Source organism: Capsella rubella, unplaced genomic scaffold (assembly GCF_000375325.1).
Source record: "Capsella rubella cultivar Monte Gargano unplaced genomic scaffold, Caprub1_0 scaffold_5, whole genome shotgun sequence".
In the NCBI taxonomy this organism is placed as follows: domain Eukaryota; kingdom Viridiplantae; phylum Streptophyta; class Magnoliopsida; order Brassicales; family Brassicaceae; genus Capsella; species Capsella rubella.
Window position 1 is genome coordinate 10841636 of NW_006238919.1, and position 128830 is coordinate 10970465.

General features: G+C 35.1%; 34 protein-coding genes, 4 non-coding genes and 1 pseudogene across 48 annotated transcripts in view; 27 read left to right on the forward strand and 12 right to left on the reverse strand.

Annotated features, from left to right (window-relative positions):
- LOC17885341 (folylpolyglutamate synthase) overlaps positions 1 to 1794 on the forward strand; it is a 2969-nt gene extending 1175 nt beyond the window's left edge. For 2 of the 3 annotated variants that reach the window (XM_023782630.1, XM_023782632.1), the window contains 9 exons: positions 1 to 40; positions 125 to 185; positions 262 to 308; positions 377 to 454; positions 535 to 687; positions 767 to 973; positions 1050 to 1128; positions 1227 to 1501; positions 1628 to 1794. The exon at positions 1 to 40 is cut by the window's left edge and continues 17 nt beyond it. In XM_023782630.1, coding sequence (XP_023638398.1) covers positions 1 to 40; positions 125 to 185; positions 262 to 308; positions 377 to 454; positions 535 to 687; positions 767 to 973; positions 1050 to 1128; positions 1227 to 1501; positions 1628 to 1687 — 1000 coding nt within the window. In that variant the 3' untranslated portion in view covers positions 1688 to 1794. Of the gene's footprint in view, positions 41 to 124; positions 186 to 261; positions 309 to 376; positions 455 to 534; positions 688 to 766; positions 974 to 1049; positions 1129 to 1226; positions 1502 to 1577 lie in introns of all 3 variants that reach the window. The other variant, XM_023782631.1, reaches the window with a different exon arrangement.
- An 81-nt stretch (positions 1795 to 1875) lies between these two features.
- Positions 1876 to 4778, forward strand: LOC17886638 (mitochondrial substrate carrier family protein B). The gene is made up of 7 exons (XM_006291404.2): positions 1876 to 2506; positions 2812 to 2988; positions 3098 to 3247; positions 3361 to 3462; positions 3553 to 3623; positions 3726 to 3793; positions 4366 to 4778. The coding sequence occupies exons 1-7, from the start codon at positions 2318 to 2320 to the stop codon at positions 4605 to 4607; spliced, it is 999 nt and encodes a 332-aa protein (XP_006291466.1). The 5' UTR covers positions 1876 to 2317; the 3' UTR covers positions 4608 to 4778.
- A 202-nt stretch (positions 4779 to 4980) lies between these two features.
- Positions 4981 to 5097, forward strand: LOC111830810. Its single transcript, XR_002834139.1, has one exon. It is a non-coding gene; the product is annotated as a U5 spliceosomal RNA (small nuclear RNA).
- A 318-nt stretch (positions 5098 to 5415) lies between these two features.
- On the forward strand, positions 5416 to 6852 carry LOC17886579. Its single transcript, XM_023783406.1, has 6 exons — positions 5416 to 5505; positions 5596 to 5804; positions 5940 to 6013; positions 6113 to 6152; positions 6243 to 6308; positions 6636 to 6852. Coding segments are annotated over exons 1-6 (477 nt in total). The 5' UTR covers positions 5416 to 5504; the 3' UTR covers positions 6723 to 6852.
- Positions 6853 to 9643: 2791 nt separating this feature from the next.
- Positions 9644 to 11225, forward strand: LOC17887490. Of its 2 annotated transcripts, none has more exons than XM_006291931.2 (6): positions 9644 to 9913; positions 10080 to 10143; positions 10287 to 10432; positions 10553 to 10613; positions 10687 to 10740; positions 10823 to 11225. In XM_006291931.2, exons 1-5 carry the CDS (start codon positions 9746 to 9748, stop codon positions 10701 to 10703), a joined length of 456 nt encoding a protein of 151 aa, XP_006291993.1. In that variant the 5' UTR covers positions 9644 to 9745; the 3' UTR covers positions 10704 to 10740; positions 10823 to 11225. The 2 variants fall into 2 exon arrangements, with proteins under 2 accessions (XP_006291993.1, XP_023639049.1); XM_023783281.1 differs by having other exon boundaries at positions 10086 to 10143.
- Positions 11226 to 11527: 302 nt separating this feature from the next.
- On the reverse strand, positions 11528 to 14084 carry LOC17884709 (rop guanine nucleotide exchange factor 6). The gene is made up of 7 exons (XM_006290756.2): positions 13633 to 14084; positions 13430 to 13546; positions 13187 to 13341; positions 12997 to 13071; positions 12627 to 12905; positions 12176 to 12541; positions 11528 to 12087 (listed from the first exon to the last, which is right to left on the reverse strand). Exons 1-7 carry the CDS (start codon positions 13955 to 13957, stop codon positions 11665 to 11667), a joined length of 1740 nt encoding a protein of 579 aa, XP_006290818.1. The 5' UTR covers positions 13958 to 14084; the 3' UTR covers positions 11528 to 11664.
- A 2103-nt stretch (positions 14085 to 16187) lies between these two features.
- On the forward strand, positions 16188 to 16685 carry LOC17887269 (S-protein homolog 5). Its single transcript, XM_006292409.1, has one exon. The coding sequence runs from the start codon at positions 16188 to 16190 to the stop codon at positions 16683 to 16685; it is 498 nt and encodes a 165-aa protein (XP_006292471.1).
- Positions 16686 to 18864: 2179 nt separating this feature from the next.
- LOC17885114 (S-protein homolog 5) lies at positions 18865 to 19347 on the forward strand. The gene has a single exon (XM_006292752.1). It carries the CDS (start codon positions 18865 to 18867, stop codon positions 19345 to 19347), a length of 483 nt encoding a protein of 160 aa, XP_006292814.1.
- A 1254-nt stretch (positions 19348 to 20601) lies between these two features.
- LOC17887051 (pectinesterase inhibitor 5) lies at positions 20602 to 21353 on the reverse strand. Its single transcript, XM_006292264.1, has 2 exons — positions 21141 to 21353; positions 20602 to 20943 (listed from the first exon to the last, which is right to left on the reverse strand). Exons 1-2 carry the CDS (start codon positions 21351 to 21353, stop codon positions 20602 to 20604), a joined length of 555 nt encoding a protein of 184 aa, XP_006292326.1.
- Positions 21354 to 22101: 748 nt separating this feature from the next.
- LOC17885290 lies at positions 22102 to 23881 on the forward strand. 3 transcript variants are annotated; one of them, XM_023782662.1, is made up of 4 exons: positions 22105 to 22473; positions 22596 to 23022; positions 23133 to 23261; positions 23362 to 23881. In XM_023782662.1, the coding sequence occupies exons 1-4, from the start codon at positions 22177 to 22179 to the stop codon at positions 23415 to 23417; spliced, it is 909 nt and encodes a 302-aa protein (XP_023638430.1). In that variant the 5' UTR covers positions 22105 to 22176; the 3' UTR covers positions 23418 to 23881. The 3 variants fall into 3 exon arrangements, with proteins under 3 accessions (XP_023638431.1, XP_023638430.1, XP_006291561.1); XM_006291499.2 differs by having other exon boundaries at positions 22108 to 22473; positions 23359 to 23881; XM_023782663.1 differs by lacking the exon at positions 23362 to 23881 and having other exon boundaries at positions 22102 to 22473; positions 23150 to 23239.
- Positions 23882 to 26470: 2589 nt separating this feature from the next.
- On the forward strand, positions 26471 to 28450 carry LOC17885336 (UDP-glycosyltransferase 76F1). The gene is made up of 2 exons (XM_006290982.2): positions 26471 to 27068; positions 27431 to 28450. Exons 1-2 carry the CDS (start codon positions 26576 to 26578, stop codon positions 28330 to 28332), a joined length of 1395 nt encoding a protein of 464 aa, XP_006291044.2. The 5' UTR covers positions 26471 to 26575; the 3' UTR covers positions 28333 to 28450.
- Positions 28451 to 28917: 467 nt separating this feature from the next.
- On the forward strand, positions 28918 to 30582 carry LOC17887287 (UDP-glycosyltransferase 76F1). The gene is made up of 2 exons (XM_006293102.2): positions 28918 to 29496; positions 29583 to 30582. Exons 1-2 carry the CDS (start codon positions 29001 to 29003, stop codon positions 30467 to 30469), a joined length of 1383 nt encoding a protein of 460 aa, XP_006293164.1. The 5' UTR covers positions 28918 to 29000; the 3' UTR covers positions 30470 to 30582.
- Positions 30583 to 30819: 237 nt separating this feature from the next.
- LOC17886570 (UDP-glycosyltransferase 76F1) lies at positions 30820 to 32687 on the forward strand. The gene is made up of 2 exons (XM_006291037.2): positions 30820 to 31361; positions 31670 to 32687. The coding sequence occupies exons 1-2, from the start codon at positions 30872 to 30874 to the stop codon at positions 32551 to 32553; spliced, it is 1374 nt and encodes a 457-aa protein (XP_006291099.1). The 5' UTR covers positions 30820 to 30871; the 3' UTR covers positions 32554 to 32687.
- A 434-nt stretch (positions 32688 to 33121) lies between these two features.
- Positions 33122 to 35133, forward strand: LOC17885622 (UDP-glycosyltransferase 76F1). The gene is made up of 2 exons (XM_006293077.2): positions 33122 to 33654; positions 34160 to 35133. The coding sequence occupies exons 1-2, from the start codon at positions 33165 to 33167 to the stop codon at positions 35044 to 35046; spliced, it is 1377 nt and encodes a 458-aa protein (XP_006293139.1). The 5' UTR covers positions 33122 to 33164; the 3' UTR covers positions 35047 to 35133.
- Positions 35134 to 38575: 3442 nt separating this feature from the next.
- LOC17886485 lies at positions 38576 to 40207 on the forward strand. The gene is made up of 2 exons (XM_006291086.2): positions 38576 to 38970; positions 39080 to 40207. The coding sequence occupies exons 1-2, from the start codon at positions 38665 to 38667 to the stop codon at positions 40088 to 40090; spliced, it is 1317 nt and encodes a 438-aa protein (XP_006291148.1). The 5' UTR covers positions 38576 to 38664; the 3' UTR covers positions 40091 to 40207.
- Positions 40208 to 40554: 347 nt separating this feature from the next.
- On the reverse strand, positions 40555 to 42706 carry LOC17884747 (transcription factor MYB25). Its single transcript, XM_006291205.2, has 2 exons — positions 42302 to 42706; positions 40555 to 41649 (listed from the first exon to the last, which is right to left on the reverse strand). The coding sequence occupies exons 1-2, from the start codon at positions 42630 to 42632 to the stop codon at positions 40787 to 40789; spliced, it is 1194 nt and encodes a 397-aa protein (XP_006291267.1). The 5' UTR covers positions 42633 to 42706; the 3' UTR covers positions 40555 to 40786.
- An 8624-nt stretch (positions 42707 to 51330) lies between these two features.
- On the forward strand, positions 51331 to 51401 carry TRNAM-CAU. Its single transcript has one exon. It is a non-coding gene; the product is annotated as a tRNA-Met (tRNA).
- A 1462-nt stretch (positions 51402 to 52863) lies between these two features.
- On the forward strand, positions 52864 to 55518 carry LOC17885594 (proline transporter 2). The gene is made up of 7 exons (XM_006291091.2): positions 52864 to 53226; positions 53693 to 53917; positions 54022 to 54116; positions 54214 to 54403; positions 54521 to 54645; positions 54729 to 54944; positions 55037 to 55518. Exons 1-7 carry the CDS (start codon positions 53136 to 53138, stop codon positions 55412 to 55414), a joined length of 1320 nt encoding a protein of 439 aa, XP_006291153.1. The 5' UTR covers positions 52864 to 53135; the 3' UTR covers positions 55415 to 55518.
- A 139-nt stretch (positions 55519 to 55657) lies between these two features.
- Positions 55658 to 56379, reverse strand: LOC17884751 (annotated as a pseudogene).
- Positions 56380 to 56595: 216 nt separating this feature from the next.
- On the forward strand, positions 56596 to 57980 carry LOC17886574 (60S ribosomal protein L35a-4). The gene is made up of 5 exons (XM_006292018.2): positions 56596 to 56704; positions 56813 to 56848; positions 57201 to 57429; positions 57526 to 57568; positions 57802 to 57980. The coding sequence occupies exons 1-4, from the start codon at positions 56676 to 56678 to the stop codon at positions 57565 to 57567; spliced, it is 336 nt and encodes a 111-aa protein (XP_006292080.1). The 5' UTR covers positions 56596 to 56675; the 3' UTR covers position 57568; positions 57802 to 57980.
- A 303-nt stretch (positions 57981 to 58283) lies between these two features.
- Positions 58284 to 61120, forward strand: LOC17885154. Its single transcript, XM_006290680.2, has 5 exons — positions 58284 to 58448; positions 58590 to 59127; positions 59240 to 59895; positions 60007 to 60197; positions 60580 to 61120. The coding sequence occupies exons 2-5, from the start codon at positions 58605 to 58607 to the stop codon at positions 60953 to 60955; spliced, it is 1746 nt and encodes a 581-aa protein (XP_006290742.2). The 5' UTR covers positions 58284 to 58448; positions 58590 to 58604; the 3' UTR covers positions 60956 to 61120.
- Positions 61121 to 63098: 1978 nt separating this feature from the next.
- LOC17885895 (LIM domain-containing protein WLIM2b) lies at positions 63099 to 65289 on the forward strand. 2 transcript variants are annotated; one of them, XM_023782327.1, is made up of 7 exons: positions 63099 to 63251; positions 63374 to 63454; positions 63629 to 63810; positions 63957 to 64056; positions 64155 to 64189; positions 64286 to 64375; positions 64825 to 65289. In XM_023782327.1, the coding sequence occupies exons 3-7, from the start codon at positions 63676 to 63678 to the stop codon at positions 65062 to 65064; spliced, it is 600 nt and encodes a 199-aa protein (XP_023638095.1). In that variant the 5' UTR covers positions 63099 to 63251; positions 63374 to 63454; positions 63629 to 63675; the 3' UTR covers positions 65065 to 65289. The 2 variants fall into 2 exon arrangements, with proteins under 2 accessions (XP_023638095.1, XP_023638094.1); XM_023782326.1 differs by having other exon boundaries at positions 63374 to 63413.
- Positions 65290 to 65640: 351 nt separating this feature from the next.
- Positions 65641 to 67264, forward strand: LOC17887481 (glucan endo-1,3-beta-glucosidase 2). The gene is made up of 2 exons (XM_006292469.2): positions 65641 to 66795; positions 67115 to 67264. Exon 1 carries the CDS (start codon positions 65641 to 65643, stop codon positions 66784 to 66786), a length of 1146 nt encoding a protein of 381 aa, XP_006292531.2. The 3' UTR covers positions 66787 to 66795; positions 67115 to 67264.
- Positions 67265 to 67679: 415 nt separating this feature from the next.
- TRNAM-CAU lies at positions 67680 to 67751 on the forward strand. The gene has a single exon. It is a non-coding gene; the product is annotated as a tRNA-Met (tRNA).
- A 235-nt stretch (positions 67752 to 67986) lies between these two features.
- On the forward strand, positions 67987 to 70145 carry LOC17886246 (sedoheptulose-1,7-bisphosphatase, chloroplastic). Its single transcript, XM_006291214.2, has 8 exons — positions 67987 to 68281; positions 68396 to 68521; positions 68614 to 68799; positions 68882 to 68963; positions 69052 to 69273; positions 69363 to 69463; positions 69566 to 69637; positions 69727 to 70145. The coding sequence occupies exons 1-8, from the start codon at positions 68168 to 68170 to the stop codon at positions 70003 to 70005; spliced, it is 1182 nt and encodes a 393-aa protein (XP_006291276.1). The 5' UTR covers positions 67987 to 68167; the 3' UTR covers positions 70006 to 70145.
- A 103-nt stretch (positions 70146 to 70248) lies between these two features.
- LOC111830727 (pyruvate kinase, cytosolic isozyme) lies at positions 70249 to 71869 on the reverse strand. Of its 2 annotated transcripts, XM_023783422.1 has the most exons (3): positions 71749 to 71869; positions 71624 to 71694; positions 70249 to 71526 (listed from the first exon to the last, which is right to left on the reverse strand). In XM_023783422.1, the coding sequence occupies exons 1-3, from the start codon at positions 71867 to 71869 to the stop codon at positions 70249 to 70251; spliced, it is 1470 nt and encodes a 489-aa protein (XP_023639190.1). The 2 variants fall into 2 exon arrangements, with proteins under 2 accessions (XP_023639190.1, XP_023639188.1); XM_023783420.1 differs by having other exon boundaries at positions 71624 to 71869.
- A 594-nt stretch (positions 71870 to 72463) lies between these two features.
- LOC17885009 lies at positions 72464 to 73343 on the forward strand. The gene has a single exon (XM_006291804.2). The coding sequence runs from the start codon at positions 72580 to 72582 to the stop codon at positions 73192 to 73194; it is 615 nt and encodes a 204-aa protein (XP_006291866.1). The 5' UTR covers positions 72464 to 72579; the 3' UTR covers positions 73195 to 73343.
- A 161-nt stretch (positions 73344 to 73504) lies between these two features.
- Positions 73505 to 76311, forward strand: LOC17887244 (glycosyltransferase family 64 protein C4). The gene is made up of 5 exons (XM_006291398.2): positions 73505 to 73878; positions 74656 to 75052; positions 75369 to 75532; positions 75627 to 75697; positions 75810 to 76311. Exons 1-5 carry the CDS (start codon positions 73667 to 73669, stop codon positions 75968 to 75970), a joined length of 1005 nt encoding a protein of 334 aa, XP_006291460.1. The 5' UTR covers positions 73505 to 73666; the 3' UTR covers positions 75971 to 76311.
- Positions 76312 to 76362: 51 nt separating this feature from the next.
- LOC17885360 (nematode resistance protein-like HSPRO1) lies at positions 76363 to 77687 on the reverse strand. The gene has a single exon (XM_006292839.2). The coding sequence runs from the start codon at positions 77679 to 77681 to the stop codon at positions 76386 to 76388; it is 1296 nt and encodes a 431-aa protein (XP_006292901.1). The 5' UTR covers positions 77682 to 77687; the 3' UTR covers positions 76363 to 76385.
- Positions 77688 to 82037: 4350 nt separating this feature from the next.
- Positions 82038 to 85964, reverse strand: LOC17886301 (putative amidohydrolase YtcJ). The gene is made up of 15 exons (XM_006290273.2): positions 85826 to 85964; positions 85563 to 85726; positions 85297 to 85398; positions 85046 to 85118; positions 84764 to 84870; positions 84558 to 84681; positions 84215 to 84409; positions 83957 to 84042; positions 83479 to 83586; positions 83225 to 83320; positions 83044 to 83142; positions 82873 to 82947; positions 82661 to 82792; positions 82464 to 82579; positions 82038 to 82363 (listed from the first exon to the last, which is right to left on the reverse strand). The coding sequence occupies exons 1-15, from the start codon at positions 85902 to 85904 to the stop codon at positions 82189 to 82191; spliced, it is 1731 nt and encodes a 576-aa protein (XP_006290335.1). The 5' UTR covers positions 85905 to 85964; the 3' UTR covers positions 82038 to 82188.
- Positions 85965 to 87242: 1278 nt separating this feature from the next.
- Positions 87243 to 87359, reverse strand: LOC111830811. Its single transcript, XR_002834140.1, has one exon. It is a non-coding gene; the product is annotated as a U5 spliceosomal RNA (small nuclear RNA).
- An 873-nt stretch (positions 87360 to 88232) lies between these two features.
- LOC17886196 (anthranilate synthase alpha subunit 1, chloroplastic) lies at positions 88233 to 90985 on the forward strand. Of its 2 annotated transcripts, XM_023783333.1 has the most exons (10): positions 88233 to 88410; positions 88501 to 88685; positions 88769 to 88958; positions 89095 to 89246; positions 89330 to 89445; positions 89526 to 89772; positions 89870 to 89926; positions 90030 to 90182; positions 90360 to 90440; positions 90557 to 90985. In XM_023783333.1, the coding sequence occupies exons 1-10, from the start codon at positions 88233 to 88235 to the stop codon at positions 90983 to 90985; spliced, it is 1788 nt and encodes a 595-aa protein (XP_023639101.1). The 2 variants fall into 2 exon arrangements, with proteins under 2 accessions (XP_023639101.1, XP_006292844.1); XM_006292782.1 differs by lacking the exon at positions 88233 to 88410 and having other exon boundaries at positions 88621 to 88685; positions 88780 to 88958.
- Positions 90986 to 94163: 3178 nt separating this feature from the next.
- On the forward strand, positions 94164 to 96721 carry LOC17886851. The gene is made up of 4 exons (XM_006291770.2): positions 94164 to 94559; positions 94926 to 95194; positions 95977 to 96185; positions 96405 to 96721. Exons 1-3 carry the CDS (start codon positions 94250 to 94252, stop codon positions 96040 to 96042), a joined length of 645 nt encoding a protein of 214 aa, XP_006291832.1. The 5' UTR covers positions 94164 to 94249; the 3' UTR covers positions 96043 to 96185; positions 96405 to 96721.
- A 3142-nt stretch (positions 96722 to 99863) lies between these two features.
- Positions 99864 to 101156, forward strand: LOC17885366 (protein yippee-like At3g55890). Its single transcript, XM_006291992.2, has 5 exons — positions 99864 to 100165; positions 100446 to 100489; positions 100610 to 100718; positions 100829 to 100884; positions 101013 to 101156. Exons 1-5 carry the CDS (start codon positions 100070 to 100072, stop codon positions 101071 to 101073), a joined length of 366 nt encoding a protein of 121 aa, XP_006292054.1. The 5' UTR covers positions 99864 to 100069; the 3' UTR covers positions 101074 to 101156.
- A 677-nt stretch (positions 101157 to 101833) lies between these two features.
- LOC17886720 (peptidyl-prolyl cis-trans isomerase CYP21-2) lies at positions 101834 to 103647 on the reverse strand. Its single transcript, XM_006291736.2, has 8 exons — positions 103476 to 103647; positions 103290 to 103355; positions 103135 to 103204; positions 102785 to 102832; positions 102661 to 102684; positions 102372 to 102554; positions 102208 to 102283; positions 101834 to 102114 (listed from the first exon to the last, which is right to left on the reverse strand). The coding sequence occupies exons 1-8, from the start codon at positions 103554 to 103556 to the stop codon at positions 101976 to 101978; spliced, it is 687 nt and encodes a 228-aa protein (XP_006291798.1). The 5' UTR covers positions 103557 to 103647; the 3' UTR covers positions 101834 to 101975.
- A 637-nt stretch (positions 103648 to 104284) lies between these two features.
- On the forward strand, positions 104285 to 107193 carry LOC17886993 (phosphoinositide phospholipase C 7). Of its 2 annotated transcripts, XM_006290751.2 has the most exons (9): positions 104285 to 104745; positions 104838 to 105034; positions 105124 to 105259; positions 105349 to 105585; positions 105679 to 105920; positions 106031 to 106148; positions 106280 to 106423; positions 106526 to 106612; positions 106689 to 107193. In XM_006290751.2, exons 1-9 carry the CDS (start codon positions 104446 to 104448, stop codon positions 106980 to 106982), a joined length of 1755 nt encoding a protein of 584 aa, XP_006290813.1. In that variant the 5' UTR covers positions 104285 to 104445; the 3' UTR covers positions 106983 to 107193. The 2 variants fall into 2 exon arrangements, with proteins under 2 accessions (XP_006290813.1, XP_023639177.1); XM_023783409.1 differs by lacking the exon at positions 106526 to 106612.
- Positions 107194 to 108408: 1215 nt separating this feature from the next.
- LOC17887264 (putative serine/threonine-protein kinase-like protein CCR3) lies at positions 108409 to 111288 on the reverse strand. Its single transcript, XM_006292844.2, has one exon. The coding sequence runs from the start codon at positions 111025 to 111027 to the stop codon at positions 108607 to 108609; it is 2421 nt and encodes an 806-aa protein (XP_006292906.1). The 5' UTR covers positions 111028 to 111288; the 3' UTR covers positions 108409 to 108606.
- A 4051-nt stretch (positions 111289 to 115339) lies between these two features.
- Positions 115340 to 117831, reverse strand: LOC17886766 (carboxy-terminal domain RNA polymerase II polypeptide A small phosphatase 1). The gene is made up of 6 exons (XM_006291500.2): positions 117442 to 117831; positions 116564 to 116692; positions 116361 to 116481; positions 116180 to 116261; positions 115927 to 116080; positions 115340 to 115837 (listed from the first exon to the last, which is right to left on the reverse strand). Exons 1-6 carry the CDS (start codon positions 117730 to 117732, stop codon positions 115703 to 115705), a joined length of 912 nt encoding a protein of 303 aa, XP_006291562.1. The 5' UTR covers positions 117733 to 117831; the 3' UTR covers positions 115340 to 115702.
- Positions 117832 to 126580: 8749 nt separating this feature from the next.
- LOC17887040 (probable 2-oxoglutarate-dependent dioxygenase JRG21) overlaps positions 126581 to 128830 on the reverse strand; it is a 2543-nt gene continuing 293 nt past the window's right edge. Inside the window, exons 1-3 of one of the 2 annotated variants that reach the window (XM_006291289.2) lie at positions 128615 to 128830; positions 127848 to 128184; positions 126581 to 126950 (exon numbers count right to left, since the gene is read on the reverse strand). The exon at positions 128615 to 128830 is cut by the window's right edge and continues 293 nt beyond it. In XM_006291289.2, coding sequence (XP_006291351.1) covers positions 126702 to 126950; positions 127848 to 128184; positions 128615 to 128830 — 802 coding nt within the window. In that variant the 3' untranslated portion in view covers positions 126581 to 126701. Of the gene's footprint in view, positions 126954 to 127847; positions 128185 to 128614 lie in introns of both variants that reach the window. The other variant, XM_023783298.1, reaches the window with a different exon arrangement.

The following is a 128830-nucleotide window of genomic DNA, read 5'->3' on the forward strand; positions in this document are numbered from 1 at the left end:
AGAAGTTGGCTTAGGTGGGCGGTTTGATGCGACTAATGTGGTAAGCAGAAGTTAACTATTTTCTATGTGGGTAAGATTTAGTTTATCAGGTTTTGTCACTAACAAAGCATATGTTAATATATAGATTCAGAAACCTGTTGTCTGCGGTATTTCTTCTCTTGGATATGATCATATGGAGATACTTGGTTAGTCTCTTGCGCTTCAGTTTCAGAACTAAATGGATCCAGAACGTTTTTAATCACTCGGCCTGTATATATTCAGGATACACTCTTGCTGAAATTGCTGCAGAGAAAGCTGGTATCTTCAAGGTGCTAACCAAAAAACTTCTATGATATTCGAGTTTCTGTTTCCTTCTTGATTGTTCTCTCTGTTGCAGAGTGGAGTTCCGGCTTTTACAGTGCCTCAACCTGATGAGGCAATGCGTGTACTCAACGAGAAAGCTTCAAAATTGGAGGTAAGATTACACAAAACAACCACATCATTATGTAGATGGTTAAGATGATATGTAAGGCTGTTAATCACTACTTTTTGCAGGTAAATCTCCAGGTGGTGGAACCGTTAGATTCGAGTCAGAGACTCGGGCTTCAAGGCGAACATCAATATCTAAACGCTGGCCTTGCGGTTGCGTTGTGTTCTACATTTCTAAAAGAGATTGGTATTGAGGAGAAGAATGGTTTGAATCAGAGAGTATGTTGAAACAATGAAAAACACTCTTAAGTTTGTGAAAATTCTGTTAAGTAGTAACGGTTTTCTTACTTCAAAACAGAGTGGTTTACCCGAAAAATTCATCTCTGGATTGTCGAATGCTTATTTGATCGGACGGGCTATGGTCGTGCCTGATTCAGAACTTCCTGAGGAGATTGTGTATTACCTTGATGGAGCTCACAGTCCTGAAAGCATGGAAGCCTGCGCTATATGGTTTTCAAAACAGATCAAACAGAACCAAGAAAGAAGCCAGAAAATATCAGAGCAGGTAAAGAAAGCTTTTTACAAAATTGTGTCTTAGAGACCTCAATATGTTGATCTTATGTTGGTTATACAAAATGCAGATACTCTTGTTCAATTGTATGTCTGTTCGTGACCCGAGTTTGCTTCTTCCGCGACTAAGGAGTAAATGCATTGATCACGGTGTGTCTAACAGTTTATGACTATGTTATGATGATACAAACAGTGCTCTTTCTAGGATTTTATAAGAAATATCAGCTAAGATTTTTCAACTGTTGTAGGAGTGAATTTCAAGAGAGCCGTTTTTGTGCCAAACGTATCAGTGTACAACCAAGTGGGACTTTCGTCGAACAATGACAGACGTGTGGATTCAATAGCGTGGCAGTTCGGTCTTCAGAGGCTTTGGGACAGTTTGGCACGAGGTGGAGCAAAATCTAATTCAGCAAGTGTTTCTAAAGGCGAACAAGAAGAGAAGAGTTTTGTTTTCTCGTCACTTCCTTTGGCCGTTGCCTGGCTCCGGGACAATGCTCGCCAAAGTAAACAAGTTCGTTTTCAGGTAAATAACAAAAGTACATGTTTATAACATTATGTAACTTCACGTATAACGCTGGTTTCAGAATTTTTTTTTTCAGGTGTGACAAAGTGGTCAATCTAATTGGGATTTTGTTATTTTGGGTGTTAGGTGTTGGTAACTGGCTCATTACATTTGGTGGGTGATCTCTTGAGATTAATCAGGAAATGAATATACTATATGTCTCTCTCTGCCTGTAATAGTTATATCTCAATGTGATGTAACAACCGGAAAGAAAAGATATTGAGACATGATTGAACAACAAAAGATAAACAAAACACGTGCTGAATAAAAACACTAGTAAAGGTCCAACAAAATCTTACAAGTTATACAACGCTTTCAAATGTGATACCACCGACGACGCCAATGTTAAATCATTGCAGGCCTAAGCTTTTAAAGTGTGGATGTAACAATGGAAAAGGAATCTCACCAAAAAAAAGAAGGAAACAAGAGGTGAATCACGTGGCGGTAAAACGTTCGTTGTAGCTAAAACGCTGCCGTTTCAGTGGTTAGTGTTTGCCGTGTAGGTGTGGCGTTGGAACCAAGCGTACTAAGTCTTGAAGCAGAGAAAGAAAAATTGGAAAAAAAGACGAGAGGCACACAAAAAGAGAGACAAAACCAAAACTTTCAAGCAAAGCAATTCAGTCAAAAACGTATACGAAGAGATCTTTGAAAGTTTCGTTCTTTTTTACTCGAAAATTTCAAGCTTGGGTATTGTTTCTGGATAAGCTTCTCGGAGGTGAGATTCAGAATTTTTGAAAGGTTGAGGAGATTGAAAAGATTTGGATTTTGGGCGGCTAAATGGTGATGCAGACGGAAGCTAGGGTTGGTGTTAGCTCAGGGCATGGCGTAGCGTCTTCGTCTCATCGTTTAACGCAGGACCAGAGATCACACATCGAATCGGCGTCACAGCTCTTAGCCGGTGGACTCGCTGGTGCTTTTAGCAAGACTTGCACTGCCCCTCTCTCTCGCCTCACCATTCTCTTCCAGGTTTGTCTTTTCATCGACCGAGGAGAAGAAAAATTCAAGCTTTTGCTGCATTAGAACCACCCAATTGTCGATTTATTGAAGTAAGACCAATTCAACATTTCAATTGCTCTGTGTAATGGGCTAATCAAACGATTTGGGGATCTGTAGATTTGAAAAGCTGAATTGAGGTCTGTGTAAAGAGAAAAAATCTAGTACTGGTTGATTATCCCAAACCTTCTTAGCTACACTTGTGAATGCTTAAAAAGGTAACTTTGTGTTATGTTCTTTTGGACAAATTTCTGATTATACACTTCTTCTGTATCTAGGTGCAAGGTATGCATTCCGATGCTGGAGCTCTAAGAAAGGCAAGCATATTGCACGAGGCATCACGGATTTTGAATGAAGAAGGATTGAAGGCTTTTTGGAAAGGGAATCTGGTTACTATTGCTCACCGGCTTCCATATTCTTCTGTCAATTTCTACGCATATGAACACTACAAGAAGGTCTGAGAATCTATAACTAGCAGTATTTTTTTTTTTTCATTCATAGTGTGGCATTACTCTCCACTGAGCCTAATTCTGATTTTGAACTTTTTTACTCGATTACTTACAGTTCATGTATATGGTTACTGGGATGGAAAATCACAAGGCGAGTATAAGCTCAAACCTTTTTGTACATTTTGTAGCCGGTGGGTTGGCTGGAATCACAGCTGCTTCTGCCACGTATCCACTTGATCTTGTTAGAACTCGTCTTGCTGCTCAGGTTGGAATTTTGAACATAAGTTAAACCATGTGTTCTAAGTTCACATGCTGATTTTTCTGAAGCATTGTTGCATCAGCTGGTCATTGACATTTTATCTTTTGAATTAATGGCAGACAAAAGTAATTTACTACACGGGTATCTGGCATACTCTGCGCACTATCAGCACTGATGAAGGTATCTTGGGCCTCTACAAGGGACTTGGAACAACGCTTGTGGTATTTTCCACAGAAAGATACATACTTTCATAAGTGTTGTATCCTTCCACTTTCATTTTTTCCTGACTAAAGTTTTGTTATTTGATACAGGGTGTTGGGCCTAGTATTGCCATTAGCTTTTCTGTGTATGAATCATTGAGATCTTATTGGAGGTCAACTAGGTAATAAGTCGATCTCAAAATTACAGTTTTGCAGTTTCACTATGTCTCCTAATTATTATTACTCTAAAGTGATTTAATTTGCTTGTTTACATTTTTCTCAAGGCCCCATGATTCCCCTATCATGGTCAGTCTAGCTTGTGGAAGTCTTTCAGGAATAGCATCTTCAACAGGTAGCCATCTTCGCTATTCTTTGACCTTTTTCTTTCTTGTTTCCCTCACTGTTTGATTATAATTTGTCATTCTATCCCTTGCTCATAAACACTGATTGACTTAGCATGAGTACTAATCAAGTTTGTATTTCTGACAAGTATTATATCAGTAATCTCAAACTCAAAAATTCTCTGTACTATGCTTTCAATTCAGAATAGCTAAACATGGGGCATCGTAAATTCCACTATTGCCACAGAATGAAAACTATGTTGCTTCTTCTCATATGCATGCTTCCGTCTCTAGCAAATCTGTTTGATTACCATGCTCTTCTCTAGTTGATTTTTCTCTTCAAGCATTGAACATAGTTTAATGTGAGGAATTTACTTCTATTAAGTGTGGTTACTCATATAATGTCTCATTTGCTCAATGAAACACAAACTATGGTTACCTATATCATTCTCTTTTGGCCCTTATACAAGTTTCACGTCGAGTCTGATTGTTCACGGTTGGTTTATGGTGTATATCCTCCTAATGAAGCTTATCTCATACTGCATCTAACTTCATATCTAATGTAACCAAAACATAATTGCAGCTACGTTTCCATTGGATCTGGTGAGAAGAAGGAAACAGCTAGAAGGAATAGGCGGGCGAGAGGTAGTGTACAAGACAGGTTTGCTAGGGACATTAAAGCGTATTGTTCAGACGGAAGGAGCAAGAGGCTTGTACAGAGGAATCCTTCCCGAGTACTACAAAGTGGTACCCGGTGTTGGGATTTGCTTCATGACGTACGAGACACTAAAGCTTTACTTCAAGGATCTTTCCTCAAAGCTATAACAGTTTAAAATGTTGTTAGGTTTTTTAGGTGTCTATTTTTGGTGAGAGGAGAGAAAGTGAGAAACTGTAAACCAAGAAGCGGAAAATTATAAATGTATACGAAATGTAGAATATTTATTATATGCATTGTTGGTTAATATATATAAATTGAATTAGCGGATTTGAAATTAATATACTCCCTAGTTAATGGCCCATAACGATGTTGGAATTTTTGTAAATGATGTAAAAGAGAATCGTAATGGGCTTAAGTATCCCCAAAAAGCCTTTTAACAAAGGAGCTTCTCACGGGAATCCCACATCGGAAGGCTAACAAGTTTGCTACTGAAAGTTTTGGTATAAATAAACTTCACTCTCCCAGTGTAAAAAATCACGCAGCCATGTGGTGAGCACAAAGCGAACTATTCTTTCGCCTTTTACTAAAGAATACCGTGTGCTCTCCACGCTAAATGGCATACGCCTATTTTTGGAGGGTTCTCGCTTCACCGCGAGTCCCAACAATCACTCTAGTCTGAATATTTTCATGGATTTATTATTGGGCTCAGAAGCCCATTTTAGGTTAGATGCCCAATTGATAAATTGGAACGGGTGTTTTTAAACTTGCAATGTTAAAATAACATAAATCGATAATTCTTCGAAAATTGTCTAAAGAGTAAAGTCAATTAATATTTTTAACTAAATAAAATAAGTTAAACAAAAGGAGGGAAAATTAGAAATTGGGTATTTTTTGGCATTACAGTATTTAATTTTCTCATTCATACATTACACACATACACTTGGAGAAGAAAAGAAGAAGAAGATGAAAGCAAATGGTGGATCTAAACCTTCCTTAAGCTCTTTGATATCTTCTCTGTACGATTTGATCGACGAGTCGCATCAACTTACTTCGACTCTGAGAGCAGTAAGTCGAATTGAACATTGTGTTGTTGTTTCTCCATTTCTTCCCCACTCGCTGATTTTTTGTTTTTTTGTTTTCCCCTTTCTTTTTCAGTGGATGGAGAGCTCAGTATAACAGGTCTTTTGGCGATCGGTGGGACATTGAAGTCTACAGAGCTTCAACTACAAGCTATCAGAGACTTATTGCGTCGAAAGAAGGAAGCTATTCCCAAGGGCAAGATCTCTTCGTTTTTGAATTTCGCTACTCTGTTTGATATCAAGATGGCCAAATATGAGATTGATACTCTCCAAGGACCAATCTCTGTAAGATTTATGTTAAATGTTATTCGAATTGTTACTATATGTTTCAGTCTCGATTTGATTTAGGGTTTATATACTCTGGGACTTGGGGTTAGAAGCAGATTTCATGTTCCTTTATGTTGTCTTGATTGATTGTAGCATCTTACTGAGGTTTATATGAACATGGCAAAGACGTTGCATCCAGAGTTGTTTTCAGATGATACAAATATATGGTATATACAATCATAGCTTGGTGATCTGTTTTGGTTAATCCACAATGTAGACTATGATTTAATATGTGTTTTTGTTTTTGCGTCCTTCTTGTTTTCCAGTTTGATCCAAGAAGAGGCCAATAACAGCACTAGCCCTGAGGTTGGTGTTGTTACTGTTTTGATGTATATTGATTCTGGTTTCCGAACTCTTGTTGTGTAATGTTCTCAGCCTGTTTTTGTGTGATTTCAGGCGATGGTTCTCTCCCCAAGTCCAAACGAGAATATACAGCAGAACAACCAACTTCAAAATGAACCGGTAAAGAGCCTTCTCTGAATCTTAATGTTGTTTGAGATTTGCATATACGTTTTCATTAGATTGGTTATCATGGTTTCTGAGTGATATGTTGCCTTTAGCTCATCATCTCCTACACCCTTTTCTCTGTTACCCCATGAATTGAGTATATATCTATATCTGATCGGTTATTACTGTGAATCCACGGTTTTGCTCCTTTCGTACTTGTACAAGTAACTAGTCCTATAAAACACGGTTGAGTTCTCCTCACCGTAAAGTCCACAGGTTTTGAGTTTTATCAAACACAAATGATTTTCTTACAAAGATATGGTGAAAAACATTGATATGCAGGAACCAGTGAGGCATGAAAGCAAGAAAGACAAGAGTTGGTTTAGTAACAAAAGTTGGATAGGCTCGTGCATGAAAGTAAAGGAGTGAACATAAGGAGCAGGGTGTTTAGAGTTGTTTTACTAATTCGTATCTCTAATATCAGACAGTAGTTAGCAGTTTTCTCTAGTATGTTGAGAATATATTTTATAAACCTTGTCCCCCACTTCTTGGCCCTCTCCTTGTGTCCAAGAGTAATGGTGAGAAAGTAGTCATTACAATATAGCAACACTGATTTTTATATCAGCTGGTAAATAATTGTGCATGGTCTATGGGTATGCTCACTTTTTTTAAAAATGATCTCTCAGGTTTTGGCTTGGTTCACTACTACTTTTTATTGTCTTTATTGTAAAAGTAGTATTTTTTAAACAGATGGCTTCTAGCCTTCTACTGTTAGCTTTCTTACCCAAAGATTCTCTAAAGAATGTAAACTATAGAAAAAAAAAATGTAAACTATATAGTATAATCCAGGAATTGATGAAAAGAATAAGTGTACTTTACAACTTAAAAAGTACTTAACAAATGGCCAAATCTAATATCAATCAAGAATAAGGTTTATAAATGGTACTCTGGTCCAAGTTTCCAACAATAGGAGCAGAAAGAATATATGTTTGGCCATAAACATATGAATTTATTATCTGTGGCTATGCTTCTCTCCCCCGACATTCTTCATGTCCCATTTCCTAGAATCTTATCCTCCCGACATTTGTTAATTCATTCCGATTACTCAAATCTATATATCTCAAGTGGACATGCAATAGCAGCTTTTTGTGGAAAGATCTAAGCAGCATATATATAGAACTAATCTTAGTTTAACAGTGCTTAAACCTTAAACTTGAAAAACAAAGTTACTACATCTGAAATAAATATAAAAATCTGATAATTTTGAGAATAACCCTTACGATTAGTCGAACGATGTATCCTTTTATTTACGTTGATTCCACAACTTGAAAATCAATTTTTGTCTTGTTTTGTTTTGTCTTGTTTACGTTGTATGAATCACACAACTTGCAAGTTGCGAAGACAACATAGAGAGTCAAAACCGTTGGTATTCATGATGTCTGATGCATATTATTACATCACTGTAGCGAATCTATCGTTGACCTTATCGATCTTCTGGTCCTAATTCAGATACTTATATTCCCCAACACAAGTAAAAAAGCTTATGACAACAGTTACTGTTATAGTGATGTAATATTCATCGATTACAAAATATTCATCCATCCGTTAATTCTTTTCAGACTTGGTACTTCCCTCTAAACGTTTTCGTTTGTACATTAAAACGTTATGTATATTTTTTGATTTGTTGTTCATAACCTATAAACAAAACAATTGTGGACCAATTAGGGGAAAAAACGTTATAATATTTTGTTTTTATTTTTCATCAACTACGCTGATTTATTATTGGAATTTTTATGCCACTCGACCTAAAATGTTTTTCAACTAATCCTAGAGGCCTTTTACAGAAATTGTTTCAATTCAAGTAAAACAGAACTATACATAAAAGTATTATAGTCCTACGTACGCATTATATATATATAACATTATACATTAGAACATTTTTCCTTTTGTTAAAAAATGGATCTATTGATTCCTTTGGAAAGTGTACACACAGTTACAGAACTATGATGTTCTAGAACTAAAGTAATTTACAAATACTTTGGAGAGCATTTTGCATATATTGTTTGCTTCATATATCTTCATTGACTTTTTATTGTGGGCACGAAATTAGGTCACTCATGGGAATGGTTTTCGAGGATTCTACTATATTTGATACGAATACGATCACCACTTTTGGTAGCGTACGTACCGTGTAACGAAGAGTTAATATTTCCTTTTTTCATATATAAGGAAAACATATATAAAATTAGTTTTGCTTTACGAAAGACCGAAAATGAAACTTATATTATATGGGCATATATATATCCTTAAATCGATATGGGTATTACTTGAAGCTTGAAAAACTCCTTGTGATAGTCTTTGGTGAATAGATCTTATATTGAAATTTAAAGATTGATCTTTGATTGAAACCAAAACTATATATTGTATTCGTCACATTTGGAGCCTTGTCGACTGAGAGAAAAGGCTATACATGGAATTAGGTATAGATATCAAGTTTTAGTAATTTAGTGATTAGGAAGATTATATACATCATAAAAGCATATGTTTGGAACTGTTGGTTCATAGATTCAAGTGTTTTAGTGTGTTGATTGTGTCTAAATATAACATTATTCTTCCATATATATTTTATAGAGACATGTGAAAATTAATAAAGGTTAACAACCAAAACGGTAACTCTAGATCTTTCTTTATATTTTACAACAACCAAACACTGTAACTATAATCCATGAGAAAATGTGTACTCACTCAACTCAATCATGATGAAATGAAACACAAACTAAACCCATGAAACAAGACATATATGAAAAAGAGAAAATATAAATGATACAAATATGTTGGAAGTTTGAGCCAATATGGAAATCAAACAAAACATTTAAAAAAAAAAAATCTATATATACAGAACTTCTTAGGATCGGGCCAAGAGACTTTTCTGCTTATAAAGTCGTCGAAGAATTTTTAGTGCCATGAAAATTTAGAGTTAAGAAATTGACATTCCGAAAAATAAAAACAAGTTATAGAATTGTTCTTACGGAAGATATTTCCTCTTACTGTTTTCAGGGAAAAGGACAAAAAAAAAAGCCTCTAAAAAAGCCTACATTCATAACCAAAATAATTACCTTTTTTTTTTTTAATTCGTCCATATTTCATCTTTTTCTTAAATGTTAAATCAAAGTAAAAGAAGAAGCATATAATAATATATGCGACAAGTAATCTTAGAAGACCGATCACATGTAGTCAAAGTTTTCAACTATAAATATTGCAGAGATGACAGTTTTATAAGAGTCCCATAAAAAAACTGCAAATCTTCACGTGTCTTCCTTCTCTTTTGTTTCATCACATGTTCTCTCCTTTCTTCGCCTCTCTCTGTGCAAATTTATATCCTTTTCTCTTTTCTTCACACCTAGGCCTTTTCCTTTAATACATATATACATTTCCACCTACACAACTTTGGCATGGACAAGAACAAGAGCAAGAACAAGAAGAAGCTTGTTTCCGCTTCATCTTCGTCCTCAGCTTCTTCGTCTTTCGATCATATATTTGGTCCACGAGTCTCTTCTTCGTCTTCTTCACCGGCCAGTACTGCTGGCTTGTTCAAATCCATCTTCCCACCACCCTCTGCAGTACGTCATCTCATCAATACTTTTACATTTTGTGCGATACGTGAATCATTGTAAACACATGCATGCTACATATACATGATCCTTAATTAGGAGCGGCTCTAACTCAATAATATATAACAATTACGTTGAACTACTCTCTAATTTTCTCGTGTTGTGGACTAAAAAGGATCAGTTGGGGAGGCAAGTGGAGTTTGCAAATCAAGGTGGACATGTGAACAATCAAACTCCAAGTAATTAAATTTTCATTGAGTTATTTTGTTGATAAAGAAATTTGTAGAATGTCTATATATGAGTCAAGTTTAGGGTCTGTCTCCATTAAATATGTTTTACTAATTATTCTAGTTATCATATTGAAACTTATAAATATGCGTAGATATTGAGAGAGGAGAAAGAAGCAGAAAAAAGGAGAAAAGGAGTTCATATAAAGAGGAAACAGAACCACCATGCAACTTGAGTTCGTCCCTTTACTATGGAGGCCAAGAGAAATATTCCTCCACAACGGCTACCACCCAAGATACTGTAAGTCATAGTCACATCTATCATATACATAACACCTACATATATAACAAATCTTATTTTTTTGTACTTTCAAGATTGTGATTTGTGTTTTAATTTCATCTCTATCTTTAACTTATGCAGTACAAAAAAGATGGAGAGGAAGGTGATTCCAAAAGCGCATCAAGAGGAAACTGGTGGGAAGGTAACGTTTCCTATCAAAAAAATAAAATTATTTACTACTTTTTTTAACAATAAAATCTTTCTATTTGGTGCAGGGTCGCTTTATTACTAGCAATTAGCAATCCTTATTTACGAATACCTGTGATAAGGTACGTAATACCCAATGCTTGTCGTAATTTCTTTTCATAAAGGACAGAAAAAAAACTTATATTCTTTGTGAACATTTTGCAGGCAAGCAAGAGACAACATAAAACGTCTTATCTTAATATGAAATTTGAAGGGTCGCTATATGATAAAAGAAAGTACAACCTATAAATTATAGAAAGGTCTTTAGAAATCAAAAGAGTTGAGTATATTGTCTAAACGAAGAGGGGGATTGATCTTGACATGTTGTTTCATGTTGTTTACGAACAAATGTGCTACAATACTAAGAGAAGTCTCTTCCTGATGAAATTAATGTTTGGTTCCTTTTTAGTCAATTAATGTTTGTCTAATATATAGTGTCTGTAATCGAAAAATATGTTTGTATAAGAGGGTCTACGTGTAATGCTAGATGCTTTACGATGCAGTGGTGATGCTATATGCTTCACGATGCAGTGATGATGCTACATGTGTAATGAATAATGGATAAGAGTATGTGCTATTAGTAAAAGTATATTCTTCTGTTCTGTGTGTGATGAATATATAAATACCCTATACAATAAGTGTTTCTGTGTGCATTAATACAATCAAAAATTGAATTACACATTCATCTCATCTACAGAGAAAATAAATATGGGTTCGGGATCAAAGGTTCAAGATATCATATCACTAAGTTTGTGACTTCTCTAAAAAAAAAAGTGGTGAGACTTATAGGGATCGATCGAGTAACCCTGGTGTTTCACACTCAAAAGCAGATGGTCTTTCAACCCTTGTTTGATCTAATAAACAGATACATAGAAAACAAATAGTACTGGTTCTTAACCCTTGACAAGACAACAACATAAAGAACGTGTTGTGTGATACAGGCAAGAATTAATGAGTAAGCTCTTAACTCAAAATAACATAATGTAAATCCATATTCTTTTTAACATTCATCCCCGGAGATAGTTGGCCAATGCTTTCTTTGGACCAAACCCACAACGTTCTCTAATGTTCCTCCCTGAGAGAAACGGAGCTCTTTCTCCTCTTCCTCCGCTGATGGGGCTTATCAACGGCATTGGTGAATAACTTGGAGTCGATGCAGAGAAAGATGGAGTTCTGTAAGGAGTTGACGTGCCTGAGAATGACACAGAGAACAACGATGGAGCAGAAAGTTTCTTCCTTAGAGAGCCTGAGCCACCATTAGCTGCTTCTTTAGACAACAACCTCAACTTGTCTGAACATGAATCATCATCCCCACCAACATCTTTGCTGATGTCATCCATGAACAACACTTCCTCTATGCGTACACCAATGCTATACGCCAAACTCTCTAATACCCTTGAGTAGCTCTCAAGTATAGACTTCCCTACATCCTGCAAACAAGTTCAATACTTTCAAAGTTTAGATTTCATTTCTTTACATGTTATTATAAGTCTGATCGGAAAAGACAATGAATCAAACCTTGTTATATTGGATCTTGCTTGTGTCCAAAGCTGTTTGTCTAAGTCCCGGGAAACGCTGCTTGAGACGGATCAGTAAGCTTTCTGCTCTCTCTGCAAATATTTCCCTTTTTTCACCATCTGTTTGATGCATCATCATCTCCTTCACTATCATCCCCCACCTTGTACTTGTGGATCGATACAGAGAAATCAGATGCCTCGAGTGAGGTCTTCGCCTCCAAACGTGCATTGATGCTTCTACTCGATTCGCCATTTCCACAACCGCGTGCTCAGATGAAAGATCTATCGATTCAAGCAAGTAATCGGCTGAGAAGTTATCTGATGTGATGTTTCTATACAGAAAATCACCAAGGCATGATCTTCCGTTCTGAAAAATAAGAACAATTCAGCTATAAACAAGTTGTAATTTCAACAACTTGAGAATTTGGCTTTGAGTTAAAGTTTTAATTAACCTTTGGTAGAGCTTCAAGGTATGATTGAGGAACCTCCATTTCAGCTAAAGCGATGCTGTTGATTGACATACAAGCTTTCAAGATTTGGTTAGTGAATTCGCGAGTGTGATCCAGTTTCTTCCTAGCTTGCTCGGTGAGTCCATCGGATGGCACACGAGGCAGCGGAAGCCACCATTTGTCTCCGTCTTCACGGAAAGAGTTAGACCTTGCAGATTCCGCAGCTACTATCCCTTGATCGACGTACCAGAACTCTGTTTCTCCAAAACTATCTAATATTTCCTAAAGACGTCAAAAACAGAACTAGATTAAGTACTCACATTAGCCATTTGAAACCTCTCATGAGGACAAGAATGAAGGATCAGATTCTTACAATAAGCATATTGTCTAGCTTCCGAAGAGCAGGAAGACAAGTAAAGAGATCTGATCTTGGTCTGCAATTCATCACCTTAATTCCCACCAAAACATAAATGAAACAGAACACAATTACTCAGTGACAATTTTATCCACAATCTGCATACATGACTCAATCTCACTAAAGGTGTAGACTTAAGTCAAATTACCTCAATCTTGTTTCCATTGGGGAAATTCTGAAAGGAAGGTACCAATTCAACAATGTGATCACTAACAGAAAGAAGAACTTCGATTTCTCTTCTCCACATGGTTTTTTTCTCACTAGGGATTGGCTCTAGCCTCCACTGTTGCCCCAGAATTGCAGCTTTCATCATATTGGAATCAAAAGTTAGAAACACGAATCTACTGAAGTATCACATAAAACCTCACAAACCAAAGTATGAAACTACTACCATAAAGATTGGTAATGGCGTTAGAAATAGCCAGAGCAGGACAAACTCCTTCACCAGAACCAGACATGTCTTCACCAAGCAACAACTTGGCCATTCTCTCTTTTAACAGCTCAATTTCTACACAAACCAAAAAAAAGAGAGTCAGATTTCAAATCATTTTCGAGAGAGATGATTAGCTAATTTAATTCACGGTTTCCACAAACCTGAAGTCTCTGTTCCAACTCTCTTAAACCCCAAATCGTTGATTTTTGTAGGAGTTTTCTTCTTCATTTTACCAGAACTCTTCCTCCAAGAACCTTGGCCTAACGGCCATCCAAGGATCTGTGACTTCGTCGGAGGAGATGACGGAGACGAAACAGATCTCTCAGCCACAGAGGACCTCCCGGAGCTCGATCCAGCACCGCAACTTGAGCTGCTAAGACTTGAATCAGTAGTGGACTCAGTCACTGAGTCAATCAAACCAACGATCCGTTTACTCTCACCAAATCTCCTCGACCCTTCAAACCCAATACAGCTATTATCCTCCATTTTCGCCACACACAGAAGAAAAAAAGATTGAATTTTTTTTTTAGATACCCAGAAAAAAGGAAGCAGAGGAGATCATAGAGAAGAAGAAATGTAGTTATTGTGGTCCATTAATTCGAGGAAAATTCTTATTGTTTGTGTTGTTTTTTGTTCTGTCTTAAATAAATTTTGAATTTTACAAAAAAAAAAAAAGGGTCACATGCAAAATCTTAACGTCTCTCTTCGATTTTTTTTTTTTGTGTTATTATAATTATTAAAAGTAAAATAAAAAATTTGTGAGTTTACAAAGTAGCCGTTATAATCTGCCACGTCAGATTTCGGACAAGAAGTGTTCCGTCATCTTCCCGCAGTGTGAAGTCCGAAACTTTCAAAACCAAAACTTCTTCTTTCGATCTTTTTTTTTTTTTTTCTTGTATATCCCAAATGTTTCCATTAAACTTCTCACTGATCGCATAAAGTTTGTTTATTGTGATAGTGATTTAAATATTTTAGGAGGGAACTTATGTGGTTTTTGCTTAAGATCAGTTGTTGTGAATATTTATTAATTATTTGACGGTATGGACAGTAGGTAGATGTTTTTTTTTTTTTTTACTTAAATGTAAAAATCATTAGAATAATGAAAAAGTTTATTACAAATAATCTTGACAAAAAAAAAGAAGAGAAAAACAAGATTACAAATCTATCTCTTGGTAGATGTTAAAATCGATTTTACAAACCACATTAGTACTTAGAGAGATATGGGTCTTTACATGCATGTATTCCATTTTGGATATAATTATTACCACGTTCGTTTTCGCAAACTTCAGCGACATTGATTATTAATTAATATTATGTTCATTTTATAGTTTGTGAACAATTGATTACAGTGATAAAATCGTATTAATTACTCCTATTTGTAGTTGTTAGTGATAACGATTCACCAAATTTAAAATTTACAATGTTAATTTTTGAAAATTTAGAATTTATTAACAGCTAGCTGCTGAAATATGTTGCTTAAAATTGCCATTGAACCAACAATGATAAATGATCAATATCAAACAAGATTTAGTTGATAACAGATATATTGCTTATTAAATAACATATATATTGCTTATTAGTTAGTACTAGTCATTTTATTATTAATCATTGTCAATGTCGCCAGAAACTACAAAACTATCTAATTTGTATCTTTGACTCGTCTTAATTCACTGTAATCTACATACACAGTCATATATAAGTCATTCAGACGTGTGTATTTTGTATACAAAAAGAAAAACATAGTTATTTACGTAATTTATTAAAATTCATGGCTAATTTATAAAGTACTCTTTCAACTTTATACGTATGGTTGTATTGTTACTGGAAATTGGAATGTTTAGTCAAACTTCCTTCCTTTATACAGTAAAACCTCTATAAATTAATACTCGATAAATTAATAATTTCTATAAATTAATAAATTTCTTCGGTCCCAAGTTGGGACCAATGTAATATTAGACACATTTCGATAAAATAATAAGATAATAATTTTTTTGAAAATCATTTGTAAATATATGGTCTCATCAATATTATAAATTAATAATTAGGTAAAATTTTCAAAATATATGTATATATAGACACATTAGTTTTTGTTAGAGTTTATTTATAATATTTTACTATATCAAAATTTGTTAGCATTCTCTTTCAAGACATATTAATTATTATTTTCTTTGTAAATGATTATATAAAATACTAATTATCATGATTTAATCTTATTTTTAAATATTTTTTGAAAAAACTTTCCAAATTAGTAAAATATCTCTATAAATTAATAATTATTAATTTATTGATAAATTAAAACCTCTATAAATTAACAGATTTTCATGGTCCCAACATTATTAATTTATAGAGGTTTTACTGTACACGAAAAGTGGATGATTGGTTGGCAAACATATTATTCAAACCTACAAAATAAGGCTTTGAAAATATTTTTAATAATTTTACCAAGTCAAAGTTACCGCTAAAAAGATTAATTTACTTCCTTTTTTTTGGTCAAAGATTAATTTACTTCCAAAACTTAATATCGAAAATGTACTCCAAATTATATTTCTTACTAAATCCATTCAGTCAACGTTACATGAATCTTTTTTTTCTTTTTTTTTTGTCGGCCATTACATGAATCTGTAGTTACCTCCCTTTCAAGCATATTTTACTTACATTTTGTTTACAACTATAAATAGGGAACTTATTGTAGTTGTACTTAACCAGTCCCATAACCATGTCTTTCACTAATAAGTCTCATGTTGTTACATTGTTGTTTGTTATTTCTTCTATTCTTGTTCTTTTTGTGTCAGCTTTAGATTTTTCAAATGTTCCAGCAGAAGCACCAAGTTCGGGTGAAGACGGCTTCTTACCTCTAGCCAAGAAACATGTTGTAATCCGCAATAAAGTTAGAAACAGAGAAACTTTGGATGTACATTGTCATTCTCGTGATGATGATTTGGGATTGATCCATATCCCTTGGAATCAAAGTTGGGATTTTAGATTTCATGTTAACATTTGGAAAAGGACAAAATTTGTTTGTCAATTTTCATGGCTCGGAGGCGGAACTCATTTCTTTTCAATATTTAAAGTATCAAGAGATGATAGTATAATTGGATATCCCGTTTGTCAAGAATGTATTTGGGAGGTGGGTAAGTATCATAACGACACTATTTGTCGTATCAATAGTGATGGATCATTGCCTTTCTGTTTTAAAATGGGCGATCATTTTTAATAAATAAAAAAACACTTTTTCGGGTTTTTCTTGAAAATAAAACTGACTTCAATTCTTATTGAAAATGATTGAAACAATTCAATTTAAATATAAGTAACCACTAATATTTATTTAAACTCACTTTATTTTAAAATAATAAAGTTTTTTTATTCGTGAAATTAAAAAAAATGTTTCAAAAGTAAACAAATCCAAACAAAAGAGTTTAAACTCATACAGTATAAAACACAAATCAAAAAGACTTCAAATTAGGTATTAGAGTCAAGATTTGGCTCTCCTTCAATGCCTTCAGAATTCTCCTCCCCTTCCGTGTCTTCTAAATCTTTCTCATCATTAAGAGCTATATACAAACATTTAACTTATGTTTATAATGAATTTTGACATGTATAAATCAATAAAATATCATATATAGTTTTTTAAAATAAAAATAAATAAATAATTACAAATAACATTTATTACCTGGATCATCATATGTTTAATTTTTTTTTGAAAAAGTTAAATTAAATATTGATTAAAAATTATATTTTTAGGGTTCTTCGGGCCGGCCCGAGCCCGATCGGGGTAAGCCCAAAAAAACCCTTTGTCCAAACGGGCTTAGCCCGAAAGGCCCGATATTTTTTGGACATTTATATTAAAGCCCGAGCCCGATATTTTTAAGGGCCGGGCTGGGCTAGCCCGCGGGCTTTGGCCCTAATTGACTTGCCTAGTTCTAACTATGTATCAAAACCAAATTATATGAATAAAAATAAAAATGTATGAAAGAAAAGGAATTGAGGTTCTAAAAATGGAACTTATAGAACCTGTAAAACGTTCTTCAGTACACATGGCATTTATTAAGTGGTTCATTTTATGTTTTTAACTTTAATTTAAATATAATATATATATATATATATATATATATTAAAATGTAATATATTTTTGTATGGATACTCATTTTTAGAATCCAACCATTGTGGATGCTCTAAAGAACTTAACTACGAAGAGAAATTAAATTAATTGTTGAAGTATAAAATTAATTAATCAACAAAGGGGATTATTTCCAAAGTGTGGATTCGAACAGAAGACAGGACAAATGAAATAAGACAGAGCAAAATAAATCAAAGACAGAGTCACTGAGCACATGTGATTAAAACATTTAGTGTGATGTCCTCTTGTCATGAACCACTGTTGCATTAAGTCCACGTAGCTTCTGGTTCTCAAATAACAACGACGACGACGAGTATGCTAAATATATTTACATTTTGACTCGCTATAGGCATTTAAAGTTTAGGGTAGATATATCTGATTTGAAATTATGTAGCTAAATAATAGGAAATATTGTGATTGAGGATAAATTCATTTGTTTTCACAGTTTAACTGAAATAGTTCTTTTGAATTTTTGATAATCTTGATACATTATTAATTTGCACGTTGTCGGGATAAATGATATCTAATAACTTGCATGCTATTTTCTCTAATACTGTACATTTAATTAAAATAGTAAAATTTTACACTAATACAGACATACAGTATTGTTATTTTCTTAAACCTCATGCGAAATTTATTGTTTTCACCCAAACAAGTTAAATGTATGAACATACTCTATAGACAGTATATAAAAAGTCACATAAAATTATTTCATGGCTTAGAATACTCTTATAACTTTATATGTCGCTGTATTATCGATCGCATGATATATAACTATGAAACTTATGTATTTTTAGTCAAACTTCTTTAACAAAAAAAAAAATGTTTGTTCAAGCTTCCTTTGTTTACATGTACTCATTCATATATCATATATTTATAAATACTAAAAAAAATTATTGGTCGTAAAAGAATAGGTTAAACCTTCATAATAAGACTTTGGGATATTATCATATCCTTACAAAGTCAAAAATCAAGATATAAGAAATTAGTTTATTTCCAAAGTGTAAATTATGACATATATTAATATATATATATAAATATATACACTCCAATTTATAAGTTTTCCAAAATATACATAATTCAAAAAATCTAAATACATATTGGTCAACATTATATATATAAGATATACTCCAATTTATAAGTTTTCCAAAATATACATAATTCAAAATCTAAAATATTTTGGTCAACATTATCCAAATTAGTCACTCTCCCTTTCTGGTAATAAATAGTGAGATCATAAGTTTTATCTAGCTATTTCAGCCTAATTTACATAACCATGGCTTCCATTAATAATCATCATCTTATATTTTTGTTTACAATCTCTTCTCTTCTTTTTGCTTCTACTTCGGTATTACCTTTATCAAATGCTACAGTAGAAGCACCGGGGGATGATGGCTGGTTACCTCTAGCCAAAAAGCATGTTGTAATCCGCAACACTATATTAAGCACTGATACGATGAATGTACATTGTAAATCCAGTGAAGATGATTTGGGGCTAATCCAAATTCCATTTGGGCATTCTTGGGGTTTTAAATTTCATGTTAACATGTGGAAAACTACAAAATTTCGTTGTCATTTTTTCTGGTATCACTCAAATTACTATTTTGATATATTTAAAGTTTCTAGAGACGATACTCCATCTGCTGGAGTTTGCAAAGAATGTATTTGGGAAGTAGGAAAATTCAATAGAAACGGTATTTGTCGTATAAATCGCGATGGATCATATCCTGACTGTTATACATTCGATACTCATCCTTAAAAAAAGAAAATTATTATTACATAAATTTTATCTAATAAATGTCACTAAATGGGTTGAAAAAAAAAATATTGTTTATGCTATTTGCTCTTTCTCTATTTGAAATATTTATGTATTCACAACAACAAATTAATTTCGTGTTTATTATTCTTCTCTTTTATTTTCTCTAACATATACCTCTTTTGAAAATTAGAAGTTTCTAACTCTATCTACCAATTTTTTATACTGTTGTTCCAATTTCTTGGAGCTTATTTACATCTACCATATGAGAAGCACCCTATCTAAGTAGAAACAACCACATCCAAAGTCTATAATACACAAATAAACTATAGTTTAAAGAAACAACACATGAGCAATTAAGGTTTCTAACTCTACAATTGTTTCTGATTGTTGCTCAAATTTTTATGGAAATGATTCAGAGCCCCCATATCACAAAATCTATTAGGAGACTCAGTCTAAGAAACACGACGAGCCAACGTATCATCTAATCTCCCACAAAAAAAATGACACACAACAGCCCCATTTGAATCTTATACAGTGACAGTACAACTCTATTTGTTCAAGACTCCAAGACTACCGTACTCTAAAGCTTTAAATGAAGATTAAAAAAAAAAAAATCAAACTCACAATTAAAGAGATCAAACCAACATTCCTAAATATACACTCTAAGCTTCTAATTGGTCTCAGGCTCCCAGCTAACCTGGTTAGATCTTTCACCAACGCATGTCACTGTCTCCTTCGTGAATTCGGATTTTAAGACTCCTTTTAGCAAACCATAGTTTAAATACTTGACTAGTGTCTGTCGTCTGGTGGCTCTGTCCACTCATCCGTCATTTTCCTCATCTAAATTTCACATAACCGCATAAAACTGCGTGGAAAAAAACTCTACACGATGATTGAAAGCTTGTCACTAAAGAAACTATAATTTTGTAATAAAATAGATAAAGAATCATTTAATTGTCGATCGAGCTGCAGAATGGCGAAATTTTATTTATCTTCTTGTTATTTAAACTATATGAAAATTGAAATATTTAAAATCATATAAATCGTCATAAACATCCAACCTTAGCACATGCTATTTCTTAACTTTAGGTATCTAAATGAATTGTTGTACCCTTAATGTTGCTATAAAAACTTTAAACATCACGTTTCACACACTTACGATCCTAAATAATGAAAAACATCAAGAAAGTTTTTTAAGTAGACTCTATCATTAGAAGCAGAGGAATTAAATTAGTAAATCGCATTCCAGTACAGCTAACCATAAAGCTTTCCGATGATAAGATCAATAATAGATATCAGTTTGACAACATTTGTGTTATAGAAAGTGACGGGAGACTTTTGGTCGGGTCCATCCTTTTTCCATTCGTTTTCGCACATGCACACATACATTGAGCCTTCTCTTGCAGATACCTCAGGCGAATTTGCGTATGCTTTTTCCTGGGCTTCTTCATAAGCTTTTTGGAACGAATCAGACGCTAACTTGTAATACTTGCGGCAAAAATACACTCGTTGAGTTCCAAGCTGACTACTATACTTGTAACTGACTTTGTTGATATGTCTGGCTGCGTTGCTCACTTGGATTTTGCATTTAGAAATCTGATTCAGTAAAGAATCAAAGACATTGTTTTATTTTTAGCAAAGGAATAAAGCATATTCTCTCATCTCTCAATTTTTATGTTTATGACGACTTGTTCCCTTCATATATAACTGGTCATTATAATGTAATACACACTTTATATAATCTCTACATAATAATAATTTAAAGGAATTAGAAACTAGATATATAACGTTACCGCAATCACAAGAACGTCACGTAAGTCGCGTGCGGCTAGTATACGTACGTCCGTTCCAATGTACTTCAAGCAGAAGTTGACGTCATCTGTCTCTTTGCAAAATGCGTACATGTCTTTGATGAGCATCGCGTTTGCGGCTGTAAACGCAAAGAACACGAATACTAACAACGACGACAAAGGAAAAGTCATGTGTATCCTGAGCATTGTGGCCATGTTGAAAGTTTTAGACTATACAAATGTGTTTAGTATTTTCTCTTTTGTATGTTTCGAACATTTTTATTTATAATATTGAAAGTCTTAAAAACGGTGCTTAATAAATTACGGAAATTTATGGGCTTTGAGTGGAGTTTTTTTTTCTTCTTTCGGTTAAGGATAATGGAAGAACATTAAATTAATAACAGTGAAAATCTTAATGACAGTAAATGTTTGGAATAAGGGACAACCGCAACTTAAAGAAGGTATTAAAACTTCACAAAAAGACTTGGCCAAGAAGGCAGCAACCTAGTGACTAGTGAGAATATGTCACCGTTCGATAAAGTTGCACTTAACTGATGACGATTAATAAATCTCTCTGTACGTGTGTTTTGTATATAGAGAATCACAAAGACACATCCTGTAATAATATTTGAATTCTTCAACTCTGTTTCATCATCATATATCTTTAGCATAAAAAGGCTTTTCTCTGGATCTGTAAGCCCAAATCAATTAGGAAGCCAACAAAGTTAAAAGGCTTTTCAAGGATTAAAAAGTTTAAAACCAGTGATCTAGTGGGGGGTAGTCCACCACATAGTGTGAGCACTACTAACATTTTTCCCGTGTTCGCATTTGCCTTTTTTTTGTTTGTCTGGTCAACCATTGAAATTTTTAATTATCTGGCAGGAATTACGGATTTTATAAAATAAATGTATACAATGTCTGTCTTTTGAGCTGTCCTCATTTGTAACCTTAATAAAGAGAACCCTCTCTGCAACATTTAATAGGCACAAACCTATCTCTCTCTCTCTCTCTCTCTCTCTGTTTTATACCCACTGTCGCTATGGTCGCGCCGCCCGTAGCCGCCGCGTCCTTAGAGCTCTCTCCTCCGCTCCCCGCCGTCGTCGAACAACCAATGGAGAAACCCCTAACAACCCCGAGTCAACAACTCAGCTTCCCGAACGAGTTCCCTTACGAGTTCGGCGACTTCTCAACCTTTTCCACTTCTCCAGAGGACACAACGGAGACGGAAGATGAAACAACCGACGACGAAGATGACTTCTTAGCCGGTTTAACCCGCAGACTCGCTCTCTCGACTCAGCGCCTCTCTTCTCCCTCATTCATCACCGACATGGCTCAGGTTTATTGAAAGCTTCACTCTTTTTGTTTCTCCCCAAACATTATCTCCCAATGTAAATGTAAACTAAACACTCACAGTTTCTTCACTCAGTTTGTTTTATAAATTTTGCTCTGTTTCTGCAGTTGAAACCCCAAGTCACTGAGTCAGCACAGAGTGGACTCGGAAGTCCTAATGGTCCGTTTTCCCAAGTCCCTTCACCGCCGACATCTCCGTTTCGTGAAGAAGACTCGCTGAAAGTGTTGTCTGCTGCAGCTGGAGAAGTCGCCAAGATTCAAAAGGCTAATTTTGATGCTAAACCCTCAAGCCGCCCAAACCCTAAACCTAATTCCCTAATCCCATTTCCTCAAAACGCGGCGTTTTCAAACTACTACTGGCTGTGGCAGCCACATTACTATCAGTCTCGAGTCCCAAATGCTTGGCTTGTGTCTCCTGCTGCTCCCGTTAGAAGCGTCTTCACCGCTCCAACCACCGTTAAGCCGCCTTCTACTGGTACCGGCGTTTTCCTTCCCCGGAGATACTCAAACCCTTCCGATTCCCAGAAGAAATCAGGTAATTAATTACTCAATTTTATATCTTGGGAGTCTGAAATTTAAAAACTTTCGTTCAATTTTGATACTCTAGAAGCTAAATAGAAAAAAAAAAACAATATTGATTATTAGGAGGTGGATGTGTTAAGGTTCCGACAAAGGTTGTTAACCAAAAAAAACCTAAAATTGAAGAAGTCTCTGGTCGGAGCAAACCAAATTCGAAAGCTCGTGTCTCTACTGGACGCGGCAAAATCGATCAAGGTACTAATTCAAACATCCCCAGTTCTTAATTTTACAATTATAGAAGAAAAAAAATATAATAAGGACATTGTGATCGAATCTGTTCGTTTGTTTGCAGTAGCTGGTGGTGGATGTCAGAAGCAAGAAAGACCTCTTCCAAAAGAATGGACGTACTAAGTTTGAATTTTAAGGTTCTGTGTGGATTCAGGGACTTTGGAGATGAAAAGAAATGGTCGTAGTTAGTGGGTTGGATATATAAGTTGGGATTGTGATGGTTACTGGTTATAGTAGTAAAAAATAATTATGTTGGGGTTAAATTGGATTGGGATTGATTATTTAGTTATTTGCTTAATTTATGTTTAAGTAGGAGTTAATGAATACATTTTTTTGGCCTTGGGAGGTTGGAATAAGGTTTAGTGCAACAACATAGAGGATGTGTTTGAGAGTACTTTAAGTTTAAGGGTATTTTCTTCAGTTTTGGAATCTATGGGGTTGCAATAAAGAGTATCTGTAATTTGTTTGTTTTTTTTATTAAAAGAAGCAAAAGAAAGTTATAGTGAATCATACTAGTAATAGAGAAGATTGTATCCTGAAGTAGTTCCCTATATTTTCCCTATCAATATAATTTAATGTTTGTTGCATTTGTGTTTTCTCTTTTACATCTAAAAATCTGATAGAATAAAAGATGATTCAGTGTTTAAATGAAGAGTTCGAAGACGGGTTTGTTTTGCGAAATGCGATGATGAAAAAGAATTTTATCTCCAAAAAAAAATTGGTATTAGAAGGTGGAAAAGGAAAAGAAGGTTATGCTTAGGCGTGAAGCAGTAGACAAAGGCTTAGGGGTGAAACAGATCTTTTACGTCTTAATCGCCTTGGCTTACTATAATATAAGATTTGTGATTAAGAACACAAGATGAAGATATTTGTGAAGGAAGTTAAGATCTTGAGCCTAAAATGGTCTACACTCCTAGTCTACTAACCTTGAAGACAAGCACAAACCATAAGTCTAAAGAAAAAAAAAAAATTGATATGATTTAAGAATGTTACCTAAGTTTGTAGGTAGGTTCCGTTGTTGGTTATTGAACTTTTTGGTTTTCTTGCTTGCTCTTTTTTGGATTTTCTCCGCAAAAAGAGAAGAAGTCTACTGATGACAAAAAAAAAAAAAGAAAAAAAAAAAGAGAAGAAGTCTATAAGACAGACAGGAAAAAACAAAAGAAAACAATTGAGAGAAGAAGGAAAAGGTAAGCCACAAACATGAAAGACAAAAGAGTAACAAAATAAGTGAGAGAAGAAGGTAACGTAAGCCACAAATACGAAAGACAAAAGAGTAAGATGTTTGGATTGAGAGATGTGAATGTTAAGAATCCCTAATAATACTCTTACAAGTTACAACATTTGATGTTCTTAGGAAATTTTGTTTGAAGTAAGGTTTGTTTCCATACATTCCTGTTTAACGTCAGTTTTTCCATCGGCATCGGAGTAAATGCAAATAATGATTCCAAGTATTCATGATTATACGAAGCATGTATATGGATGGACCTATGGTTGAGGATATAATAATACTATAGTTGGGACTTGGGAGCTTCTTCTTTCTCAAGGTTATAGTTGCAATCAAGGTTCTCGCCCACAATACTTTAAAAAAAAAAAATACCATAAACGTATCTAAGACGATGAGACGATGACGGTGTGCCTAAAGCAAAAGCCTCAATCAATTTTCGCTATTTGATGATTACTGTTTTTTTTTTTTTAAATCATATATAAATTCCTAGCAACATAAAGGAAATAATACATACATATATCACTTGGGTCGATTCCATATAGGCATATATCATGAACATTGAATATGGCATTTTTAAAAATATCTTACTATTGTGAAGGAATGTAATTTATATATCAACTGCTACTAAAGCATCAACAACATATTTGGTTGAAGAGATGCGTAACAAACGAAACAACACACTAATGAAAAAAGTGACCCACATACATGTAGTAAAAGTCATGAAAGAGATGATAATGTATCCAATTCCAATACCAGTACTATTTTTTTTTTGGTAAAATACTATCCAATTTTTGTTTGCAAGGATTTTACTAGCAAAAAAAGAAAAAAAAAGAAAGAAAAATTAGTAGTTAGTCAGACTTCAAACGTATCTGAAATTTCCATATAATTTGTTTTAGATGTTATAGAGACTTCAAGTCTTATTTCTCAACATTATTGATATGGGATCATATATCCTAATCAATTATGTGAACTCGATCTTATAGCTATGTTATTTTTTTTTTCTTTTTTTTTTTGTCGGCAAAAGATCTTATAGCTATGTACAAGTTGGAAATGTGGAAACTGATCTTGGCCCAGCAACGTGGGCCGACCAGTATATCAAATTTCTCTGTCTAACGGGTCCAACGAGGCTAGTTTTTGGCTAAAGGAATCTAGAGGACCACTTGGTTCCATGTTTGAATTGGAGTATAATAATATAATACACAGACCCAATCCAGCCACGTAAAGATTTTGGTTAACAAAGTCCAACTGTCCAAGAGACTTGTCTTCGATGATATTGGTTAAAACGCGTCCGAAGCTTATGCGAAACTATTCTTACGCTTTAGGGTAAACTTTAAGGAAGAGAAGCAAAAAAATACACCACACATTTATTATTATGCTATAGATGACATGTTGGATTAGTTGGAGTTACAAATTTTGTTCTTAATTTATCTATCATGACAGTGACTCCGCTACCATACTCTTGGCTTACACTGTTTTTTTTTTTTTGCTAAACAAGGCTTTGGCTCACACTGTTTTAATTTCATTCCGTTTTTGAGATAGTTACATCTCTTAGTATATAGATATATGTATACCGCCATGTGATGTTGTTTAGAGAAACATGACATTTAGAGTTTGTGCCTATAACTACTGGTGAAATGTGATTCTTATTATAAAAAAAAGGAACAGTCAGTACTACTCACTAGCATTAATCTAATTAGAATGGAAGGGAAAGTTCAATGTCAATTGCATTAATCTAATCAGAAATGAGCGTTAGGAAACTTTATTTAACATTGTTTTTGGTACGTTACTCTCTTACTGTGAGTAAGACAAGGCCAAAGAAACAGAAAAATTTGGTGCAGGCAGTAAGTAGTCTTGCTAATTCTCCTATGACATGCAGCTATGACAGCTGTGGATTTGTAATAGGATCAAGAGTTTCATAGATACATAATATAAGATGTGCTTCTATGTAACCGTAATAAACCCTTAATGACAGATTAATTTATCTTTTTCCAAAACTAGTACTCTTCTCCTCGCTCTTTGCTTCTCAGCAACTTTGAAAGAACCACAAAGACAGTTAATGGAAGAACGAAAAGGGAGGAGAATAATCATGTTCCCTCTACCGTTTCCGGGACATTTCAACCCGATGATAGAGCTCGCTGGAATATTCCACCACCGTGGCTTCTCCGTAACCATCCTTCACACTTCTTACAACTTCCCCGATCCTTCTCGCCACGCACACTTCACTTTACGAGCTATTACTCACAACAAAGAAGGTGAAGAAGAAGACCCTCTCTCTCAGTCAGAAGCTTCGAGTATGGACCTCATCGCTCTCATTCGCCAGCTGAAGCAAAGTTACGCGGAGCCGTTTCGTCAGTCTCTGGCGGCGGAAGTAAGAGGAGGAGAGACGGTGTGTTGTTTGGTCTCCGACGCTATATGGGGGAGGAACACGGCGCTCGTAGCGGAAGAGATAGGAGTTCGTAGAATGGTGTTGAGAACTGGTGGTGCGTCGTCGTTTTGTGCTTTTGCCGCTTTCCCTCTCCTAAGAGATAAGGGCTACTTCCCTATACAAGGTTAACCGTACACCTATCCTTTTTTTTTCCTTTTTCGGTCTTGATTTAATGATTGGAAAATACGATATTTCATTTAATGATTGGAAAATACGATATTTCCTAGCAATACTGTTTAATTTGGGGAATATTTTGATTAAAGAAAAAACAGACGAAAAGTACGTAGCTGTTGATATTTACCTATTAAGCTATCCAAATTGAGGTGAATTTAAGCTGGTATTTGTTTTTTATTACACCATTTGTCACTTATTTATAAAATAGTTAAGTATATTCGTAAAACATATATATTATTGGATTATATATCATATATCTTAAGTTTGTTAGAGAAAACTAAATATTTACGTACTAAACATTAATTTTCACAGATTCTAGATTAGAGGAGCCAGTGACAGAGCTTCCACCGTTGAAAGTGAAGGATCTTCCGGTAATAAAACTGAAAGAGCCGGAGGAGCTTTACAGGGTAGTTAACGACATGGTGGAAGGAGCCAAGTTATCTTCAGGAGTCATATGGAACACATTTGAAGATCTTGAAACATTCTCACTCATGGATATTAGCAGCAAGTTACAAGTTCCGTGTTTCCCGATCGGACCGTTTCACAAACATAGCAACGATCTTCCACCGAAGACAAAGAACAAGGAAGACAGTGAAACAACCGAGTGGCTCAACAAGAGAGACCCACAGTCTGTGATATATGCGAGTTTTGGAAGCCTTGCAGCTATAGAAGAGAAGGAGTTTCTCGGGATTGCTTGGGGTCTAAGAAACAGCGAACAACCGTTTTTGTGGGTGGTTAGGCCGGGGTCTGTCCGAGGGAGCGAGTGGCTCGAATCGTTACCGTTTGGGTTTATCGAAAACTTTGGAGATAAGGGAAAAATAGTGAAATGGGCGAATCAGCTAGAAGTATTGGCGCATCCTGCGATTGGAGCGTTTTGGACGCACTGTGGATGGAACTCGACACTAGAGAGTATATCTGAAGGTGTTCCAATGATATGTACGCCGTGTTTCTCAGACCAGCATGTGAACGCGAGGTACATCGTTGATGTATGGCGAGTCGGGATGGTGTTAGAGAGAAGTAAGATGGAAAGGAAGGAGATTGAGAAGGTGATAAGAAGTGTAATAATGGAGAATGGAGATGGGTTGAAAGAGAGGTGTTTGGAGTTGAAAGAGAGAGCTAATATTTGCTTAAGTAAAGAGGGTTCTTCTTCCAAGCATCTAGATAAACTTGTGAGTCATGTCTTGTCTTTTGATTCCTATGCTTTTGCAAGTTAGAAAAATTACGACGGAGTAATGTATTCTAAGCACTCTTCAAAACCTTTGGATATTTTATTTCTTCAAACTATAATGTTGGTGAGTGATAATGATAAAGTTAGTCAATTTTGTTATTACAGGTAACAGTTTGTAGCTGTATAAATAGGGCAATATCCAACTCGATCAATGGACTATGTTATGTTGGTTTGAATATTTTGACTCATTTTGAGAATAATATAGGTCACCATATGAATTTAAAATACTAAATAACATTTTTTTGGTTAATGATTATTTAAACAAAATAAAGGGATGTATCAAACATGTAATGCGTCATATCTGTTACACCCATGCTCATACTATCAATATGTCAACGACCGTTTCATGAAGCCGTTGAAAGTAAAAACAAATTGGTGAGAATTCATGTGAGAAACCACTCATGGCATGCTCTCAATGTGTCATATGACAAATCAGCCGTTGATGTAAACAACAAAAAAACACACAAAAGTTTAACAACTGTCCTAGCTGCATGTGAGAAGAAAAATATGAGATTTTAAGACGACGCTCGTTCATAGACTACTTGAGAGTCTTTGTAATTTGGCCATAAGTGATCAACAAAAAAATCCAATATATATCCTTGAAATCTTCCAAACCTTCTACATTTTGTTTTCTTAAAGAAAAGAGAAGAAAAAATGGAAGAGGGAAAAGGGAGGAGAATAATCATGTTTCCTCTACCATTCACGGGACACTTTACCCCGATGATCGAGCTTGCTGCAATATTCCACCACCGTGGTTTCTCCTTCACAATCATCCACACTTCTTTCAACTTCCCCGATCCTTCTCGATACCCACACTTCACTTTCCGAACCATCACTCACAGAAACGAAGGTGAAGAAGAAGACCCTCTGCTTCAATCAAAGACGTCTTCAGGTACGGACATCGTCGTCCTCATTAGTCTTCTTAAACAATGCTACGCCGAGCCGTTTCGCCAGTCACTAGCAGCGGAAGTAGGCGGAGGAGGGAAGGTGTGTTGTTTGGTCTCCGACGCTCTATGGGGGAGGAACACGGCGGTTGTAGCGGAAGAGATAGGAGTTCGTGGAATGGTGCTGAGGACAGGTAGTGCAACATCGATGTGTGTTTATGAAGCTTTCCCTGTCCTAAAAGATAAGGGTTATCTCCCTATACAAGGTTTAATACTACAATTACCTTTTCTTTCTTTTCTTTCCTCTTTTAGCAATATTAAAGATTTTATCACACACTATTTTTTTCTCCAGAGACTAGATTAGATGAGCTAGTGACAGAGCTTCCACCTTTGAAAGTGAAGGATATTCCGATGATAGAAACGAAAGAACTGGAGAAACTATACCAAATACTTAACGACATGCTGGACGGAGCCAAGTTATCTTCAGGAGTCATATGGAACACATTTGAAGATCTTGAAAGACTCTCACTCATGGATTGTAACAACAATTTACAGGTTCCCTTGTTCCCGATTGGACCGTTTCACAAACATAGCTACTATCTTCCACCAAAATCAAGGAACAAGGACGACGATAAAATAACAGAGTGGCTAGACAAGCAAGATCCGCAGTCTGTGGTCTATGTGAGTTTTGGAAGCATTGCAGCTATAGAAGAGAAGGAGTTTCTCGAGATTGCTTTGGGTCTTAAAAATAGCGAACGGCCATTTTTGTGGGTGGTTAGGCCAGGGATGGTCCAAGGCGCCGAGTGGCTTGAGTCATTGCCTAGTGGGTTTGTGGAAAATATTGGTCATAAGGGAAAAATTGTGAAATGGGTGAATCAACTAGAGGTATTGGCGCATCCTGCTGTTGGAGCGTTTTGGACGCACTGTGGATGGAACTCAACACTAGAGAGCATATGTGAAGGTGTTCCGATGATATGTACGCCGTGTTTCGCGGATCAGCATTTGAACGGGAGGTACATCGCTGATGTATGGCGAGTCGGGATGTTGTTAGAGAGAAGTAAGATTGAAAGGAAGGAGATTGAGAAGGTAGTAACAAGTGTAATGATGGAGAAGGAAGATGGATTGAGAGAAAGGTGTTTGACGTTGAAAGGGAGAGCTAATGTTTGCTTAAGCAGAGATGGGTCTTCTTCCAAGTATCTAGACAAACTTGTGAGTCATGTCCTATCTTTTGATTCTTAAGCTTTTGCATGCAAGTTAGAAAAAACTACAAATGGGCAATGTATTCTAAGTCCTCTTCAAACCTTTTGGATGTTTTGTTTCTTCATATAATAATATTGGTTGTTTGGGTTTTATATGAAAGTTCATGTGTTATTTTACTGTTAAAATAATTTAATCCAAATTTGGTTAATGTAGATTTTTACAATTATAACAGCTGTACGTATCTGAACTCTAAATGGGTCAACATCCAGGCCAATCAATGAGTCAAAGATATGCGTAATCAGTCAATCCATTACAACTATGGTCATTGGTCATACTACAAGGCGGCGATTGCATTATCGGGAGTTTAAAACACCTACAATAACATACAACAAATCAAAATACTTTAACGAACCAAAATAACAAAAACAAAGAAGAAGAAAAATGGAAGCAAGTAAAAGGAGGAAAGTAATCATGTACCCGTTACCGTTTCCGGGACACTTGAACCCAATGATCCAACTCGCCAGAATATTTCACCACCGTGGCTTCTCCGTCACGATCCTCCACACCTCATTTAACTATCCCGATCCTTCTCACCACCCACTCTTCACTTTTCGAACAGTTCCTCACAACAACGAAGGTGGAGAAGACCCTCTGACTCAGCCAGAGGCTTCCAGTATGGATCTTGTCGTCTTTATACGTCTGCTGAGACAAACTTACGCGGAGACGTTTCGTCAGTCTCTGGCGGCTGAAGTAGGTGGAGGAGAGGCGGTGTGCTGTTTGGTCTCCGACGCTCTTTGGGCGAGGGGCACGGAGGTTGCAGCGGAAGAGGTTGGAGTCCGTAGATTGGTGCTGATCACAAGTGGTGCCGCGTCGTTTTGTGCTTTTGCTGCTTATCCACTCCTCAGAGATAAGGGTTACATCCCGATTCAAGGTAGATTTACAAACTTATCTTTTAATTTCAACTTCTATTTCGCGGTCAACTCCTTTATATTAATTAACAGAAATAAATCCAATGATGGTGTGACACGCTTCCTAGTTCCTATAGAAGAATAATGCCATATTCCAAATAAAAAATGACATTACACTTATTACTTTATTGTTACAGAAACATACAAAGTAATGGAGTATGTTTTTTCGTTACTACATGTGTGTGTGTTAAATTATAGATATAATTTTAGATTGACATATAGTAGCACTTATTAAATAATACGTTTGTTTTCACATATTTTTGTTTGACAGATTCTAGATTAGATGAGCCAGTGACAGAGCTTTCACCTTTGAAAGTGAAGGATCTTCCGGTAATGGAAACGAATGAGCCGGAGGAACTATACCGGATAGTTAAAGATATGGTGAAAGGAGCCGAGTCTTCTTTAGGAGTCATATGGAACACATTCGAAGATCTTGAAAGACTCTCACTCATGGATTTTAGCAGCAAGTTTCATGTTCCCATATTCCCGATTGGACCGTTTCACAAACATAGCTACAATCTTCAACTGACAACAAAAAACACAGAAGACCATGTAATAACTGATTGGCTCGACAAGCAAGACCCGCAGTCTGTGGTCTATGTGAGTTTTGGGAGCCTTGCAGATATAGAGGAGAAGGAATTTCTCGAGATTGCTTGGGGTCTAAGAAACAGTGAACGACCTTTTTTGTGGGTGGTTAGGCCCGGGTTAGTCCGAGGGGCTGAGTGGCTTGAGGCATTGCCTAGTGGGTTTGTCGAAAACATTGGCCAGAAGGGAAAATTTGTGAAATGGGTGAATCAACTAGAGGTATTGGCGCATTCTGCAGTTGGAGCATTTTGGACGCATTGTGGATGGAACTCGACGCTAGAGAGCATATGTGAGGGTGTGCCAATGATATGTACACCGTGTTTCACGGACCAACGTGTGAACGCCAGGTACATCATTGATGTATGGCGTATCGGAATTGAGTTAGAGAGAAGTAAAATCAATATGAGGGAGGTCGAGAAGGTGGTAGTTAGTAGTGTGTTGGTAGAGGAAGGAGATAGAATTAGAGAGATGTGTTTGAAGTTGAAAGAGAGAGCTCGTGTTTGCTTAGATAAAGATGGGTCTTCTTCTAAGAATTTAGACAAACTTGTAAGTCATGTTCTGTCTTTTTAGTTCTTACGCTTTTGCAACGTAGACACGTAGGAGCAATCCTCTTTCAAACATATGGAGGTTCTACGTTTTTTTAGATACTATGTTGGTTGTATGTTCAAATTTATATTAATCCCTTCAGTTGTATATATTTTAATTCGCAAAAAAAAAAACATTTTGTATATAATCAATTATAAATAAAGGGAAGCATTTCCATAATTTTTTCAAAAGTTTCTTAAATTTTTTGTTTAGACAATTTTGAATATAACTTTTATTTATTTAAGCAACTCATATTACTTTTTATTAATATTTTTATATCTCTTTACAATAAGCAACTTGTATTAACAACCACCAATAGATCGAAGGATCCAATAACTAAAGGTTGATAATATACTATGATAATATATGTATGAATCTAATAAGAGACACAAATAACATTTATTTCATTTTACTTTTATTTAACTTTGAATATAATTTGTGGATCAAATGTGTCATCCCATCCCGTCAATCCATTACTACAACCATGCTCATGACTGACTGGTTGCGACCACTCAGACACCTACAACAAATCAAATAAACCCTAAAATCTCTAATTACCAAAAAGAAAAAGAAACGAAAAGGTTACGAAGAAAAAAATGGAAGAGAGAAGAGGTAGGAAAATAATAATGTTCCCTTTACCGTTTGTAGGACACTTGAACCCAATGATCCAACTCGCCAGGATATTTCACCATCGTGGCTTCTCCGTCACGATCCTCCACACTTCCTTCAACTTTCCCGATCCTTGTCACTACCCACTCTTTACTTTTCGAACCATCCCTCACAGCAACGCAGGAGGAGAGGACCCTCTGACTCAACCAGATGCTTCCAGTATGGACCTCGTCGCCTTCATTCGTCTGCTAAGACAAACTTACGCGGAGCCGTTTCGCCAGTCTCTGGCGGCCGAAGTAGGCAGAGGAGAGACAGTGTGTTGTTTGGTCTCCGACGCTGTTTGGATGAGGAACACGGAGGTTGCAGCGGAAGAGGTAGGTGTTCGTAGGATGGTGTTGATCACACAAGGTTTGGCGTCGTTTTGTGCCTTTGCTGCTCTACCTCTTCTCAGAGATAAGAATTATCTTCCTATTCAAGGTAGACATATACAAACTTATTTTCAAATTTCGACTTTATTTATTGTAAAAAAAAATAAGAAAAAAAATATTTTCTTTTTGAGTCAACTCCTTTATTTTAAGAGAAATAAATCCAACTTGTTCAGATTAAAGATAAAAACATATCTGCTTACCTAAGCAAAATGATATTTTTGTTATATATATATTTTTTAACATATTGTTTAACTCGCTAGTGGCTATTGCCTACTGTATAAAGTTGATAGGTCTCTTTAGTTACATACCCATGTTAGCTTAAGTTTTGTATATGCATTTAAGTTTTATATACTGATTAATAATTAAAACTTCATATATATCTTAATGAGAACGTGTTATATATTCTATTAACCAATAAGTTAACAACGTTTTAATTATCGAATAAATATATAAATAGTCTTAACAGATGATGCGGAAACATTTTATTGGAGCATAGATTTACGATACAATTTTTGTACTTTTGATAAAGTGTGACACAATACTCTGTTTACTAGTTTCTAGATTAGATGAGCTAGTGACAGAGGTTCCACCTTTGAAAGTGAAGGATCTTCCGGTAATGGAAACGAATGAGCCGGAGGAACTCTATCTGGTAGCTATCGACATGATTGAAGGAGCCAATTCTTCTTCAGGAGTCATATGGAACACATTCGAAGATCTTGAAAGACTCTCACTCACGGATATTAGCAGCAAGTCTCAAGTTCCCATATTCCCGATTGGACCGTTTCACAAGCATAGCGACAATGTTCTACCGACGACAAAGAACATAGAAGAACATGTAACAACCAATTGGCTCAATAAGCAAGAGCCACAGTCTGTGATCTATGTGAGTTTTGGAAGCCTTGCAGATATAGAGGAGAAGGAGTTTCTCGAAATTGCATGGGGCCTAAGAAACAGCGAACAGCCATTCTTGTGGGTAGTTAGACCTGGATTTATCCGAGGGACCGAGTGGCTGAAGGCATTACCGAGTGGGTTTGTGGAGAACATTGGCCAGAAGGGAAAAATTGTGAAATGGGTGAATCAACTAGAGGTATTGGCGCATTCTGCAGTTGGAGCGTTTTGGACGCATTGTGGATGGAACTCGACACTAGAGAGCATATGTGAAGGTGTTCCAATGATATGTACACCGTGTTTCACGGACCAGTTTGTGAACGCGAGGTACATCGTCGATGTATGGCGTATCGGAATTGAGTTAGAGAGAACTAAGATGGATAGGAAGGAGATTGAGAAGGTTTTACGAAGTGTAATGACAAAGGAAGGAGATGGAATTAGAGAGATGTGTTTGAAATGGAAAGAAATAGCTAATGTTTGCTTAGGTAAAGGTGGGTCTTCTTCCAAGCATTTAGAAAAACTTGTGGATCATGTCCTGTCTTTTGATTCTTAATTATGCTTTTGTAAGTTAGAAAAGCTACGTGTGAGCATTGTCTCTAAAACACTCTTCACACCTATGAAATAAAATATGGATAATGGATACCATTATAACTAGGGTTGGGAAAAAATAGTCAAGATAAACCGAGCACTAATTTGATCCGGTTTAATTTTAGTTTTCTAAACTGGATTCCTACAAAAGGATGAGAATTGGCAAAAGAAAATGTTACTAATTTTTTTTTTTTTTTTTTATGTCCGTGTTATGTGAATTTTAGTTGGATGTTTGCTACTCCATATTGGGAGGCTTAAGATAATATACATCGATGTAGGTATCTAGTTTTCAGTACTTAAAATTAAAAATTTGTTATTGTCTTCTTATGTAATTCTTTTAAATTTAGCCAATTAAACAACAATATTGGAGATACTTCAGGTGTATTATATATGAAGGGCCGATTCGGCGCCGGACAAAAACACGTGAGAGAAAGACAAAAGCCACGTTGCGAAAGAAAGCAACTTTGTTATGGGCGATAATGTTTGTATTGGGGAACAGTCAGTTCCTGTGCTTGTGTCAGCGCCATTAAACCATCCGCGCAATCAGCGAAACAATGGTCGGAACTTTTGATTCTTCTTCTAATCAGTTATCTCAACTTCAGAATTTCACTGTTCAACTTTACTAGTGATTCACGTTGATCTCGAACTTTAACTGTGCAGTTGCTTTATATACTTTCACGATCATGGTATTAGCCTAACCTTTAATTTGGTTGTCGACCATGTTTCATCATACATATCTTTAACCGAATTTTTTTGTAATCATACGTTTCTAATGATATAAACCCCACGATTAGACAGTTGAATTCCTTCTTCTTCTTCTTCTTTTTTCCTGTTCTGTGGACCTAAGCATTTTTACTCGTCAAAGGACAAATCAAATCTAATTTAGTTATTATCAAACATAACTTTTTTATTATTAAATATAACTTAGTTTGGAGAGACAATATAAGGTGACTTATTATGACATCATTTTTTTTGTATTATACATTTTTCATATGTTCCTGTCACAATACCTAACTTTTACTTTTCTTTTTTACTCTTGTTTATGATGCTCATAAGCTTTGTTGGTTATTTGTTTAATCACACACATCATTGCAATGTGTTTGGTTGAGAAACAAGAAATAAGAATATACTCCAAGGCTCCAAGCTATTGATAACCAGTGTTTGTAATTGTGGCTATAATACTCATCATAAGCTTTGTTGAATGTTAACAATTGTTAACTAATTTTGTTTTTAAAGTCATTCAGTATAAACATCGTTGGATTCTTTTTTTTTTTTTTTGTCTAGACAAGCATTGCGAATTTAAACCTAGTATAAATTAGTAAACTATAGAAGTTACGATCCAAGTCAATCAATTATAACTGGACTATACAGGAGTTTTACATGTTCAATATGATCATGATTCATGTTTTAATACTTACAAATCAATCTCTGCTTTTTTCTAAAAACCTAATATCATGATCTCCTTAGCTAAGGCTAATTAACTTTTTATGTATGTGCTTTGCAAATATGTGAAATTGTGTGGTTAGTTATGTTTCCTAGTTTGTCGTAATTAAGATATAGACGTCGTTCTAAATTGTTTCATTATCATTTGTGTGCAAGATATTTTTTATATACCACTTTCATATTGACCAAAAGTCTTCCAAAACAACAACTATTTAAACATATATTATAATGCAATCACATATAGTTTTAATTCAGACATTGAACTATTTTAACAACATTACCTGTAGAATCTTTTATAATATCAGGTCTAGATTTGGTTTCGGATTTTCCATATTCGTTTGAACTGTTCTGATCATATCAAGAACTGTATCAAGAACTGATTTTTATTCTACTTAAATGAGTTATGCAGACAAATTTGCATCTCGGGAAAAAAAAAAGATTCCAAACAGCGTGCATGTCATGATTGAGTTTATTCAACAATCATAATCATGTAAATTATTAATAATGCAGAATATAATATTATGTGATACATTGCTCTTGAGGAGAAATCACAAATATTGTTAAGATCGTAATATATTAGATTGAACTCACTTGGTGCATGATGAAGGCAACTAACTAGTTAATAGACACACACATGCATTCATGTATAGAAAAAAGATTTGATTTCTCAATGTCACCGTAACGGCAAGCAAATCAAAATTTAAGGGAAATATATTAAGTAGTCGGTCTGATTATACGGCGTCAGCCACGTTCGGCCGACAATTCATTTCCCAAACAAAGTGTCGTCTCTTCATTATCCATTTCTCGTCGTTATTCTTACAAATACGTAATAACACTAAAACTTATCAATATTTATCTTTGACGACTTAGAAGTCACGTCCCTCGTGTACGTATATATACTCAATAAAATTATCACATCTCTTAGGGAATACAATCTGCACAAGTTTATAAGGTACTTCGAATCACGTTATCGTTGTTATCTCATTAGGGGTAACTTAAAGCAAGACTTTTAACAAATTTCTTACTTCCTTATTTTAAAAATTTAATTGAAATACCGATATTCATTGAACCTAAATGCAACATTGGATGAGATAAACATTGCACTTAGAAGTCAAAAGATGAAACGGAAAAAAAGAGACGCATGATCTTATAACCTTCTTTAAAAAGTAAAGATTAATAAAAGTAAGGATTACTTGGTAGTTTTCTTTTACCAAGGAAATATATAATGAGCCGGTTTAAGCTAAAGCAACTCAAAGATGGATACAAGATTTCACATTGACTTTTTGTGGATTATTACTACAACTGCACCAATTGACAAAATATCGGGTTTTCACATTGAAACTACTACTTAAGAAAAGCATTCATTTTTAATATATAAATCACTGTTACAAACTTGTATATCTTTTTTTTTCCTTCTGAAAGAAAAATGAAAACTATATCAAGAGAATCAAAACAGACTTTGTAGTCGATTCATTTAATCCCGTATGATCAATTGATTCTCTTTGTTTTCTTTTATAGGCCTTAATTACTTTTTAACCTTTCAATATGCGTTCAGAGCGGCGCCGTATATTGAATACGACTATACATTAATAAACATTATTCAAATCAACTGCACCAATGGACAAAGTTCTCTTTTACCAATTAAAAGCCTAATAATATTAGTTTTTAACGTATATTTTTTATTCAAGAATACATTGTCAAGCTGAAAAGACAAAAGCTCAAATGTATTTCTTCATTCACGACAAAAGATACATGTATTTCTCTTAATTTTATCGGAAACTATACATTATTATTCCTACACTAAAATACATTTATTCAATAGAGCAAAAGGGAGACATGAAGCGTGCGAACACGACAATACACAAATAGTATCAAATCGGCTTCGGTCGGTTGGTCATCTCGTTTACTCTCTCTTTCTCTCTCTATTTCTTTACTCTATTTTCATTATAGTATATAAAATCACCAACCCATGAGCTTATGTTATTCAAATCTCTCATACTAATATATATATTGAAACCGTTTCATCTCCCCCAAAATATTGTAACCAAAGAAAGAAAAAAAGTCTAGAATACATATCTTTTTTCTGGCAATCACATCTTCGATTTGATTATTTCAAGATTTGTTATAAGAGTGATAAAAAATGAGGACTCTTTGTCCTAATTTCGACAGGGAAGACGGTTTAGAGACGGTGTTGGAAGTTCCGATGCCGGAGGAGTTGTTCTGTTCCGACAACAATAAGAGTGGCGCTTGGCACAGCGTCAAGTCTAGTTTGCTCCGGTCATCGCCGGATAATAGTAGTAGCATCGCCACACTTTTTGGCGGCCGTGATGCTCAGATTCAGATGCTTCTTGGAATCGTCGGAGCTCCGTCGATCCCTCTCCCTGTTTCTTCCGATCACGACGAGATTGATCATCCCATCTCAAAACTCATCAAGAACCAATCTATTGTAAGTAAATATACTCGTTTAAATGATTTTGGCAAAAACAAAATCAATAGATTTACCTGAGGGACAAGTTTCTGATATTGCTTTTGCTCTGTTTTTTTGGTATTAATAGGAATCAGCCATGGCGAAGTACATAGTAAAGCAATACACAGCAGCGGCTGGAGGAGAGATTTCATTGGCCGCGGTGGAGAGCATGTACGCGATGGGAAAGGTGAAGATGGGAGTGACTGAGTTTTGTGCAGCGAAAACCCTAGTCGGGAAGAAGAAGAAGAAGATGGTGAGAATAAGAAACGTTAACAACAACGGGAATGGAGGAGGGGAGATGGGAGGTTTCGTTTTATGGAAGAAAGGTATGAGTCAATGGAGCTTAGAGCTTGTGGTTTCGGGTTGTAAAGTTAGCGCCGGTTGTGATGGTAACGTGGCTTGGAGACAAAGCCCTTGGCTCGCACATTCTCATGCCTCTAATGAACCTTCTGGACCTCTCAGAAGGTTTCTCCAAGGGCTTGACCCTAAAACCACAGCAAATATGTTCGCTGGATCGGTTTGCGTAGGTGAAAAGGCGGTTAACGACGAAGAATGCTTCGTGCTTCAGCTCGAAACGCAGCCTGCGGGACTTAAATCTAGAAGCAAGAGCGGTATGGAGACGGTGAAGCATACGGTGTGGGGATGTTTTAGCCAAAGAACAGGACTTTTGGTCCAGCTAGAGGATACTTATCTGGTACGGATCAAGACAGGTCCGGAAGAAGAAGATGTGGTCTTCTGGGAAACAACGTCTGAGACATTGATCCAAGACTATAAGAGCGTTGATGGTATTCAGATCGCTCACAGAGGAAAAACACGTGTCTCATTGTTGAGGCTCGATGAGAGCTTAGAGAGCCATTCAAAGACTACAATGGAAGAGAGTTGGGAGATTGAAGAAGTTGGCTTTAATGTGAAGGGTTTGTCTTCAGATTTCTTCTTGCCTCCAGGTGACTTGCATACAAAGGAAGAAGAAGAAAGTGAGTTTAGTTTCGGAGATTATAGTAGTCCTATGCTGCTTCCATTGAAGGTTAGTACAGCTTCGTGGAAACTCAAGTCCTCTAAAGTCACATCTATTGAAGATTTTGGTGAATTTGAAGGATAAAAAGATGAAGACGTTTCAAGATATTTTTTTTATAGTAAATTGATCTTCATTTTTTCGGTTTTGTAAATATATCATGGAGAAAAGTGCTTGTAATGTATAACATGCTGAAGAATATAATAGCAAGCAAGCCTTTTTCCTTCTCTCTCTCTTTTACGTAATTCTACATTTGTTGTCACTCATCATCACTTCTTGTGCTCTGTTTTAGAAACAGAGTAACCAAAACAAGTCGGAAAATAACAGAGTAACAACAACCGCAAACCAAAGCCTCTGTGAGCCGAAGTCATGATGAGGTTTCATGGGCTTAAAGCCCAACTTCTTACATTTTACCTTCAAACCGACTTCAACCAGAGAGCTATTTGAAGTTCCTAAACCAAGAACCAGGATTTAACGCTAAGACATTTAAAGATGAAAGAATACTAAAAAGTTACTCTTCCGTCGTTTTGTACCTCATTTGAGAGAAACAATGCATATGATGTAAGATTGTTATATATAAGAGATACGAATCTGATCAAAAGGCTAAAATGATCATTACATATTATGTTAAGTCTCTCTTCACGGGAATCCGAATCAAAATGTCAGAGACAACCTCGAATCATCATAAAGATCATCATCATCTATATGCGTCAAAGCGCAAAAAATGGGGGAAAAAACAAGTGGGGGTGGTGATGATGATTCTCTCAAGCCCTACGTTTGAGTTCAGCTTCTTGCACAGAAGAAATCTTGTCTAGGCATCATTCCAGAAAACTTGATTCGAGGATCATTATAGTTGAAATTATCAATCTTCAAGCTCTGTTCTGCTTCTCTGACAACGGCATTGTCAAGGCCACTCTTTATCCACGCAAGGTTGTTCAAATCAGTTGCTATAGATATCAGTTCTTGGTTGAAAACTGCACAAGGCTCTTCATAATCCACAAACTCCGGTCCCAACACCGAGTTACGTGAGAACTTGGTTTCAGCTGGATTAGTAGAGCAACCGCGACCACATTTCGAAGGGACATGAGGTTCATCGTAAAGAGATTGTAGAAATTTACCAGCCAATGAATCGGGTTTAGCCGCTTGAATCAACAGTCCCTCGCATGGAACTATGTTGTGGTCTCTGTATCCATTTCTGTGGCTAGTTGGGTTATAGACACTGAACGCACCAACACGAGCCACTGGGCGAAACACGTTACTGTCTACTGGAACGTTACTCTCTACTGGTGGAACATTACTGTCTAATGGTGGAGCTTGTTCTTGAGGTTCATTGGCTGCATCTTCCATTATAACATCACTCACTTGTGGAGGATTTGGTGGAGAATTGTTTTTTGGTGGCGAATTGATTTCTCCTTGAGGCAACTGTTGTTTTTCCTCGACATTTTCGTTCTTGATGTGAGCAGTGGTAACTGAATTAGGTATCCATTGACTACCAGTATTCCATAAATCAGCATATTTACGTCTAAGGGTCGAGTTCCAGTGGTTCTTGATAGCGTTATCTGTTCTCCCTGATAACATTTTGGCAATCACCGCCCATTTGTTTCCATGAATCGCGTGAGCAGATATTATCATACGATCTTCCTCATCTACAAGCAGAACAAACAGGAAGAAAAAGAAAGAATCAATCTTAAAAGCCAAACCCAAAAGAATCCAAAAGTGTAAAAGAACAATAAAGTTCATTTTGCTATGCTTCATGTAACAATGAAATTGGTTCTGACTTCAAAGAATAGTTCATAAAAACTATCTATCTTCTGTGACATAAAACATATAAATCCTCAGTCTCAGTATTATTATCTCTTTTTCCAAGTGATTACAAACAAAATTTCTCTCCTCTTACTCTATATCCAATGTAATCGACAGAGCAGAAGAAGAGACTTTTCAAGAATTTAGATAAAAGCTAACATTTTCACTGAATAGCTGCAACAGTATCATGTCAATACTTCAAACATAGTTGTCATTCACTTCACAAACTTCTAACACTAAAGATCAAAAAAATTTACCAAAACTAGGAAGATTCAGTAATTCAACAACATACAATTCAAAGTCGTTTGAACACGAAAACAAACAAAAACAAACAACCAAAGGATTAGGACGAAGATCGAGGAATCACTCCGAACATTTTGAGAAATAAAAACCTCAGAATCAAACAAAACCCAAAAAGCAAGAATCTGACTTTAGATGTAACGAAATCGAGGGTTTTAAGTTTTATTTTTATTTTTTTTTAATAAAAGAAATTACCAGAGAAAGGTTTACGCTTGAGAGAAGGGTCAAGCTGATTACACCAACGCAATCGACAAGATTTGCCAGAACGACCAGGGATACCACGAGCGATCAAACTCCAATTCCTCGCACCTAACTTACTCACGAGCTTAGTGAGCACAGCGTCTTCCTCCGTAGACCAAGGTCCTTTCACTTTACTCTTAACCCCTCTCCCACCGCCGCAACCACCGCCGCTTGAATCTCCAGCAGCTAACTCTGCGAGCTCCGCCTCTATCGCAGCACTGATTCCTTCGTCGGAATCTCCAGACGGTAAAGGTAACGGCTCCGATTGATGAGTTTCTCCTTCCATTTACACAAGAAAAGTTTCGATTTCTTTTTCTTTTTTTTTTTGCTGGGCGAAAATTAATTAAAGGAGAGAAAAAAAAAAAAGAGTATTAATTTTGGTTTGTACCAGCTTTTCCTAACTGCAAAAGCTTAGTGGGAAGGTTTAATAAGAGGAAGGCTTCATGTTCTTTTCGGGTTCGGTTTTTTGTTTATTTTACTATTTTACCCCTCTCTTTCGGGTTCGTTTTTCTCCTCGTCTGTTATGACATTTACGATTCTGCCCTTTTCTTTCATTGAATCTTGCCCCTATCTATATAACGCCGAGTCTGTTATGAGTCATCATAATAATACTTCCTTTTTTCTTCCTCTTTCCCACTAATTTTAATAATTTTATTGGAAGAAAAAAAAAGGTTTTGTAGAATTGGAAAAAAAATCATGCAATCCCACGAAATTACTTGAGAATATAGCTTTATGTAATGTTTTTATTCGATAAATCATGATCACAACAACCCAAAAAAAGAAAAAAAAGAAGAGAAAATATCAAGATAGTAGCATATGGTTTTAAAGATGATCTGACTTTTTTTTATTTAATTTAGTAAAGAGAACACGTTTTTTGGTGGAGTGTTAAATAATGAATATAGCTAAATAATCAACATTGATCTCAATTATCTAAAGTGATTGAGATGGTGTAAGACTACTACAAATACTGATTGGATTTTCAAAATCAATAACGCCTCGAAATTTCCCGGCATTGATTTATTGAAAAATATACAATAACCTCACTTTCAAGGCCCACTATAAAGTCAATAAGCTTGATCGAACCATGGTCCAACTAGGCCCGTTGGGCTTTGCTAAACTTATATCTGTTATCACCAGTGTCATGCCACTTTGACCTTTTTGAGTTTCTCAATTTTTGCTAATTTATCTTTCCAACATTGATCAGTGTAAGTGTATATATACATTTTCCTTATCCGAGAAAACTAAACGGAGTTTGTTTGGTCTAACTAAATCTTGAACCGACAAAAATCATCTGTATATAACTTTAGTAGTCAAACTATGGATAGCCTTACTTACTTACGCTCTACGTCGTCATTGTCTTCATCAAACCATCAAACTCTCTACACTAAGCTCCACCACTCAAAATTTTAAATCCTTTATCATAATTAACCAGTCTTCCAAACTACACATACACTTAATACCTTTGATATAAGTCAGACGTACCTCGTGGTTTAGCACGAGCGAAAATGAACAAGACGTGTGATGATGGAGACGGTGTGGCATATTATGCTTTATTGTTTCCGGGAATTTAATTTGTTCAATAATATTTCTATATCAAAAGAAAAAACTAAAAAATTGTATTTAAAGATATAATTTGGATATAATCTAGCTCATAATTTTGTAGTTTATATAAGACTACAGGGAACGAAAGTTACGTAACAAACAAGTCAATAATTGAAATTAGACTTAAGAGAAAACGACGCGAGCATTCGATTCATACATACTCTTGCCCTAAAATTAGGACAATGGAATTGGGAAAGACAACGACGTTGTCTTCTACTTATTAGACACTAAGTTAATGTCGCCACGTGCTATTAATACCTTCTTATCAACTCTTGACACTTGCGTTTAGATTCGAATCATTTTGAAAAAGAAAAAAAAGAAGAGTAAATGCTTACTCTACATACCAAGCGAGAAGACAACCAAGAGAGAGATCGATTACGTAAACTAAGGCCTCTCTATCTGAAATTATAAATACTACGTATACATAGAATCAATCTCGAACCCCGACATAGCGTAGCGATATGGTAGATAGCAACACTATACATGGATCCTCGTGTAAATGTATAGTACAGTCATATAATTTACTTGAGTTATTCATATATAGTTGAGGCGGAATTATTCTAAGTTGATAACTTTTTTCGAAAGTAAACAATGAATTGGTCCCCGTCGAATTCATAGCTAGCTAGCTTTTGAATGCTACATTTAATTTCTTCATTCAGTTCGTTTCTGACAAAAGATTTTCCCTCACTAGTTCCTTTTCTAACCAACACACATTTTTGGGCACATATAAATCTGCATAGAGGTTTACAAAAAAAAATAAAAAATACATCCGCATAGATACGCATGTATATATTATTCACTTGGCAACTTGAATATAACCTCTGCTTTTATTTTAATTCGATAAATACAAATTTTGTCTTGCCAAATTAATGAAAAGGATAAACCTGATTGGCGAGGAAATTGTGCAGTGACGCAATGACTTGTAAATTAACACGACGACTTGAGGAATTGAAAGCGGGAAGCATAGATGCAAAGCAAAGTAGGTCCATAAGAGTTGGTGCCTTCTTATTCAACTTGTCCTTCTTTCGTTTCTCCACTCAATACTCTTCAATATGGATGTGCTCATCATATACATATAAAAGTATGTACATATATACCCATATATTGTTAATTTTTAATATACATACTATGTTTTCTTATGTTATTTAAATTATAAAATAAAGCTAGTATATAGCAAAATCAGAGTATGTATTTAAATAAACCACATAAACTGAAAATTAGATAACTTGATCAGTCTATATTTCATCAAAATTCTCTGGTTCTTTCATTAACAAAATCCAAAGTTCAACTAATTAAACTTGTAAGCCTGCAAACAATGCAAGTGTATTAAAACCAATATACCAAATTACCTATGTATTATCATATAGTCCTTATTGTTAATGGTTTATATATCAAAGTTGAAATATACATATATACAAATATTGAGTTGTGATGGTGCGGTTGAGAGTACGAAACAAGGTGATGGGAAGAACGACAAAGAGGTGTGCGGAACTGGGGTTGGTGTCCAACAAAGAAGAGACATCTAATATTATGTGCTCTACGTTGGGATCTTTTCCAAGTGACCCACTTTTGTTTTGCTGTCTTATATATGTATATCTCACTTTCATGATTTCATTTCTCTACAAATACAGACCATGCATCCCCATTTTACCCTACCATTTGCTCTACATCCATACGTGCGTCTCCAAATACATACACATTATGATGTTCATATATACCTCATTCATATATATATAGTACCTTTTTATTATGTGTGTGTGTGTGTGTGTTACCGTAAGAAAATTGATAGCAATGCACATATTTTCGTGTTTTACTAACCATTTTCTCGTACTTATGCAATCATATCGCTGAAAACATGATCAATGGTGTATTTCTTTTCCAAGATTATGAAATTTAACATTTTATGCATATCTCATGATTGCTTTCAGGTTCACGCTATGACCAAATGCTTTCTGAGTTCTTTTTATATCTTTACTAACCCTTATTGGTTGGCATGATGATGATTAGCTAGGTTTAATGATGATGATGACACAAGGAAGTACTACTAATTTATAACTAACACTCTTTAGGCTCTTTTTATAGTCTATGGCTATGCCTTGAAGGTCCATTAATAATTGACATATATACTATATAGTGGATTTTGCTGAATTTTTTTTACTGATTTAAAAAGAGAATATCTTTAAAGTAGTTAGTAGTCACAAAAGCACAAACACAAATCATGTGATTGAGAAGACTGCCACAATCTTGGTTACAATTTTTCGATGTCCTCATCTTATATTAAGATATATGTTTTCATTCATACTATATATACACAGTTATACGTACAATAAGATGCTGTAACTCGAGTCATGTTCGAACAGATGGAAAGGCCAAATATTATCCTTGTCTGGTATGAAATTGAATACCCTCCCTTATGTAGAATAGACTCTCCATGTGCACTGATTTATTGTAGATTCTTTGTTTTCCCACCTATACATTTTATTTTTATCAAAACTTTTTTTTGAAAAAATTAATTTTATAGAGGGAAACACAGTAGGCCACATGCTCATGCTCTTTTTCTCTCATTTTTCTTCTCCTGGCCAAGCCAAGCAGTGATGGCATGTTTAAAGATTGCTCACGTTTTGGAGTTTTGATGATATAAATTTATGAAATTATCATCATATCCTTGATAGTTACAGTAAACTACTCTGTGGATTGATTCATTTGGAAACACATAGCATCATGGATTTATTACATACGCCAACAATACAGAGTTTATAGACTTTTGGTTACTACTGTTTCTCGCCAAATCGTTATTTGTAGGAAATAAAGAACATAATTGTGATGCTTTGCATGTGATGGTTGTTTTGAAAGGAAAAAAAATGGAAAACATGTGATGTCTATGAGCTTATTTCGATTATTGAGATGCAAAATAATGAGCATCTTTGATAGTATTACGAAAAAAAAACAATTATACAACACTAGCTAGATTATATGGATATATTGTAAGAAGATATATGAAGAAGCTAAGCATTGGATCCATTAATATAATGATTCTTTATTAGGTGTCAATCATATGACCATATCTTTGACTTGAATCTTGATCCAATGATGATTGCATATGTGTCTATGTGTATGTAGTAGTAGTATAAGAAATTTTAGAAAGAAAATGATTTATCCTTGGAACTATTTACACTCACATTATTTTTCTTAGAAATAAAGAAAACTATAATGAAACATTTGTTGCATAATTAATTTCAAAAAACCTAACACAAATATTTTGAAGTGTCTATAGGAAATGTTTGGTGCCAAAAGCGAAGGGGAACATGGGATGGACCACTAAGAAAAAAAAAAAAAACTTTCGAATAAAATTAAGCTAAGAACAAATAAAAAGATGATAAAACGACAAAAAGATAATTAATAGTGCCACCCAACTTGTGGGGAATATCTAAGATGGAATAGTTTGTCTGGTTTTTTTGAGAAAAAGGTTTTTAAAAATTTAAAACTAAAGTAATTCATAATCTATATATATATATATATATTCTAATATGTGTTTTTTTTTTCTTCGTGCTTTTGACATATAAATTTTTATCGATCAGTAACAACGTGAACGTACATAAATGAAGACCATTGCATAACATTCTGTTTTTTGTGTTAGTTTCAACGGGGCGTGAAAGCACCGTGATGGTTGAATATATACTCATAAATCGTCAAAAAATGTTACGCTCGATGAAAATATAATAGTTGTATAAGTTTATGATTTTGAGGTTAGCTAGTGTGCACCGTCTCCATAGTTCATTTTCTCTTATACCAGTATCATTGTAATTATGACGGCAACCTAAATATGTATCACATAAAAATTGTTAGATGGATGTGCACGAGTTGTTGAAGCTTATGTGACCCACAAAATTAATTTCACTTCCAATGAAACCACTGGATATAGATATCAAATATCAATGAAGATACTTTAGCGTCTTTTGATCTGTGTAAGTCTTTTCAATATAAGTTCTTGAAATTCACATAACTTAAGCCCATGAATGCTGTACAGAATGTATTATATTTGGTTCATAACGATATGTATATAAAAATGTGTTCATTTAAAGGTGAAAGTTAATAATAATAACGGTGTAACATATGTATATATATAAATCAAGTGTTAAGGCAATAAAGGCCACAAGAAATCGTCTAAAGTGTAGACGTCTTGTTTACTCTTTCAAGTCAAATATAAAGTAAAAACCCTTAAAGTGGAAATAATAATAATAATTATATATAAAAATTAGTTTAAAGATGAGAAGGTGGAAATTTTAAAAGATGTATTTTGCTGTAAGAAAAAAAGTGTGATTTATTTATATATTTAACAAGAAGAGGAACATGGCCATCTTTTATATATGAATGGCCTTGGAGAAAAACACCATTGCTCCCACCTTGAAAGAGAGAGAGAGAGAGAGAGTTCTTCACAGCAACTAGAGAAAGGATCCAAAGGGATCGCATTGATCCTGATTAAGCTGATTTATTCCTTAACAATTGTTCTTTTGTTCTTCTTCTTTGTCATTGAAAGATGGGGAAAAGAAACAAAACCCCCCAAAGTTTTTGGTTTCTTTTTCCGGATCATGCGATCTCTTTGGATTCATCCTTTGGTAGCTTCTACTTAGGTCAGAATGTTTTCACTACCAGAGGCCGTCACACCGGCAGGAAGATTCTTCTATAGGTCGATCAAAAAAATCCTTTGTTCCTTCCCACAAGTAAGTTTCAAAGATTGATGAAGATACATGCCAACTAAACAACAACAACTTATTATTTTTTTTTTTTTTGGTATTAACAACCAAAAGAAAAAGAAAAAGAAAAAAAAGACTAGTTTTGTTTCCTAACATTTTAGTTATCTGTTACTTTTTGGCATTTTGATCTGCTCGTTCTTTTTCTTTTTACTTGATTTGCTTTTTTTTTTTTTTATGGTTATCTTATACCCTGAATGAGTTTCTTTAGATGAATTTGACTTCGTATTAAAAAAAAATATTCTACAAAAAAAATTATCGAACTTGTATATTAATAGTCAAACTTATAAGTCCAAATTCACATATCACGAAGTGCTTGGATCCCGTAAATGAGATCCGGTTCATTTTGACTTTATCTTTAATCAAGATTACAAAGATAATTAAGAATGTTAGTGTTATACTATATATAACCATGACAAATGGGTGAAATTCAATGTGATCGGGTAAATTTGCGGTGCTTACTTTTCTTGAATATTCTTTTAGAAATAACCTTTTCTCACTAGAGAGACTCATTTTTTAACAAGAGAACCAAAAAAGAAAACAAATCGAATATTTCCCAGATTTTTAGTTTTAAGAAATGACTACTAATTGAGTCATTGTATATAATTCTATGTATGGAAAAAAAAAAAAAAAAGAAGCATTAATTCAATTTACTATACACCTTTTTTCTTCGAATAAACAAATATAATGTGTGTATGTACCATATAGTATATTTCTATTATTATGTCTCTGCTTGATTTACCAACTTCCTTCGTCTAATACAACTTACTTGCAAGGGTAGTTTTAAACACTCAATTAGAACAGAAACAAATTAACTAGAATCCATTTGGGACATAGTAAAAAAAAAGAGAATAGTGATTTTTTTTTTTTTGGTGTATATAGATTATAAAATAGAAAATAAGGCTTGTTGTATTTAAAAAATGAAATGTATGTGACCATTGGTATCAAATTATTCGATGCTTTGTGTGAAAGTGTAAAAAGAGACTTCCAATACAATGATTTGTCCTCCTGTTATTGGGAAAATGCTTAGTATAAAGTAATTAAAAAAAAAAGATAATGATATTATTTTCACTGTTGAAGCTTTTCTTTTCTTTTCTCCCACTGATCCCCATTAAAAGGATTTCAGCCACTTAATTATTTTCTTTTTCCCCACCTTTGGGTCAACCAACCTCTTTTTTGATGTAAGATATCTCGATCATTGTCAAATGCATGTAGCCTTTTTATTTTCAACGAAAAATGTCTAGTTAGTGCTTTATTTTGTTACAAAACATATACTAGTATCTTACTGTTTTCGTATCATATAATTTTCATGTTAACATAACAAGTGCAAGATAATATCAAACACTATCAATCTATGTATAGAAGCGTGATTAAACGTAAACAGCGAAAGAAATAATGTATACGATCAAAAAGTTTATAATTCTTTTGGTTGTAATCAATAGCATGGTTATATATGTACTATGTAACATAACTTGGTATATATATAAGAAGGAAAATGATCTAGTAGCATTGTTAGATATGTATATATAGAAGTAGTTTTTTTTAATAGTGGTTCGGTACTTCGGTTACTCTCTACTGACTACTCTCTAGCCACTACATTCGTGTTATGTTATGTCGGTTGCTCTCTACATTCGAGTTTATTGTTATGTCATCCGTTGCTTCTTCTTCTTTTTTTTTTTTTTTTGTGGCGCTAAAGTACAGATCTTCATTTCTCCGGATTCCTTATTTACTAAAGAAAATTTGTGAGGTGATGTTTATGGTCATGAATCATGAAGATGTATGAGGATAACTATAAATCTTCAGTGTCATCTTGCTTCAGATGATAACAAAGAAATCTTTATAAATAAATAAATAAATGTTATTTCAAAAGAGTATGTAAACTGAATTTAAGAATGCTAAGTAATGTAAGTTTTTTTGTTTATCTTAGATGATTTGGTCAATTGAATTCATCTTTAACTATAATATTCATCTCACTGCCCATAAAGGCATTCTTCTCCCTTGGCAAGACAAGCTGGATAACAAAAGTTAGTGATAGTGAGTTAGTGACACTGGATATTGTCAAAGTTATCATCAACAAATCATGTCTTCTGTATGTAATTTGAACCAAAACTGTTTCCATTGAAACATTTAAGGTAGCTTCTATCTCCACACTCTATCTCCCATGAATTCATTTTACAATGAAATTCATTTCTCAATCAATTGAGACGACACGCATGCACTCCTCGAGACAATGAACTTTCATGCATGAAGGCAACTCGCTAGATTCTCTTTTATGATATGTCTCAATTGAAATGAAATGTCTCGTTGGAAGATAACATCTTTCCGCACCACATGATCAGCATGGTATGATATGTTAGTACTTAGAATTATAATACAATATATAACCTTGCATGCCTTATGTATATTTGTGCTTTCTCCTCATCAACATGACCAACATTTTGTGCAATATATTGTATTTTAGATACGTAGATATTCATAATCCGTCTATCATAACTTGAACAAGAATTATACAAATCTATCAAACGAAAAGGCAAGTGTGTAAATCAATCTTCCAAAAAAATAGAAATAAAACTAGAAAAATCCTTAGTGTGTTGTAAATATATATGTTGTATTCACAATACTGATAAGAAAATCAAAGTGGCGCAGCGGAAGCGTGGTGGGCCCATAACCCACAGGTCCAAGATCGAAACTTGGCTTTGATAAATTTATAATTTTGTAATCATTTTTTCATATTTCTAGTTAGCTTTAATTTAAAACAAAAACATACTTGTTTTGCATAATGATTGTATATTTTACGGAATATTTAATGTTTTGATATTTTTTTTGTACTCCATATTATTTATATAAGTTCAAGAATCTAAATTAGATTATCTAATGAAGATATTTGAATTTATTTTGGAATATGTATTTTAAAGAAAAACAATGTAAAATTGAAGTCAAGTAAACAGTTGAGAAATAAAGCTAAAATAACTAAAAGATCTTAATAAATAAGTAATTCATTTTACTAAAAAATAATATATATATATATATATATATATATCCTATTTGATAAACTAAATGTTAATATATTGAAAAATGATATCCAAAAAATTATTTGTTAAATTAACATGTTGCAGAAAAAATAATGTGTCTCGTAATAATTAAAAAATTCCCGAAAGTTAAAAATATGTTGGTTATAGTCACTAAATTAATAGTATAGTACAATAGTGAAACTGACTAAAACGTATTACACTAAAAACTTGATTTAGTCAATGAAAAAAGAAGTCAGAACACATGTGAACGCGCTATGAGCTGAAAATTCCATCATAATAAAGTGTTGTTGCATGGTGTTGAATTTGTTTATTGTCCACAAAATCAAACCACGTAGTTTGCGTAAAGGCTAAATTGTATTTTTTAAGTTTCGTTTTAGACTTTCCATTTTTCTTTCCAACTTGACAATTTTAAAATACTAAAACAGCTGATTGTTTATAAACGATTAACTAACACAAATATATACTTATATAGAAAATTGGAAATGGGCATATATATAAATGTAACCTAATAATGTACTTGTATAAATCAGAGAGCATAGTATGAATTTTTTATATTTTAATCTTTTTATTTTTTAATGTTAGCCTGAGTAAATTAATTAGTTGAGATAAGCTGATAATTATTATGCCAAGAGAGAGGGACATACGATTTTAAGTCATTCTAATAATTAGAGAGAGCAACGACAATTTTTTTTAGTTTTGAAGATAATGTGAGAAGTAGTCAAAGGAAGATTATGTCATAATGGTTAGTCAAATAATTACATCAAAAAGGTTTGTAAACCTGCAGTTACGTTCTCACTTGCCTACTTTGACTTTCTAAAGTTTTCATCATAATGACTTTGGTCTGGTCTTGGAAAAATAATGGTAATTACTCGGACTGTTGAAAAAACGAACAGTAATGAGACTAAAAATTGGTTATCTTGACAAGATTTTAATGGATTAGACTAAAATTATCAACCTTTCCAAAAATACACAATAAATGAGATTCATTCATATTTTATTTCATTCTCAAGATTCTTTTCTATTATTTAGGGTAAGAAAATAATTGTATGTAATTTTCATAATATTTAAATACACTACAAAACGTTGCGTTGCCCATATTTATAGGATCGTGCAAATAAATTCAACGCAGAGTAGTGTGACACAGAGAGACGTATCCATCTTTCTGACCCATCCTTCAATTAAATTTTGACCCAAAACATCAAACACTTGGGAAAAAACAGAATTCATCTTTTCTCGTTTTCATCAATTCCATTTCACACCTTTTGTGTGTGGTTACGATTCTTTCTACCGAATCAAGAAACTTGTCTTTTGGAGTGTGAGCAGAGCAAAACAGTTCTCGAAGTCTGAGGAGAGAAGAAACTGAAGGTTTTTTTAAGGAGTTACATAGATTCTTTGTCGGAAATTATGGATACGAGTGAGGCTAGGAACCGTAAAGTTCTTGCAGTGGAGAAAACTGATCTCGAAGTCCCTGAGACTGCTCATCAGATTAGCAGCGGTTCGTTTCTTATCTTCTCTAACTCTTTGGATATTTTTCTATTGTTATATTTTTGTTATTTTGCTCTTTTTGGGTGGATCCACTTTGTCGTTTACTGCGTTGATCTCGAGCTTTGGTTGATAAGCTTTTTACTTTGGAAAGCCATTGGGGGAATTATGCTACTTTTTTCCATTCAACTTTAGCCTTTTTGTCTTCTTTGTCTGATTCACTAATACGTCGCTGATGTATGCATAACATAGCAAGTGTAATTTTCATATTTCAGCTGCTGAAGTTTTTTTTTTTTTTTTATAATAGTCTTTGATGATTTTAAGCTGTACCTTCTTGTTAAAACTATTTTCTTGATGATTTTGGGGAAACCCTTTTGTGAGAATTGCTGTGATCTTTGGTGATTTTTGAAGCTGGATTATAAAATCTTGTATTTGTTGTGTGTGAGCTTTTTTCTAACGGTTGAGAAAATTGTACACAGATTCATGGTTTCAGGTAGCATTTGTACTAACAACTGGTATAAACAGCGCCTATGTGTTGGGATATTCCGGGACAGTCATGGTTCCTTTGGGTTGGATTGGTGGTGTGGTTGGTCTCATTCTTGCTACAGGGATCTCCCTTTATGCAAACGCTCTTATCGCCAAGCTTCATGAGTTTGGTGGAAAAAGACACATTCGTTATAGAGATCTTGCAGGCTTCATCTATGGTATAATATTCCATTACCTCTCGCATTTCTTCTTTCTCAGATGAGTTTGGCTGTCTAAAAACCATTTCAGGCTTACAATATGTGTGTTTTGCTTTCTTGATCAGGTAGAAAGATGTATCGTGTTACATGGGGATTGCAATATGTCAATCTTTTCATGATTAATTGTGGCTTCATCATACTTGCTGGTTCCGCCTTAAAGGTACGATCCAAAAGATAAACCACGTGTTTGTTTTGTTGCGAGAAAATCCGATAAGTCAGCTGCTCATTTTTTGGCTCTGCTTTTGCATTTTGTGCAGGCCGTTTATGTACTTTTCAGAGATGACAGCTTGATGAAGCTGCCTCACTTTATCGCCATCGCGGGTGTAGTATGTGCGATTTTCGCAATCGGTATTCCTCATTTATCAGCTCTTGGAATCTGGCTCGGAGTTTCAACAATCTTCAGCATAATCTACATTATTGTTGCAATAGTTCTATCAGTTAAAGATGGTAACATTCTTGTTGAAATAATCCAACCTCATAATGATTTCATATATCCAAACCAAAAAGCTAATGATACATTTGATTAATCTGTTTTTTTCATCATTATGTGTTTTGGTTCAATAGGAGTAAACAAACCTGAAAGAGACTATAACATACAAGGATCATCAATAAACAAACTCTTTACCATAACAGGAGCAGCAGCAAATCTAGTGTTTGCATTCAACACGGGAATGCTCCCGGAAATACAGGTAAGCCTCATCCATCTATTCATGCTCGATCGAATCTTTCTCTGTTTTGTTTTCCTTAAGACTAATATTTGTGCATTGATCAGGCCACGGTGAAGCAACCAGTTGTTAAAAACATGATGAAGGCTCTGTATTTTCAATTCACTGTTGGTGTTTTACCAATGTATGCCGTTGCATTCATTGGTTATTGGGCTTACGGTTCCTCGACATCAACTTATTTGTTAAACAGCGTCAGTGGACCTCTATGGGTTAAAGCACTCGCTAACATTTCTGCTTTCTTACAGTCCGTTATCTCTTTACATGTAAGTTTCTCTTCTTCAACTGCTATTAATTAAGACCTAGATGATGAGTTCTTTCGTCTTAATCTTAAGCCTAACTTCCTGTGTTTTTGTAGATTTTTGCAAGTCCGACTTATGAGTATATGGATACGAAGTATGGAGTCAAAGGAAGTCCATTAGCATTTAAGAATCTGTTGTTTAGAACAGTAGCACGAGGAAGCTACCTTGCGGTGAGCACTCTTCTCTCTGCGCTATTGCCGTTTCTTGGAGATTTTATGAGCCTCACGGGAGCGATAAGCACGTTCCCATTGACATTCATATTAGCGAATCACATGTATCTAGTGGCTATGAACGATAAGCTCAGTCTTGTGCAAAAGCTATGGCATTGGCTTAATGTTTGCTTCTTCGGATTAATGTCTCTTGCAGCTGCTATTGCTGCTGTAAGACTCATCTCTGTTGATTCAAAGAACTTCCATGTTTTTGCTGATGTTTAACCAAAAAACTCTATGCTTTTGTATTCTTCGATATTGTTAACATTGTATTATCTCATAGACTCATACCAAATATATAAAAAGCGCTGTAATCCCTATTTTGTTCAGATCGGCACAACATTTTTTCTCAACAATACAATAGATGAATAGTAGACAGTGAAGTTAAATTCAGATTTGTAAATTACAAAGAAAGAAAAATACTAGATGCTAAACTATATAACAAATAAACAGAGAAGTGAAGTTAAGTCAAGTAGCCATGCATCCAACACCATATCGAGTGGTCGGAAAAACAAGCAACAAAGCACAGCACTAGAAACAATTCCGACCATCAATGGGAAACACTCCATAACTTGATCCATCTCTTTCTCTTTCCCTGGAAACAAACCTTCCCGTAACTCTTCGATCAGAAAACGCAATCGCTATAAACACCAAAACACTCATTACCGTATGCACAAAGTCATTAACCCTCAACTTATATCTCTCATCAGTCACCGCAATCTCCGCCTTCGCAATCACATCTCCTCCTACAAACTCAGGCGGTGGCGGTTTCATGAACACCGCCAGTCCACGCGGCGTCACGAAACCGTAATAGATTTCCCATCGGAGGCTTTGAAACTGTCGGTGAAATGGAAGAAGAAACGAGACGCTGCGCATAGTAGCAAGAGGAGATGAATCATGAGCGTGTTGATCCCGTTACAGTCTCCGTCACGGTAGATCGACGGAAGAAATATTTCGAACATCAAGAGAGTTCCTGTCGGAAGAAAATTTACGAGCATTAATGTTTTGGAAACCGTTTTTTGAACTCCTTACGCGACGTTTTCGACATTTTCCTCCTCCGGCAGCGGCTACTGCCGGAAGCGTGGGCAGTGAAGAGATTTCAACTTGGGAGACGGTTGTGTTGTTGATGGTTTTTGCGGCGGAGTCGCTGTGTAAACTCTGATTCCGACGCTTTCCTCTGTTTTCTCCATTCTTGTTCTCTGTTTTTTCAAAAATAATAATTATAAAAATGTTTTCGTTAGTTTTTAAAACAGTAATTAATTTTGTAATTAAACGTAAAGTCATACTTGGGCCAAGCCGTATTATCTTATGGGCTACATTGAAGTAGATAGCCACATACAGGCCCAATAGAGTATTGAGCTGTGCTTATTTCTGAATCCAATATATATAGTCTTGACCTAAAAACGAAACCTAGGGTTTTTCTCTGTAAAATTCACTCGCCGGCATAAAAGAGTGGAAGAGGAAGAAGACAGTTGCAGGATTGAAAATGAAGGGTCGTCAAGGAGAGAGAGTTAGGTAATTAGACTTTCGAATGTGAAACTTACCTCTCTCTTTCAGCTGAGTCTCCGATTCGAATTTGTTCGTTAGTGGTCTGATTGAAATCTATGGTTCCTTGTTTTGCAGATTGTATGTGCGAGGAACAGTCCTCGGTTACAAGAGGTACTTTGAAATTTTCATCCTTTTGAATTGATTTGTTAACATTGCAATGTTTCTGAGTTATTTGGGCTGTAATGTTTATGGATTGTTTTTGTATATCAACATAGATCTATGGCTTCATCAAGCATCTATCTGTTTTCTAATTCTGTAAAGATCTTTATGACATGATGCCCTAGTTTACATTGGAGTTTCCGACAATTATTTGAGTCTTGTGTTTGTGTTTTGGTAGTTAGTCTCTGATTTAGTGTTGTAGAAATGATTCAGGTGATAGGTTTCTAGATATTTATATGCAATTGTTGCAAATCCTGTAACGTGAAACAAAGCTTTGGTTACTAACTATTAAGTAAATTTTCAGGTCCAAGTCCAACCAGTACCCCAACACTTCTCTCGTCCAGATTGAAGGAGTGAACACTCAAGAGGAGGTTAACTGGTACAAGGGAAAGCGTATGGCTTACATCTACAAGGCAAAGACAAAGAAGAACGGTTCTCACTACCGTTGCATTTGGGGAAAGGTTGCTAGGCCTCATGGTAACAGCGGTGTTGTCCGTGCTAAGTTCACCTCAAACCTACCACCAAAGTCAATGGTACTTTTAACTTTCTTGTAACATATCTTGGTTAACTGTATGTTTTTATTTCCAGTCTTAATGACTTGTTATTTTGTTCTGCTGTGTTACTCTCAGGGAGCTAAAGTGAGAGTGTTCATGTACCCAAGCAACATATGAGGTATTATACTCATTTTCAACTATCTTTTGATCTAATAGTCTCATTTACTGCTTTCGTTTCGTTTATGATCATAACTAGAATTGAAAACCATACCTTTACCAACTTATTACCTTGGGATCTAGGCTATATTTTTATTGAAAGGCTGTGTATTGTAGTTAAGAGCAATTGCAATGGATAGTTCTAGATTTATTTCTGCAAGTAAACATGGATTCTGATTCGACTTCCTAATGCAGGAATTCAAGAACATTTTACAACTACCGGAAAGAATCACAAGTATCATTTCTCAGGAGCTGTAGTCTTTATCCTTTATTTCACTTTTTGTCATAGACTCTTCTGTCAGTTTTGATTATTGATTAATGGTATTTCAGAAAAATATTGATCCTTTTCATTTCTCGATGTGATGTCTCTACTATATGTTCTCTTACTCTTCTTCAATCTGACTCTCAACAAGAAATAAGCGTCCAAATATTAGATTACTGCAAATCCAATTAAAACTTCTTCGTAATAATGTTCTAAGATTTGCACTCACTAAACATCGTAGATGATCATTATGTGAATGATACTTGTTAAATAATGATGTAAAATAAGATTTATAATTTGTAAACAATGATTCAACGATAAAACAGATTATTAAACCTTTTATTTGACACCACCCGCCAAATAATAAAAATCCCAATATCTGGTGCCGACATCAGAAAAAAGAGCCATAGTACAAGTTACACAAACCCCACTCAGTCACTCACTGACTGTGTCCTTAAACACAATCTCCAAGATTCTATTCTTTTCGTGGATCATCTTCTACTTCTTCTTTTTTCAAAATTTCCGTGTCTTTTGGAGTTACTTTCGAGGACAGATCTTGATTGGACTCAACCAGCTCAACGTGAGTTGATAAAATCCAACCCTTTGTTACAATTTCTCTCACAATCTTTAGAGATCGTCTTCTTCTTTCTCTCAAAGTTTTACAAAAGTTTTTGTTTTTGTCTTTCTAATACTGATTCTGACTTGGAATTGGAATTCTAAGGGAAGAAGAAACAAAATGGCATCGCGTTTGGGGGTTTCTATTGGCGCAGCTTTGGGCTCCTCCTCTCACTGGGACGACGGAAGACGACGACGTGACTTCTCCTCTTCTGTGAATTTCGCGGCACCGGCGAACTGGAGGAACCGGAGAGGAGGTAGTAAAAGCGGTGTGAGGATTCTTAGGGTTTCTAATGAAGGAGCTGAATCGTACCTCGATATGTGGAAAAACGCTGTTGATCGCGAGAAGAAAGACAAGGCCTTTGAGAAAATTGCTGAGAATGTTGTAGCCGTCGATGGTGAGAAGGAGGAAGGAGGTGAATTGGAGAAGAAGACTGATGAGTTTCAGAAGATTCTGGAAGTTTCTGTGGAGGAAAGAGATCGGATTCAGCGAATGCAGGTCGTTGATCGTGCCGCTGCAGCCATCTCGGCGGCTAAAGCGATTCTAGCTTCTAACAATTCCACCAACGGGAAAGAGGGGTTCCCAGATGATGATAACAATGACTCAGTTGAGGTCACGGAGACCTCGAAAAATGCTAAACTTGGTATGATATGGTTTAGCTCTTCATTCTTTTCGCTATATGTTAAGTTTTAGTCAGTCATCTTCCTTGGTAATAATTTTGGTTTGTTGATTGCTATGTTGTTGGAATCTACCAGGAATGTGGAGCAGAACTGTGTATGTGCCTCGGTCAGAAACTTCTGGGACTGAGACGCCAGGACCAGATTTTTGGTCTTGGACACCACCTCAAGGTAGTGACATAAGTTCGAATATGAATGTGGACTTGCAGGCTGTGGAAAAGCCTGCTGAGTTTCCAACTTTGTCAAATCCTGTATTGGAGAAAGACAAATCAGCAGATTCTCTTTCCATACCCTATGAGAGTATGCTTTCTTCTGAAAGACACAGTTTTACTATCCCGCCTTTTGAGTCTTTGATCGAGGTTCGAAAAGAGGCAGAGACAAAGCCTAGCTCCGCTGAGACATCGTCAACAGAACATGATCTTGATATCATATCTTCAGCAAATGCGGAAGAAGTTGCTAGGGTTCTTGATAGTTTGGATGAGTCTTCATCCTCTGGAGTTAGTGAAGACGGATTGAAGTGGTGGAAGCAAACGGGTGTAGAGAAAAGACCTGATGGTGTGGTTTGCAGGTGGACAATGATACGTGGGGTTACTGCTGATGGTGTTGTTGAGTGGCAAGACAAGTATTGGGAGGCGTCTGATGATTTTGGGTTCAAGGAACTTGGTTCTGAGAAATCAGGTCGTGATGCGACTGGAAATGTGTGGCGTGAGTTCTGGAGGGAGTCGATGAGCCAGGTCAATGTTAAAGTAGTTACTGTAGATAAATCTAAAACTGAGACACTAATCTGCAGGGGTATGTAGTGTACTGTAGACTATTTGTGACTTTATTTGAATTGTCTATTACAGGAGAATGGTGTCGTGCATATGGAGAAAACGGCAGACAAATGGGGAAAGAGTGGGCAAGGTGATGAATGGCAAGAGAAGTGGTGGGAGCATTATGATGCTACCGGAAAATCAGAAAAATGGGCTCATAAGTGGTGCAGCATTGACCGCAATACACCCCTTGATGCTGGCCATGCTCATGTCTGGCATGAAAGGTATACTCAAAACCCTCTTTTCACATAATAAAAACACCATTAACATAGCCCTTAAGATATCATCAAGTTCGTTAACACCTTATACTGTTAGACAGCAAATCAGTTAATACCCTACTGAACGTCTGTTGCAAAACATTGGCTTTTCACACTCTCTTTAAGGTGCTTTATTGACAATTAGAAGCCTAGTCTGCGAGCATTGGTTAATTTGTTAATTTGACTTGTGAGTTTTAGGAGCGATTAGCTTTGTATTAAGCCACTCCTACCTTGTCCTCAGAGGATATGTAGTTCTCCTCTGTACCTGTAAAGGAAATAGAATTGAAACTACACAAACTGCGACTAATTAACCAAGGTGTTTCTAACTGTCTTTATTGGTTTATTCCAGGTGGGGAGAGAAGTATGACGGGCAAGGCGGAAGCACAAAGTACACAGACAAGTGGGCGGAACGGTGGGTAGGGGATGGATGGGACAAATGGGGAGACAAATGGGACGAGAACTTCAACCCGAGCGCTCAAGGAGTGAAACAAGGTGAGACTTGGTGGGAAGGGAAGCATGGTGACAGATGGAACCGAAGTTGGGGAGAAGGTCACAACGGATCAGGATGGGTTCACAAATACGGTAAAAGCAGCAGCGGAGAACACTGGGACACACATGTACCACAAGAAACTTGGTACGAGAGGTCCCCTCACTTTGGCTTCTTCCACTGTTTTGACAACTCAGTCCAGCTCCGAGCCGTTAAGAAGCCTTCTGATATGTCCTAGAAAATAATTCAAACACAAGGCAATAAATAAATAAGCTGGGACTATAAGAATTGGCCTTGCACTCTAGTATAAAGTAGTTGATGATCAATTGCAATGTATTTATTATCACTTCTAATATGTTTTGGTGTTATATTTATAGATGTTGCCTAAGTTTATTTGGTACTTTATTCATATTAACAAAACTGATTAGAGACTGGAACACCAAACACATTCCATTCCAGGAGAATAAAGTTACATAAACAGATAATTTAAACAACACTAGAAACGGACCCGCGCTACAGCGCGGGGGAAAATATTTATCTAATATATAATTAAAAGTTATAATAAAAGAAGAAATCGAGTATATGAAAACTTTAAATGATTACACTTGTAAAATATACACGCTTATATTGTATGTATGTTTTAACAGACCAACTCTTAAAAAATGTTTTTAAAAAATATTAATCATAACCCGTTTGACTATATGATTGTGAGTTTACAAACCAGTCGTGTATTACTAAAAATATCATCGACATAAATGCATAATATTTGAAAAAGCATTATCCAATGAAAGTGATTGGAAATGCCAATATATACCAAAAAATAAGAATAATAAATCATTCACTTGCAAATTGTAAAATAACAAAAATGCAAATGATAAACTTTATGATATAGATGAACCATGTTAATAAAAAATGAGGAAGAGAGAATTTGGATATGGAATGATCCAGTTTTTTCAAATAAGGAAAAAATGAATTGGGTAGATGAATAACAGTATTTATAGAGATTAACTTGTCTTCGAATTTAAGTTGATTTCCTTTTAAAAAAATTCCAAAAATATCGTTAGAATTAATTTATTTGTTGAATTGACTTTCGTAAGCATTTATTATAAAAGAAAATTAATTTGGGAGTCTTATAGAAATTTTATGTGATGGAATATATTATTAAGATTAGGAAAGAAATTCTTCATGTAAACATATTTTACTATGATTACCTTATGAATATATATTACTTATTATTAAATTTTAAATTTATTGATATTTAAATGAATAATTTTGAAATTTAATTTGCCATTGTAAAACATAAATTACGTAATTACTTATTAATTTTTTTCACATGCTTAGTAAAATACAAAATATAAAAATATTTATTATATTTCCAAAAGTATAAATAATATTTCATTTACTATAAATAATTTTTGTTTTTTGTTATTTATTTATATGGTGTATATAAGGAGTATAAAATAATAAATGAATATATTATTTTCAATATGAAAATATTTTATTCTTGTTATATATATATATATATATATATCTGTATATTTTTTTAGGTAATTAAATCTTTACACTTAGATATTGTTTGTTAGAATCATAAAATTTAATTAGATCTCCGAAAATAAATAATCAGAAAACTAAACCAATATTGTATTGTTTTGATTATTAGAATATTTTCTAAAACTGAGATCTCTTTGTATAAATGCTATTTCTAAATTTAAATTTGTCAGTATTATTTCCAAAAATATAGTTTTCAAATATAAGTTTTCGGAAGCTATTTTAAATGCTAATTTTTATTAAAACTTTACAATTAACAATTGTGTTCTTTGAAAATTTATATATTTTAAATATTCATATTTTCATTTTAAAATGGATAATTAAATCGTAGCCTTTAATACTGTATTAGGAAACTTTAATATTTTGGGTGGGTATTTAATCATATTTCCAAATGATTAACCATTATATCAAAGATTACAAACTTATTTGGTAATTAGAATATTATCTAAATATTAAGATCTTTTTTAGGTGATGAGAAACGTAATTACCTTAAAATGTGCAATTGTTATTCACCATTTATATTTAATTATACACAATTAATTTAGATTTCTAAAATATGCATGTATCATTATTATAGTTTCCTAAATAAGGGGAATTTTTAGTAATTGATTTTTTTTTTAATAGTTAATGTCCATATCCAAATTTTAGTCCAAAAATTAAGTATACATCATTTTAATTTCGGGTTATTTTTCTGTTTTTAACCCGACCCGAAAGTACTTTTGTACTTCTCTTTTACTATAGTAGGGATATAGTCATAAACTAATACTTGTTTGCTGTTACAAATTCTAAATTATGATAATAAAAAAAAAAATTAGAGAGAGGACAAACCAAAGTGGAACCCCACTGTCTCCTCCAGCTAAAAGGAGAAGATAAAAAACCAAAAAAGGATTCTACCCAAAACTTATTCCTTTGCTGTATCATCTTCTTCTTCTTACTCATCATCGTCTTGATCTTTACACAGATCCTCCATTTTCGAATATCTAAAGGTAGATATACGTAGCAGCTCTCTCGTTCTCTCTCTATCTCTGTCTCGAAACAAGTTGACTTTTGCGCATCCTCACATCGCTCAATCTTTTCTCTGATTAATTTGGCGTCGTGTATTTTGCAGTTTAATTCGAGGATCAGATCTTGACAGCAGGTAGCTCAAGGTGAGGTGTTAGATCCGTCCTTTGTGATAAACCTTCCTGAGGTTTACGATTTCATTCTAAGGATCCTGATCTCTGATTACAATTTACCTTCGTCTGGATACAATCTTGTTTCAATTATCAATGGATCGTTTTGTTATTAGACGTTCCAAAAAGAAGTGTTTTTTTTCAATGGGATGTCTTTTTATACCATTGTTTTCTGGTTTTTAAAATTTTAGATTGAGAAGAAGAAGAAGGTGTGAAAAGTGAAGGCAAGGCTTTGAGAATGTCTTTTACAGGAACTCAACAGAAATGTAAGGCTTGTGAGAAGACAGTGTATGCTGTGGAGCTTCTCTCAGCTGATGGAGTTGGCTATCACAAGTCTTGCTTCAAATGCACTCACTGCAAAAGCAGGCTTCAGGTCTGACTCTCATCGTTGTATTGCCTCTTTGGCTGGAGTATTGAGTTTACAAATTATCCATATGTTTCACAGCTACAATTTGAATTCCCACTGTACCCATAAGCAGTTCTTGAGAAAGTAAATGTCTTTTTAATGGGTTTTTTCAGCTGAGCAGTTACTCATCCATGGAAGGTGTGTTGTACTGTAAGCCTCATTTTGAGCAGCTCTTCAAGGAGTCTGGTAGTTTCAACAAGAACTTTCAGTCACGTATGTTGTTGTCTTGTCTCTGCTTCAATTTCAATTATTTCGCTTGCCCTTCTTTTGGTTATCGATTTAATGTATATTAAACCTTTTTTCCCCCACAGCTGCAAAGCCGGCTGATAAATCAACTCCTGAACTGGTAAGCGTTTAATGTTTCTTATCTGGTTTGGATGAAAGTTCATTGGGCACATTAATTGACTCTTTCTTTTATATCCCTTTCTCGGTTTGTTCTCAGACAAGGACACCTAGTCGAGTTGCCGGCAGGTTCTCTGGTACACAAGAGAAATGCGCCACTTGCAGTAAAACTGTGTATCCTATCGAGAAGGTTAGAATTTGTTTAATATTGATAGATCTTCACTCGTGCATTTTCCATTAACTGAAGCTCGGGAATCGCCTTTCTGTCCTCTAAGGCCTATGTTGGAATATTACTCTGAAATATAGTTTGATCATTTGCAAGACTTCACCTGTGTTTCTCTTTGATGAATTGGATAAATACATATAACCGAGAGCTTGTAAGGAACATAATGTCTTGCATGGATGCATAAGAAATCTTGGTTCTTTGTTGCTTTAATTTTCCTGTTTTGAGCTGTTAAGGAGATTCACAGCTATGGCTTGTGCTTGGTTCTCGAGTAAACCATGATTCTCTTTCTTGGTGAAAGTCTAGAATATAAAAGCTATTGACATCATGACTTAGTATCAAACATTTGCTGTGATCTTTGAAGCTCTTTGGTCAATCCTGCTTACATCTTGTTATTTCGATTCGGAAAACTGCAGGTAACAGTGGAGAGCCAGACATATCACAAGTCCTGCTTCAAGTGCTCCCATGGAGGCTGCCCGATTTCGCCTTCCAACTATGCAGCTCTTGAAGGAATCCTGTACTGCAAGCACCATTTCGCTCAGCTCTTCAAGGAAAAGGGAAGTTACAACCACTTGATCAAATCAGCTTCCATCAAACGCTCTGCAGCTGCTGCTGTCGCTGCCGGTGTACCAGCAGCCGCGGTTCCTGAATCTTAAAATTCAATAATCTCTTCTCCTCCTCTTCTCTAGTCTAAAATATGAAGTTGATGCTAAACTGATTCAGATTACTTTTCTCTTTGTGTGTGAGCGTGTGTGTAATCTATCCTTTCATGTTCTTATCTCCATTGATATCTGCTAAACAAATCTTTGTTTGTGTTGAGTGTTGACTGTTCGTGATTTGGTATCTATAAAATCTGAAACTTTCGTTTTATAAAACTTCTTCGTCGATATCTCTCGCTCTATCGCATTTAAAGAACGTAGCTTTGGTTCTTTGGGCTTAATGGACTAGAAGAAAGCCACTCAATAAGCTAGAGGGTTTTCACTTCGTTAGACTTCTTAGGTCAAACATCCGCCATAGAGGACACGTGTAGGCACATTAGTGTTTGATTTACGAGTGATGTCTACAGTATCAAATATACACCGAAGCACACAGGATCATTAACTCCTCTAACAGAATCCTCCCGCCCATTCTCACACTTCGTCTTCTTCAACCTTTCGTCTCTCTTTGATCAGAAGCCTCAGTTTCCGATTTCACTTTCTCTCTCTAACTTCCAAGAAAGAAAGAAAAAGAGAATGAAGAAAATGCACCTTTTCTCTTCTTATCTCCTCCTCCTTATCACGTTAACCGCCATAGCTATACCTTCGATCACCTCCGCCACGACGATCGGAGTCACCTACTCAACTCCAGGTTCAATTTCCGGCACCGTACAACTCTCGCCGGACAGGATAGCCGCTAAAGTCGTCTCTATGAAGATTCCGGCGGTGAGGCTCCTCGACTCAAATCCGGCGATGATTCGTGCCTTCGCTTACACCAACGTATCCCTCTTCCTCTCCGTACCGAATCCTCTAGTTCCTCTACTCGCTTCGAATCGTTCACTCGCGATGCGTTGGGTCTATCGCCATGTGCTTCCGTTTCATCCCCGGACCAAGATCTCGATCATCTCCGTCGGGAACGACGTCATTTCGTATTCGCCGGATGTATCTCCGTTTCTCCTCCGTGCGATGCATAACGTTCATCAGTCTCTCGTGGATCTGAGAATCTACAAGATCTCTGTATCGACGACGTTCTCGTTCTTCAACATCGTGCCCACGGCGTTCCCACCTTCGTCGGCGCAGTTTCAGCAACCTAACGGCGAAGTGATTATCAGACCGATTCTGCAATTCCTCGAAAGAACCAACTCATCTTTCTTGATCAATCTCTATCCCTACAATATGTATCGGTCTAGCTTCTCAATTCCGATTGGATTTGCTCTTTTTGAGGAGTTCCCGTTTAATTTCAGAGACGATCTCACCACCGGAGTTAGATACCGTAATCTCTTTGATATGATGGTTGATGCTGTGATTAGTGCTATGGCTGTCATGGGTCACGAGAATCTTCCGGTGATTGTTGCGGAGACTGGTTGGCCTAGCTCTGGAATTGATGCTAGTGAAGTAGATGCAACGTTGCTGTACAGTGAGATGTTCTTAAAATCTTTGTTGACTCACTTGAGAAGCGGATTTGGAACACCGTTGAGGAAAGAAGGTGTTTCTGAAGTTTACATCTTTGAGCTTGTTGAGAAAGATGCCAAGCAAGGGATCAGGAACTGGGGACTTCTGCATCATAACATGACTAGTAAGTACAGCTTTGAGTTCTCGGATGGAGGCAAAGCCAGAAGATTCAGTGAGCTTTTGATCGGATTCTTTATGGGAGTGGTGATGCTTTATCTGTTGATCATGTAGAAGAGAGAGGTACTGTCTCTGTTTCCTCTGCTTCTTAGTTTTGATTATTCCTCTGTTTCGTTTGGTAACTTGTTGTTCGGTTAAGTGGCTTAGGTTTAGATAGGTTACTGCTATGTTTGCATAAATTTGAGACTGTTCTTTTTCGTGTGGAAGAAACTGTTTGATTAGAGTGGATAGAAGAAAAAAAACTTGTTTCTGATTAGTCAGGGAGTGTCATTTTGGGTCTCACACATGGAAAAGATGAGGCAATAGTGTAGTGTGGGTTTGTGTGCTTTTGTCTAATCCTAAGACTGATCTATGATATGTTTGTTCAATGATTTTCTTACAGTAAGAAGGTGTATACAAGACTAAAGATACAATGAAGATAGAGAAGTAGCAGCCCACCAAGAATCATTTGACATGGCAACATATAAACCCAATGACCAAGATCATTCTCATCTATTACCATGTCATGTGATTTAATTAGCTTGATTTTTGAACAAACTCTAAAAACTCTAGTCTTGTGTCAGCTTTTACGTAGTGTGTGTTTCATATGGACTAATGGTGCTTTGCAAGGATAATTTTGACTTCAATACCTTTGTTCCTGGCAAAAACAACACTATCCATTACCTTTTCTCAAAACTCAAAAGTAAAAAACTAGAATCATTCTTGAACGTTATCATACTAAACAAATATCAATAAAGGTAAAAGATTGAGACGTGGACCGAATGAAATTCGTATAAAATAGAGGTCTAAATATTCTTTTGTGTTATGTTTATACTGTAACAAAGTTTATTTCCGAGCATGCATTTGTGGATTCCATGATTACATTGGTTTTATGTTCAAACTTCTGTGTACGAGGAATTTTGATGAAAAAAGATTATATAATTTAAAATAATATATGAAATCAACAAATCAGAGTGGCGCAGCGGAAGCGTGGTGGGCCCATAACCCACAGGTCCCAGGATCGAAACCTGGCTCTGATAATTCCAAGTTTGTAATTAATTTTGTTTTCTTGTAACGGTTTTTTGTAAATTATACTTGCTTTCTATATCACCTTTCTTTAACATCAGTGGTGAGATATGAAATTTGGAGAAGGTGATATAATCTCATTTTATATGATAAAAAGACCATAACCACACAAAAAAATGAATGAACACAAATCAAAGCTTCTCCTCTCAGCACATCCTTTTGCCTCAATCGTCTCTCTCGCCCAATTGCCAGTCACCAGACCCATAATCATATCTTCTTCATCTTCTGCCACGTGTCACTCTGACCGTGAACATCCTTTATCTCTTCCAAGTCCACTTGTGGTTCTTTTCTGATTTTTGTCTTCACCATTTTCTCTACTCAGAGTTCCTTCTCCTCCTTCTTCTTTGATCAAACCTCGAGCTTTTTAACAATGGAGACCAGCATCGCCTGTTACTCACGTGGGATCCTTCCCCCAAGTGTCTCTTCTCAACGATCCTCCACATTGGTCTCTCCTCCTTCCTTCTCCACATCCTCCAGCTTCAAGGTTCGTGTTTTCCCCTGCTATTATGCATATAACTTTGACTTCACTCCAACACACGTGTGAGTACAGATTAAGATTTTTTTTTCAGTCACTAATTGTGATATTTGATGCAACCAGCGTTTGAAATCGAGCTCAATCTTTGGAGATTCACTACGATTAGCACCAAAATCGCAATTGAAATCCACTAAGGCTAAGAGCAATGGTGCTTCAAGTGTTACCAAATGTGAAATTGGCCAAAGCTTGGTAATAACTATTCAAAGGCTCAATCTTTATTCAAATTATGTGCTATAAGATTCGGTTTTTTGAGTTAAAGTTTCTTACTTTTTGATTTATAGGAAGAGTTTTTGGCACAAGCAACTCCTGACAAGGGATTGAGAACTTTGCTTATGTGTATGGGAGAAGCATTGAGGACAATAGCTTTTAAAGTTAGAACAGCTTCTTGTGGTGGAACAGCTTGTGTCAATTCCTTTGGTGATGAACAACTCGCTGTCGATATGCTCGCTGATAAGCTTCTCTTTGAGGTTTTGTTACATTTTGATAATTTCATAAGTTTTGCAGCAGAAAATGGATCACTAAGTTTGACTTGTGTATTGGTTCGTATAGGCTTTGCAATACTCGCATGTGTGCAAGTATGCTTGCTCTGAAGAAGTACCTGAGCTTCAAGACATGGGAGGTCCAGCGGAAGGTTAGTTTACATAAGTTTAACTGATAATTTCCGTTTCCCAAATTGCGCAGAAATGTTTATCAAAAGAATATGAATTTGTTTTGGATAGGTGGGTTTAGTGTTGCTTTTGATCCATTGGATGGATCAAGCATTGTGGATACAAACTTCACTGTGGGAACCATATTCGGGGTTTGGCCTGGAGACAAGTTAACCGGAGTCACAGGAGGAGACCAAGTTGCTGCAGCCATGGGAATCTACGGTCCACGAACCACTTATGTTTTGGCCATTAAGGGATTTCCAGGAACCCATGAGTTCTTGCTTCTTGATGAAGGTTTTCTAGAGTTTTGGTCTAATCTCGGTTTATCAAGATTCCTACTTTGGTAGCTTTTCAACTAAGCTCAAAAAGTTTTTTTCTTTCAGGGAAATGGCAGCATGTAAAGGAGACAACAGAGATCGCAGAAGGGAAAATGTTCTCCCCAGGAAACTTGAGAGCCACATTCGACAACTCCGAATACAGCATGGTTCTTGCTTCCGATCCATAAAACTTTAATCTTTCTTGAATCTGATCCCCAATGTAGCAATTGTATGCTGAATGCTATTCTTCTTTATTACTTGTGAGTCAGCTGATTGATTACTACGTGAAAGAGAAGTACACACTGCGATACACCGGAGGAATGGTTCCTGACGTTAACCAGGTTCGTTCCTCTTTTGACACTTTAACCTGATTTCTTTTCTTCTACTTGCGAAAGAACCTTGACTTTAACAGTTTACTTGTCTTTGGCAGATTATTGTGAAGGAGAAAGGAATCTTCACCAATGTGACTTCTCCTACGGCTAAGGCAAAGTTGAGGCTGTTGTTCGAAGTGGCTCCTCTTGGTCTGCTCATAGAGAATGCTGGCGGATTCAGCAGTGATGGATACAAGTCCGTGCTCGACAAGACCATCATCAACCTTGACGACAGAACTCAAGTTGCTTATGGCTCAAAGAACGAGATCATCCGCTTCGAAGAAACCCTTTACGGTTCATCAAGACTCAAGACTGCTCCCATTGGAGTTACCGCTTAGAGAACCCATTCAAAAATATTGAAAGTGCATGTTTATTTCTCCATAAACCGGATAATCTACTTTTCCCTTGGGTTATTATAAGAGAAGCACCATAAATATGGATTTATATCAAACCATTAGTCAATAACCAAACTTTATTATTAATGAAAGCAAAAGCAATGCTTAAACCGAAATTAAAGTTTCATGACTTTATTTTTGACACCAAAAGATAGAAATTTCAAAAAAGACCCGCGTAAAAACTGTTTATTCAACGCTCATTATCTTCACAACAGAGGAACCATCGATCTTGTGCAAAGCCACAATCGAATCTCCAGTCCTACAAATTCCCTTAGTCTTCGCGAATCCGATAGCGAATCTAATCGTTTCCTCTGATGCGTCCATGTTCGAATCCCTAGCTGAAGATCCAGTCGCCACCACCGGAATAATCCCACGGTAAATCAAACCACGTTTCGCCACCGAGTCCGAGCACGACGAGTCGAAGTCATCTCCCTGAGCAAACTCCGGCACAATCACTGACAATATCGGAACGCTCGGCCTGTATTTAGCCACCAGCTCAGCCGTGTAACCTCCCTTGGGGAGAACGACGATCGCCGAAGCAAATACACTCCTGGCCGTTGAAACGGCGGAAGCAGCTAAGCTCTCAATTGGTGATAACGGTAACGAAACCATTCCTAGCGTTTTCTTGTGGAGAGTGTCGTAATCGATGAAATCCTCTGCTTCTTTACAGATCCTTGACATTGTTAACACGGCTGTCTCAGGGTGAGCTCCAGCAGCTGTTTCTCCGCTAAGCATAACGCAATCTGTCCCGTCAAGAACAGCGTTTGCAACGTCGGTGGCTTCAGCTCTTGTCGGACGAGGAGATACTGTCATGGATTCAAGCATCTGTGTTGCTGTGACCACTGGTTTCCCAAGAGCATTAGCCATCTTGATCATTGTTTTTTGAGCAAGAAACATCTTTTCGATCGGAATCTCCATCCCAAGATCTCCTCTAGCCACCATGAAAGCATCAGAGTTCGCCAGAATCTTCTCAAAGTTCATCACTCCTTCTTGATTCTCCACCTTTGACATGAGCATGATGTTCTTTGAGTGCTCTCCAAGTAACTCCCTGACTTCGGTTAGGTCAGATCCTTTACGAACAAAAGAAAGAGCGATTATGTCGATTTTGTTCGGAACTCCCCATTGCAAAATATCCTCTTTATCTTTCGTAGTGAGTGTTGGGAGATCAACTACAATTCCAGGGAGATTAACGTTTTTTCTTTCTCCCAGAAGGGCAGAGTTCTCGCATCGGCAACGAACAAGACCGAGAGACTTTTCACAGGACAAGACAGTTAGAGAGATTGTTCCGTCTGAACAAAGAATCACATCACCAGGTTTGAGATCCTCTGCAAGTTTCTTGTAGCTCATGGAGATAAGGTTTGAGTCTCCTTCTATCTTGTAATCAATTGAAATTGTGATCTCTTGACCTTGGTTCAGCTGTACCGGTTTGCCTTCTTTGAGAAATCCGGTTCGTATCTCAGGACCCTGTAAAACACCAAATTAAAAACAGAGTTAAATCCAGATCCTCAAAGCAATGTATAAAAATATTTAAAGATACAATAGTTAAAACGATATTTGATACCTTTGTATCGAGCATGACAGCGCAGGGAATACCAGTGTTGGCCATGGCGGTTCTGAGATTATCGAGAGTCTCTTGATGGTACGAGTGAGAGCCATGGGAGAAATTGAACCGAGCTACGTTCATACCGGCCTTGAGAAGCTTCTCAATCATCTCCACCGATCTTGATGCCGGTCCAAGAGTACAAACAATCTTGGTCTTTGACCGAAGAGCACCATTGGTTGCTTGTCCACCAAGTATCATCTCCATTGTGGAAAACTGGAAACTTTCAAAAGATCGCAGAGAGAAAGATTAAAGAGTTTTCAAGAGACGAAGAACTTGTGAGTTTGCTTGATGGACATTATGATCAAGGAGGTCACGTATATATACAAGTAGCGATTTGCGAATTTCCTTTTTTACGTTGTGTTACATGTTCGAAATTTTCCTTTGCTGATTTGGAATAGTACTACTATTTCGTTCGAATTTTCTGATTCATGATATAGTTTCCTTTTTTTCTTTTTTGGTTTTGGCAATAATTCTTTTCTATTTCGAACTTAACAAATATTTATGAGGAAAACGTTAAAAGATAGATGAATAATGTTAAAGTGTAAATTTTCAGATAAATTAGTATTTTTCACATAACGAATTTGGCTATTAAGAATTAAATAGGGGAGAAAAAATTAATTTTTGGGATTAGTCTATTTAAATTCACGTTAAAAATTCTTATGGTCCATATGGTCAAACTATTCTCAAATCTCAAGTCAGCGAAATATGATTTGGGCCGAATTTGAAAAAAGCCCACCAAAGTCCAAATTTCGAGACGTTCTAACTTGTAAATTACGAACTCCTTTTTTCTGATGCCAAATAAAGAACTCCTTTTTCCCAGATCGAGCTTCTTTCTTCTTCTTCCTCGAAAGCATTAAGCAGAGCTTTATCAAATGAAATCAATGCAACAAGAAAAGAAAACGTAGAAAAAAACGATGAAAAAGCCTCACTTTTTGAAAAATCCAGTAGTTTTCCTACTTCTACTCATCACTCTTTCTTCCCTAACTATACTCATCTTCTCATTTCTTAAGTTACCGGAAACACCTCTTGCCGCCGGTAACCATCTTTGCAAACAACGAAACGAGCTCACCGACGAACTCGGTTACTTCGGGAAGATGATGATCGGAATGCTACCCGAAGATCTGGTATTCACAGCCTTCGTACCGTCCGACAAAGCATTTCGCCGAGATCTAGGGCTGAAATCGAACAACAGCCGACGGATCAACTCCCTCGAAGACGACGACGGAGATAACACATACGCCGTCGTATCGAGGATCATGGGTTTCGCGGTGGTTCCTTACAAAGTCGAAGAAGCTGACATAAGGAACGACGAAACGGCGTCGTATGAGTCGCTGAGTGGTTTTAAATTGAAGATATGGAAAAAAGAGAGAAATGGTGGTAGTGGATTGGTCGTTAATGGCGTCGAGACTGAGAAGGTGGGGTTTGTAAAGAGAGGGAAGACTATAGTACACATTATGAATGGTGTTGTAATGGATTCTGATTTCGCACAGTCCTTTGCTTCTTCTGCTCCTCAAGAGGATGAGCCATAGACGAAGAAGACCACCATCGACGACATTAATCTCATGTAATTTTGTTGTTAGCATACCAAAGGATAACAAAAAAAATTATTTAACTATACAGAAAATTATGGACTTTAATTGTTCAATCAAACTTAATTAAATTGTTATTTCGTTATGTACTTTGAAAGAGTTACCACGTCAACATGAAATCGGGAAAACGTCGTGATCGTGGTTATGAAAGTTAACACGAAAGCTTAAGATTATTACACGTGGCTGTATTGGTTTTTCTTACTATGCACCGCGCTACACCAGAAGATTTATCCGTCGTCTCTGATCTGAGATGATTCCCATTTCGTTTAGTGAATTTTAGAGAAAGACGATGACTGAGTCTAGTCGCTCTTGACACGGTTTGACTTCTGAGTCGTCTTTCTCATCTTGTTTTTCTTCTTCTTCAACCATCCGCGTTTCTGTATTTCGTAAACCTGATTTCGTTTTCTTACTGATGGGAGGAGGTGCTGTGTCTAAAGAGATGGGAACTTGTTCATTAGCGTATCGTCGTGGAGATCAGAAATTACGCAAGTTCGTGACGGCGAGGAGTACTAAGTTTCTTCTGTTTTGCTGTATCGCTTTCGTTTTCGTTACAATCGTTTGCCGATCTTCTCGTCCTTGGGTTAACAGTTCAATCGCCGTCGCGGATCGGGTCTCTGGATCAAGGTGTGTATTCACATACACATGTTCTTCAAGCTTTGTTTCTAAATAAACGGTTCTGAACTCTTTGATTTGGATCTCTAAATGGTAACTGTTGGTGAAGACTAGATTCTTTATTAGGAAAGGAAATTTATGGAAAGTCTATTTTTTTTTTTTTGATTAGTTCTATTATATAACTGAGACTCGCTTTGAACTTTTTTTTTCCAGATTCGTTTAAACTATATTGGGTTTGTTTTGTCTCCATTCATTGCTTAACAATCATATGATTAAACCTGAACTTATTTGGCTCTGAGTGGACTTTTGAAGAAATTTTCAAGTGCTTTATCGATTTTGTTTGGTTTGGTTGATTCTCGTATGCAAATGTTCGTGTGTTGTTTCTCAGCTCTATTTATAACCAATCTAGGTGTTCTTAAGCTCCTTGCAGTTAATGACTCTATGGATATAAGAATGCAGAAGCTACATAGATTCTGTGATTCGTAGACACTCTTATATATCCAATAGCGAATATATATATATTCTTTATATGTTAAGTTAGTGACTGGTGTTATGATTTATGTGAATATGTAATCCTGAGTCTGAAAGTTGTATCTTGCTATGTTAAGCTGGTGACAGGGTACTTGCTATTTTTGCATAATCAAAGATGCATTTGTAGGTATGTGTACAGGTTAGGACTTATGGAGTAGAATTTTCTGATCTAGAGTACTTAACCTTTTGTTTTTAGATAGACATTAAAGTTTTGGTCTTTGTTGTCTTATTTGATTGATATTCTTATCAAATCTGCAGGAAAGGTTATACACTTTTGATGAACACATGGAAGAGATATGATCTCTTAAAGAAGTCCGTTTCACACTATGCATCATGTTCTAGGCTTGACTCTATCCACATTGTATGGAGTGAACCTAACCCTCCATCAGATTCTCTTAAGGAGTATCTTCAAAATGTTCTGAAGAAAAAATCGCGAGATGGGCATGAGGTTGAGCTAAGATTTGATATTAACAAAGAAGACAGTTTGAACAACAGGTTTAAAGAGATTAAAGACTTGAAAACAGACGCTGTCTTCTCAATAGACGATGATATCATATTTCCTTGTCATACCATAGATTTCGCATTCAACGTTTGGGAGAGTGCTCCAGATACAATGGTGGGGTTTGTGCCCCGTGTGCATTGGCCTGAAAAATCGGTATGTCACTTTTTTATTCTTGAGTATCTTCAAGAAGCTTTTTTATCATACAACAGTACCAAAATAGTAAAAATGCTTCTCTTCAAGTTGTTTGCTATTAGCGACTCTTTAACTGATCTGAAAATCATAGATCTCTGCATTAATTTAGTAGTTAATCATCTCTCTTCCTCCATCCCTATGATCTAATAGATCGTACGAAATTGAAAGAACTCTGTACATGGTGTTTAAATTGGTGCGTTGGTTTTATCATCTTCTTTTATTATTTAGAAACTTAGCTGCTATGTGGAATCAGAAAGTTGACTTCAATTTTCTGCAGAATGATAAAGCCAATTACTACACTTATAGCGGGTGGTGGTCTGTTTGGTGGAGTGGTACATACAGTATGGTACTCTCAAAGGCAGCCTTCTTCCACAAAAAATACCTCAGCCTTTACACAAATAACATGCCTGCATCAATCAGGGAATTCACAACCAAGAACAGGTTCCTTATCACTTTCATTATCTCTGTGTATTCTTGTATTCGGGAATGTGATTAAAATGTACTCCATCTAAGTTTGAGCTTTATCTAATAACAGGAACTGTGAAGATATTGCAATGTCATTCCTGGTCGCAAATGCTACTAATGCTCCTGCTATATGGGTGAAAGGTAATTCTAAATCGCAGGCCACTGTGAGAAGTGAGAACCATGTATTGCCATATGAGTCTAATAACCTTAAATGAGGAAGAGCATATCCTCATCATGTGGCCTGTTTCTGTAGGTAAAATATATGAAATCGGTTCAACTGGAATTAGTAGCATAGGAGGGCACACAGAGAAAAGAACACACTGTGTAAATCGGTTTGTTGCAGAATTCGGGAAAATGCCTCTTGTATACTCTTCCATGAAAGCTGTGGATAGCCGCAATTTATGGTTCTGGTGATTTGCTTCTTTTGCATGGTGGTACATTTCTGCTTTCTCTTCCACTGGTTACTACTACTCTTCAGTCTTCACGTTCTAGCTATTGACGGGGTTGACACCAAGTAAGGGTTAAAACAGAGAACTGATCTTACTTTTACGGCAAGAGAGAACTGAGAAGATAGAGAGCGAGATTTTATAATTGGTGGCGTATGGGGTTTCTCGTAGAAGCTTACAAAGAGATATAGTAGTAGCCTAGTCAGTGTATGGTGTACCTTCATTGTACCTTTTGTAACATTGTAACTTGTAACATCTTATGTTGTGAAACTATTGTTTTGTGCTAAAAAAAAATGAGTTATGTATTCATTCACTGATCGTTACATGCTTACAAAAATTTCCGTATTGTTACATCTGTAGATAGTAATGCTTAAGTCGTTGTGTCAGTTTCTTCTATGGCATCCCAATTGGCTCCAGAACTCTCCAAGAAAAGTCTTTGCGGCGTCTAGGCTCGGGTAATATGGTGGCTCCATAAACACTTGAGTCAGCGAGTCACAGGGCTCGTGATTGGCCGCTGTCCTATTAGCATTAGCCTCTGCACTCCCCATCATCGTCGCCACCAACTTCTGGTACCCGAAAAAGAATCTCTTGGCCGCAGATTCCACCGCCTGCATTCCCTGAAGCAAATGTATCTTCTCGTACTCTGTCTTCCTCGAGTAAAGCTTCATTGCCGCCTCTTGCAACCTTGGACCTCCGGTAGGATCCACCTCTACTTCAAGTACAGCTGGCACTTTGTGTCTCAGCTCTTTGGACATCTTAGCCATCCTCACTAACCCCTTTGACCAGAAACAAAACGCGTCGTTTTGAGAAGTGGATTTGACATGTAACTGTTTCTTCACCTTCAAGAAATCTTCAGGATCCATCAGAATGTGTAAATCTTCGATCTCAGTTAAAAGCTTCCAGATTCTCTCCAGCAAGTACATGTCGGAAGAAGCTTTTTCGAACTTCCCCTCTTCGATCCTCGACTCGATTCGGTTCAAGAGATTCACAGAAACGTAAACCCACGATTCAAGAATCTGATGGATAGTGTAGAGCATTTGATTCTCTTGGTTCTCGATGTGGTCGGAGTAAGGATTGTTCTTGAGGCTGTGTAGCTCCTCCGGGCGGCAAATGGCGTCGTATTGAAGATACGGTTTTCCTGCGAGGTTTGGTTCTCCTAAACCGAGCGTATACTTACACCAACGCATCTCATTCTCGATCGTAACCAAGATCTTCTGGCCTAGGCTCTCCGATGTACGAGACGTGGCGATCTCGGAGAGCAAACTCAACGAGCTCCAGCCATTGCTGACCGGAGCAGCGGACAAGGTCTCGTCGCCGTCGTCGTTCTCGCAGATAGCAGCAACGATTTTGATCTGGCTCGTGGAAAGGGAATCCAAGCGTCGGATCCATTCGCGGCGGTTGATGTAAGGACGAGTGTCAGAAGAAACGGTGAGGATCAAACGGAAAGTGATCTCAAGAGCTTGAAGAGATGGTTTGAGAACCGGCTCGGAGATCCAGCGAGGGAAATAGAGAGAGGACCAGAGGCATCTGAGTTCAGGCAAACGGAGGTAAAGCTCGTAGGCAGAGCAAGCGGCGGAGGAAGAGGAGGAGATTGGAGAGGGGACGAAGGAGGAGAGCTTACAAGGCTCATGAGGAATGGTGAGGTGGAGCTTCCTCGTCTGTAAATCCAAATCAGCCATTTCTTTTTTAATAAGTTCTGATGAATGAAAGATAGATAAAATGTTTTGTTATATATATATATATATATATATATAGATAGAGAGAGAGAACAGAGAAGACGATGTGAAGGAAACGGATAGGAAAAAATAAGAAAAGACACACACATTAACAAAAGAGATCATTGTTTGAAAGTCAACGTACAACAACGGCTGTTTCCTGTCTTTTTATTTTTTTTGTCGGTTTTATATTTGTCTTTCTATTACATTTTGGAATAATGGAAACTCATTTCGAATAATACAATTGAGTTGTATATACGATACGTTTTCTTTTATTAGTAGGGAATTATCATCCAAAATCTTTCTTGATTTAAAATTTTCTTTTCTCCTTATTCGATACATTTTCTTCCCTAATTAGTCAAATTGGATGATGTTGTGAATGCTAATAAGGATATAAATTATATTAGAGGGAACATATATATCATATGAAGTTTGGTCGGAATCCGTATGGGATGGCGTTTTAGGACTTTGGGGTTGAACGGGTCCTATAGACTTATTTAGGCTTTGACTAATTTGGTCTTCCTTTTATCGTATCCTAATCCCGTTTGTGTAAAAACTTCAACAATCCGAATGTTACGTTTCAATTATAAAAATCGATCTTCTTACTTTTATGTTTTTTTTTTCTTGTCGGTTACGTCTTTATTTTTTACTAACAAGGAAAAATACTACAACTATTATTGATTTGGTTTTTAAACATTAATTCTTTCAATCTTTGAAAGTTATTTGTTCTTATCGCATCTCACAACTTGAAAAAGAAACAGATCTTTGAAAGTTATATGCAGCTATACCTAAGTTAATATAGAAATATTCTAAATTCTATCCAACTAAACTTTAATCGCGTTCTACTTTTTCAATAATAAACATCCAGCCCTAATTAATAATTACTTTTATAGATTTACAAGCCTAGAACTTGGTCTATCCCCAACTCATTTAAAATTATATTTCCTTTTTTTTTTAATACCAAATCTATCATATTATCGCGATTGAACAATTAAAATAGACTAATATGATAGATTTGGTACAAAATGGGAGTATGGTCGGTGTCATATATACTTCATACTTCTATCGTAGTTTGGAGTGATAATAGTGAACACCTTAGAACGTAGAAGTTAGATCTTGACTATGATTACTTAAATAAGAGGAGTGGTTTGAAATAATAATTGGTTGGATTTTAAAGAAACGTAAAGGTAAAACGTAAAAAATATTGAGTTATTTTTCTTACTACTAATCATATTGATGGTATTAAGGCATCTAAAAATATTACAGTAAGACAACTATTGACAGTATTTATATTAAAAGATTTTTTGGGTATACAATTTTCCTTAATCCTTGACTTTGAATCATTGCTTAGCTGTTGTGTGATCTGTGAACACTGAACATAAGTCATCGACAAAAGTTGTGGTGATTGAAACGAATGGGAACACATTCAATTGAGCTATATGATATCATAATTGGAGAGATCATCGTATGTGGAACAATTAGCCACCTGTCGTAGACACCATATACTAATTGATAGAAGATAATTTGGTATAGTCGACACTTGAACAATCCCATTCTGTACACGTGCACACATCCATATACATAAGTTGGGATGAAAGGCAGATAAGTTGATGTCACACATTCATTTTATGGCGTATTGTCATGTTTTTATATGTTGGTATTGTTTTATTGGTTACCTCAACATGTTAGTACAAGCATTATACGTACTAGTATATTACATACTCTTTCTATATCATAAAGATTGATGTTTTGATTTTTTTTTTTCTTCACAAAAATTGATGTTCTACAAATTTTAGTTAACTAATATTAGTACGTATTTTGTAAACTTCAAAAAAAATTTAAAAGAATAATTATTGTTTCTTAATTTGTGTAAAAATTTCCCAAACATCAATATTTTAGAAACCAAAGCAAATAATATACATCTCAAGAGAAGAGTTCAACTAATTTAGGGATTGTAACTCCATGTTCTTGACTTTTAATTACCTTTATGAATATATGTTCTAGTTTGACGGGATCTACTCATCTACAAGAAGATAAAATTCACGGGAACCTTATGCAACATGAATAAGATAATTCTTGATTAAGTGTATATTGCATCATCATCATGTCATGTGCATTGTGTATTCAGACAAAGGAGAATGATATGTTTAGTAGCTACTCATATCTAGACAATACCTTATCTTTCTTTCAAGTTTAAGATGATTGTTTTCAACTTTAATGTTTTGTTTGTTTTTTCCTTATACTTGTGATGAGATTTTATGAGATCCAACACGTATGTTCTAGCGTGAAAAAATAGAAGTTATCACCAAATATTTATGTGGAGAAAACATGATGATTTCAACTACTTAAGGACGCCAAGGGTGACCAATCAGATGATATCACACATTAAAAAGTAAGATGTGAGACTTATTCTTCTCAGTATAATTAGTTAAGTGCGACGTGTTGAAACCAAACTGAGTTGACACATGGAACCAAAGAGCCACGTAAATAGTACAACTACACCACATCTCAATGGCTTTTGTTCCCGAGTCTATGGCTCCGGTGCATGGACACCTCACACCAACAATACATTTTTGTAAAAAAAATTTAACCGACACCAACAAGAATTTTATTTTTTTCCTAATGTTTTTGAAAGGTATTTTTGAATATATGAAGCCAAATTTCATATCAATATACATTTTTCCGAGGCCTAGAAAATTTAAGACATCATTTGTTACAAAAGCATACAGCTCGCCCCTATGAGCATTGTGAATGCAAACCATTGAGAACATATAGATGAGTTAACTTGGCTACATTTTGGAGGCGGTGTACATAAATTGTAGTGTAATAAAGGGTAAAATCAATATTTGTCAAAGGAAAAAAAAAAAAAAAGATTTGTCAAAAAAAAAATCAAAATTTTAGCAAACCACGTGGGATCCAACGTGATAAATTTGATAAGAATAAATAAAGAATACAAAAGTGTCTTTTTTCCCAAATGAAATATTACATTAAACAACCGAACAAATTGTTCAACATACAAGCCTCTTTAATTTAAGAGATTTCAAAAAAAGATGAGGCCCAATGAAGAGCCCACCAAAATAACACCAACTACTGAGAAGATATATATAATCTAAAAACAAAAGTGTCTACAATAATAATAATTGTAGAAAGTACATTAATTAGTTTATATAGATCAATATATATATAAATAAAAATAATATATTTAATTAAATTTTAATACAAAATCACAGTGCTACAAAAAAATATATATATATATAACAAGATATATCAAAGAACAATAACAGGAATATTCAATAACAAAAGAAAATTATATAATTTATGTTGTTCATAATATGTAATCTAGTAAATCATGTTAGTATTGTAATATATTTTTTTTGTCACTTTTCAAACGGTAATAATGTATGTTGTTATAATAATAATAAACAAAATGTAATGTTTAACATATATAAATAACTAGCAAAACTGGATGAAGATGATTAAAAAATAAGAAGAAGTTGGTAAAGAAATGAAAAAGAAAAAAAAAATAATTAACGTATAATTGATACAAGGAAAGCAAGATTAATAACCACCTTATATGTGTGAACACTTAAAGATTCCTTGTATTAAAAATGAATCAATTATGAATTATCAATTATGAATTTGCCATTAATTATCATGTTTTTTTTTCTTGCTAATGTCATTTTTATTCTTAAAAAATTTGATCAAAAATATTTTCTCACGAAAGTTATTTGATTTGGCAATTGTGCTTCTTATGGCAGTGTGCACGCGTTTGATCGTGACAGGATTGATGTTAGGATCACTCAATTACCACAAAGATTTTCATTTTGCAAGACTGATGCTCCTCAAGGTAAAACTATTTACTAAACAAAAAAAAACCAATTTTTTATTTTCTTTCCTTGATTAATGTTTTAATTTACTAAAATCATTTTTTCAAGTTAAATATTTTAAGAATAAATTTACCACATTTTTGCCTTTTACAATCTATTTTACAACACTTATACCGACGACGCGCCGTATACTATTTTACTGACTACCTCAAATTAATCTAGCTTATTGCTAGTAATTTTAACCTCATATTCTTTAATTCCTAAAATTAAAGCTTAATAATGGACATACTAAAAAATACAATCGAACTTTCAAAAAATTAGATCTCCAACTCCTTGTTAGCATGAGAAAATATTTAACTATTGTTTATGGGTCAATGTTTAACTATTGTTAGCATGTACGTGACACTAATCACCAACAATACCTTTTAGCAAATTTCGTTAGCCCGACACCAACAACATCAATTTACATTTCTAATGAAGATTGTTTTGAATATACAAACTGAGAATGGATTTGTATTACGATTATGCAACAAATAAGCCAAATGTCGTATCAATAGACATGTCTAAGACGCCTAGAAAAAAGTTGAGAAATAATAATATACAATGTTAGTTTCTTTATATAATAAGATAAGAGATTTCATCATTCATGGATACAATTGTTTTCCTCCTACATATGTTGCAAACACTGAAGCAGAAGCGTCGTTCGAGAACTCATCCCATGAACATGTTGACAATACAGCAAAATCCGCAAGCTTCCCAGGAGATAAAGACCCTACGTGATGATCAAGAAACGCTGCTCGTGCAGCTGATATCGTGAACCTGCGACGTAACGTATATGAAGAATGCTTGAGGAAATGCATTTTTAATTAAGTAGAGAAAAAAAAAAAGACTTTGAATTGTTAGAGAAGAGGCTTAATACGCAATCAGCGCATCGGTAAAGGAGATGCATTCAGATGGAATCCAAGCGTGATTCCACTTGGGAGGTATTCGTTTAACCGCAGTTCTGATACTGTTCAATGGGTTGATGTCAGCAACCTGGAGGCAAAAATATGAAAGTAAAGCTTGAATTTGTTATATTGTAAAAACTTTTGTGCGTGGAGATTATCAAAAACGTACAGGCCAGTCTGAACCAAGTGCCAAGAGTGCCTTTCCATTTAAGAGAGATTGGAAAAGATAAGACTCCTTTTGGGCTCTCTCAGAACCGAGCTTCTTAGCAACGGAATCAGCATCATCAAGTATATGATCCGGCTGTTCGCGAGCATTAGATATGTTCGATCAAGAAAGTGAGTTTTAATCCCAAATGCTCTATATGCTGAGAAGTAACTTACCTGAACTGAAGCTACAATTTGAAGTTGACCAAACCGGTTGGCTGACCCTGGTTTCAAATGTTGGGCATGCTCAATCTGTTACCAGGAATGCAGAGATATTAAGTACAGACAGAAGAAGCAGAAGAGTAAGCAAATAACTCAGAGGAATGGGGTTTAAATAGCAAACTTCACCCTAAATCTTCTATCTCTGTCTCCATTGGTTGCAGCAACGGATTCGTACATGTCAAGGATCATGTCATTTGCTTTGTCGCCTATTGCATGGATAGCAACCTTGATCACAGCAGGATAAGACTATAAGCAAAACTAAACAGGAAGATGAGCAAACAACAGACAGAAGTAAACAAGGAAACACCTGAAGCCCTGCTTTGTCTGCTGCCATTGTGAAATTGGTAAGTTTCTCAGGATCCATCACTGCTAACCCATAATTCTTAGGTGTATCAATATATTCCTGCAAACAGATATCAGATGTGGGACTCTTTAGTGCTGCTGAAGGATAAATAACTTATAACAAACTGTATAGTGGTATATTCGATTAATGTGAACAACATGAAATTAATTTCAAGGAATACATAGCAGAGGAATTAGAAAGAATATAGTATTCTTCACCTCGTAAAAAAGTGCACTATTAGAACCTAGAGAGCCATCAATAAATGCTTTGACGCCACCTAGGTACAACCATTCACTCAGTACAGGTCCCTTCTGAAGCTTAAGATCCTAAAATTATGAAGTCAACGAAGATTAGCACAAATAGAATTTCAAGTAAATGCAGTAAAAGCACAAGATTAACTGTGCAAGAAACGGTGAAAGGAGAATGGGGTGACATTAATAGCATCATAGCACAGATGATATACAACCTCATACATCAAAAGAGAATTTAAAAATCAGGAAATCCCAAAGTTCACTGATGATATATGAGATGCAGATCACAATGAAATATGAGAAGTCTCTGTAAATCGTAAATCATGAAGTTGAAGAATGCTACAAAATATACTTAGTTTCTCATGCTAAAGAAGCACAAAACTACTTGTACAAATACTCCATTCTATTTATCAGAGAAAAGGAGTTGATTCTGAAGAAATCATACCATTAAACGTGACCATGTTGTTATCGGAAAAAACAAACAAGTCCGTATCATCATCATCTTCGAGGAATCAGCCCATAGGTAGACATCTATACCATAAGAAGGAGTATGGAACTCAAATGAGTTTGTACTAAAAAGTTAAAACCCTTTCCAATTTACGGCTGTCAGGTAAGAGTCATCAAATTCTCTCTATTTTAGCAACAAGCAAGTGTGAATGTGACAAGTCATCTCACTCATGGTTAACATAACGATTTATTGCACCTTGAAAGTCTTTCCAGGAGAGCTCATCCGTAGTACCAGGATAGTATCTTCCAACATCAATAACAGTTGTTACGCCTCTAGTCAAAGCATATTTGCTAGCTCTAAAAATTGCTTCCCTACGTTCATCTACTGAGATTTCTTTAACCCAGGGGGTGACCAGTTCCATAGCAGCATCAATCAAAAGACCTGTCGGCTCTGCATTGATTCAACCATAAAAGCAAGTACCAGCTGATGATAAGTATACACACTCACAAAATATATAAGTGTCTCTGCAATTCCAAGTATTGGAAGCATAAGCAGGGCACATGTTAAATGAATATACATTACTTGAAAAAAGTATTACCGCCACTAGGCATCCTCATTATCGTTCCACCAACTGGATCTTCAGTTAAACTCGTAACACCAGCAATCCTAAGCGCAAGGGAATTTGCCAATGCCATATGACTATCCATCCTAATCAACCAAACCTAAATGAAGAGAAAAATATATTAAAAAAGCGATGATTGTAGACTATTGACAAACAAACAGAAAAGTCAGCAGAGTTCATACAGGATTATGAGGGGAGATTTCATCAATCCATGATGCAGAGGGCATTTCTCCTCCCCAAACATCATTGTTCCATCCACCTCCTAGAATCCATGAGCCTTCTTTTGCATCTGAATTTTTTTGTTCATCAGATAAGCATAATATATTAAATACTCTCCCACTACTAAGAAACCCACCAAACTTAATACGAAAAGTATTCACTGTACACCCATAACTAAAAACAGACACCAACAAAGGAATGTAACCACAATATGATTGTTCAAAGTAATGAAATATTAAAATTACTCTGCACTGCGTCCTTCACCAGTTTACAAAACTCATCTTTTTGACTCACTCCACGAAGTCCAACTTGGCCCATCTATGCTCAAGCGAAAAAAGTCAATGAAAAGAAAGGAGAGAAAGGTAAAAGAGAGTATAGTATACTGTTTCATGACTAAATCTGATCTAACAATGGCATGTAATCATCTACTCTCAGGTTAACTTACTATCAGTTAAGAGAATAATAAAGAAGACAGAAGTAAAATTTTCATTATCACCTGCAATCCCCCAGAAATCAAATGAACATGTGAATCAATAAGTCCAGGTATTACAACTTTCCCTTCCAAGTTCACCTCCTTAGTTCCATCTCCTATAAGACCCTGTCTTCATCAAAATTATAAATTACATGAGAACGGAAACAAAGTATTTAACTTTCAGATTAATTCATGCTAGTGAAGTAGGTATAATCGCAGCAGAGAAATTTATCAACCACTTGAACAATAATACTACAACAACCACAATGAACATTGAAAGAGTGAAGAACCTTGAGAGTGGCAAAGCTTCCGACTTTAAGAATCCTGCCATTACGAACCGCCATGGAATCAGCAAATGGCAAAGAGCTATCGCTGGTGAAGATTGTTCCATTTCTCACTAACAAATCCGCCACGATACCAACCGGTGGTATATGAGACTTCAGAGCTGACCAATCTGCGAAACGTGAATCGAATCAGTCAAAAACTCAAAAACAGTCCAAATAATGCTAATTTGAGAAGAAGGAAGCTGGGAATGGTATAAGGCGTTGACTACATAAGTCGCTGAGCAGAGGAAGATACGCGACGGAGATAACGAGGAAGGTGACAGCTGAAAGGACAACGAAGAGGTTCATGGTGGCCGGAGAGAGTCTAAGACATATACAACAACAACCAAGGAAACAAATTAAATGTTACGTTTCCACTTGAAATGCTCCACTTCGGTAGCTCTATAAGTCTATACTAGGTTCGGACCCGCGCTACAGCGCGCGGGAAATAATTACATATATATAATCTTTAACATATTAGAAAATGCTACATTTTAATTTTATTGCAGTTCAGTCGATTACGGTAAATCATATATTTGTATACTAAATTTAAATAAAATAATAAAGAAAAAAGCGAATAAATAATCATATATTGAGTTTTGATAAAATTAAAAAATTTAACAGCACGAAATAATATTTATCGATAAATTATTCGTTTTGACCATTATTGTAGTAAAAATAAGAATATACGTAAAACTTACATATTTACAATATATTTTTTGAAGGACCAACCCGTAACAGAATTCATTTCGTAAAAAACATTACTCATAACACGCTTTATCATTATATTTGTGATTTTAACAAACTACCGGTGAACAATCTAAAATACATAGTTTGATATATAATATATTTTATCAATAAAAATTATGTCTCCAAAATTACATTTATGTCTTCAAAAAAATATTTTCAATATTTAAAATTTAAATTTTTTTTTATATATTTAAACTTTTTATTTTTAATATTTTGAAATTTTTTGAAATTTTAAATATGCTCATGTAACAATAGTTTTAATACTGGTCAAACTTATAATGATTTTAAACCATTTTCCAAAATATTTAGTCGAGTGTAGTTGAGTATTATATGTCCGTTTTGAAAATTTCAAATTGCAACATATGCAAAAAAAATTTGAATTTTTATTAAATATTTATATTATATAGTATAATATCATAAATTAAAAATAAGATCAAATGAAAGTAAAAGAAGAATAATAATTTTTTTAATAGATTATAATAAATTAGTTAGAGAAATATTAGGAAATCCTATAATTAGTTAAGGAAATAATACAATTTTAAAATTAGATATAGGAAGTATCCGATGTATGTATCCGAACCCAATTTAATATCCAATTTTGAAGTATCCAATTGTTAAAATCGGGTTAATTTTTTAATTTTGACCCGACCTGTATTCCATTTTGTACTTCTCTTTTACTAATATAGGGATGTTCAACTTGCATGTTGTAATTATCAATTTCATATTATGTAATATGTACTGTATTGTATTTTTCTATAAATTCCACTGGGCTTATTGTTATATTAGAATATTTAAAATCCCATTAATAAACATTAGTACATAACTGAACTTGGCCTTTTTTCTTTGACAGCCCAATAGCCAGCCTATGAAAATATTCAGACTAGAGTGAATGTTGGGGCTCGCGGTGAAGCGAGAACCCTCCAAAAATAGGCGTATGCCACTTAGCGTGGAGAGCACACGGTATTCTTTAGTAAAAGGCGAAAGAATAGTTCGCTTTGTGCTCACCACATGGCTGCGTGGTTTTTTACAATGGGAGAGTGAAGTCTATTTATACCGAAACTTTCAGTAGCAAACCCTCTTAACATCCGATGTGGGATGCGCGTGTGAAGCTTCTTCGTTAAAAGGCTTTGTTGTACACTTAAGCCCATTATCATTCTTTAAGCCCGTTCAGATGAGGTTTCCTCTCTCGTTTGGTCAACATTTGATATTCCATTTAACTTTCTTTCTTTTGTTAGAGTTTCCATAGAACTTCTTACGCCAGTATTTTTCCGAAAACAGAAACAAATCTTTTTTTTTCAAGCATTTAAACAGCAAGATTCTTTCAAAGAAAGAAGAAAAAAAAACAAAATAGCAAAGAATCTAAATAGATGTATTTCTTTTGATAGATATGTGAAAGATAATTATTTAGAATTTCATAGATGATGATACTTAACAGATCTTAACAGATCACATGACACGTCACAATTTAATCAACCCATATTGTATAGTTATGCGAGACATAGTAGTACATCTAATCTTAAATCTTAAATAATACTCCTATATCATATGAAAAGTTGCAAAAGTGCATGTTGTAACATAGTACATACTAACTAACATATACTCTTTAAGTTCAAGGAGAAACTTGTCATAGGAGTCTTTCGTTTTCATTTGCATAAAAATTTATAAAATGTGAAACACAGAATTAATTTCGAGAAAGAAAAAAAAAAAAAAAAAGTTGAATAACACAAATCTGGTCAAATGATGTATATACATATATAGCAGCCTAAATAGCAAAATAAGAAAGTTGAGGATGGAAAAAAAGTAGTGGTTTTGGAAAGTGGCAAATACTAAACAATCTTTTTTCTTCTCAACGACGTCTGATTCTGAATCTCAAAACTCTCAGTCACCATGCACGCGCTCGGAATGATGCAATCCCCTGGCCTCAGCTTACGTCTCTCGCCGTCCGGCCACCGCCTCTCTCCACCTTCACCGGTCACCGTAATTACCAAAAGATGCTCCTCTCCCAGTTCATTATCCTTCGTCACTCCCATCAAATGCGGTTCTATCTTGTCCTATCCCTCTTCAGGTGCATCATCTCAACTCTTTTATTACACCTTATCATTTATTTTGAAGATTTAGAGAGATCATTGGAATTGGTTTCTTGGTTTTGTTGCAGCAAGTGAAGCCATGAAGTTCGCCGAAGGTTCTAAGAAGGAGAACTTAGTTCCGCTTCGCCACACCATTTTCTCCGACCATCTCACTCCTGTTCTCGCTTACCGTTGTCTTGTCAAAGAAGATGATCAAGAGGCTCCAAGCTTCCTTTTCGAATCAGTTGAGCCAGGACATCACTCTTCCACTGTTGTAAGAAGTCTCAATTTTTTAAAATCTTTTTGTTTGCTTCCGCTCATTCTCTCTCAAATCAAACTGATTTATGAATCCTTTAGGGAAGATATAGTGTGGTTGGAGCACACCCTAAAATGGAAATTGTGGCTAAGGAGAACAAAGTGACAGTCATGGATCATGTCAAAGGTACTTTGACAACAGAGGAGGTTGAAGATCCAATGTTGATTCCTAGAAGAATCTCAGAGACTTGGAAACCTCAATTGATCGATGAGCTTCCTGATGCTTTTTGTGGTGAGTGATTTGTTGCTAACTAGTCTGGTTTGGTTACTTTGAGATCATAATAATGACAATGAGGTTGAAAATTTTGGTTTAGTTTGAGATCATAATGACAATTAGGTCAAAATGTGAGCTTTGTTAATATCAACAGGTGGATGGGTTGGTTACTTTTCTTATGATACCGTTCGTTATGCTGAAAAGAGAAAGTTACCATTCTCCAAGGCTCCTATAGATGACAGGAACTTACCAGACATGCATCTTGGTCTTTATGATGATGTGATTGTCTTTGATCATGTCGAAAAGGTGTTACAAATCTCTTGAACTTTTCATGAAGATTTTGGTTACTCTTTAAAACTCAGTGTGAATTTTGCTTTATTCTTCTACAGAAAATGCATATTATTCATTGGGTGAGGTTATCTGACAACTCATCACTTGATGATGTTTATGCTAATGGTGTGAAACACTTGGAAGAGCTGGTTTCGAAGATCAAATGCATAACTCCGTGAGTTAACTCTTTCTTTTTCAGCCTTGTATCTGTTTTAATTTGTATCTCTAACTTGAGTTATATATTTGTGTTTTCAGCCCCAAGCTACCTTATGGATCAGTAGACCTACACACAAATCAATTTGGCACTCCTTTGGAAAATTCAAGCATGACAAGCGATGCGTATAAGAATGCTGTACTTCAGGCCAAAGAACACATCTTAGCGGGAGATATCTTTCAGATTGTTTTAAGTCAACGATTTGAGCGCCGCACCTTTGCTCATCCGTTTGAAGTTTATAGAGCTCTAAGGATTGTGAACCCAAGTCCTTCTATGTGTTACTTGCAAGTCAGTGCTTCTCATATATCATTTTTTTCATCTCCTTTAAGTGGTTTACTTTATCTTCTCTGTTTTGCTGTTTACTTTATAATCTTTACCTGACCAGGCTAGAGGTTGTATACTAGTAGCTTCAAGTCCTGAAATTCTCACTCGAGTGAAGAAAGTAAGCAGCTCACATAACATTTTCTCTCTTGAACTTATTGTTATATATGTTACAGGGACAAAAAAAACAGAGCTAAAAACACTTTTTTGATATTGTAAAACAGAACAAGATCGTGAATAGACCACTAGCAGGAACTGCAAGACGGGGCAAGACTTTTGAAGAGGATCAGATGTTGGAGGAGGCACTATTAAAAGACGAAAAACAGTGTGCGGAACACATCATGCTGGTTGACTTGGGTCGCAACGATGTTGGAAAGGTTAGCCTGTCTCTTCTAGCTTTAAGCAATTATTGAAAGCAACCAATTAGTTTCAACGTCTTATGTGTTTCTATGCTAATATTTTTCTTATACAAAGAACATATTAATTTTAACCTATAGTACAGTTACAACCGGCTAATATCCTCATTGGCTCTCTCCGGGGGCTTATGAAAGCAGGTATCGAAGAACGGTTCGGTGAAGGTGGAAAGGTACATGGATATAGAGCGTTATTCCCATGTCATGCATATCAGCTCAACGGTAATACAATTTTTTTTGTTGAAACATTACAATCTTCAAACCCTCTTTCCCATCGTCCACCAGATTGCCTTTTCTCTGGAAATGTAAACGCTCATAAACTTGAATCGTGTAAACAGGTGACTGGAGAGTTGCAAGATAATCTGACTTGCTGGGACACTCTTCGTGCGGCTTTGCCAGTTGGAACTGTTAGCGGAGCTCCAAAGGTGAAAGCTATGGAGTTAATTGACGAGCTAGAGGTGACCAGAAGAGGTCCATATAGTGGTGGATTCGGTAGTGTTTCATTTACAGGAGACATGGACATTGCTTTGGCACTTAGGACCACTGTGTTCCCTACACAAGCTCGTTACGACACAATGTACTCATACAAAGACAGCAACACGCCGCGCCGTGAGTGGATAGCTTATCTCCAAGCAGGTGCAGGCATTGTAGCCGATAGTGACCCAGAAGATGAGCACCGTGAGTGCCAGAACAAAGCTGCGGGACTCGCACGCGCCATCGACTTGGCTGAGTCTGCATTCGTTAATAAAAGTGATACAACCATCTAGGTCTCTTGCTTCACAAGCAACACAAGCTATGTCATCTGAAAGAAATTAGTTGATATATCATTTCTTCTTTTTACATTGAATCATGAATTACGGGTATATAGTATATTATCAACCAGTAGTATTCTAAAAAGTATAATTCTAAGTTTATCAAAAGGAAACGTATTTCTGATTTTCACTCTCCTCATCTTAGTTTTTTTGGTTATGCTATAACTGAACATACGTGAAAATGAAATTATATAGTCATATGCTTTTGGCTCAGGTCAATAACAGCTGACGATGATCCTAAACGAGTCTCAATATATAAAATCCACTAATCATTAAAATATTAGAGATATTTCTAAATGAATAAGTCATACTTGCCTTGTAAGGTATGAATCATCCCGTGCGTATAAAAATATACAAAACAAAGGATCATATAATATCTTTGTTAGTAATACATGTCGCGAACCTATATGATGAAATGGGGTATACGTGGTAAGCCATAAGCCCATATAAGCAACACCTAAAATGGTTTCCAAATATTGAAATATTTGTTGTAGCATTTTGTTATGTGTTTGTTAATCGACATAAAAGGTTTGTCCTAATTAGCTTGCCAAGTGGCCAAGCGTAGACGCTACATGCTAATTGTTACTAAATAATACTAATCCAAGTGGACGAATGAAGCACTAACACAATATAAATGCACAAAATAAAATGTTAGAAAAGGAAAAGAATTATCCGAAACAAGAAAAAGATTTACTGACCGACGCCTTTGGAATGGACTAAAAGGTTCCTTCCTTGTTCCTACAACGTAAACGATGATAACTGAGACACGAAGCTGACATGGACGGATCGTTCTGCCGCCTATGGCCTCTGGTGGCTTACACTTGGCCACTCCTTTTTTGTTTTTCTTGTCTCTCTCTCTGACTTTTCTTTTTTCCCTTGAGATTTACAGTTTTTTTAGTTATTCTTTTTTTTTGTGCATTTCGTTTTCCTCATCAAAAATGAATCTGATTTTGACAAAAGAATACCAAATATGAAATCTGATTAAGTTCTTTTCCATTTTACAGGTCGTTGAAGTTTTAAGCACCATATGGGTTTGTCATAATACGTATTCTCCTATTAGAGGTTAAACAAAAGAAAAAAAACACAATAAAATGTCATGAAAATATACTATCAAAATTGCTTCTTTTTTTTTGTTTTATTGTCGACAAGTTTACTACATATGATTGCATCTTTACAGTTTCCCATGGACACCCTACTCCGATTTTCTTTATCTGGTTCTGTACTTTTGTTTTTTGCCTAATGGCTTAATGCCTATAACTCTCTAGCATAAGTTGGCCAAAACATACTCTTGATTTCAGATTCTACTAAATTGAAAATTCATATTACGCCAAGGAACAAAAAAAAATCATTTACTAATTGTAAAAGTTGATTTCCCTCGAGCCTTAATGTACTACTGTTATGTTTTTCAATAAAACTTTCTGCTGATTGATCGTTAGTATCATTTTAGAAAAGACGACTTATCTATGAAGGCCAACATACATGCTTCTCGTGAGTTCACAGGTAAGAAGTTTCTTTCAATACTAGTCATTAGTCAACACCGCAGCCATAAGGTCATGGTTCATTATTTTGCACTCGTTTATAATGGGATACTATAATTCCCTAATCAATCTTACGTATACGATATGATTTTGTTTATTAATTATATACTATTGCACTTACAATACGAAAACCATAGGCCATAGCGTGGCTTTTTAGATATCAAAACTAAATAACTTCGCCAATCCCTTTTTTTTTTTTTTGTCAACAACATATATCATATGAATTAAATGAATTCAGGGAATTCAAATCTTTATATTGTTGCACTTACAATACTAAAAATATGTATATAATTTCAAACTGGAAAGTATTTGGCAAAAATTTTAAAATTTCTATACAAAAATTAGGTTTATGTTTTCTAACTGTACTGTAAAGATACATAACATCAGCCGATCAACGACACATATAATCCAAAAAAGAGAGATGTGACTACTAATTACACATACAAAACAAAACTATAGAGATTAAGATGTTCTGAACTCATTGATAGTAAACTCGAATAATCATCTTTAAAAGTAAAGTAATATGAATACGATCAGTGTTGAGTGCTCACATGGCTAAAATCGGTCGGTTCCTCTATATCCGCCTTTGTACTGTTATCAAGCATCTCTAATTTTTATAGTAACATGTCTGGAAATAACACTATTCTATTACAACGATTTGCTTACCTTTATGTTTTCAAATAAACACTAATGTTCTTTGAACATAGTTCTCAATTTGATAAATACATATACGCGTAGATTGAATGGAACCTTAGAGAGATTCTTGTGTTTCACGCAATTTAGGTAATACCGTTAATCTAGGGAGGCTAGAACTGAACATGGATTGTTGATTAGGTATCTCTCATATACGATATATAAATTTTAATTGGCTTTTATAAATGAATGCAAATGTTAACTAAAGGAGTTCAAGTACAAAAGCAATAAACAAAACTCTTTCAGATAAAAATTTTTTTACCATTCATTATTCACTGTTTTTCATTCATAGTGCGAATTAAAAAAAAAACAAACAAAATAAATCATTTTTGGACTATCACCAAACCAATTTATAAGATAAAAAAAAAATGATTCACAAAATATTTTATTCGCCAAGAAAAATATAACGATTCAGTCTATATGAATAATTTAATTACTCACCTTAATTAGTCCTCAACACAAACTTTTAAAAAGTTAAACGTTTTACCATTTTATTTCAGAAGTTTCTATATATTTATGTTTTTCGAATTTAAATGAGTACTATTCGCTCAAACTGCATATGAATTTCTCGATAAATCAAGGTGAGAATCACAAAAAGTTTTTTAAAACTCTCGTGGAATATTTTCAAATAATGCACCAAACCAAACTGATCATATACTATGGTTTGCTAGAATAATTTTTCCTTGGAGAAGACATCCAAAACAACATCATCATAATTTCAAGTGTTTTAATATAACTCAACAGAAAATAAAACAAAAGAGTCGTTATCAATGATGAGATATTATTTATTTTTTGTTTTATAACCAAAAAAAAATACACATCAGCTATATCGTCAGCATCGTCAAACTTTTTTTTTGTTATCTACGACCCTTTTAAAACCCTCGAAACAAGTCTCTGCAAACAAATCCTTCTCTCTCCATAAACCAAATCATACACTTACATCATAAATCCTCTGTACATAACCCTAGAAGCAAAAATATTTATCAAGATGGGTTTGATCAGCAAAGAAGAGATTAGCAAAACTAGAAGATATTCATCTTCTCTTTGGAGAGGAATCAAAACGATCTTTGTTCTCTTCACTATGTTCCTCTCCTTCATCATCTTCTCTGCTCCGATCTTCCTCGCCGTCGCCGACGCCGTTCTCCCCTCCGCTATCCTCTCCTCCTCATCCTCCCTCAACCGTCTTTCTCCTTCTAGTTTTCCGGCGACGATCTATTCTTATCTCAGCAACTATGATTTCAGATATTCTCTCATCGATATACCTCTCATCTCCATCATTAGATCCGCCATTATACTTTGTAAGTGAAAGTGAAGTAACCCATTAATTTATTTAGGGAAACTTAACTCTGTTCTGTTTTTCTAAATATGGAAACTACTCTGTTCTTGTTTTTTTTTTGGTCTGAGAACTGAGAAGTGCTCTGTTCTTGCTTAAGTTCTTGAAAATTATGATTTTTTTCCAAAGAAAATTCACCTCTTGAAATTAGCATGTGCTTTTATCCACAAAAAAAAGAAAAGAAATTAGCATGTGCCTTAAATTTCTGCTAGATTTGCGCAGATTTATTATTTCAATTTCCAAAAAGTATCAAAAAAGCAGAAAAGCCAGAGAGTACTGTTTTGGTCTCATATGAACTTTTTTTTAAAACATGTATGTTTCTTGATAACAGGCGTTTACGGGCTTTGTGACGGACCAAAGTTATCGAGAGGACCATATCTGACGATAACGATGATCTGCTCGATATCTTCACTGATCTACGTATCGTTCAAGGCAGCGATTGTGTTCGGGGAGCCTGTGATCGGTGGATATTTCCGAACAGAGGAGATGACCCTCTTCGTCTGTTCTTGGGTCTTAGCCATCGGTCACATCGTTGTGGCGTACCGAACAAGTTGTAGAGAGAGACGAAAGCTCCTAGTCTTCAAAATCGACATCGAATCCGTAAGTTTTTGTTTGTTTGTTCTTTCTCACTTTGAAAACCATCTTATTTTATTAACTTTGAGCCGTTACATAAGCATTATTAGTGTTAGAATATTAAAATTAGGCCGTATCCCAAATTTATTAGTTTTCAAATCTAGTACTCCTACTAGTTGTTTAATATCTAAGATGCTGTTTTATCTACCACTAATACAATATCAGCCTCGGTCAGGAATAGCATGTGACTTTTGATAGATATTATACATATATGGTCAACGTTTTTGAATTAAATCACACATTTTTATTTTCTTGGCACCAAGGGTTCTTTGTAGGTTTGTATGTGACTAGTAGGTTTGGAAAATGACTAGTCAATTTAGAAGGTTTGATTTTTCACACACAACAAAAGAAAACAAGATTTGTATTTCGATTAGCACTTTCTAATGTATAGAAAACACTTTTTATTCAAACCTAATTAGATAGTGACGAATATAGTAGCATTAGTTGTATAATAATAAAGAATAAGAATAAATCATATTTTTTCCTCAAAAATGAAAAGAGTGAAACGGATGTTTCCGAGTGGGAACCGTGTGGGATGATGAATAATAATAATGATGGACGACTTGCTTTTTATATATATAAATCTTCTTATTTTATTTTTCATTTTAAATATAAGTTTATAGATAGATACTACTGTTTATTAAAGTATTAAGACATGACAACGCCACTTACAACACCTAAGACATGGGTCATGATTTAAAGTATCAGACGAAGTTGTTAATTTTTGTGTTTGATGAATCAATTTGCAGGTTTCAGCTTGTAAAAATGTGTTTCCAAGATACCAAAAAATCCTCCAACAAGAGAGACTCAAATAGCTAAAAGCTATATTCGAAGTCTCATATACTCACTTGTACATAGATATATATATATATACTTGCAATACAAGCTACATGTATATAAAATATACGTATCAACGCAACATCTCTACTGGGTTGTGGTCTCCTTTCCATGTTTTCAGGTAACAAAATCCACCTCATTACATTTAATTATATCTTCCATATGAATATGATACGTACCAACTTGCATAATTTAATAATTAACTTGGTTATTGAATACTAAAGCTGCTTTAATTACTATCATTTTCCAAGTGTGTGTGACTCATAGTATAGTGGAGGTAACCAACTTGAGAATATTTGTAATGATAATGTTGTTTATTTGTGTTTGTTTTTGGTTACAGAAAGGTCCAAAAGGATATGTAATATCTGTAAAGGAGGAAGGAACAGATAACGAATGGGGCTTAAATATGTAACCTATGCTTTTCCATGTGAGGCTACAAAAGACAACTCCAATGAATTGGCAGTTGTTACTATATTATAGATTTTAAATTAGGTTTAGACACACATACACACACACACAAGAAAAAAAAAAGAAGAACATTATATTAGTTCTTATAGATGATCCACCGTTACACTTTTGTCCTTTTTGTTTGTTTGTATAAACCATAATTTTCATCATCAATGAGATAAGAAGCCAAAGGCATCTTTCTTTCTCCTATTGTGACACCTTCAAGGTATACCAAAATGAATCGTAGTCTAGTACTATTCACACATAAATGATAGATGGAGTCAGAAACTCTTACCGGTACAAATAGTTAGGAGGCAAAGATAGGGCTATAGTTGGAGGATTTGGTCCAAACCTCTGTGTAATGAATCGTTAGATATATGGGGTCATGGGTCGGTCATAAAACTGAACCAAACGAATTTACATCGAGACAATCAATTTTGAATCAAACAACATGTTTTGTGCTGAAAGTGACAATAGAAAACTTTAAATAGACGAACCTACCCTATCCTTAGGAGTAACTAGTGAGGACCAAAACAGTAAGAGGTTGGAAAAAACACTATTCTATTACAACGATTTGTTTCCTTAATGTTTTCAAATAAACACAAATGTTCTTTGAACATAGTTCTCAGTTTGATTAACACATATACACGTAGATCGAATGGAACCTTAGAGAGACTCTTGTGTTTCACGCAATTTAGGTAAAACCGTTAATCTAGGAAGACTAGAGCTGAACATAGATTGTTGATTAGGTATTAAGCTCACTAGTTCTAAGTGCATGAACAATGATGATTTTATGAGTGTTTTAACATATATTTTAGAATATAATAATTAAGTATGGTCTAAAACTTTAGATTTATGTCTAATTTAAAACACATTTGTGGGTGTTTAAAATCACTATTACCTAAAACATCATAATTAATTGTTTTATAAGGGTGTTACCACTGAACATGTTATAATAAAAGCAAGAAAAAAAAAACAAATAAATCATTTTTGGACTAACATCAAACCAATTTTATAAAGAATAGATTGATTCACAACAGTTTCAGTTAAGTTTCTATATATATATTTTACAATTTTGTTGTATATGTCTCTCTGCACAACCTGCATATGAAATTTACGGTAAATCAAGTGAAAATCACAAAATCATTGAGACAAACATAAATATATATACACAGCTGGTACAACATATGTAAAATGTATAAAAGTTTTCTCAAACTCAAGAGGAATTCTCTTAAATACCATTAAAATGAGTATTTTTTCTAAATATACCATTATGAGTTTTATTTTCCAAAAATACCACCAAATATACCACTAAAATATAGATCAGAAGATGGGTTTGATCAGCAAAACCAAAAGATATTCATCTTCTTCTCTTTGGAGAGGAATCAAAACGATCGTTGTTTCTCTTCACTATGTTCCTCCTCTCCTTCATCATCTTGTTTGGAGAATGACTAGTTAATTGAGAAGTTTTTGATGTTTCACACACAACAAAAGAAAACAAGATTTAGATTTCGGTTAGCACTTTCTTATGTATAGAAAACACTATTGATTCAAACCTAATTAGATAGTGACGAGTAAAAATACTAGTATTATTAGTTGTATAATAATAAGAATAAGAATAAATCACATTTTTTCCTCAAAATCAAAAGAGTGAAACGGATAAGTGGGATGATGAATAATAATATGATGGACGACTTGCTTTTATATAATAAGATATTTTTATTTAATGTATTTATCATTTTAAATTAAAGTTTATAGATAGATACTACTGTTTATCCCTATTATAGTAAAAGAGAAGTACAAAAGTTTCTTGGGTCGGGTTTTTTTTAAAAATTAACCCGAAATTTTTCAATTGGATCTTACTAAAAATTTAAAGATATTAAATACCAGTTTCCATATATATTATTTCGAAATCTACCAAATTAAACCATCAATATCGGTTTTGGAAAGTACATTAATCTTAATTTGTTTAAAGAAAAATACATTAATGTATGATTTTGTATATTGGTTTAACAAATTAACCTAAAAATCAGAAATATAAATTAAATATAAAATATTTATCAAATTATCCATAATATTTCAAAACAAAATGTTCCTTAAATATCTTATATTAATATTTAGATGTATAGTTTTCTCCTATATTAACTATGATCTTCACACCAATTACGGGATAATTCATTTTCAACCATCTTTAATATATTTATTTGGCAATAGTTTCGAATTTCTGGCTTGATTATAAAACTAATCTTTTTTTCAACGCTAACCTAACTCTAAGAAAATATTATCTATATAAATAAGTTTCTGCTACCAGAAAATTGTAACATAAACACAGATTTTACATTTTAACACGATAAGAAATAAGAAATCATTGGCTCTTTATTTGTTTATTCTAGATATTTGCAATTCTACAAAACTGCATAAAAGGTCCAAGTTAAAATCATGTATTTATGATTATGCGGTGTACCGCGGGTCAATCCCTAAACTTTAAAAATGATTCATAGTATAATATTTATACATGTATATATGTCACATATTGTTCTAAAATTAACAATCCAACTAAAATCATACAATTTAAATAATTTTGAACATATTCGAAACCAACACAAAAAATACAATCTAAAAATGATAGAATTTAATTAATAATCAAAATAAAGTAAAGCAAACACAAATAAATTATCCCGTAACGTACAAAGGATTAAAAACCCGGTAATTTTCACCCGCGCCGTATCTAGTTGAAGTATTAAAAAGACAAGACAACGCCACTTTAGAACGTCTAAACTCGGCCTCTGTATGTTTAAGTATTATATATGGGCTGCCTTAATGGGCCTCATTATAACCCAGCGGAACCCAGCTGTCATTTAATGTGATCGATTTCCATTTTTTCCATTTCCAACAAAAAAAAATACTCTGTTTCTTCTTCTTCTTCTTCTTCTATGTGTGTATTCGAGAGTTTCTTTAGTCTTGTTCACGAGCTTGATTTCTACATTATGACGTAACGTTCTAATGTTCTATAGCGGATTGTTGGGTCTAGTTGCTTTTTTATTTGTGCATGAGAAAATAAGTGAGTTATTTCAACAATTCAGAAGGTGTATTTTTCGCATATACATGTGATCTCTCTATATTAGGAATCTTCAGTAGCTACATAATCTAGAGACTACTGCCCTTGTATCATATTGAAAGATACAAAAAATATACATTCTTATCAAACTATGTGTGGAAAAAGAAAGAATATATTTTGGAATATTGGTCGCCTGGTATATTGGAGATATTAGTTGGATGGATTCAAAGTATAAAATTTCGTTTTTTGAATAATATTTTATAAATCCACGTTTCTTGGCAATTTACACAACTTCCTCCCAAAAAAAAGATCCAATAAGACCGAATCAAGTTCACAGTTATTTTTTCTATACGCTACCGAAAAAATCTCACATAGTCCAACTATTTTCCCCTCGATTTCCTCCTTCTCCTCCCCACTATAAACCAAACGAAGAGACTCGGTTTTAGGGATTTATTCGACTCATACGTGATTAAGGATATATACTGTTTTTGAATCAAACGATGGGTAGGGTTTTTATGGTTGATCTGGAAGGAGACATTTACATCTGCAAACACTGTAAGACTCATCTTTCTAAAGACCAAGACATCATCTCCAAGGTTTGATCTATCTTTTTCAATCCTCCATCATCTCTTTTTTTCTTTTTTTTGTCATGAATCTGATTATAGACGATTAGATATTATATACCTTGTCTTGGAATTTTCAGTGATTCCTTTCAAACTTGTATATTGTGATCCTCTTTAATTAGTTCTGATTCGATCATTTGCATCATGGTGAGTTGTTAATATGTATATTTCATAAGAGTGCTATAACAACAAACTCGCATTTATATATATAGATGTATATAGTATTGACTCTTTAAAAAAAAAACTTGTGCAGACTTTTCAATGCACGCATGGAAGAGCTTATCTCTTCAATAACGTGTAAGTGTTTCTGATTTCGTGACCACTTGTAACTCTTTAAGACATTAGAAGAGATAAATGTTTAGTTAGTCTTTTGATTAAATGGTCTAACCTTTGTGTATCTATGTTTTTTCGTTTTAGTGTGAACATCTCTGTTGGAGTGAAAGAAGATAGGATGATGATAACTGGAATGCACACTGTAGTTGACATCTTTTGTGTTGGCTGTGGATCAAACGTTGGCTGGAAATACGTTAGACAACAAACACCAACTTTAATTTTTGCAAACAAAAAAATTATAAATATGTTTGATTGAATTTGTACCATGGGAGTTAAAAATTGTGTGTGTGTTTATGATTTCAGGAGTTTGCACATGATAAGAGCCAAAAGTACAAGGAAGGAAAATCTGTTCTTGAATTGTGAGAATTTTCTTCTTGGTTTTTTTTTCAATCAATCACATTTCCAAGTTAACATATATAAACACAAATTCTGGTTTAAGAATGTATATAAGGTTTGATCTCAAATGTTTTTTTTGGTTTTGTAACAGATTTAAGATTTCAGGTCCTCATGATAGCAACGACTTGATTAGCGATGGAGATGATGCTTGAGCTTTTTCCTTCTCTATCTCTCTCACATTTGTTTTAAATTGTACATTTTTCTTCTACCTAGATTTTAATTCTTCTACTAGAGATTTTAATAATATGGGTTTTATTTAAACTTTTTTCTTTAAATAAAAAAAAATTTGATCTTTAATGAGTTTAAGAAAAAAAACTCTATATAGAGAAGATTGATAAACAAAAGCTGTGCACACCCAAAGAAAGTGTGAAGGAAAGTTTTAACCAGCGTCTCACTCATAAATTTCGAAGGTGTAACCATTTGATGTAAAATAAATAAACTTAACTAATTATTTCCTTCTAATATTATTTTAATAGATATTATCTAATTTAATTCAATAATATTAAAATTAGTAATGTTTTAGTTAATGCGATGTTATTAAATATTAGAAAATCGGAGTTTTAAAAAATAAGATTATATTTTTTAATTTTTTTTACAGTCATATATAATTATTAAAGTATTATTTGTTGGTTTTAATTATTATTATTATTGATTACATGAATAAATATAATGAATTGGTATAATATATGCTTGATCACAAAATAAATACAACTGACTATGCTTAAAGAGTTAAGATATAGTCATATCTTCAAATTATTAATGATATATTCTCTAATTTAAAACAATATCTGAAATAATTAGTTTCCTAATTAAAGATATGATTATACTGTTCTATTTTTCTAATTTAAAACAATATCTTAGATAATTACGATTTGTATAGGGAGATTCCTGCTAAACAAGTTCTTCCAGCTATTGTTCAATCAGACTTTACCGGCTATCATCAATCGGACTTGGTAGATGAAAATGGTTCAGGGTCTGCATTTGAATGATTTACACACATTTTTTTTGAATCTCAGTGTTCATTCGGATGAAATATTAGAAACCTAGGAAGATATTACAAAGAAGCTTCTCCACTAGCAAAAATAATAACTTTTCCTTTGGGCTCTCCGCTGCCTTGTCCCTGCGCTTCAATCTTGCGCACTACTTCCATGCCAGACAATACCTTCCCAAACACAACGTGATGCCCGTCCAACCTTTCCCAAAACAAGAAAGATTTCAATATCACATAGTCAAAACTAAGATTGAAGATTCTGGAGACAAGCAAATATATCATCACGCCTGCTTACCAACTCGTGGTGACTGTTGTGATGAAGAACTGTGAACCGTTAGAATCTGGTCCCGAGTTTGCCATTGATAAAAATCCTGAAATCCATTCGCAGACCTATCCCGTAAGTCTTTCATTGACTATATATTGAGTTTATTGGCCATAAGAGGTAGCTTTGGCGCATACCTGGCCCAGTGTGCTTGAGCTTAAAGTTCTCATCTGCAAATTTATCGCCATAGATCGACTCTCCACCTCGCCCATCGCCTCGTGTAAAATCTCCACCCTGGATCATGAAGCCAGGAATGATCCTGTGAAAGCTGCTTCCTTTGAAATAAAGAGGTTTCCCCATGTTTCCAACTCCTTTCTCTCCTGCACCAGGAGCATAAACATCAAACCAAAAGAGTCTCTTGGCTCAGAACTCAGAAGAAGCCATGAGTGAAAACTAAAGGCCAAGGGTTTTAAAGGGGAAACGAACCCGTGCAAAGTGCTCGGAAGTTCTCTGCGAAAGAAACCGAGGATTCAGTAAGGACGAAACAACTCAGGGACAAGTAGACAAGACAATGTGAAGCGGTTTGGGCGATCTAAATGAAAAGCTTTACCAGCGGTTTTAGGAACTATCTTGCCAAAAAGGCCGATGAGAATGCGCCCTGTACATGACAAGATGCATATGTTACTATAAACTCTATTTGCATGAGCTGCAGAAGATTTGTGAAGCTGCAAGCCAACAGTTACAGTACCACTTTCTAATTCAGAGACTAACGTTCTAATACACACAATGCATCCCACTTATATGATTGAGAAACCAAGCCAATTCCGGAAACTGAAACATCCTCAATCAACTATTTGCATACAAACAACAAATAGCTATATAAGATCTTTAAAGACCACATTCACATAAGAAATTCAAACTCCAAATGAAGAAAATAGAAAAAGGTGGAAACTTGTTTACCAGCTGGTGAACCATTGATCTGAATGTCAAAGTAAACTTTGTGTGTTACTCCTTCCAAATCCTCTCCCACCTCAGAAATTTCAAAAAAACCCAAATTAGAAAAACCTGAATCAAAAACTTTATAAACAAAACAATGCAATGGGTTCCGACCTCACCTGATTGAGCTTAGCATCAACAATCTGCTCATTGACACTAGGATCCGCAACATCAGTCAATTTAATCTAAGAATCCAAAATTGAACATTGAAGCCACAAACGTAAGTCATCCATCGAACCCAGATAATCGAATTAAAGTAACAAACAAAAAGATCAGAAAAATAGAAAACAAGGTTCCAAATAAACCTGAATGAGAGCAAGTGTGACGAAGAGGACGAGAATCCATAAGAGAGTAAGAGAGACCAATCTAGTCGCCGTAATCGCCATTAGTTTAAATCAAAGTAGGTTCGTGCTTCTTAGTTTTCCCCAGATCTCAACGATTATGCTCCGACCAAAAGAGCTCGGAATCTGGGAAATGAGTCAATGAACACCATCAACGGTTTTGTTGTAACCATTGTTTACAACAGAGTAGCAGAGATATTTAAAACGGTACCCTCATATTATTAACAGTTTCTCAATATGACCCTAATATAAAATAGTTTTCAAAGTTAGACCCAAAATTCGACGTGAACTAGACCTGTGAATTTTTTTGACAATTATTATTTTTTAATACAAAAAGAGATTCAATATAAATGTACTATAAGTTTTGTTCATTTTTTGTTGTTGTTCTTTTTTTTTTTTCTTTTTGAAACAATTTTGTTGTTGTTCTTGTTAATTCCTTTATGAGTTTTGTTCTAGTATTACGCTGATTTTGTTCCTTTTTCTTAAAACTTACACTACAATAATTTTTAAAATCATTTAATATATTTTTCATGGCTAGCAAATTACATCCCACTTCGAAGTTGATTAGAGCAAGTAAAGAACTTATCTAATTAAATTATTAAAAAGAAGTCAAAAGAACAATTAGAAGAGATAATAAAATGAAAATCTGCCGACATAAATCAAAGAAATAATCCACGTGGACTAATTAAATCTATTATAACACATAAATGCAAATTCATATCTTTACATTACAACCCAAGTTTTATGGAAAAAGTCACTATTACAATCAAACCGCCAACGAGAAACAGAACAACACATCTAAAATTCAGATTGAGACAGAGAGAGAGAGAGAGATCACATTCCCTTCTTCCAATCATCAAAACTCACACTCTGGACGAATCAATCATCATCTTCATCTTCATCGTCATCGCCATCGGTCTGTGATTTTCCTACAATGTCGAAGCAAACATACAAAGTCTGTTTCTGCTTCCGTCGGAGGTATCGACACACTGTCTCGGTAGCACCGCCCGAGATCAAGACCCTTTTCGAGACTTATTCCGACAGAGGTCTCATGACCACCGATCTCCTCCTCAGGTTCCTTATCGATGTTCAGAAACAAGACAAAGCGACCAGAGAGGAAGCTCAAGCCATCGTCAACGCCTCATCTTCTCTTCTTCATCGTAATGGTCTCCACCTTGATGCTTTCTTCAAATACCTTTTTGCTATTAACAACTCTCCTCTTTCTTCTCTTGAGGTAATCGAAATCAAGATCGAGATTTTTGTATTTTTCTTGTAGAGATTGTTTGATTCTTGAATTACTATATGAATTTTTTTTTTGTTTGGCAGGTGCATCAAGATATGGATGCTCCTTTGTCTCACTATTTTATATATACAGGACATAATTCGTATTTAACTGGTAATCAACTGAGTAGTGATTGCAGTGAAGTGCCTATAATTGAAGCATTGAAAAAAGGTGTTAGAGTTATTGAATTGGATATTTGGCCTAACTCTGATGAAGATGGTATCGATGTTCTTCATGGAAGGTACACATGATGAGAGGCTATAGTAATTGTCTCTGTTCGTTGAAGTTTTCTTTTTGGTTTTGTTCTTACTGAACATTTTTAAATATTAGGACTCTTACATCACCTGTGGAGCTGATCAAATGTCTAAGAGCTATTAGAGAACATGCCTTTGATGTATCTGATTATCCAGTTGTTGTGACTCTTGAAGATCATCTTACTCCTAACCTCCAAGCTAAAGTTGCTGAGGTGTGTAGCTTCTTTTGCATTTCTTTAAGATGTGTTTTTTTTTTTTGGGTTTAGTAATTGATTGATATAGAGATGCTGTGTTGTTCTAGATGGTTACAGATATATTTGGAGAAATGTTGTTTACTGCTCCTTCCGGGGAATGCTTAAAAGAGTTCCCATCGCCTGCATCTTTGAAAAATCGTATAATGATCTCAACTAAACCTCCTAAGGAGTATAAAGCAGCAAAAGATGACGATGTGGTGAAAAAAAGTAGGGATTTGAAAGAGGAAGAGGTTTGGGGAAGAGAAGTTCCAAGCTTTGTTCGAAGGGATAGAAGCGGTGACAAGGTCTGTGTAGAAACACATGACACATCATCTTCATTTTAATCTCATTCGTTTTTCATATGTATTAGTTGTTCTTATCTTTATTCCTTGTTGTAGAATGATTCTAATGGAGATGATGTTACTGATGATGATGATGAAGACGATGACGACGATGGTGATGATAAGATTAAGAAGAATGCGCCACCGGAATACAAGCATTTGATTGCAATCCAGGCCGGGAAACCGAAAGGCGGGATAACTGAATGTTTGAAGGTGGATCCTGATAAAGTAAGAAGGCTTAGCTTGAGTGAAGAACAACTTGAAAAGGCCTCAGAAAAATATGCTAAACAGATTGTGAGGTATTTCTCTCAAGTTCCTCTTCTCAAATATAAGATCAGTCCATACAGAGATTAAATTATGTTTCAAAATGTCATAAGAAACTCTGTTGATCATGGAGTAAATAATGTAGGTTTACTCAGCGGAATTTGCTCCGGGTTTATCCGAAAGGGACTAGGATTACTTCATCGAATTACAACCCTCTCGTTGGATGGAGCCATGGAGCTCAAATGGTGGCTTTCAATATGCAGGTTTCTTCTTAATATTTCTTACATCTCCAAAGTTTTCTCCTTCCAGTTAACAAAACATCAAATCATATGCAAGATATACATATAGTTGCAACAAAATTTGAATTCTTGAAATGAGTATATCTTGTGTGAAGGGACTTGGAAGATCATTGTGGGTAATGCAAGGAATGTTTAGAGGCAATGGAGGATGTGGCTACATCAAGAAACCTGATATTTTGCTGAAATCAGATTCTGTATTTGACCCGGAAGCTTCATTACCAGTAAAAACAACATTAAGGGTCAGAGAACTATTCTCTGTTTTGATCATTTCCAAATGATGAATCCTCAATAAAATTTCATGAGCTCTTCATAATGGTTGGTTTGTTTATATATATTTTTAGGTAACTATATACATGGGAGAAGGATGGTACTATGATTTTCCTCACACACACTTCGATCGATACTCTCCACCTGACTTCTATACAAGGGTATAAAAAATATGCAAGCATGCCTTTATGTTTTGAGTCTTGAAAGCTGAAACTGAGTTTCAAAAATTGATCTCAGGTTGGAATCGCTGGAGTTCCAGCGGATACAGTGATGAAGAAGACGAAAACACTAGAGGATAACTGGATACCAGCTTGGGACGAGGTGTTTGAGTTCCCATTAACAGTTCCAGAGCTTGCTCTTCTACGTATTGAGGTACATGAGTATGACATGTCTGAGAAAGACGATTTTGGAGGTCAAACTTGCTTGCCGGTATGGGAGCTGAGGCAAGGAATACGTGCCGTTTCTCTGCGTAACCAAGATGGTGTGAAGTGTAGATCCGTGAAGCTTCTTGTGCGGTTGGAGTTTGTGTGAGTATGTAATACAAGACATGTTGTTTTTTGGTTTAAGCACTTTTATTGGAGTTTGTGATTTGGGTTTGTGGATGTTGGTATAGCGAGAATGTTCTTTATTGGTTCAAGGGTTTTGTAATTTTGATTTTTGAGCTGTGTCTGTGAGCTTAAAGACAACGTGTATATCGGTATATGCTATTTGTATAAAGTTGTGCCATCACATTGCTTCCGCATCATAGGCTTCAGTTGAATGAAGTAAACAAGAAATGTCGTGATATAGTTAAAAACTTGCAAAATCATTGTATTTCTTTGGTTTTGCTTATTATATATGAAATTTATTATATTTTGGATAGATCTACCATTGTTAGTAAAGGCATATGATAGACATCATCCTAAACAGAGAAATATAGAGTAAGAAAGATAGAAAAAGTTGTTAAGAGTAGGGAAAAATTATGAATGAAATGAAACAAGTAAGTCATTTAATTACTGGCTGTCCTCACCGCCATGAATAACCCACCACCGTGAGCTGCCGCCATACGTTTTGTTAAATTAAAACTATTCATGTATATCTTCTTCTACCCATATATTAATATATCGTGCCGATGCTAATTCAATACTGAACTTGGAAGCACCGCTCCAGCTAAATTAGCTGTCACCCGCATATTACCACTACTAGCCTAGTAGTAACACTGGTTTTATTTCATTGTTGGGACCAATGTGTTTCATGTAAAATTGCTTTGCAGAGATATTGCCTTAATATATGGACTTAAAGCACATCAACCGAACAAGTGGATTACTAACATTCTGTATAGCAATATTGGCATAAAATTTCACTTTTTGATTTAACTTTGTATATGCTGTCTAACAATAGACAGACACATAGTTAAGCTTATAATTCACTTTACAAATTTATAAATATCACAATTACCGTACAAAAAAATAGAAGAAATTTCAGATAATTTCGAAAATTCCGAAAAAGACAAGAAGTGTTGACCGACCGGTAGTACATCGGAATCTTCAAAGTCAAAACAGATTCGCATTCGTTTGTTGGCATAATGACATGTCAACATATGAGAGCACACAAGTGTCATAACGACTAGACCCTACCTTCTTTTATTCTCCTATTCTCAAAACTTTAAAAGCTTTTTTTGGCTTTTGGGAATTTCCAAGAATATCAGACGAGATAACACACCCACATGGACGGCAGTTTGACTAAAGTTTATTACATCCACAGCCCAAAGCTACATTATTATTAAGTATCGTCTCTATCTAACATGCGGCTTCCATAAAGCTAAGTATAAGAATACGTTTTTGACCAGAAAGAACGACATCATCATTCTCATCTTCCTTCTATGTAATAAAAAAGAAAACAATGAAATAAACATTTCCATTTTCCAATCATTCGCTCTCCCGCTGTCCGAATTATACATTTCCCCAACCAAAAGGAGTTAGACCACGAATATTCAATATTCCAATTCTCCTACGCTAAACACTGTATTTACAAACGAAAAAGGTGTAGTAAGAAACAACCATATTAAAGAAACCGAAATTTCTAAGAGAAACAATGAAATCCTCAAAAAATATTTCCTATGTAAAAAAATTAAATAACCGAGAGAGAGAGTCAAATTTTTTTAATTTTCTCTCAATCAATCAGAGACAATGGAACAAATACCACTAGAGATACTCCCATGACTATCCCCACACGAATCCAACGCTCTCTCCAAATTCCCAACTATATCCGTCATCGTCGGCCTATTTCTCCCTTCCGCATTCACACAATGCATCGCCGTATACGCCACCAGCTCCACCGCATCTCCTTCCCCTAGCTCCGGCGATCCCACTCTCGGATCCAATATCGTTCCCAGCTCATCCGCTGTTATCGCTGGCACAGAGTAATCCACTAAATGCACCGGCGCCGCTTCTACGCTCCCTTCCTCCACGTCACCACCGTTTTTAAAAATCGCTCTTTTCCCTGTCAGCAATTCTAACAACACCACTCCGAGTCCGTACACGTCGCTCTTGTCCGTTAAAACATTGAGACTGTAGTACTCCGGATCGATGTATCCGACCGTTCCCGCAGCTTTCATTGGACGTTGATGATGATGATTATGATCTTTCCCTAACTCAGGACCCATTAGTGATAACCCGAAATCCGAAACTCTAGCGACCCAATTCGAGTCTAGCAATATGTTAGATGACTTGATGTCTCTGTGAATGATTGGTGGCACCGCGTAATTGTGTAGATACTCGATTCCTCTAGCCGCGTCCAACGCGATTTTGATCCGCATTTTCCAAGAATTTATCAAACTGCTGTGTTTCTCCACGTTGTTCTTGTCGTGCAGGTGATCGTAAAGCGCACCGTTCTTCATGTAATCGTAGACGAGAAGCCTCTCTTCTCTTTCCTCGCAGTAACCAACCAGTCTCACCAAATGCTTATGGTGAAGCCTCGATAGAAACGCGATTTCCGAATCGAACGCGGTTTCTTTTTCTTGTAATTTCTTCATTTTCGCGTTCACTTCGCCGCGTTTGATCGCGACTTCTCTCCCGTCGTCGAGTTTTCCTCTGTAAACAACACCGAAGCTCCCGGAACCGATTTTGTTATCTAGAGAGAAGTTTCCGGTGGCTGAAGCTAGCTCGGCAAACGAGAACTCTTCCGCTTTATCGGCGTGTTTCATCGACGACGTCCCACTTCTCTGTCTCCTCATAGATAGCATTCTCGATCCTTGACGTCTTATGGTTAAAGACCGGCTATTGGAGCTGTTAGACCGGCTATTAGATCCACCGCGGGTTATCGTCGGTTGAACAGAGTTATGAACTTTCTTCTTCCCCAAGCAAGCTCCTGTCCATAAACAGTAAACCACACTACATATCCCTGCGAATGCTCCAACTGATCCAACGATCGCAAACGCTAGCAACCCTCTGGTTAAAGCTTTCGACGGAGGAGAAGAAGCTGACGGTGGTGGTGGTGGTGGTGGATGAGGAATCTGACCCGGAGGACTCGCCGGGAATTGAACAGGGCATGATCTACAGATGGAACCAGAACCGGAACAGAGCTTATCAGATTGTGGATAGATACCACAAGAGCAGAGAGATGATGATTCAACGCAAGGACCTGGTAATACTTCTGGGAAAGGGAGGAATATTCTTGAGAAATTTGAGGGGTTCCAACACATGATTGTGAGATTACTTGAGATCAACCCGCAGATTAGACCCGGACCCGAAGAAATCGACTCGAACGAGATCGAGTCTGTGACATTGTTGAATCTCTCAGCTCCTCCGCCCCAGCAAACCACCGAGTTGTTCGAGCTTCTCGTCGCGCAGGTGAAGTTTGATCCGAGTGAGAGAGATGAGTAACGGTTCGGTTGGTTCGATGTAACGTTGAGCTGCCCAGATTCGTTGTTTCCGATGCAGATCAAATCCCCAGCAGTGTTTAATCCACAGGCGTGTGATTCACCTGCCGATATGGTCATCATCGTCGCGTTTCCGAACCCGTTTTGGATCCGACCCGATTTCGCTGAATCGGACCCCCAGCAAAGGATCCTGTTGTTTGGAATCGAAACGCCGCATGAGAAACCAACGCCGGATGAAATTGACCGGAACCTCTCGTCCGGGGGTTTCGATTGGTCTGATTCTCTCCAGCATTTTAGAGAACTTGTGCCGTTGACGGTGGCGCAGATTTGTGTATCGCCGACGGAGAGACTCTGGAGCAGAACGGTGTCGTTTAGGTAGATTCGTTTAGGATCGAGAGTGTAGCTTCCGATGTTGTCCCAACAGAGAAGGCTGTAACCACCGGAGCGTATACCGCAGAGTAAATTATCTCCGGCGGCGATTGAGGAGAATGAGACGCCGGGCTTTAGAGTGACGCTGGTGCGACGGCGCGTGTCGTAACAGAGTATACTCTGCGTGGATTGACCGGAGACTAAAGCGCAGACGGTGTCGGAACCGTAAACGACGGCGTAAGTTGAGCCTGAACCTAAGGAGGCGACAGGAGACAATAGGAAGAAGAATATAACAGCGACGGTAACGGTGACGGAAAACGTCACGGTTGAATTGATAAACCTCTTCATCTACAGAGGTTGAATTTGACTATTGTCGTCTTCGTCGTCGATTCTGAGTTGGATTGGTTCATATTTTTTTTTTCAGAACTCAACAAAAGACTCTGTTAGAGCAAAGAGAAGAAGAAGAAGAAGAAGAAGAAGAAGAAGAAGAAGGAAGAAGACGTTTTAGAGATTTATTAGGGGAGAGACAAAACAGTAAATTACGTAATTAGTGAAGGGATTTGCTTAAGAAATGCGTTTTTTTATAAATATGTTCGAGTGTCACGTTTCTGTTTTGTCTTTTTAAATGTATTTATAACAAAGCATTAAATTTTGTAATAACATACTAATTGTAATAATTATATTTCTTTATGAAAAAAGAAATTTCAGTAGTAACTTTATGAATACGAAGAGTGTTATTTGTCATTAAATATGTGTTTAAATTAGCTTTTAACGACTGCTATTACCTTTTACAGATTCTTGAATTGAATTATTTGGACCGTTTCAATATTTTTAAATATAGACACAACTACTACGATGTATATGTGTGCGTATATTATATAGTTTGATTTAATTATTAGTCATGCAACAACCGCTGATACGATACAAAAGTAGTGTGAATCATATAAATTGGCCATACAATATATAATAAATTTCAAACTATTATGTATATAAGGTCTATGTTTCCATAATGGTGTTTTTTTTTTCTCTGGTTCTATGAAGTTATTAAACTGTGAATTTTTGTTTGTTGAACTTTCCAGTATCTGTTTTTGACTAGTATTCATATCTTTTTTTTTTTTTTTGTCTATCTAAGTATTCATATGTAAAGAATTTATTTTTTATTTCAATTCACCTAAACCTTTCTCATTCAAAAACTATCCTTAATTTTGTTAGAATACAATTTACTAATTTAGTCTAGTATCGTCCACATATCGTCATCAATAGGTCAATTGAGAATTATATTATAAATTTTTTCTCCTAAACATTGGATAGACCATTAATGAAAAAAAAATTACGACCATAAAACCAAAAAGTACATTTGCACAATATGTATTACTAATTTACTATGTATGTTGATCCATCAAAAAGTATATGATGTAGGTATCTTGAAAAACTGAAACTAGTATTAGTTCTTATTTAATAATATTACTATTTCTATACATAAAAAGACTATTTCAACCTCATAGTTCTTTTTAAGGAAAAATATATACACGTATATTTCATATATATGCTCTCGTTTTCTAATTCATTTATTTTTTATTTTCAGCAAGCTAGTTTTGTTATTATTTATTTCCATGTTTTATAAAGAATATATTATATTTACTATGACTTTTATTTCAAATATTTGTCTATTTTCTCATATATATTCTTTATGTTTCGACTGTTACATATACTAAATTTTAAAATTTCCATGTTACGAAAAAAATGGAAATTAACTGCAGTTGAGTGAACTTCTATGATATGCTGATCAAGAAAATTTAGATGCATGTCATGCTTTTTATAATAATTAGAAACGTGTCATAGTTTTATTAATTAATAGCAACAAGATTTTCTCATGTTTTTCTATAAATTGTACTATCCATTTTTAACAATGGTATTAGAGTAAACGTATACAAATTTTTTTTTTTTAATAAAGAACTTGAGAAAACGAATGATTAATTCCGGCTTTGTGATAAAGAAAATTAGTTGACGAAAAGTACCTCAAATTTTTTTTTAAAAAAAAACTGAGAGTGGAAATGATAAACTGAAAACGACAGCAAAAAAAGAAAAGTATTCAACAACAAATGGCTCCCCATATTTGACCAAAGAAGCTCCAATATATATAGGTTGATTTGATTTGTATTGTACACTAAAATACTACTAATTAGCTATATATGGTGCTCTTGAGTACGTAGTATTTGCAATTAACACCGGTTCAAAGTAACTTAGTAGCATTCCCCTAAGTAAAGTTGTATTTATATTATATGGATGAAAGTGAGTCAAAGCTGAGACCAGAATTAAGATGGAGGAGGAGACACACTTTGGAGAAGAAACTTTCTCTGAATCTTTTCTGCCACACATTTCTCCCATTTCCCTTCAAAAATACTCTCCTAACATTATTAGACCAACATTAATGGTAGTATTTAAGGGGTATCTTATCCTAACATACCCCTTAAATACTACCATTAATGTTGTAAGATACCCCTTAAATACTATCATTAATGTTGCTCTTAGGTTTTGACTTGTATCCCCAACCTCACCTTTATATACTTCTATTTTCTTCTGTGTATTTATTTTATTCAAGTTTTGTTTAATCTATTGGAAACCATGGGTGAAGATCGATATCGACGACGATCGACACACATACTTGCATGAATTTCACGTCCTCGAATTTATTTTGGTTTGTGTTTTGTTCTTTGATGTACTGATGTTTGTATTTGATTTAATAGCAATATGATATATGAAAAAATGGTACTGCTTAAGAAAATCATTTGGGAAAGTTTTTTATTTATTTAACATCATTTGGGAAAATTCAAGTGAGTGGATTGATTGCTTGGTCAACTATAATAAAATCATGCAGTCTTCTAATAATGATCTAGAATCTAACAATCTGGGGACTAATTGACTAAGTCTAGACATACAATATGTAATACGTCAATAAGTTTTTTTCTTTCTTTTGGTCATCGAAAAATTAAGCTTCTTCCATTTTTTTTTTTTTTGGGTTAGATTCTAATGGAAAGAACTAAGAAGACTTCATGGTCAAAATCTTAGACCAGTGACCACATACTGTATGTGTTAAAAAAACATCATATCATGAAAAACGTTTTTAGTATATAACATGAAAATCTCGAACCAAAACTCATATCAAACTTTTATTAAATTACTAGGAATCAACCTATACTTGAAATCACATGTTCTCCAACTCTATAAAAAAAGTTTCGACTACTAAAACCACCATAAAATTGTTATCTATTTACTTGCAGTTTTTACTAACATTGTTCGATTTGTCTGATCTATTGTAATTAAGTGTTCATATAATTTTGTTATACAATACATTTTTTGCCAAAACATGGAAAGTGAATTATCTATCAATTACTAATTGAATGTGTTTATTTATTTATACATTTAGAAAACTGGAAAATCATTTTAAATCTTTTTATGTTTTAAGGTGCCTTCAACCACCCTGGGTGATTCATATTCACATAGGTTGCACTTTTCATAAAACTTTTTCTTGTCTAAATATAATTAAGAGTGCTTGGTATTCGTTGCTATAGTTGAATTCTATAAAAGTAACATATGCGACAAATAATGTCAAACCGTACAACAATAGATTATCTAGGAAACTAAAATGTCAAACCGTTTATATTGTAATACGTCCCTTTTTACTAATAAAAGCAAATTTATGTAATTAGTTTCGTACTGGTCTAACATTGAGTTCTGAATTATTATTTTTCTATGATCACAAGATTAATGCATGCATGCAAGAGCAAGACTAGTTCTATAATCTTGAATAAGCGTACGATATTAATTCGACACTAATCTAAAACGCACATCAGTGACTTTCTAACCATAAATCGATTTCTTACAAGTGAATTATATGATACATCTTAGGCATATATATGTGTATTCTATGAAAATAAATGTATTTCCAATCTCACAGTGCAATTTTACGAAATACCATCACGCGTCATTGTGCTTGGTATTGGTATCCAGCTGAAGTTGAAAGAATGAATATAGTAGTATACAACAAATAAAGCAACCTAGCAAATTTAAACGAGCCCGGAAAGAAAAGTAAAACTTCATGGGAGTAGTTAGACTTTAATTAAGAGATGTGCAAAAAGAGAAGCCTTAGAAGTCTAAGCACACAGCTCACAAACGATCCACTTATTAACAACAAACATGAGAAGGGCCGACCATACAATAAACATTTAAAGATTAGTTGCAACAAATTACACAATTGATTATTATAAGAATTAGGAACATGACAGGTCTTGTAATGTAACCCTCACGAACTCTTTTGACCTGTACAAATATGTGTATTTAATGAGCTTTTAAAAGGAGTATTTGTTTAGGGAATGATATTGTTATAATGTCTGCTAGCTAAGGTTAGGAACATTTGCCTCAATCATATACTTTTTGCTGGATCTTCACATATCTTTCAACACAATATTCAGGATTTCAATCTAAGGCAAATACCTTTTTTTTTGCTGGATCCTATTGAAAAGGATAGTATTGTTTTTTCATCGTTTATAAGAATCATATTCTTTAGTATGTCACTCATCTTAGATTGGGGAGTGGTCTATATTATGCGGATTTGATGGTAGTTAGGAATGTGAATGGGTCTCACTATCATCACCATGCATAGAGAAGTTTTGTTTATTATAATACAACACCCAATTTCTACTTCGGTTTAATCCACAAGTCGGGTAAATCAAAACCGAACCATTCCGAAAGATAAAAAATAATGCTTGATCATTAACAAAATTACAGAGAAAGCTACAGAGAATCTCACTTGAAATCAAGAATGTGTAAAAGAGTTTAATCCTGTAAAAAGGAATCTACCATAGATTATAGACAATACGAATGGTAGTTTATGTGCCTTCCTTCCTTTTCCTGTGGCTTCCATTGCTTAAACTACTACTGTACCAAACAATTCCTTTTGCCCTCTTTGTGTGGACCAGAGACTTCTGATATTTTGGTTTTCGCGACTTTCCGCTTATCTGGTTTAAGGATTCCAGCACGAAGGTGGTATGCCTTGCTTCTCAAACCATTCAGGCATGCGGAACCGATCATAAAGTGTTGGTCGTACGTCATCTTCCTCAGACAGTTGTTTCAATAGCGGTAGAATAACATCCAAGAGCTGCAAGTTATATAATCAGATTAGTTTCCATGGGTCACAATAGTCTACAAGGTCAAAAATGTATGAGAAGAGTAGTAATTAATAGAGACCTGAGTGTCGTTTGGCTGCCCTGCGGAAAATGCAATACATGGAATCCCATTTGATGGTTGCAATAAAAAGCTGAAAGGGTTATTGTCAACAATTACTGTCCTATACATATTCTTTGATGTGCTTAACAGATCCTTCACATGATCCCGGTATTGCCTGTTTACGAATTGCAGACAAGGTATAGAAATCTCAACAACCTATCACAAACCGTTTTTTTTAAGATAAAACACAGCAACCTAATTCAGGATAACTTACGTGCTGACAGTTGAAGGTCGATAAAGTCGGTTGCTGAGCACTTTCCTGGTATCTATCCTATCCACAAGCGGTCTCGCATATCCTGCAGACACGAGGCATGAATATTCAACTGTTAGGATTATGTATTTGAGCATTAATTTGAGAACAGAACATAATAACACTCAGAAGTAAATCAAAAGACCTTCAAGACCAGCTGTAAACAGAACAAGATCTGCGAACTCGCTGAGTTTCTCCAAGAACTCGTGCAATCCAGGACGCTCAAACACCGTGACATAATTGATCTTAGGTTTCCCATCACATTCCTTCACAAAAAAAAGAGTGACTTGTATCATAATACGGAAGAAAAAGTAAGCTAGCTTGAGTGGAAAATGTTCTGAAAGAAACCTTGTCCGTTGATAAGCACTCCAGCTCAAACCACTTCAATCCAGCTTCAATTGCTTGATTGCGTAAAGCAGCAGGTAAACTCGACGTCTCATATGCACACACTAATGTCTCATCCAAGTCTAGAACTACCTGCAAACACATATTCAGTTATCAGACTACTCATAAAACCACCACTAGCTACAAGACTTTACTAATTGGCTCCAGAACAAAAGACCATATATATGCAGAATACTGCTGGCATTCAGTAAGGTCAGTGAGACTCAAATTAGTTTGCCAGAGGATGAACCTAGTTTGCCAGAGGATGAACCTATAAAAACAGGCTTTCAACATGAGTGATACTATGAAGACTTGAAGAGAATACAGCCAAGAAAAAAAAGTTTCACAATATCGATGAGCAATAGAATCAGGAAGATACACGATATTCAAAAGTCTCTACATTTGGAGAATACTCTGTCTCAAACCAATATACTCTTATACTTGCAAGCCTATATGAATGTCACAATGAGAAAAGTAATAATCTCATCAACAAAAGTGGTTACAACAACATATGCTATGTTATGCATCAATTTGTGAGCTTAACTAGAGACCTGAGCATCACATGAAACTTCTCTATAAAACCATAACTAAAAACACTTATTTTAGTTGAGCGAAGCAACAACTAGATGTTAATATGTAAACACATTTCTAAACTAGTTCAGAATTATATGCTTGAGCAGTAGAAATGGACTACAGCTTGTAATTTCTGAACCTAAGCAGTAAACAAGAGTGATGTGTATCAATGGTAACATAGTGTGCTAGTTAATCCTTCCTAGCAGCAAAAATGTCAAAATCAAACTAAAATTCCAAAAAGACTTTGACCAATTCAACAAACACGATACCTTAAGTCTATGAAATCGGCTACGATCACTATCGCAGGAATCGGAAGTGGAGGAGGCGATATCGACGGTGGTGGGAGAGTCAGCAGCCCTATCGAGCAACTCAATAGCCGGCAAAGGTTTGAAACCATCGGCGTTGGCTTTAGCAGAAGAAGAGAGAAGAGGATGATAACCAACGGCACGGAGGATCTGAAGAAAGATCTGATAGAAGAAGGCGAGCCAGTTCACCAAAGTCTTCCACACTTGAAACGAACGAGGCGAGTAAACAACATCGGCCTGAGTCAACTCAGCCATGAGAGTTTGCGGCGGCTCTCAGGATCGTTGTTGGAGAATCTGAAGAAAAAAAAGGTGTGAGAGAGAGAGAGAGAGAGAGAGAGAGAGAGAGAGAGAGAGAGAGAGAGAGAGAGCAATCAAAAGATTTTGGGTTTCTTCTTCTTCTTCTTCTTCTTCTTCGTCTTCTTCGTTTTGTTTTAATCAAAAAATTGAAATGAATTATATAAAATTTAATATTTGAAGGTTTAATTAAAGAGGTGTGTGTGAAGAAGCTATGGCGATGGTTCGATTTGAGAGAGACATTTATGTAAATGAACCCACGCGCCCTCCCCCTCCCCCACTTGATGCGCTTTGGAATTTTACTATAATGTTTTTATTTTATACTATACTACTAATAAATATGATGATTAGGAGAAATATAAAACTTATGTTTTCGGTAAAGCAAGAGAAAATATTCAAAGGCTGTCATGCCAACAAGGATTATGCCGAAAACGAATATGTATGGAGTAAAGACGATTTATATGATTTTTATTTTATAGAGTTTCTTTTTTTTTTAAGTTAAAGAAAAGTCATGCATTTTATATTTAAGGAATTAATTTTGAGCGTTTGAAGGAGGATGAAATAGGCCAAATCTGGCGGAGAACGTTTAATAAATGTGACCAAATTAATTGAATATCAAATTCGTTGACATCTTTTATTAGGTAACCATTTTTCTAAACATATAAATTGTTTCATCGTTTATGAATCTATCAATAAATTAAAATATACCAATGATGACCAACTAACATAATATACGTATTTTATGCAATCATCTCTATCTGTATTTTTTTTTAGTATCTTTCATAAGGATAATATATTTCATCATTTCAATGTTTCTAACATCGATCGACACGTATATACCACATAAAACAGAATCACTGGATTCATATTTTGCTGACAAAATAAAAATAAAATTTTTGTTTTTTCTTTTCTTTATAAAATCATAAAATCATGACTAATAGAAAGTATAATTAGGATGTGGAACTTAATGAATGAATCAATAAAACATTCATATTCCTATAATAGCTACTCAAAGTTTCAAAGGTCACTCAAACCCACTTATATGTTATTTTTTATTGCAAAGAAAATTAATACATTCGTTAAATATCTTTTTTATATAAAAACCTAAAAACTAAAAAGACAGACGAAGAATTGGACGTGAGAGACACGCGCAATAAAAATGAGGGTGGGAGTTAAAAGAACGTAAGAAAGGAGCCAATAGGAAAATACATATTTTGTACGAAGACGCTTCTTTTCGTCTCTTTCTTTGTTGGACACATCTCTTCCTTAACCCGATTTTTTTTTTTTATCATCTCTCGGTTTGGTTTTATTTGTTACAATTCTCCACATCAATTTCCGGTTTGGCCAATTCAAAGGGAACATGTACCAATTCTAATTTTTATGGTTTATGTCTGTCCAAGACCATAGAGCCTGTCTCTAAATCATTTCCAAGAACAACTCCAATTTAGTGGAAACTTTACTCAACCGGTTCAAACAATTCACGTGGCACATTTTCATTAGTATCCACTATTTGCATAATTAATAAATATGTTATGATCCACCCATTGCTAAGAGAAGGGTCGGAGACACACGTCCACACACACACTAGCACATGCTTGCAAACTTTAAATGGCCAGGTCGCTCTCTCTAATCCCCAAATCGATAAGACAAAAAGTCATCAAGTTAAGAAGCTAGAAGTAGACATGCTTGTCTTATCTCTTAAGATTATTCCATATCACATTTCACATATTAATGATTTCGAATCAGATTAATATGATTCGCAGTTTCATACCATAACTAACGCTTTTAGGATAAAATCTGGAGGTGAAAGAACATAAATTGTGGTGGAGCTTGCCAAAATTATTCATAGTAAGATAACATCATACCAAAACCAGTTCAACATATTAAAAAGTCTAAGGATAAAGGTTGTATTAAAAACCATGGTTATATCGCCTTTATAGTGTGTTCTCGATGATATCTTTTGAATCTATGTCATGATAAATATGATTGCTCATATATGATATCTAATTGAAATACTCTTTTTGAATGTTGCATATCATGGAATCACTGTCCAAAACCGTTATCTAAATTTAAAATATGAAGAAAAAATCATGTTTACTTTTTGTTTGGTATATGTATCCGGAGAAAATTCCTCAAGTGAGTTCTAATCAAAACACTCATCTCTTGTTTTTGTTTGACTAAATGTGAATTTTGGTGTTAACAAAAAAAAACAATCTGGATGACTAACTCTAAACTAGTTTGATTTGCTTACACATGGTTGCGAGAATGTTTAGAATAAAATAGTTTTATGAAAGAATATTTTTATCACCGTGAAGATGACAAAATTATTCTAATGATTTGCATAGGGATTTCATTTGTTTTTAAAATTACGATTATCCTAACGATCATTTTATCACTTTTGATTTTCTATACTAGTTAACAAAAACAAAATAGAATCTAGAAATATAATACATAAAAACATGCTTATTATGTCCATGCTTTCTCATGTGGCTACATTGGTGAAACTATACTCTATCAAACAAGTCCTTTGCCTTTTCTAATGGACTATATAAATTATTATAACCTTGAAAATATTGTTTCATGGGCTACTTTATGATTCTTAATGATTTTAGTGGGCTTTTCGGCTCATGAGCATTTTAAACATAAATATTAAAATTTATGCAACCATGGTTCTATATACTACAAGGGCAAGTGCGTGGTTGAACTTAATAAAAATATTATCTTTGCAGTTTTCTGATCGAGGAGAGTTTGCGGTTTTGTTGACCCCAAACGGAATATATAGAAGAGATTTTTGTTTTAAGTAGCGGCAAAACTATATATGTTCTTTTTTTCTTTTCGGAATGATCGATCGCAATATACCAATATCAAAATTTCTAAGATTATATCATTTTTATTGTTTATTTGCTAATGTAGCAGAGACTATATAGAGAGACTCTACTGTAGAATAGGGTTTGTATATGTTAATTATTGGTACCACTACAAGAAAACATGCATATTTCCTACGAAAATTCCTACAAAATATTTGGAAGGAAATATTTCCTACCAAAATACTTCACATTTATTACAAAAACAACGATGCGAAAGAAAGCAGAAGGGAATTTACTACGGAAAAGCGTGTGTGAAAGTTGTAGGAAATTTTCCTACCAAATTCATACAAATATTACTTTCGTAGGAAATACTAGAAGGAAAGAGGGAAGAATAGTGTAGGAAAATACGCGGGTGGAAATTGGTAAGAAAATTTCCTACCAAATTCCTGCTGCTAAAGATTTGTAGGTAACGGCGAAGGAAAACGGAAGAGAAAGAGAAGGAAATGGTATTGTAGGAAAGTTGAAGGAAATTATTCGAAGGAAATATATAGGAAAACTTGTTTGAAAGATTTTGGTAGGAAAGTGGAAGGTTTGTTTTCGACGCTCAAGTTGGACACCCAAGTTGATAACAAGTTGGATAACAAGTTGTAACAAGTGGGTAAGTGTATAATTGAGTGGGATGGGTGCAACAGTGTTAAATTTGGTAAGAAAAGAGTAGGGAACATAAAATTTTCTCCCTATATAAAAACTCAACCGATTCATTTGGTTCTTCACACTCATCTCATTCTATACACATCTCTCTTAGACTCTCTCGTATAGACATCTATCTCTTCAAAAAAAAATATTTTTTTAAACACTTGGGATTTTTTTTTTTTTTTTTATAATTTATTGAAAGAGAAAAAAATTGTTTTTTCCATGAATAATTTTCGGGCATGGTTAGACGGAGAAAGATTTCATTCCAACGGGATGCTGACGAGGGACTATGCAGCAGGACTTACAGAATTCATGCATGTCGCTATGAATCAGGAAAGCTGCTTGAGAAGTGGTATGATGTTTTGTCCTTGTCCATGTTGTAATAATAAAAAGTTTATCGATAAGGATTTAGTTTGGGGTCATATCTATAGAGATGGAATAATGTCGAGTTACAAAATTTGGTTTTATCATGGGGAAAAAGATGCATATCATGTGGGTAGTTCTAGTGGAAATGCACCAGAAAGGGTAGAGGAATCTATTATTAGGGAAGAAGAGGTTGAAACAGTTCAAATGGTGCATGATGCTTATAGAGAAAATATGAATTCCTTTGTAGAACATGAGAATACTATAATTAGTTTGCAAAATTAAAATTACACTAAAATCATACTCCCACACATTTACACTAAAATTATATTCAGTTTGCAAAATTAAAAACCATTGTTTTCTAACACAACCTATTAAAATCTTAATTTTCATTCATAATCCCACATATTTACAGTCAACTTATATTACATTTTAAATTTTTAAAATCATTGTTTTTTTTTAAACTAGTATTACTCCCACACATTTACACTAAAACTATATTCAGTTTGCAAAATTAAAAACCATTGTTTTCTAACACTATAAAAATCTTAATTTTCATTAATAATCCCACATATTTACAGTAAACTTATATTACATTTTAAAATTTTAAAAGCATTGTTTTGTTAAACTAGTATTATTGTTTAATTCCACAATTCCACCATCTAATTTGGGCCCTCTCACACAAAAGTTTGATTTTGAATATTTATAATTTGGGCCAGAAAATTAGTTAACGGGCCAAATATAGATCCATTAACAAAAAACAGAAACCCTAAAGACTTAACACTTTTTTCACTCTCTTCTCTCTACCGCCGTTGAAAGAAACTTCTGTAATCACACACCTTCAACAAAAACTTGTAACCTGCGCCGATTTGTCCTCTCTCCGACGAGTTCGCCGTCGTACCTACCCTCTCACCGGCGGATCATTAATCCTTTTCGTTTCTCACCCTGGTTGTTTCACATCTCACGCTCTACTTTGTAATCTAATCGCCCTATCTCTTCTTCTTCTTCCTATTCCTCTTAACTTCTAACATATCTCCTCTTCTTTCTTTCTTACTTGTAGATTACAAAGAAACAAATCTCCTTTGTCTTCAATGGCGAACCGTAGGCAACCTAGTCAAAGGAGGGCAGAAGAAAACTCATGGTCTCCTGTCCCACCTCTGAATTTGACAGTAAGTGACTTTGTTGTGTTTGGGTTAGATTTATTATTTCCTTCGTTGTGTTCGCTTAAAACCATATTTGTTGTTCATTGGCTGTCTGTAATTGTAGTGTGTAACTGTTTTTCTGTTCAAATATTACTTATGTGTGTTCTGTCCAAAATTGCTTCTCACTGCAAAACAATACCGAGTCTTTAAGGTTTCTATCTTAGGTGATGAGTTTCTGGTTATGTGTCGTGAAAAGGGTCTTGATTGGATTTTTAAAGTGAAATCTCATTATGGGTTTAATTCGTTGATGAGTTTCTGGTTATGTGTCGTGATGAGTCTTCTTTTAGTTGTTAACTATTTCGATAGGTTTATTACTAGCAGGAAGTTTCAGACTGATGGTGTTTAATGTGTTATTTTCTTCTGTCTAAGTATGTAAGCACGCTCTGGGAAATTCTTACTTACTCGCTGGGAGTAAGTACATTTATTGTCTCATATTGTGTTGAATTGTGGTCAACTTTGTTGTGTTCCTTAACTGTATTTTGTCCAATTGTGATAATTTTGATGATTTGAATTATTATTTCAGCCGCGTAGTCGCCAGGATTTCCTCCAACACATGGCTGAAGATCAACGTCGTTATGATTTCACAAGTCCTAGTTACTCGTTGGATGATTTACCGAGGCTTAACCGGCAGACACGGTTTGTTGTTTTACAGGTTTAGACGGGATCCAACTATGAAGATTACAAAGCAGATTCTAAAGATGCTTAAATCGGATCTCCCTAAACCATATCCCACTTATCGTTCTTTACCACCAGAAATAAAAAACCGATGGTTTAGAGCTTTTGCGGTAAGTAGCTAATTCCTTTCCTACATATTTTAAGTCATTTGTAAACACAATTGTATGTACTAACTCATTGTTTTTTGTACAGCAAGAGTTCCACTGGGACATGAGCATAAATGAAAATGTCCGAACAGAATACATGAAGCAAGCAAAAGCTTCTTTCAAATCAAACTTACGTGAGTGGAAGAAAACATGGCTGAATAAAGGTGCTGATGGTTTACCGGACTGGATGAAGGCGAGGAAACGTTTGTTTGATGGTTATATCAAGATGTGGAAAGATGATAAAAAGGTGCAGCAAGCTGTCAAAAACTCTAAGAATCGAGGCAGTCAAAGAAGTGGATTAGGTGTTGCTAAACACAACGACGGGGCAAAAACATTTGAAAGACGTTGGGATGAAATGGTTAGTAACTTCTGATTTTCTGCTTAATAACCTTAGAACTCTTAAATCTGTTCTTTGGTTGCTTTTCTCTTACAACGATTCAATATGGTTTTTCTGGTTTTTCATCCCAACAACAAGCATACTTGTGACTCACAAATCTGGTTAACGTTTGGTTTTAAATAATCTGGTTTGTGTTTCTAACTTATGCATATTAGTAACTAGTGAACACATGTATAACACACGTTTACTCTATCAATTTTGTAACATTTACACACGCATGCATGAACGTGTATAACACACGTACATGTTATTATTAAGATTTCTAGTACATGTTATTATTAAGACTTCTAGTACATGTTTTCTACACGTTTACTATACACGTTTTCTAGTACATGTTATTATTAAGATTTCTTTAACTAGTTACCACTTCTCTCTCCATATATGTGTACTTAAACATTTTTCGGTTAACAAGAGTGACTAATGTCTTTCTCTTATTGTTTTGTTTGTATGTGTTAGACAAGTGAGTTAGGTGAGGAGCCTAATGTTCTACACTTTATGGAACACACACACTTGGATAAGAAGACACGCACAATAAGTGACTTGAAGACAAAGCAGTATCTCGAGAAGGCTACAAGTGAGTTAGAGCTCCTCCAATCGCAACGTCAAACCGAAGGAGAAGACTCGGTTCAGTCTAATCCTCTTACACCTGAGGAGATTAACTCTGTTATGAGTAAAGTAAGTACGAATTATATTCCTCCCTTTAAGCTTTTCTTTTGCAAACTTTCAAACAACGATGAAGATTTTTGGTTTGTTTACTTGACAGGTTGTTCCAAAGGTTAGAGGAAAACGCTACGGCCTTTGTACTCTTTTGGATGAAGGATGCTCGTCTTCCTCGGGAACTCCGCGCCAAATTCCCAAGTTACGAGAAGAGATTCAAACGTTGAAGGCACGTGAAGTAGAGAAAGATCTTCAAATCAAGTATCTAATGGAATGCAACAAGCTTCTCTTCCAACGCTTTCCTGATCTGCGGCCACCTACTTTTCCGGAGAATCCTCAAGATGACGACGATGAGACTCAAGAGTAATAATTTCTAATTTTTAAAAATCTTCAACATTTTTATGGTTTTATGGTTGTTTGTCTCTGTTTTAGATGATTTGCTTTTCTAAACTTTGTTTGTAATATTGACGTTTGTGTAAAATACTTTTCTGTTATCTAAATCGTTTTAAATATATTTTTTGGTGAATTATATAATTAACAATCGATGAAAACGAGAATAATTTAGTTATTGGATATTTATTATTTCCTACCAAAGTATCCGAAGGAATGTTGCAGGGTCGACGTTTGAAGGAAAGCTAAAGGAAATTTGTAGGAAACTGGAATGAAACATTTCGTAGGAAATTACAAGGAATTAAATTTTCGTAGGAAAACATAAGGAAATAGTTTCGAAGAAAAGTAGAATGAAACGTGGTTTCGAAGGAAATTGGAAGGAAAGCGTTTAGAAGGAAATTAGAAGGTATCGTTTTTCCTTCCCACTAGTGGTAGGAAACACGTCAGAACTACCCTTCCCTTTTCCTTCAAAGTTACCTTCACAATTTTCTTCGGCACGATTTTGGTAGGAAATTTCCTACCATAATCTTTCCATCCTCGATTTCCTACGGGCGATTCCCTACCATTTTTTTGGTAGGAATTTGGTAAGAAACGTCTGTTTCCTACCATATTTTTACCCAAACGGTCGTAGGAATTTCATGTTTTTCTTGTAGTGTACGTACGTTACATAGCATTGGAAAAAGATTATAGTGGGTTGGATGCATTTGCATGAGGTGAGGTCAAAACTCATCGTTCAACATCTCGCTCAATCCAACTTCAAGAGAAACCTGAGAAGCATACAAGTTTCCTCTTTATAAACTCTCCTCTATATAGATATCACTCTTATATATGTCTTGACTCTTGATATGCGTTTTTTTATAATTTCAGTCTCTAGAGAGGACAGGCTTAGGATTATTACAGTGGAAATGTCATTCTGGGCTGCAGAAAATTATCTTCCAACAAACATGATGCTAATCGTGAGAGACATTCACAAAACATAGAGTTCGTAATTGCTTTCCACCGTTTGCGTTTGAAAAGGCACAATGTTATGTTATCTTGGCCCAGCCTGAAGACCCAGCAGCGCCGTAGATACGAAATATCTTTGGGAATTCCTATCAGATGGAAATGTCAATTGCGTCGAAAGTAACAGATCAGAACCTTCTATATCAAACAATGACGATACTACTTGTGTTGGAAGGGGAAGCTTGCCTAACGTGCTCTTTTCTGCTGGGGCTGCAGCTGGAACGCTAGTTGGTGCTGTCTTCTATTGGTTGAGCCGAAAGAGGTCAAATTAAAAGTTCATAAACTTTTATATATGGTTCGTATTAAATCATATGTGGAGATCATTCAACACTGATATTTTGGCATAAACATAATCCCCGGTAATATTTTGAAAACAAATATATTATTAGATTAACATGTAAACATATTTATATAAATAAAAAAACAGAAGAAAAACACACATCAAACCCATACCCTAAAAACATAATGCAAGCATCCTCATAATACAACACAAGATATATATAATACAGTACTTAACAGATAAAAGCATTGTTCATTATTTATACGACAAGAAAACATAAAACAACTATTAAAACTTCAAAATGTAGACACGATTCTACTATCGAGGGGATTTAAGTTCCTCGATCTGACATTTGCTACGTGGGCCTTGCGTACGAATGAATTGACGGTAGCGATCGAATGTGGTGGATAAGTAGAGAGCTGGTGAATCTACGGTCTCTAGCTCCTTCAACGGCTCGATCGGAACATCTCCCTTTGGGTTGTAGAAGAACGCCAACGACAACCTCTCGTTTGCAGGGTTCACGATCACTCTGTGTTCTACGCTTTTGTATATTGAATTGCTCAGCATCTTCTTACCAAACAAAAAAAAACACAAAATGTTAATCAACGTTCATTTAATATTTTATCAATACAACAAACTATAGAGATACGTGGCTAATAGTATAATTAATATCAAAACGAAGAAAGACAGAACAAAATGATTTGACTAAGTCGGCGGTTTTTAGTTATAGCACGTTCGAAACATGTAAACAATTGTGTGAGTTTGTGTCTTAGTCGTTGAAATTGTTTTTTCCTGTTCCTTTTGTTGGACTCGATGGACCTCTTCTTCTTTATGTTTTTTCCATTAATAGAGGCACATGTCGAATTAAAGAACGGAAATGAATATCGCGACGTGGTTTCACCAATACCTTATTGTTATTTTTATTTCCCATCAACTTTATATTTTCTTCTTATTATTACCCATTAAAATTTTATTATATATAAAAGAAAAAGAAAAAACAACGAAGAAGAAGAAGAAGAAAGATGCATGCACGTGCTTTATAAAAAACTAACAACTTCAATGAAAAAAGAAGATGAATATTATTAAGTCCCCTCCACGTGATTATTACTTTCTATTCATTTATTTTTTATATTTTTTAGTTTAATAATGAAAAACCCAAGCTAGTAATTATTATCAAGGGATCGATTGAAAAGTATGATTAGAGCACCTCCAATAGAGATGCTTAATGTATTTTTAACATATTGCTTATCATTATATGTAATGATTATAACCATAAAAAAAGAAAATATTGTAAGCACTATAGATTAAATTGTGATTATAAGCAACACACAAGCACTATTTTTGAAAATTTAATTTTACAAAATTGATTAGCACCCTCCAATGATGCTTACCATTGGAGGTGCTCTTAGGTAACGAAAAAAGAAGTGATTAATATGGATAAAAAGAACCAAATAAAACAGTCACCTGAATTTGGTCACCAATGTTAACGATGAAAGCATGAGGAGCTAGTTCGACTGTGATCCAAGCGTCGTCGGATCCACGAACCTGAAGAGCGGCTACTTGTTCGTCCGGCAAGAGAATGGTCAGCCCACCGGGATCAGAGTGGGGAGAGAGGCCGAGGGCCAACTCCGGCTGAGGACATTTCGGGTAATAATTAACCCTTAAACATCCTCCTGATTCCTCTTTACCACCAAACGCATTTTGAAGCATGTCCTCTTCTAATCCCAAGTTTCTCGATAATATCTTCATCAAACTCTCGCATAGTTTCACCATTTCCTTGCAGTAATCCTCTATTATATCCCTATATATATAATTCAATGTCAAGAAACAATAATTAACTTTTTTGGATTCTTTTTTTTTAATCTCTTTAATAAATTGAAGATTATTATAGCTCGATCGAACAACTATAGTATATTCGTCACATGTGTTTGCGTTATAAAATTAATATTCCACTAAAAAGTCGGACTAGTATACGTCGATTTGGCTTTCTATATATAAGATGAATATATATATATATATATATATATATTATACAGAAAGATAGTTATAATTGTAAAATATCCTAGGTTTCAGAGATAGCTTGAAGTAAGAGTTAGAAATTTAAAGAAAAAGATTCATAAACATGAATAAATTCCCTTAAATAAAAATATTAAAACGAAGTAAGAAGAAAATTTTGAAAAGAAAAAAAAAAAAAAAAAGAGAAGAAGAAGAAAATTTGAAACGATATGTACCGGCAATGAAGAGGCAAGGAAGGCCACTTGGTGTAATCCTTCAAAGACGAAGGTTGGTAGTGAAGAAAATAGTAATCGCTCCAATCAAGAATAGCACCCTTTTCTACGCCTAGTCGGCTTCCATATCCCTCATAAGTTTTGGGAGAATTAGCATGCATGTTTTTGAGCTCCATGGGAAGATGAAAGAACTCTTTCCATGTAGCTTTAGCTTGGTCC

What these genes read in the sequence shown, in the direction of transcription:
- LOC17886638 (XM_006291404.2), top strand. Translation starts at nt 2,318, where the DNA reads ATGGTGATGCAGACGGAAGCTAGGGTTGGTGTTAGCTCAGGGCATGGC. An exon ending in CATATGAACACTACAAGAAG is followed by an intron (nt 2,989 to 3,097) that starts GTCTGAGAATCT and finishes GATTACTTACAG; the next exon opens with TTCATGTATATGGTTACTGG. An exon ending in AGGAATAGCATCTTCAACAG is followed by an intron (nt 3,794 to 4,365) that starts GTAGCCATCTTC and finishes ACATAATTGCAG; the next exon opens with CTACGTTTCCATTGGATCTG.
- LOC17886579 (XM_023783406.1), top strand. An exon ending in CTCTCCAAGGACCAATCTCT is followed by an intron (nt 5,805 to 5,939) that starts GTAAGATTTATG and finishes GATTGATTGTAG; the next exon opens with CATCTTACTGAGGTTTATAT. An exon ending in TCAGATGATACAAATATATG is followed by an intron (nt 6,014 to 6,112) that starts GTATATACAATC and finishes CTTGTTTTCCAG; the next exon opens with TTTGATCCAAGAAGAGGCCA.
- LOC17887490 (XM_006291931.2), top strand. Translation starts at nt 9,746, where the DNA reads ATGGACAAGAACAAGAGCAAGAACAAGAAGAAGCTTGTTTCCGCTTCA. An exon ending in TGTGAACAATCAAACTCCAA is followed by an intron (nt 10,144 to 10,286) that starts GTAATTAAATTT and finishes AAATATGCGTAG; the next exon opens with ATATTGAGAGAGGAGAAAGA. An exon ending in CGGCTACCACCCAAGATACT is followed by an intron (nt 10,433 to 10,552) that starts GTAAGTCATAGT and finishes TAACTTATGCAG; the next exon opens with TACAAAAAAGATGGAGAGGA.
- LOC17884709 (XM_006290756.2), bottom strand. Translation starts at nt 13,957, where the DNA reads ATGGAGGATAATAGCTGTATTGGGTTTGAAGGGTCGAGGAGATTTGGT. An exon ending in AGTTGGAACAGAGACTTCAG is followed by an intron (nt 13,547 to 13,632) that starts GTTTGTGGAAAC and finishes TGGTTTGTGTAG; the next exon opens with AAATTGAGCTGTTAAAAGAG. An exon ending in AGCTAGACAATATGCTTATT is followed by an intron (nt 12,906 to 12,996) that starts GTAAGAATCTGA and finishes TGACGTCTTTAG; the next exon opens with GAAATATTAGATAGTTTTGG.
- LOC17887269 (XM_006292409.1), top strand. Translation starts at nt 16,188, where the DNA reads ATGTCTTTCACTAATAAGTCTCATGTTGTTACATTGTTGTTTGTTATT.
- LOC17885114 (XM_006292752.1), top strand. Translation starts at nt 18,865, where the DNA reads ATGGCTTCCATTAATAATCATCATCTTATATTTTTGTTTACAATCTCT.
- LOC17887051 (XM_006292264.1), bottom strand. Translation starts at nt 21,353, where the DNA reads ATGGCCACAATGCTCAGGATACACATGACTTTTCCTTTGTCGTCGTTG. An exon ending in GTGACGTTCTTGTGATTGCG is followed by an intron (nt 20,944 to 21,140) that starts GTAACGTTATAT and finishes TTACTGAATCAG; the next exon opens with ATTTCTAAATGCAAAATCCA.
- LOC17885290 (XM_006291499.2), top strand. Translation starts at nt 22,177, where the DNA reads ATGGTCGCGCCGCCCGTAGCCGCCGCGTCCTTAGAGCTCTCTCCTCCG. An exon ending in TCATCACCGACATGGCTCAG is followed by an intron (nt 22,474 to 22,595) that starts GTTTATTGAAAG and finishes CTGTTTCTGCAG; the next exon opens with TTGAAACCCCAAGTCACTGA. An exon ending in ACGCGGCAAAATCGATCAAG is followed by an intron (nt 23,262 to 23,358) that starts GTACTAATTCAA and finishes GTTTGTTTGCAG; the next exon opens with TAGCTGGTGGTGGATGTCAG.
- LOC17885336 (XM_006290982.2), top strand. Translation starts at nt 26,576, where the DNA reads ATGGAAGAACGAAAAGGGAGGAGAATAATCATGTTCCCTCTACCGTTT. An exon ending in GGGCTACTTCCCTATACAAG is followed by an intron (nt 27,069 to 27,430) that starts GTTAACCGTACA and finishes TAATTTTCACAG; the next exon opens with ATTCTAGATTAGAGGAGCCA.
- LOC17887287 (XM_006293102.2), top strand. Translation starts at nt 29,001, where the DNA reads ATGGAAGAGGGAAAAGGGAGGAGAATAATCATGTTTCCTCTACCATTC. An exon ending in GGGTTATCTCCCTATACAAG is followed by an intron (nt 29,497 to 29,582) that starts GTTTAATACTAC and finishes TTTTTTCTCCAG; the next exon opens with AGACTAGATTAGATGAGCTA.
- LOC17886570 (XM_006291037.2), top strand. Translation starts at nt 30,872, where the DNA reads ATGGAAGCAAGTAAAAGGAGGAAAGTAATCATGTACCCGTTACCGTTT. An exon ending in GGGTTACATCCCGATTCAAG is followed by an intron (nt 31,362 to 31,669) that starts GTAGATTTACAA and finishes TTTGTTTGACAG; the next exon opens with ATTCTAGATTAGATGAGCCA.
- LOC17885622 (XM_006293077.2), top strand. Translation starts at nt 33,165, where the DNA reads ATGGAAGAGAGAAGAGGTAGGAAAATAATAATGTTCCCTTTACCGTTT. An exon ending in GAATTATCTTCCTATTCAAG is followed by an intron (nt 33,655 to 34,159) that starts GTAGACATATAC and finishes TCTGTTTACTAG; the next exon opens with TTTCTAGATTAGATGAGCTA.
- LOC17886485 (XM_006291086.2), top strand. Translation starts at nt 38,665, where the DNA reads ATGAGGACTCTTTGTCCTAATTTCGACAGGGAAGACGGTTTAGAGACG. An exon ending in TCATCAAGAACCAATCTATT is followed by an intron (nt 38,971 to 39,079) that starts GTAAGTAAATAT and finishes TGGTATTAATAG; the next exon opens with GAATCAGCCATGGCGAAGTA.
- LOC17884747 (XM_006291205.2), bottom strand. Translation starts at nt 42,632, where the DNA reads ATGGAAGGAGAAACTCATCAATCGGAGCCGTTACCTTTACCGTCTGGA. An exon ending in CAAGCGTAAACCTTTCTCTG is followed by an intron (nt 41,650 to 42,301) that starts GTAATTTCTTTT and finishes TTCTGCTTGTAG; the next exon opens with ATGAGGAAGATCGTATGATA.
- LOC17885594 (XM_006291091.2), top strand. Translation starts at nt 53,136, where the DNA reads ATGGATACGAGTGAGGCTAGGAACCGTAAAGTTCTTGCAGTGGAGAAA. An exon ending in TGCTCATCAGATTAGCAGCG is followed by an intron (nt 53,227 to 53,692) that starts GTTCGTTTCTTA and finishes AATTGTACACAG; the next exon opens with ATTCATGGTTTCAGGTAGCA. An exon ending in TCTTGCAGGCTTCATCTATG is followed by an intron (nt 53,918 to 54,021) that starts GTATAATATTCC and finishes TTTCTTGATCAG; the next exon opens with GTAGAAAGATGTATCGTGTT.
- LOC17886574 (XM_006292018.2), top strand. Translation starts at nt 56,676, where the DNA reads ATGAAGGGTCGTCAAGGAGAGAGAGTTAG. An exon ending in ACAGTCCTCGGTTACAAGAG is followed by an intron (nt 56,849 to 57,200) that starts GTACTTTGAAAT and finishes GTAAATTTTCAG; the next exon opens with GTCCAAGTCCAACCAGTACC. An exon ending in ACCTACCACCAAAGTCAATG is followed by an intron (nt 57,430 to 57,525) that starts GTACTTTTAACT and finishes TGTTACTCTCAG; the next exon opens with GGAGCTAAAGTGAGAGTGTT.
- LOC17885154 (XM_006290680.2), top strand. Translation starts at nt 58,605, where the DNA reads ATGGCATCGCGTTTGGGGGTTTCTATTGGCGCAGCTTTGGGCTCCTCC. An exon ending in GGAGGGAGTCGATGAGCCAG is followed by an intron (nt 59,896 to 60,006) that starts GTCAATGTTAAA and finishes TGTCTATTACAG; the next exon opens with GAGAATGGTGTCGTGCATAT. An exon ending in GCTCATGTCTGGCATGAAAG is followed by an intron (nt 60,198 to 60,579) that starts GTATACTCAAAA and finishes GGTTTATTCCAG; the next exon opens with GTGGGGAGAGAAGTATGACG.
- LOC17885895 (XM_023782327.1), top strand. Translation starts at nt 63,676, where the DNA reads ATGTCTTTTACAGGAACTCAACAGAAATGTAAGGCTTGTGAGAAGACA. An exon ending in ACTGCAAAAGCAGGCTTCAG is followed by an intron (nt 63,811 to 63,956) that starts GTCTGACTCTCA and finishes GGGTTTTTTCAG; the next exon opens with CTGAGCAGTTACTCATCCAT. An exon ending in CAACAAGAACTTTCAGTCAC is followed by an intron (nt 64,057 to 64,154) that starts GTATGTTGTTGT and finishes TTTCCCCCACAG; the next exon opens with CTGCAAAGCCGGCTGATAAA.
- LOC17887481 (XM_006292469.2), top strand. Translation starts at nt 65,641, where the DNA reads ATGAAGAAAATGCACCTTTTCTCTTCTTATCTCCTCCTCCTTATCACG.
- LOC17886246 (XM_006291214.2), top strand. Translation starts at nt 68,168, where the DNA reads ATGGAGACCAGCATCGCCTGTTACTCACGTGGGATCCTTCCCCCAAGT. An exon ending in CCACATCCTCCAGCTTCAAG is followed by an intron (nt 68,282 to 68,395) that starts GTTCGTGTTTTC and finishes TGATGCAACCAG; the next exon opens with CGTTTGAAATCGAGCTCAAT. An exon ending in CATGGGAGGTCCAGCGGAAG is followed by an intron (nt 68,964 to 69,051) that starts GTTAGTTTACAT and finishes TGTTTTGGATAG; the next exon opens with GTGGGTTTAGTGTTGCTTTT.
- LOC111830727 (XM_023783420.1), bottom strand. Translation starts at nt 71,869, where the DNA reads ATGGAGATGATACTTGGTGGACAAGCAACCAATGGTGCTCTTCGGTCA. An exon ending in CTGTCATGCTCGATACAAAG is followed by an intron (nt 71,527 to 71,623) that starts GTATCAAATATC and finishes GGTGTTTTACAG; the next exon opens with GGTCCTGAGATACGAACCGG.
- LOC17885009 (XM_006291804.2), top strand. Translation starts at nt 72,580, where the DNA reads ATGAAAAAGCCTCACTTTTTGAAAAATCCAGTAGTTTTCCTACTTCTA.
- LOC17887244 (XM_006291398.2), top strand. Translation starts at nt 73,667, where the DNA reads ATGGGAGGAGGTGCTGTGTCTAAAGAGATGGGAACTTGTTCATTAGCG. An exon ending in TGCATTGGCCTGAAAAATCG is followed by an intron (nt 75,053 to 75,368) that starts GTATGTCACTTT and finishes AATTTTCTGCAG; the next exon opens with AATGATAAAGCCAATTACTA. An exon ending in GAATTCACAACCAAGAACAG is followed by an intron (nt 75,533 to 75,626) that starts GTTCCTTATCAC and finishes ATCTAATAACAG; the next exon opens with GAACTGTGAAGATATTGCAA.
- LOC17885360 (XM_006292839.2), bottom strand. Translation starts at nt 77,681, where the DNA reads ATGGCTGATTTGGATTTACAGACGAGGAAGCTCCACCTCACCATTCCT.
- LOC17886301 (XM_006290273.2), bottom strand. Translation starts at nt 85,904, where the DNA reads ATGAACCTCTTCGTTGTCCTTTCAGCTGTCACCTTCCTCGTTATCTCC. An exon ending in AAATCTCCCCTCATAATCCT is followed by an intron (nt 84,682 to 84,763) that starts GTATGAACTCTG and finishes CTCTTCATTTAG; the next exon opens with GTTTGGTTGATTAGGATGGA. An exon ending in CAACATGGTCACGTTTAATG is followed by an intron (nt 83,587 to 83,956) that starts GTATGATTTCTT and finishes TCATAATTTTAG; the next exon opens with GATCTTAAGCTTCAGAAGGG.
- LOC17886196 (XM_023783333.1), top strand. Translation starts at nt 88,233, where the DNA reads ATGCACGCGCTCGGAATGATGCAATCCCCTGGCCTCAGCTTACGTCTC. An exon ending in AAGATCAAATGCATAACTCC is followed by an intron (nt 89,446 to 89,525) that starts GTGAGTTAACTC and finishes TTGTGTTTTCAG; the next exon opens with CCCCAAGCTACCTTATGGAT. An exon ending in TTCTCACTCGAGTGAAGAAA is followed by an intron (nt 89,927 to 90,029) that starts GTAAGCAGCTCA and finishes ATTGTAAAACAG; the next exon opens with AACAAGATCGTGAATAGACC.
- LOC17886851 (XM_006291770.2), top strand. Translation starts at nt 94,250, where the DNA reads ATGGGTTTGATCAGCAAAGAAGAGATTAGCAAAACTAGAAGATATTCA. An exon ending in TAGATCCGCCATTATACTTT is followed by an intron (nt 94,560 to 94,925) that starts GTAAGTGAAAGT and finishes TCTTGATAACAG; the next exon opens with GCGTTTACGGGCTTTGTGAC. An exon ending in TCAAAATCGACATCGAATCC is followed by an intron (nt 95,195 to 95,976) that starts GTAAGTTTTTGT and finishes ATCAATTTGCAG; the next exon opens with GTTTCAGCTTGTAAAAATGT.
- LOC17885366 (XM_006291992.2), top strand. Translation starts at nt 100,070, where the DNA reads ATGGGTAGGGTTTTTATGGTTGATCTGGAAGGAGACATTTACATCTGC. An exon ending in ACCAAGACATCATCTCCAAG is followed by an intron (nt 100,166 to 100,445) that starts GTTTGATCTATC and finishes AAACTTGTGCAG; the next exon opens with ACTTTTCAATGCACGCATGG. An exon ending in GGAAAATCTGTTCTTGAATT is followed by an intron (nt 100,885 to 101,012) that starts GTGAGAATTTTC and finishes GTTTTGTAACAG; the next exon opens with ATTTAAGATTTCAGGTCCTC.
- LOC17886720 (XM_006291736.2), bottom strand. Translation starts at nt 103,556, where the DNA reads ATGGCGATTACGGCGACTAGATTGGTCTCTCTTACTCTCTTATGGATT. An exon ending in TCACACTTGCTCTCATTCAG is followed by an intron (nt 103,356 to 103,475) that starts GTTTATTTGGAA and finishes TTGGATTCTTAG; the next exon opens with ATTAAATTGACTGATGTTGC. An exon ending in TTGATGCTAAGCTCAATCAG is followed by an intron (nt 103,205 to 103,289) that starts GTGAGGTCGGAA and finishes GAAATTTCTGAG; the next exon opens with GTGGGAGAGGATTTGGAAGG.
- LOC17886993 (XM_006290751.2), top strand. Translation starts at nt 104,446, where the DNA reads ATGTCGAAGCAAACATACAAAGTCTGTTTCTGCTTCCGTCGGAGGTAT. An exon ending in ATCGATGTTCTTCATGGAAG is followed by an intron (nt 105,035 to 105,123) that starts GTACACATGATG and finishes TTTAAATATTAG; the next exon opens with GACTCTTACATCACCTGTGG. An exon ending in TGGTGGCTTTCAATATGCAG is followed by an intron (nt 106,149 to 106,279) that starts GTTTCTTCTTAA and finishes TCTTGTGTGAAG; the next exon opens with GGACTTGGAAGATCATTGTG.
- LOC17887264 (XM_006292844.2), bottom strand. Translation starts at nt 111,027, where the DNA reads ATGAAGAGGTTTATCAATTCAACCGTGACGTTTTCCGTCACCGTTACC.
- LOC17886766 (XM_006291500.2), bottom strand. Translation starts at nt 117,732, where the DNA reads ATGGCTGAGTTGACTCAGGCCGATGTTGTTTACTCGCCTCGTTCGTTT. An exon ending in GTTTACAGCTGGTCTTGAAG is followed by an intron (nt 116,262 to 116,360) that starts GTCTTTTGATTT and finishes TCGTGTCTGCAG; the next exon opens with GATATGCGAGACCGCTTGTG. An exon ending in GGCAGCCAAACGACACTCAG is followed by an intron (nt 115,838 to 115,926) that starts GTCTCTATTAAT and finishes TATAACTTGCAG; the next exon opens with CTCTTGGATGTTATTCTACC.